This window comes from Apodemus sylvaticus, chromosome 16 (assembly GCF_947179515.1).
Source record: "Apodemus sylvaticus chromosome 16, mApoSyl1.1, whole genome shotgun sequence".
NCBI lineage: Eukaryota > Metazoa > Chordata > Mammalia > Rodentia > Muridae > Apodemus > Apodemus sylvaticus.
The window spans coordinates 11838065-11941155 of NC_067487.1; the positions used below are offsets into that span (position 1 = coordinate 11838065).

Consider the following 103091-nt stretch of genomic DNA (forward strand, 5'->3'; position numbering starts at 1 on the left):
CTTCTCACAACACTATTGATTTAAAAATGAACCTTTGTCTACCTGAAGCTTTGGTAAGATGTTCCCCCTTGTCACATAGATTTTGCTCACATAATATGTAAATGTCAGTTTTGCAGAAAACAAAACAAAAAATCCCCCCCCCCAAAACAAAGAAATAAAATCTTTCCTTCTTTGCCTCTGCGCACATACATAGGCCTCGTGTTGATTTTTGTTTCCCTTCTCTACCTTCTCCGAGGTGAGGGATCTATTGCCACGGAGGGAAAGGACTGTCTTATACACATACACACGATTACTGTTGAAACTTAGTCTTATGTAGCCCAGGCTGACATTACCTTAACACGTTCCCTCTTCAGTGCCTTAGTAATGGGATTATAGGCACAGTGTTTGCCAGGCTGAATAAAAACATGCTTTTAAAGATGGGGCAGTGTGGGGCGGGGCAAACAGACAGACAAACCCTATTAGGACTTCTTTGGAGCTAATTTATTTATCCCTCCCACCCTTCAAGGGCTGGGACCGAACCTACACCCTAGACTTGCCACTAAGTTACACCCCGGTTCCATTAGTTTATCTGTAAATGGCAAATGATGCTCAGCGCTATTTGGACCTAAACTTCTGAGAAAGAAAAAAGGAAGTAGATAAGTAACCGTTCTCCTCCCGCCAGGGAAGATAAGCTCCAGCTGGCTTCAGGACAGCTCCTCCCCCACCGTCAGAAATAGCTCTGGCCCCGAACGGAGCGGGTGGCTCCCACGGGGTTGAGGGTGACGGTGGTGGATTCAGAAGTTAAAGCGACCCTCTGCCAAACTGGGACGAGAGTGAGGCCAGCAAGGCCTTGCCGCCACACAGCCACACAGGGGCTGGGGGCAACTGCCCCTTGTAAATCCCCCGATTCCCTGTAACAGAAGTTGACCGGGAAAGGGGAAATTCCCAGCGGGAATTTATGCAGCAGCTGTGGACAGTTACAGACAGAAGTTGAACAGTGGTTGTTGGGTGGGAGATTTCGGTTTTCAGAAAGAAAGCCCCAACATACCGGGTCCTCTCACAACCTCAGTGTGCCTGGCCCAGTGCACCTGGCTCCAGGCACCCTAAAACTCTAGAAAGTCTACCGTGCGGGATTGGAGTTTACTGCACGAGCCTTCCCACTGTGCCCTTTGACTGCCCACCCACATCCAGGTCCTTATGAGATCCCCAGGATCTCAGTCGTGTTTCCCTCTGGGCCTCCCACCGGCTGACGTGCGTGCTTTGTGGGCTCGCTGTCAGGAAGGGTGGAAATGGAGAGGAGGCAGTGGGGTGAGGGAGAGGCTAGGAGCTTCCTGCCGCCTCACGAGACACAGCTGGGATGCACAGGTTTTCCTGTAGATCAGGGCTACGCCACCTCCTCCTCTTCAAAGTGAGGGGCTCCAGGTGACAAATTCTTACACACGCTTCCCGACAAGTCACCAGGGTCAGCAATCTCGATTTCCGAAGTGTTTGTTTCTAGCCCTGGGATTTAAAGCCGGTCGGTCTCCGGCCATCTCTGGGTCACCAGCCACGACCCGTTACCTCCCCCTCCCCTCTGCTAAATGACGGTGGTCAGGGTTTGAGGAGAGTGGAGCCCCCTCACGGCCCTGGCAGAGTGCTGTCCCTCTTCCTCCAGACGCCCTCCCCTGAGGTTCCTGATCACTTTTCCATCTCCCCAAGATTTCTTTCCTATCTGCCAGCCACAGCCGTCTTGGGTGACTTGGAGACTGCAGACCCTGTCCCCCTTATAGGTTAGCCCCCTCTCCCCCCAAATCAGCCTCGGGTTCTTATTTGGATCAGGATCGTCACGAGGGCAGGTTCTCCCCAAGGTGGGATTTCCCCCAAAGTGGACAACTCCACCATCTGCCCCAGAGTGGACGCCTTTCCATGCTCCAAGAGAGTTTCCAGGGCGTCCCAGGAGTGCAACTGGCCTAGAACTCTGACTGCCCCCGGGTCTGCGGCGGTCCCTCCTCCGGCCCCAGGGCCGATTACCATCCGCAGTGGGGAGTGGGAAAGGGGCGGGTCTCCAGGTGCAGGTACTTTCCGACGCTGGAAACTTGCTTAGCCTTTGGCGTCTGGGGACCCCATCTCCGCCCGGGTCCCCAGAGAGCAGCCCTTGGAGGGGCGGGGCGCCCGCTGTCTCTCACGCTTGCTTTCAGCCTCTCCAGTTACAGCGTCAGGATCTCCTGAATGAGCCTTTCCCTGCTCGGGACAAAGCAGCCGTGTGGCGGTGGCGTTGTCTTGTGAGGACCTCCGATGCGCCCGGGACTCTGGCAGGGAAGGCGCCCCGCCCGCTGCCTCGCCTTCACCCCGCCCGGCGGGGCCGGGAAAGCCCCCGCGGCTCCTCCCACCCAAGGGGCTTTTCTCCAGTCGCCAGCGACTTTGCTCCTGGAGCGCAGCCGCCTGGAGCTGCTTTCCGCCAGGCTGGAGCGTGCGGGGCTCCTGCTCTTCTGCGAACGCAGGGGGCAAGGGTCGGTGACCTCGGGGCGCGCCCCGTGTCCGTGTCCCCTAATCCGAGCCCCAGCCCCCGGCCCGCGCCTTGGCCTCCAGCATGGTGCTGCTGGCTGGGCCCGGGCCGGAGGGCGGCGGGACACGCTGCTTGTCCCAGCAGTCGCCGACGCCACCCCGGAGCGTACAGACAGGGGACGACCCAGCGGACTACGAGGAGTACGAAGACTTCTCGAGTCTGCCGGACACCCGTAGCATCGCGTCGGACGATTCCTTCTACCCTCCGGGAGGCGAGGAGGAGTGCGGCGCGGTGTGCGCCGAGAGCGTCCCGGAGGGCGTCCCCGAGGCGGCGACCCTCCTGCGCGCCGCCTGCGCCAACGACGTGGGGCTGCTGCGGGCCCTAGTGCGACGCGGGCCGAGCCCCGAGGAGGTGCGGGAGACTGACCGCAACGGCCGGGTAAGTCCCGACAGGGTTTGGGCTCCCTCCGCTCTCCTCCCTCGCCCGCATACCCGTGTCACCCCAGTCCTGGATCTACTGCCGCTCCGAGCACCCTTTCCTTCCTGTGAGGCAGTTGGGACCCCATTCGCGGAGCGGGCAGGAGATGATCCAGCCGGCTTCCTGCTTCATCCAGGTCCCTTTACCGCCCCAGGATCCCTGCATTCTCCCTAGAGGAAGAATTTTCCGCGCTGGAGATGTGTTGACATCTGGGGTGGGAGTGGGGGGTGTCCCTTCCACTCAGTGCCTGCCTGACTGTTAAATTTCCCCAGGCCCCAAGTACTCACTTTCAGGGGACATTTTCCGACCCCCAGCCCCATTTGTCCGCTCGGCCTCTCCCGCTGTCCCCACCTAACGTGTTGGTGCTCGAATTAGGATTTGAAAGCTACAGTTCCTTTCATTACCTAAACCGCCCGTCTTTTCCTTGCTTTTCCTAGTTGCCCGCGCGGCGATCAGCCAGCTTTAAGTGCGGTCCCCGCCGCGGGTCGAAGCCAGTGAGCCCTCACTGCCACCCCTAAGGCAGGCCGGGTGCTGTGCAGCTCGGTGGGGCACACACCGGGGTCGCCACGCGGGGAAGTAGGGAGGCAGTCTCCATTGATTACGCCAAGACTCAGAGATAACAAAGTTTCAAAAACAGAAAAAAGAGTTGGAGAGCTGTGTCCCCTGAATAGTAACTGGGAAAGTGACCGCTGTGGCCGTGTCCCCATTATTAGTCTCTGCTGGGTGGACAAACAACCTCACCTGATTTCCATGTTCCCAGAGGCCCCATGGTTTTTGCAGACTCAGCCTTGCGCAAATTAGGAACGCCTGGGCTTCTGCTTGGGAGTCACAGCTGAGGGAAAATATGCGCTCTAACATGGGGACTTGGTGACCCCGCGCCTTTGGCTTATCCTGGGGTTCTATATGCGCAGTGTTTTGTGCCTGACTGCAGTCTGGGTCAGGCTTAGGCAAGTGTGAAGCTAGGGTGCACTTTCTGCTTTTGATAACCCGACTTTGAACTTGGAGGGATGGTTTGTGCTTGTGATGTGACAGGGAGACGACGGGTCTGATGAGGTCAGCACCACCCTGGTGGCTGTTCCAGCTGGCTGGCAGCGGGAGAGAGGCTCAGGGGGCTACGGCTCTGCTCCACTTTCAGTTTAAGTAAGCGAGTTTTCAGGGTCAGGTGTTGGCGTTAGAAACCTCCGCTTCCTGAGCCAGCGTCGCGGCGGCTCGGGTGGTCTTTGCCTGGCTGCTTTCCCCTGTGAGTGGCCATGGCCTCCCAGCTCTATTACGTTTTACCGAGAGAGGAAAAAAAAAAAATCCCAAACAACAAAGTTTGAAAACAGCAAGGGAAATTGAGAACGAGTTAAACTGGCGCACAGAAGGTAGGCTGAGAGTGACCGAATTCCAGACCCCCTGGAGAGCCCCTCCCAGGCCCTGAGGCAGGAGGTGGCTACCTCCTTCAGTTTTTGTTTGTCTCCTGTGTAGCTCACCTGCAGCGACAGTCCCTACTGTGTGGTTTGTGAGCCTGAAGTACTGTCCTCCCCTAGAGTCCGGAGAATTCCCACACAGTGAGGCCATCACTTGTGGTCTGTCTCTCCGTTTCTCCCTGGTGCCCAAGCTTTCTCCTGCTGTGTTTCTCTTCCCTTGATTTTGAAGATAGAGTCTGAAGGGCCTTTGTTGTTCTGCTTTGAGTCTTCACCCCTTTGCACCCAGTAGATGTGCCTGGGAACCCGAGGAAAGAGTCGTGCCTGGGCTTTTTATCTCTGGGTCAGAGGACCAGGCCTGTGTTCTGTGTGCCCTGAGGGGAGGAAGCAAGCGTTGTCGGGAGTGAGATGGAGTGTGGCTGAGGTCAGGCAGGTGGGGAACCGAGGGGTAGTGGCGGGTGCAGAATGGTTTGGTCATAGCCTGGAGCAGAGCAGAGAGGCCGAGGGAGCTAAGGCTAGAGAGGTCCACTCAGGCCAGGTGAAGAGGACCTAGCGGGCTCAGCATATGGGGAATTGGGAGGAAAGGGTGTCAGCTGGCCAGTGACCAGTCTAGTTCTTCAGTACAGTCTTCTGATGCTTACCTGACTGGCTTTCTCACCACCTGCAGGGTTCTGTTTTAAGGATACTTTCTCTGGAAGGCCTTTTTACTGTCCCCCATCTAAGCCCAGAGCTGGCTAAAAGCAGTCCATCTGTTGAGACACAGGAGGGGAGGTTGTGAGGAAGTTTGAGATTGTCAGTAGCATGGTCATTTGGAAGCAGGTATCCTTAGAGCGCTGGGAGGAAAGTACAAAGGTCCTGAGGCAGGAGCCCTGCTCCAGCCTGGCCTGTAGGTTGATCTTGATTTGTCTTAATGGGAATCTTAAGGCAGGTTCCAGAGCTTTAGTGGAATAATAGTAGCGTGATTGCATTAACAGCAGGCGACTTCTGATGGGTGTCTCTGCTCAGCAATGGCTTCCCAGGAGCCTCTAAAGCAGTGGTACTCTACCTGTGGCTTGTGACCCCATGGGGGTGGGGCATTGAACACCCTTTTACAGGGGTCACATAGCAGATATCCGCACATTAGACATCTGTTATTACAATTCATAACAGTAGCAAAATTGCAGCTGTGAAGTAGCAATAAAATAATGTTATGGTTGGAGGTCACCATGACATGAGGAACTGAATTAAATGGTCGCAGCATTAGGCAGGTTGAGACCCACACAGCTCTCTAAAGGTGTTTGAATGTTGCTGCTGTGCTGAGGAGCTCACTTAGTAGGTAAGGAGGCCAGCCTGAGGCACAGGTAGCTGAGGACCATATGTGGGGACGAGAGGATGTGGCTGACCGAGCAACTTTGCTTCTGAGACATTGTTCTGGAAGGATCTCAACATTTAAATATTTGTTACATAATTTTCCTGTAGCTTGGAACACGAGCTCTCCCTGTGTTTTTGGATGCAGGTGGTTTGGTTCCTCTCATTAAAGGGCGGCCCCTCCAGGAACGCGCTAATTCTTTTCTTTGCATGCCAGTCTGTCAGGTCTGTTCCTGCAGCCCTGGTGGCTCTCCCTTAGTTGACAGTGAAATGGAAGACACCTTTGTGGCATCTAAATCTGTCCTGGAAGGGCAGTTTGCACGTCAGACATCCAGGAAAGCTGACGTGCCTCTGTGTGCTGAAATCTCAGGAAGTTTCCAAAGTCACTGTTCACGTATTTTATCAGCACAGCAAACCCCCACCAGCGTGGGGGGCTTACATCTCAGGTTTACAGATACTTGCCTGTGAACACTTTACCTTGGAATACAACTGAGGCACCTGTTGCATATTTTTTTAAATGAAAGATGTATGAACATAGAAATCCCGTCGTCCTAAAGCAAGGGTCACGGTGTTGGAATTCATGCCCAGCCCTCGGTCCTCCCAGGCCTCGCATGTGCAGCCGGTGTGAGCATGGAATTAGGCTGATTCTCAGAGAAGCTGGGCTCTCGGGGTTTTGCTAGTTACTATGGACAGTGGGTTCTGGCCTTGAACCTCCAGTGCTTGCCAAGGGTCAGAGTACACGGGGAGAGCTTTGCTTTGCAATTTGGGACAATGTGTTCAGTTCATCTGTTTTCTCCCTCCTTAATCTCTTTTTCTCTGCCCCTCCCCCCATCCTGCCCTGCTGCTGGTGTGTGTGTGTGTGTTCTCATCACAGTGCTTGTGTGGATGTCAGAGGACAGTCTTGGGTGTTTGTCCTCACTTTTGAGTCAAGGTCTCTTATTTTGCTTCTGCGTATGTCAGGGAGACCCACAGCTTTCAGAGGTTTTCTTGGGTCTGCCTTCTGCCTTCCACCTTGCCATAGGAACACTGCACTACAGGACTAGGGTACAGGCGCACACAGTGTGGTGCCTGGCTTGTTGTAGGACCTAGGGGTTCAAACCCAGGTCCTCATGCTTCTGTGGCAAATGCTTTGCCCTCTGAGGTACCTCCCTGGCCTGTTTTAGTTTCATCCTCCAGTGTGGGCAAAGAGAGAAGGTGGACTAAATAGCGTGCGCTGAGAACTCCGAGGACCACACTGGAAGCAAGTCTGCTCAAGTGGGTCTGGGACATCCGGCTTGTCAAGCAGCAGGCTCTTCTTCTTCTCTGACACGGGTGTGTCCAGGCTAACAGAAGTGGAGAGCCGCTTGTGTATGAGTGAGGTGTAAAGATATCTGTGACTGTGGTAGTGCTGTGTATGTTGGTCAGCCCCAAGTATCCACAGCAAAAAATACCTGTAAATTTTATTTATTTATTTATTTATTATTATTTTAAAGATAGAGTTTCTTTGGGCAGCCTCGGCTGTCCTGAAACTAGCTCTGTAGACCAGACTGGCCTCAACCCCACAGGGATCTGCCTGCCTCTGCCTCCTGAGTACTGGGACCAAATGTATGTGCTGTCACCATCCGGCAGTGATCATAAATTTATAAGAAGATATTTGTTGGGGCTGGAGAGATGGTTTAGCGGTTAAGAGCACTGACTGCTCTTCCAGAGGTCCTAAGTTCAATTCCCACAACCACATGGTGGCTCACAACCATCTGCAATGGGGTCTGATGCTCTATTCTGGTTTGTCTGAAGAGAGCTGTGGTGAATACATACAATACAATAAAATAAAATATATTTGGGGTTATACGTGTGCAATTTCCAGCCCTGGCCTGAGCAGGCCTGTCACTCTGGGCCTCTGAGTGCCAGGTGGCAGTGGCCGCAAGCCCGGGGTACAGGAAGCAGCTCACATCAAAGCAGATAGCCTCCCCTCAGTCTTACAGTCTCCTTCAGGACACACCTCAGGTGGTCTAAGAACCTCAGGCAGCGCCCCACCTTCTCATGGCGTGATCACTTCTTAGGAAGTACCACCTTAGGAACCAAGCTTTTAACCCATGGGCCTCTGAGGACATTCTGCAAGCCAGAGCACCATGTAACCCACACCTAGGCAGCCCCAGGGGCTCAACAGTACCCTTCTGCTGAGGATGGCCAAGTCTAGCCTATGAAGGCCAGTCGTTCATCTGTGTGCACCCAGCTGGTGAGCTGCTGATGGTGGAACCAGGAAGCCTCTGCTCTTGATCCCGCTCTGCTCCTGTGACCACTCAGCTTCCAGCAAGCTGGCCCTGCCGGCTTTCCACGGCACATGCAGGCCCTAGGGGGGCCATTTTGGCTCAGGTTTAATTCTACTTCTGCTGAAGCAAGTCACAGTTCAAGTCCAGGTTCATGTGTGAAGATAGACTTTCTTCTCAGTGGAGGAGCTGTGAAGCGGTGGATGAAGAGGAGCAATGACTCTTCTTGCTATATCAGTCTACCAGAGGAAGATGAGCGGGTCTAAGACCATGATATTATACACACCCTTGATATTATGCGATGTCTTGTAGCTATTGAGCAGTGATATGTGTGAATGTATATATGTGCGTCTATCCGTTTGAGTTCATGGGGAAGTGTTTGGGGGCTAAAATGGTCATGGTTTGAGGGTGACCCTCCTTGTTGAGCTGGGTGGGGCTTCTCTCTGTTCTTTTAACGTTGCACAATCAGCTACCATGCCAGCAAGATGCTTGGGACTTCTCAGCCACTGAAACAGCCTTGGATCAGAATCCAGCTCCCACGAGATATGATGAGGGAGTGGTTGTTTCAGAACAGGCAAGGGGACTCAACAAGCTAGCTCAGCAGGGAAAGGCACTTGCTACACAAGGCTAACAATCTAAGTTTAACCCAGGAAGTGAGATCAGGGTGGGCGGAGAGAACTCACTGGGCAATATTGCCCTCTGATCCTTCCCATGTGCATGCCGTGGTTTGTGCACCAGGGAAAGTTTTATTCTGGCTCATAGCTTCAAAGGTTTCAGTCCACAGTCACTCAGGCCTGTCATTTTAGGCCGGTGGCTGCACAGCACAGCATGTTGGGAGCACACGATGGGAGGTTACTCCCGTCATAGCAGTCAGTAAGCAAAGAGAGAAGGGCTGAGGCCTGTTTGTTCCACCTCCCAGTAGGTTCTGCCTCCGGAAGGTTTTGTCACATCCTGGTGGCGATACAAGCTAGGACCAAGCCTTCAGCACACCGAGGGGAATCTTCAATGTCCATTATTTAATAAGATAATATATATAGCCCTTTCATTTTATAGCCGGCAAAAAACAGGTCTCACAGAGCAGGCGTGAAGGCTCAGAGGACAGAAGCACTTACTTGTTGCCAGGTCTCATGGTCTCAGCTGCCCTCTGACTTCCACATACAAGCTTTGGATCCCCACATGCACCAGCACATGAGACGCTAGGTGTTAACCCTTGCTGCACCTATGGCTGGCAAAGGTCTTTTCTCATTCCGTCAGCTGCTGGTCCACTAGATTGACTGTTTTTCTTGTTCTACAGAAGCCTCTGAGTTTTCAATTGTTGGCCTCGTTTCCTGAGTAATTGGATTCCTATTTAGAAATCCTCACCTGTGCTTGCGGGGCCTAGTGTACACTGTGCTGTCTCTTCAAGCAGTTTCAGGTTTTACACGGAGGTTTTTTTTTGTGATTCATTTGAAGTGGATTCTTGCAGTGAGAGTTAAGGGTCTAGTTTCTTTCTGTGACATGTGAACGTGCGGTTTTCTGAAAACCATTTATTGAAGTTCTCTTCTTTTCTGTGTGCATCTTTGTAAAGTGTCAGGTGGCTATAGTTGTGTGTAGAATTAAATCTGGGTCTTCTATCTATATGTCTGTTTTTGTGCTAATATCATTCTGGGTTGTTTTTTGTTTGTTTTTGTTTTTTTCCAGACAGGGTTTCTCTGTGTAGCCCTAGCTGTCCTGGAACTCACTCTGTAGACCAGGCTGGCCTCGAACTCAGAAATCTGCCTGCCTCTGGCTCCCAAGTGCTGGGATTAAAGGCATGTGCCACCACTGCCTGGCCCACGCTGCTGTATTACTATGACTGTAGTATAATAGGCATGCTGAGGTTTTAGTCTTTTTGCTTTGGATTGTTCTTAGCCCTCCTGTTAGATTTCTAGTGGACTAGTGTCTTAGCTTATTGGGGTATTAGCTCTACATCATAGCCATGGGGCTTACGGAAGTCCAAACAATCCCTTATGTTAAACAGTGTTCAGTATTTATTTTATTAAAAAGAATAATAAAACAGAAGTTGTTGAATTGAGTGAAGGCAGTGTGTTTTTTTCACGAAGTTTGGGAAGTGATTCATGTAGGTGGTCTGGTGCGCGCGCGCGCGCGCGCGCGCGCGCACACACACACACACACACACACACACGTGTAATCACGTGTAATCATGCCATTCTGATCTTCTCCTTAGCTTCCTGATCTCTGTGAAAAGGATTCAGATGAGACACACAGAACACGGTGTTGAGAATAAGTAGAGTTTATTACCAAGTAAATTGCATCATTCCTAGTGGGTGAGGTTGCCCAGTGGCCAGAGAGACCGTTGCAGAGCAGAGCACTCTCGATAGGTGAGGGTGGACATTGGCCTGAGAGACTGCTCTGTGGCACGCTCTCCATGGATGTGCATGGAGAGTGGCTAGAGAGGCCATTTCCCCCCAACTTATATTTCAAGCAGGTTTTATGCCATTTTAAAAGTCTCAGGAACAGCCTTCCCAATGCTCATTTTCTGGCCAGATGATTGACAGGCATGCTTGGATTGACTTTTTTTTTAAAAAAAATTTTAAATATTTATTTATTATATCTAAGTACACCGCAGCTGTATTTAGAAACACCAGAAGAGGAAGTCAGATCTCCTTATGAATGGTTGTGAGCCACCATGTGGTTGCTGGGGTTTGAACTCAGGACCTTCGGGACAGCAGTCCTGAGCCCTCTTACCAGCCCATGGATTGACTTTTACAGGAGGGAGCAATGGTATGTAAAGTCTCCTGTTAGATAGCCATCTTGGAGGAGCCCAGATTCCTGGAACCAGGGCTAGATACCGATTGATCAATTGGCAACCTTCCAGGAAGTCCAAAATGTCCTGTCTCCTCCCAGGCCAGAGATAGGATTCAGGTCCCATTCTTCTGACTGGTCATTTGAGTCCTACTGTTCCCGTTCTTGGTTTTACATGGTGTTGATTATGAGGGAGGGGACCTTACCCAGTGCCTATCAAGTCTGCTGATACCCAACTGGCTACTTAGCAATACTAAGAGGAAGATCCGGGCAGGGAGGGTGGTAATGGAAGCGGCAGAGGCCTGGGTAGCATGGGCAGAGAGGCGGGTGGTGAATGTGGCCACAGCCTCTTTGGAACTCTGAGCTCATAGTTAGATGAGGTTAGACACTCAGGGCTGGGGCTGGAGAGAGGGCTTGAGGGCAAGAGCACTTCTACCCTTCCTCAGGACCTAAGTTTGGGTCCCAGCACCCCCATCAGATAGATCACAAATGCCTATGACTCTGGCTCCAGATGATCCAACGCCCTCTTCTGGTCTCTGTGGCTACACATGCAAACACACAAATAATGAAATCTTTTAAAAGTGATATGAAGTCTTCGATGTCAGTATGTGTATATGTACGTAAGAACCTTGAACAAGGGTTTTTAAAAGTTGTTTTTGAATTTAAAGGACAGTTGAAAGCGAAATTGACTCATTTCTACTAAGTCAGGGAAAATAAAATGTGGTAGAGATGGAGTCCATGTGACGTTTGACTTTGTGGGAAATTGGCTTGGAATGGTGGGATTTTAGAGCAATTTCCGAGTAAGAACAAAATCAACACGCAGACTTCCAAAGACATGTTCGTGTCAGAGGCAGATAAGCTCGTGCCCAAAGCAGGCACCGGATGGGCAGGCAGGGAGTCAGCTGCGGCTGCCTCTTCAGTGGGAGGCTACGCCTGTCCTGGGATGTCTCAGCCGAGAGAGGCATTGATGGGTCTGTGGATGGACAGATGGACGGAGGGACTCAGCCCCTTGTGCTTGTGGGAAGAGGGAATTTACGAGTGCTAACATTTTAGTACCACATTCTCCAACAATATGCATTTGTTCCTTTAGTTCCTGATGCTGAAGGCAGAGCCCAGGGCCTCACACATGCTAGGAAAATGTCCTTCCATGAAATTGGTTAGAATAAAGAAGTTGGGCTTCACAGTGCAAGCCTGTAATCTCAGTTACTGAGAGGACTGGGACAGGAGGATCAAAAGTTGCAGGCCAGCCTGGACAACTTAGCGAGAGTCTATCTCAAAATAAGAAATAAAAAGGAGGCTATAGGTCAGCAGTAAGAGCCCGTGCCGCATGGGTGGAGCCCTGGGTTCAGTATCCAGTTCTGGGAGGCGGGGAGGAAGATGAAGAGGTTACACTGAGAGAAAAGGAGCCCGTGCAAGACGGTCACACTCTTGAATAACGTGTCTGTAGAGACAGAAGAGGGCTCGGGCAGGGCTGCTCCAGAAAGATAATGGGGGAGGATGGAGCAGTGCTGCTCCTTGCTTGCAGTGGCTATGGGAAGACATACGTGGGCTAAATGTACATGGAACTAAATACAGGCATGCATATCCCCCACATGCATGTACACACTCACACATGTATGCACCCACATATGTAGCAATACTCTCTTGCATGCATGCACCCTTTCACACGTGGGTATACACCCTTCACACACATGTAAGCACAAACAACCCTTATGTACATGTAATCACAACGCATTCTCCCACAGTGCCAGTACACACCCTTATACACATGTATTTGCATACCATCTCACATTCAGGCACATACTCTGGGACATATATGTGTGGACACACCTTTACACACATGTATATATACACATACATTTGCACACGTCACATGTATGTATATACCCTTGAGCACACATGCACACACACACACAATGTCAGGTGACATCTGAATGCGTCCATGGTTTGCAGCAATGTCAAGTTTCTGGTATTACTGTTATGTCATTTTCAGGGGAGTGGTGTCAAAAGGACAAATGTTGCACTCTTCAGAGTGCAACTTCCTATGGGCCGGTTAACTATTTCAAGTGGTTAGTGGGGCTCCCCTGTGATGATGTCACTTCCCCCCTCCCACCACCACCACACACTTTCTGCTTGAATTTACCTTTGACGATGTGGTTGGAAGGAACCTGGCTCGGCACTGTGACAGCCAACCCATGAGTGTGCTATAAGAGCGTGGGTAGCAGGAGCCTCCTGAGCGCAGGTCTTAGGCCTCTAGAGGTTGCAGCTCCAGCCTGCAGCACCCTGGGTGCTGCGAGCCACTCCAGCCCCGACTGCTAGATGCTGAAACAGCAGATGCTGCTGCGAGGTGCCCTCTACCTCCAGATGCCACACCCTTGCCATCCTCGCCAGCCCCAGTGACTGATCTTTGCTGGATGCTCTGCCAGGTGGGAGCAGGAGTGAAACCACAGTTGAGCACGAATCTTCCATCTTTCCAACATGTCTTTCCCGTACCCCTCCCCAGATCTTCCTTCTGGCTGCTTGTGGGAGGGGGCGCTCAAAGGCAGTTGTGATGTTAGTTTAGTAAATATGACTCGTAGATTCTCCTCTTTCCTTGGCATTTCGGAATGCGGAAGATTTTTGTCGCAGATCAGGTACACACAGGCTTCCCAGCCTGGCAGCTACAATGGTGCTTGTTACATGTTTGTTTATTTTCATAGTAATTAAAATTAATGCACAGATGCCCGTCGCTAGTGAATGATCTGGTCAGGCAACTCAATAGTGGGAGTTTAGCTGCTCAATCCATTTGCTGTTTGTTTAAAAAATAAAGGTGAAGAGGGCATGCATTTATTTTTTGGGCTTGCTGCCACAATTAGATCTCGTTTTGGAAATAGTGGCATGGTCAGCGCTAGTGGACATGTAGGAATAGGATCTGAGCCAGGGGCCTAGTGGCTCCTGAGAGCTTTCTCTGTGTCCGTGGGAGCCTCCGGGGGAACCTCACGTGCCCTTAAGCACAGGAGCTCTGGAGAATTTCTTGGAGTAGATACCAAGTCTGGTACTCCAAGGTCCAAGTGTCAGGTCACGTGATCCTCCACGAGCCATCTGCTCTTTGAAAATGTTTTTTTTAACGATGTGTTTATTTCACTGTTTTGTGAGTGTGTTTTGTCTGCATGTACGTTTGTGTGCCATGTCCACGCCTGAGGCCCTCAAGGGTCAGAAGAGGGCTTTGGATCCCTTGGGACTGGAGTTACAGAGGGTTGTAAGCTACCATGTGGGTCCTGTGCAAGAGCCACACGTGGTTTTAATGGCTAAGCCAACTCCCCAGCCCTTCAAAATATTTTCTATACTTATTTGTTTTTCGTGTGTGTGTGTGTGTGTGTGTGTGTAGGCATAGCTGTACTGGGTGCCCATGTGAGGGTATGAGCGCAGCATGTAAGAGTCAATTCTCTAATTGTGAGGTCCAGAGTTTGAACAGGTTGCAGCAGCGCCTTTACCCACTGAGTGCCTGCTCTTTTGATTGTGTTTCCTGTAGGTCTGAAATGGAAAGGCCCAGAGAGTTTAGCACCACCTTCCTGCATTGCCCTGGGGACTACGTAAGCTCCTTAAATAGGAAGCTTTTGTCTTGCGTAGCCCGTCTGTTCGGCAGCTATTGTTTCTGTGAGTGAGTTATATCAAGGTCATTTCTCGGGACTGCTGGCTGCATTTTATCGGCTGAAAAAGCCACTAGTGAAGCAAAGGTTTGAAGCAAAAAGCAGTGATTAAGGAAATGGAGCTGGGTGTGGTGGTTTACACCTGTAACCCCAGCCTTCAAGAGGCTGAGGCAGGAGGATTGCCTGCTGTGAATCTGAAAGTTATAGTGTGAGACCTTGTCTCAAAAATAAAATAGAATGTGAAAGGAAAAAAAAGGAGGGGGGGAAACCTGGGGTGTTGGTGTTGTATGCGTTGTGGGTGTGGGTGGTGGGTGTTGTGGGTGCTGTGGGTAGTATTGTGGGTGTTTTAGTCCCAGCATTTTGGAGGGAGAGATGGGAGAAGCTGGAATCAGGAGTTCAAGGTCACCCATTATCATACATACACACACCCGCAAGTCAAGGACTCGCATCCTGTTAGAAAGGCCAGCTGCAGGGAGATGTGGCAGCTTTGGCTCAAATCTGGGTGCACTCTGAGTCTGAGTGAGCCGGGACTGAGGTGCTGCTGTGGAAAGCAGAGCAGGGACAGAGGGGCCTGGAGGGACTGCAGCTGTCCTGTCAGTGATGGCCACAGACTTTCTTCTTTCTTGAATACAAGTTAGAGCAAAAATGGCAGTGGTGCTGGCCCCGCCCTGGGTCTGATGTAGGGGTCACCAAGAGGCTGAGGGTAGATTTCAAATGTTTCCTTTAGCGTCGGTATGGGCACAGGGCCAGTTCTAAAGGACCCTACCCTCCTGCTCTGCTGCCTCCATCTGAACCTTCAGTGTTGCTAGTTGACAATTCATGGGACAATAGTCATTCACTAAAAATAGTGCGCAGTACCCCTGCACTCCCTCCATTGGCTGGTGGTGTTGGGTTTTTCCCCCCTCCTTTGGTGTGAGAACATGGGTGGGTTTCTAAGAAGTGAGTTCCAGACATGGAAAAATCCACTCACTCATCCAGTTAATAATTCAACCCAGCCTATTGAATTGTGGTGACCTTCTTTTCTCTGGAGTACAAATACCTGAGCAGGCCAGGGACATGTTTCCAGAAGTTCCTGAGGCCTTCTGTGGGTACTGTGGAACAGGGAAAGGAGTCATCAGTGTGTTCTCTCCTCTGTGGTAGCCCAGGCTAGACCATATTGATTATAATGGTAGGGAGGAGGTCACTTACAAGTCACCAGCTGGAGGGAGTGTTCCATTTACACTGGTTACATGTGTTTGTGTGTGCATGTACATGTGTGTGTTTAAGTGTACACTTACTGTGTAGGTGCATGTGGAGATTAGAGGTTGTAGTTAGGAGGCTATCATTCACCACTCTCCACTTTAGGTTTTCAGGCAGGGTCTCTTTCTGAAGTAGACACTCCCATTTCAGCTAGACTGGCTTAGCCAGTGAGCCCAGATCCGCCCGCCTCTGATGGCCCCCTCACCTCTCAGCACCAAGGTCACAGATGTACACCTGGCTCCGGTCTTTAACCTGGGCGTGGGCATCCAGACTCAGGTTCTTTTTTTTTTTTTTTTTTTGGATTTGGTTTTTTGGAGACAGGGTTTCTCTGTGTAGCCCTTGCTGTCCTGGAACTCACTCTGTAGACCAGGCTGGCCTCGAACTCAGTAATCCATCTGCTTCTGCCTCCCAGAGTGCTGGGATTACAGGCGTGAGCCACCACCGCCTGGCTCAGACTCAGGTTCTAATGTGGGCGTAGCCTGTGCTCCACCCACTGAGCAACCTCAGGCCCTACCCTGTGCTAGTGACTTGACAGCCATCATGCACCTAGGGGTAGGTGGGTGGGCACAGAGCACAGCTGTCTCCTAGGGCAGGGCGTGTCTTTTGGGAGGTAGAGAGTCCTGGATAGAGTGGGGGGAAGGAGAGTTAGGGCTTCCAGCTCCGGAGGTGTCCAGGAAAGCAAACAGATTCTCTAAGACAGTTCTATCCGGACACACCACAGCGGCAAGTTCATGTCGAACTGTGGGTCAGCTTGCGTTGGAGCGAGACCCTGCCTCATAGAATCAAAGAACAGCTTAAGGGATTTCTCACTGAGTGAAGGGACTTGAGGTCCCAGCACCTGTGGACGCACACCTGAGGTTTGGCAGGTATGTGTCGGTAACCTTGGCAACTCCCTGAAGCGAGCTGGCCAGCTGACCTGTGGAGCTCATGTTCAGGGAGAGGACCCCTTTTATCAACCTCTGACCTCCACCTGCCTGTACACACACGCACATGCGCACTCTCATACATCCCTACAGGGATGTGCACACACACCACCCCCAACACAACAGAGAGTAAACAGACACCTAAAGGCATCCCAGCGTGAACCCCTGCCCATCTTCAGCCTGAAGGGCTGCCCTGTGGATTTTAGAGTTGGCCGGTCTCACAGTCATGCGAGCCAGTTCCTTAAAATAAATCTCTCCACATCTGAGTCTCCAGTTGGTTCCTGTCTCTGGAGAACCCGCACCAATTCTGCCGTAGCAGTTTGCTCGGCTGGCGGATCATCCTAGTCTCCTGAAGCTGCCTGCTCAGCCCGGCTGCTGCCCCAGGGTCGGGCAGACTGACAGATCAGCAGGATTCCTCCTGTGGGTTTTCTCCCAGCTTTCCCTGCGGCTGGGTGTGGCCTATGTAGCCACTGGTCTGGATTTGCCAGGACCCCTGGGCCAGTGCTTCCTCTTCTTCCTTCTCTTCCACCTTCTCCCCCTTTTCCTTTTTGCCCTTCATTCCTTGTTAGAGATTGACCTTTACCGTGTCCTCCGGGTTAACCCTAAACTCATGATCTTTCTGTTTCTGCTTCCCACTTGCTGGGATTACAGACATGCACCACCGTGCCTGGTGGGGTGTGCACCAAAGAGCAAATTTGCATCCATCCCTGCTTAGGACGCTGTTCCTGGGTGCCTCCCTGAAGATAGCCCATCTTCCCTCATGCCCCTCAAAGTGACTTCAGCATCTGGGCGCCGGTTGTTTGATGGGCCTTAACTTACATGCATGCTTCCTCTCTGCCCTTTGATCTTACCGTCCTCCACATCTGGATTCACCTCCACACAGACATCCCTTGCTAACCAGCCTGTCTTTGGAGCCTCTACCTTCAAGGCTGCTGCTGGAGCTGCTGCCACGCAATATTGAGCAGGAAGACAAACTCAAAACCCAGAGCACTTTCTTTTGCTCACAAATTACTTCGATCTAACCGTGAGGTCAGGAATCTGAGACACATCCTTGTAAGTCACGGGTGCCATTATTTAATAACAGAATGAGATCTCCAAGCTCAGCCCTCCTGGTGTTTGGCCTCACTGCTTTCATGTGAAGACCTTCCTCTGCATGGTGGGCGTTTAATAAGGTCCTGTAGTTCCTTTATGAGATGATATAATAAACACTCCCCAGTGGTGGCAGAACTGTCCAGACACTGTCGTGTGTTCGATACGGCCATGGTTACCCTGGGGTCGAAGTCCCTAAGCCAGGGCAGGTAGCCGGGACGCCCCTCTGGGAAGGAGTGTTTGCTCTCTTCTACCTCTTCTTAGTTACGTAGTCATTCTTTTTATGATGTACTCCTTGTTGTACTTTGTTTTCTTGTGTGTAGCCCAGGGTGGCCCTGAGAGACCATTTGGGGTACACACCTTTAATCCTAGCACTTGGAAGGCAGAGGCAGGTGGATTTCTGAGTTCCAGGACAGCCTGGTCTACAGAGTGAGTTCCAGGACAGCCAGGGCTACACAGAGAAACCCTGTCTCAAAAAACCAAATATATATAGGCTCACTACCAACTGTTTGCATTTGATGTGGTGCTAGAATACACAGTGTGCCTAGGGCTTCCATCACTGTACCTCTATGTGTGTGTGTGTTTTCTTAATTTTCTGAACAGTCCATAAGATGACATTTATATCAACAAACAGTTCTCATTAGTCTTTTCATGCTGAATTGAGTTTTGCTGCAAGGCACTGTAATGCATAATTTAGAAAGTTGCTACCCATATCCTGTAGTCGGAACCAGATTCAAATGTCGATCTTTTCTGGGTAAATAGATGGGCCTTTCCCGATACATTTACATCTCCAGGATATTACTCATAGTTCCTGGTGCTTGACTCTACAGTGCAAATGTGTGCTTTCCCCATGCATTTACATCTCCAGGACATTATCCACATGGCCGCGTGCTTTTAACTCACTAGCAATGTGTGCTTCTCTACGGAGCTGGGAAACACTTTTTCTCGCTCAGATGCACTCGGGGGTGAGGGTGGAGGTGGGGGTAGGGGATATGTGAATTATTCATCTTAAGAAAATGCTTCTGATTTTTATGACTTGAAAGACCTTCTAGCGTGGCACCTTCAAGTGTATTTCTTTATTTATATAATGAGTACACTGTTGTTGTCTTCAGACACACCAAAAGAGGGCATTGGATCCCATTACAGATGGTTGTGAGCCATCGTGCAGATGCTGGGAGTTGAACTCAGGACCTCTAGAAAGGCAGAGGTCCACCACTGAGCCATCTCTCCTGTGTGTGGTATAGGCTCTTTGGGTCATGACTCCTGAGGGACCATTTGGGGTCCCGGTCATGACCCGCCCCTGAGCTTCCTTCAGAATTACCCCTCCCTTTTGCCTGCAGTAGCCTCTCTCCCTCCCCTCAAAAGTACCGGATACTCAGCTTCCCACCTATCCCATGCTCCTCTGCTGCTGGGGCCTTACTTGGGTCTGTTGGAGTGCCTTCTAGATTATCCTTCTTTTCCCTCTTCAAGGAGGTCTGCAGCTTCGGGCAAAATCTATCCTACCATCCTGAGCCTCAGAGTAAGCACCAGAAAGAGGCAGTGGGCATGTACTGTGAACAAGAAGGAGATGCCTGCCCCAGCCACTGTGCCTGGGGCTGGCTCTTTACCCCAACATTACCTAGCGTGGACTGACCAAGACAGTACGTGACAAACTGCCCAGGAAAAGGGATCACCGCACTTATTGTGACTTAGTGCTTATTGTCTGTCATGACTCTCATAACTACCTCAGTCTCCTAGTCTCCTGTTCCTGCCTCATTACCCTTGACCACCATACTTCTGTCTACTGAGCTCCTTTTTTTCCATGTTGTGGAAAGAGAAAGCCCTGTCCTCTCAGCTGCCTGTGCCCACCACTCCATCTTTAAACCTGGTGAGCCTGACGACAGCCAGGAAGTCCGAGCTTTGCCCTGTGTTTGCCCTACATGATCCAGTTCTGTTCAGTCAAACCACCAGTGACACTCCAGATCACAGATTGCTGGGACTGTTAAATACATTTTTTTCAGGGTGGCTCCTTCCTCCTCATTGACCCTGCAAGGGCGTGCCACCCTGTGAACAATAAACGTAACCTGCTCTCCGTCCCAGCTGGAATCTCTTCCATTCCCTCTCCCAATTGCATCCAATTTGTTCAAGATTTTACTTAAGAGATCGCAGTGTCTCTTAGCTTCTGCTCATACTTAATTTTTTTCCTTGTCTCACCATTGTTTTTTGGGGTTAACCAATCAGCTCTTTCGCTGCTTTTCTCCTTGGCCTAAATCTATTGGTTTTGAAATTCCTTTTTCAAAAATTGTTTTTTGACTGATACATGAAACATCCAAATTATACACGTTAAAAGGAACGTTTTGATACCTGCACGCAGCGCAGTATCAAGACTGGGTAAGTTAATGTGTCCTCAAACAGATGTAACACATTTTATGGCAAATGCTTTCAAGTTATTTTCTTCTGGCTTTTTTGAAAAGCACAGGGCCTGGCTGTAGCCGTAGTCACCCCACTGAGCAACAGGCCCTGAACTGCTTGTTCCTGCTATCTCGGGACCCACTGACACACTGACCCACTTCTCCCCAGCCCTCCCACCTGCTTTGAAATTCTTACCCTCACTTAATGTTTTATTTGTAACACCTTCCTCCATTGCCTCCTTATGGGCTTAGGTTTTCCAAAGCCTGCTTTAATAAGTGTACTCAAATGCTTTAACCTCCCTTGTAGCCCATCACCGCCTGAGGTAGTGGGAAGGAAAGGTTGATAGGGCAAAGGAGGCTGTGGACCTGTTCAGAAATAGTTCTCTTGTCTTTCTTGTCTTCTTCCTTTATTTCCCCTTCTCCCGGTACTGGGTACTGAACCTTCTAGAACCGTGTGCATGCTGACATGCAGTCAGTGTTAAAATGTCTTCCTAGTCCTTATTTGGTTCTTCTCTTTTCTGTCTGCCTCCCCTCCCCTTCCCTTCCTTCCCCTTCCCTCCCCTCCCCTCTCCTCCCCTCTCTTTCCCCCTTCCCCCTTCCTTCCTTCCTTCCTTCCTTCCTTCCTTCCTTCCTTCCTTCCTTCCTTCCTTCCTTCCTTCCTTCCTTCCTTCCTTCCTTCCTCTTTCAGTCTTTGCTAGAAAAATGCTTTTCTCCATTTGTTATTTTAAGAAGTTATTTTGGGGCTGGTAAGGTGGCTCAGTGGTTAAGAGCACTGACTGCTCTTCGAAAGGTCCTGAGTTCAAATCCCAGCAACCACATGGTGGCTCACAACCACCTGTAATGAGATCTGACACCTTCTTCCGGAGTGTCTGAAGACAGCTACAGTGTCCTTACATATAATAAATAAATCTTTAAAAAAAAGTTAAAGTTATTTTAAAAACTGAGAGTTTCGATATGTGGGTCTCCTAGAGATGCTTCTCTTGGCCTTGTCTTCTGGCCTGTCTGGTCAGTTTTTTCTGTATTGTTGCATGACAATTAAGCAGCCCTGGATGGCTGACTTCCCTCTAGAGAGTTGCCACAGGCAGACGGAACCGGGCAGACTGCTGCAGGCTGGCTTGTGCAGTAAGTCCATTCTCCTTCTGCCTTACCTTACCCGTAGGGCTAGCTTTGGGTTTCCTTATAGTAATGATGTGTTTTGCAGGCTTTCTGGCATTCACAGGCCGTGTCCTCGAGTCTTCCCAACCCTTGATTCCCTGTCGGGCTGCTTTGTTCTGTGTTGTCACTTGCTGTCAGCATGGTTCCCTGAGGCCTTGCTCCACTGTCATGAGGGGAGCTGAGGCTGATTTCAGCGCTTTCACCTTTCTGGGGACCGGGCTTGCCCTGCCCGCTTAGCTGGAAGGTGGTTGTGTCTACGAGATTTTTGTTTTGTTGAGACAGCATTTCACAATGTAGCACTGGCTAGCCCGGAGCTCCCTGTGTAGACCACGCTGGCCTGGCTACATCCTCCTCTCAACTGGTTACCACACTGAACTGCGGGATTTTTAGAAAATATTTAGTCATTTTGATTGATTTCAGCAGGAGAGAAGGTATGCAGGGTGCCCTGTCTTGCCACTGAAACTGGCGGTGTCTGGTTTGTGTACGTAGTCTTGCTGAGGAGAACTGAATTTTCTTCACACAGCAGGAGTCAACCTGTTTGCTTGTGGTTGGGGTTTGCCGCTGAGTTTCAAGCCAAGCTTATAGAAGGAGTTATCGAATTTCTTCCCAGGGTCTTTATCGCCATATGTCTGTTGATTCATTTTTGGATTTAGTGCTTTCTGTGAAGTTCTGAAACTGCATCTTTATTGTTGAGTATTTGATACTGCATCCGGGGATTTAATTTGCCTTCTTTGCCAATGGGATGGGTGTGACATTCAGGGGTGCGCATGAGCTCTTGGCTACTCTGGGGCTGTCCTGTTCTTTCCTTTACCCATTTGGATAATTAGTTATAATATCATAATTATACTGTTGGTGCTTCAGGCTGATATTTAATACATTCCTGTTTCATTTTGGTTGCTGTTTTTCAACAGCCTTTTAGTTTTGCTTGTGACCTTTAGAAGCAAGGGAATGCTATATTTTTATTTCATTGTTTCTGTGCTCCCAAAATGCGTCTTTGCCTTTTGATTAATAAAATGTTTTAGGATATATGTATATATGTACGTACATATACCTTTATTTTTGTCTTTAATTTTTTTATGTTTTATTCTTTTGTTTGTTTTTGTGGGAAGGGCTGGGATGCATGCCGTGGTGTGTGTATATGTGTGTGTGTGTGTGTGTGTGTGTGTGTGTAGGTAGGTCAGAAGATGACCTGCACGGACTCCATTCTATTTTTCTACCCCGTGGTCCTGGAGCTGGAACTCTGTGGCCAGCCGTGGCATCAAGCTGTCTTTGAGGCGCCATCCTCCTGGGCATCCTCCTGGGCTCCTTAACTTTTTCCCTTGCTTTGTGTTCTGAGACAGAGTTTCACTCTATAGTTCCTGCTGGTCCAGAAATTACTGTGTAGCCCTTAAAGCACAGTGCAGCCTGTCAAATATTAGGATTTGAGGCATGAGTTCCCATGCTCGGTGAGTGTGTATGTGGCGGGTAGGCGTGCTGAGACATGTCAATTTTATCTCAGGCTACCCTGCAGATCTCAATCCTGCTGCCTCCCCCTGAGTTCTGAGATTGGAGGTGTGTGCCACCACCACACCTGGCTTTAGGCGTGTGTTTTTATTGCTTAGTTATTAACTCACCCAACAATGCTGTTTGTGTATTCTTTCCATTGTCCAGGTATTTCCTTAACACTTAACCTTGAAAGGACAAAGGGCTGTTTCCAGGTTCGTCTGCTCTACCTGTATCCCCATGATTTGTATTCGCACTCCCGTGTTTTGTTTTCCTCTCTTATTTTGCTGAAGTTACAGACACACGCCTTTAGAAAACCCATTTAGAGGTCCGTGAGATTGCAGAGAACTGTGGCGGTTTCCTCCCCCGGCCGCTCGCCTGGCTCGCCTGGCTGCTGCCCAGAGTGGTGGATCGCTTTGAACCGTCTCTGTTTCCACTTTTATTCCATCTGTGGCGGCTCTTCTGGCTGGGAACCTGCTCACTCATGATGAGCCTTGATTTATCAGTTCAGGGTGACGTTGTTCACGACTCGCTGTTGTGGCAGATGGACGTTTTTGCTCCTATCCCTCATTTTCCCCCTTCTGAGTCAGACCCAGCCCGCCATCTGCATCATTTCGCATGTATTATTTTCATTCTTTGGATGGCGGGCATGATTGAGTGTGTGGGTACATGCGTGCATGCGTGCGTGCATGCGTGTGTGCATGTGTGTGTGTGTGTGTGTGTGTGTATGCGTGTGTATATGTGTGCGTGTATGCATGGGTGCACACGTGCGTGCATGTGTGTGTGTATGGGTGTGTGTATGCGCACGCGTGTATGCATGGATGCATACGTGCATGCATGTGTATGTGCGTGCATGCGTGTGTGTGTGTGTGTGTGAGTGTATGTTCATGTGCATGTATGCATGGGTGCATACGTGCGTGCATGTGTGCGTGTGTGTATTTGGAACAGGTTTCACTCTGTTTCTGCCCAGGTTGGCCTCAAACTTGAGCTCCTCTGGTCTTGGAGTTTTGGGATCCTAGATGTAGATGCCTACCGCCATGCCTACCCTTGCCTGTTTTATTTTGACCTCAGTAACATACGCTTTGCTTCTGTCTCTTGTTTCTCAGCCTTTCCTTGCCTCCCCTACCCCCTTGCTGTCCACTTCTCCTTCTGTCTTCAATTCCTTTCTGCACACAAGATTAATGACATTTTCTTGACTTTATAACTATGCTATGAACTCAAATTTTTTTGTTTTTTTTTTGTTTTTTTTGTTTTGTTTTTTAGAGACAGGGTTTTTCTGTGTAACCCTGGCTGTCCTGAAACTCACTCTGTAGACCATCCTGGCCTCGAACTCACAAATCCACCTGCCTCTGCCTCCCAAGTGCTGGGATTAAAGACGTGCACCACCACTGCCCAGTTGAACTTAACTTTTTAAGTTTGATTTCATAAACTGAAAATGAGTAAACTTGTATCGTTGCAACACAGCATTGCTTTGGTGAAGCGTCCCCTGGTGGGACAGGGTCACCTCTTTTCTGTGTGGTGATACGATTTAAGCTACCTCGACCTATTTTTTACTCGGTCTTTATCGTTTTTTTGGTGGTGAAACCTTAGTTATTAACTCCTTATTCTCTACAAAACTGGTGTTTCCTGGCTCCAGCCTGGCAACTTCTGTTAGGCACTGCTCCAGGTTTTAGACAGCAAGTGTTTGAAGCTTGTGATCAGCCTCCATACAGCTGACTCAAGGGGCGCGATCCAAGGGGCGTGTACACTGTTACAGCTGCGGCCACGGTGACTCTGAGCAGCTGGAGGAGGTGACAAGGGTCCCTCAGTAAGTCACAGACAGCAAGCGTTCTTCTACTGTTTGCTTGTGGGTGAATGACTCGTGCATAAAATTCTCTGCATAGTGAGGATCTTAGATTAAGCGAATAGCCTGGAACTTGCTGAGCCTCGCCGCCCACCCAGAGCTCCATGCGTCTCCTAGAATCATCAGCCCCAAGATGGCTTCTTCCTCATCTTGTTGTGGTGTCTCTTTAAAGATTTGTTTATTTACCGTGTGCACTTGTGAGTCATGGTGCATGGGTGAAGGTCAGAGGACAGCTCAGGTCATCAGACTTGGCAGCAGGCGTCTTAAGCCACTGAACCCTGGAATCCTTGCTGGTGGTGCGCATGGCCCCACGCTGCCTGCCGCCTCTTCATTTGCCTTTAGTTGTTTTAAAGCAGCAGCAAACATGTGCAACGTGTTTGCTCTGTGTGTTTGCTCCGTCAGCTGCGTTGTCCCCCTTGGTACGCCCACCCAGCCTTCCCACCCAGCCTTCCGGTTGCTGGAAGAGGAGAAGGTAACCAAATGACAAGGCTTTGAGTAGTGAGATTTTGAGTTTTTGCAAATGTGCCAAATACCTACTTTTACAACAGGTGCTACTGACGGTTCAGCTGAGCTGACAGGACCCCACTTCCCACCAGAGATGGGAGCTGCAGGATGGCCCCATTTTTATACCTGTCAAGTAAATTGCTCTGTGTGGTTTGTTTTTAAATTAATGTTAATCTTTTTTGGTTTATTTTGTGTATAACTGATATCTTCCTATATATTTGATCTGGTCAATGTATATCTACTTGGGTTTGATATTTATATTACCCACAAGAAAAAAAATGTCTTTGATTAAAGAAATGGGGTACAATGTCTACTAGAATTGTACTAGAAACAGTAAAATTCCCAGGGTCTAAATCACTTTCTCTTTCAGGAGATCTTTTACAAAGCTTGGATTCTGCATAGTGATACAAAGAAAGTGTAAAAGCATAAAAGCAGCTGTTGATGCAGCCGGTGAGACAATGAAGCAAACGCACCCGCCCTCTGCTTTGCAGGGGACTGGGGGTGGGGAGGTCTCAGTTACTCCCTGATAGCTCTAACAGGGCACTGGGATAGACAGCTAAAGCAGGTGTGTCCAACTCAGGTAGCCTCTTGAAAGAGTTGCGCTTGCAGACCCAGTTTCTGTGTTCCTCTGAGGAATATGTAGGACTCACTGTTCAGCTCAGACTGACCGCAGCTTCTACCCCTTCTTGCCTCCTAAAATGCTAAAATTTATAAGAGAGCTAGCCAACTTCTCTTTCCCCGTCCACTTCCTCCTTGTCTCATAATCATATTCATCTTTACAGTGGTAAATTTCCTGGGGTTAGGAGTGGAACCCAGGGACCCCAGGAATCCTTGCTTCTCTCTGGGTCAGGCTCTCTCTCACCTGCCTCCAGCCCAGGCTCCCCATCTCGCTCTGCTCGAGACCCCAGGTTCTGTCCCCTACTACCTCCTCCAGTCATCCTCCACCCTGGCTCGCACCCGACCCTGAGAGAATACCAGCGGTTGTGTCACCGGTCCTCTGAAGCCACCTTTCCATCCCCCACTGTGTCCACTCCGTGGGCTCCCTCTGCTGACCACACCCAGTGTTAGCCGCACTGGGTTCCTGGCATCTGTCTGTGTGAATGCTTTCCCGGCTCCTCATTTTCTGCCAAGAAGTGTTCTTTTTAGCTTCCTGCCTTACGCTGCCTAATAGAAGAACCATCTCTAGGGACTTCAGGAGCCCTCACGGCCCTTGTGGATCCCCAGTCTTCCAGAGCTCGTGGGGGTGCGATCCAGCACTGAAAGGAGTACTAAGCGGAGGACTGAGACTGCTTTTAAAAGCATTTAAAACTCTTTAGCCATGCCCTCCCTCACTGAGGCATGAGGAACAGAGTTTGCAGGCCACAGGGAAGAGAACTGCTGCCCCTGGCGAGAAGGGGTCCTCCGCAGTTCTGAGGTAGTCACTCACCATTTGGTCTGACAGCTTTGTTGTTCTTGGAGGGGATGTCTAGACAGATAACCTGTCATCGTCACCCCACTGTCACCCCGGTGAACCACATCACTGCTCATCACCGGTGAGTCAGTTTCCTGAGACCCCGAGTCCCGGCCCTTGAACCTGAGGGGCTACAGAAGGGGCGTCAGCTACAACGGGTGTCTGGGACCCAGCAGTGGGAGCTGAGCGGTGGTCTGGAATGGGGGCTCCTAAGTGGGAAATGGGGCAAGGGTGACACCCTGAGAATGATGGGAGTCAGGGGAGGAAGTAGGGCAGTGCTGGCCTCGTGCTGGGTGGGGGAGGGGTGCAGGTTTCACACTGGATGGGCCCCACTCCCACAGTTCTGAAGTCTGGAAGTCAGGGATCCAGGAGACTGCAGAGCCATGCTCCCTGTCTCTGGTGCTTAGCTCTAGTGCCTCTTCTTGTCCCTAGCATAGCCAGGCACTCCTGGGCATGTAGTGGTATTGTTCCAGACATCACCCCCATTTTCATGTATTCTCTCTCTGTCTTCAGGATGACCCCCTAAGATCTTTAGATTCTTATCCACAAAGGCACTATTTACAAGTCAGATCATGTTCATATATACCAAGAATGGAGACCCACCCCTGCCCTGTATGAATTTATACTTTGAAACGGCATCTCATCAGGAAGCCCATGTTAGCCTCAAACTTGGAATCCTCCTGCATTTGCTTCCCCAAGCCTAAGACCACCATTGTGCCATTACACCCCATGCACATGCCTTTTTTGGGGTGTGCAGTACAGTCTGTTTCAGACAGTAGTTACTGAAGGAGAAGTGTGCGTGTCTCAGAATCCTGGGTGTGGGGCAGGGTGTGTTCAGATCCCTCAGGGCTCTGCATGCTTTCCTGAGGCTGGGTCATCGCTTGTGAGTCCCTACCCTGACACCTCCCTGTCTTGTTTGGTCTTAGCCTTCTGGATGATTCTGACTCTGGAAGTCACCAACCTTTTCCTCTTGAATGAATGATGTCAGTCTGAAGCTGAATAGCTGGGGGCGGGGCACCTTCTTGGAGGAGGGAGTGCTTTCTTAGAGAACTAATTCCAGGGCACGGTAGAGCTGCTGTGGCCAGCTCAGCAGATGGGGACTCTGGCTTGGTGTCCCTGTGGCATCTATTGTTCCTGGAATAGCTGGACAATCTGTTCCAGGCAAGGAAGAAAACACACCAAAGCAATAGAATGACTTCATTATGAGTGCCGTTGTAATCCCAGCATCCTTTGCAAATAATTAGATTTGCAGTTATGAACCCGCACCTCACCTTGGTGCTACTACAAACCCATACTTCAAATTGATATATGTTGGGTGTGCACATGGGTGTTGTTTTAAATGGTTTTGGATTTCTTCACCTTGCTGTATTTACAAAGAGTCCTGGACTACTTCTTTTCCTCAATGTTCCCTTCTTCCGTGTCCAGTCAGAGGTCGATCTTTCTGCTCCTCCTCTCTGCCTTGCTCACTCTCTCACACTTCCTGTGGTCACTTTCTCTCCATCCTGAGGAGAAGCTGCTTCCTCACTCAGTGACTACAGCTGTTAGCTCCTGCTTGTAGCCCCGCCCTCCAGCACTGCCTTGCTTGGCTTTTCCCACCCTGTGCTAACAGTGCTCTCCTGAGGTGCCACTTAGTACGGCAGCACATATATAAGTGTGCATTCTAGCAGCTGGATGCTTCCCGACAGGTTTCCGTACACTCAGTATAGGTATGCCCTCTGAGAAAGAGTTGTCTGAATACTGAAACCATAGATTGTGCTCCCGAAAGCCGAGGTGGGCGTGGCCCTCCGAGGTGGGCGTGGCCCTCCGAGGTGGGCGTGGCCCTCCGAGGTGGGCGTGGCCCTCCGAGGTGGGCGTGGCCCTCCGAGGTGGGCGTGGCCCTCCGTGGCCTTGTGGTGCAGTAACAACAACTGAAACAGAACATCCTGTTTTACTATACAGTTCTTTTTGCTAGTAAAATGATGTATGCAAAACAGTGGCTAGCGCTTTAGAGGTATCCCAGTCTTTGAGTTTGAGCTCCAGAACCCACACTAGGAAAAGCCAGGTGTGGCGGAGGGCATGTGGGTGTGGTTGGTGGAGGGCATGTGGGTGTGTCAGAGGGCACGTGGGTGTGGTGGAGGGCACTTGTAATCCTGGCATTGTGGGGTAGGGATGGATAGTTCCCTGGTTCTCATACACCATCCAGTTAGTCTGCTTGACGAATTACAGGTGAGTGAGAGACCCTGTCTCTAGAGACAGAGTGGTTGGTGTCTTAGGAATGACCCAGAGGTTGCCTCCCTGTCCTCTATAAACATGCACAGTATGTGGCTGCACACCTGTACATGTGCAATTTTACATACACAAACACATACATATGTGTACTCATATATATGCATATATAAAAATAAAAATTCTGAAAGGTATAAGGTAGGAAATGCAGGAGCATGCTTGCCATCAGATATAATGGGTCAAACTGTGAGCACAGTAAATTACAATCAGCTCATCCTCCGTAGGACGTCACGATGGCTGTGGGGTCTGAGGGCAGCAGGACGTTCGATGGTCATGTGACATGTGTGGCAAATCATTGACCAGATGCCACGCGTGACATGTGGCTGTTTCTGCACCTGTGAGCCTATCTCCCACTCCAAGATTCAAGTCTCCATCTCCAGCACGCTCACCTTTGCCCACTTTCTAGTGAGTCCCTGTCCATCAGAGATGGCCACTATCGGGTAGCTTTAAATCTGTGGATCAGTGAAGCCAAGGCAGAGGGAGCCCTGTGCCTAGCTTTCTTCATTCATTGTAAAGGGTTTTGAGATTTATTTGTGTTCTTTGTACCTCTTAAGTTGCCCTTTCTTTGCATTTCTTTATGCTTTGTTTTTTAAAGGTGTGTGTGTTTGTGTGTGTCTGTGCTTGTCTGAGTGCAGGAGCCCACAGAGTCCAGAAGAGGGAATCTGCATTGGAGGCAGCTGTGCTGTACCGGACATGGGTGTTGGGAGCCCAGCTTCTGTTCTTGTCAGAGCAACAGTTCCAGTCTACTGATCCACGTCGCCAGCCCTTTTCTTTTTTTAACAGCTGCAGGGAGAAGTGGTTCACTTGTTAGTTCCTGTTTGGAAGAAACAGTTCAATGTGTGTGTTTGTTTGTTTTTTTCATATTCCAGTGTTTTTAAACGTTGAGGTGAGACTGTGTAACAAAACTGGCTCCCTTAGCCACTGTTGCAAGAGTGCAGTTTCGTTACATTGTAGACTTTCACAATGCTATGTAACTACTAACGGTGTTTCCAAAGCTTTAGCACCAGACCCCTGCCCCCGCCAACCCCTAACTGTGACGGCATCACCAGCTCTGTGCCGAATTCGCGCTCTCTAGCATACTCTGTCTTTATGATTTGCTTATTCTGTGCTCCACATAGACCGACTGTAGTGGTTTGAGTGAGCAATGGCGCCACCCGCCTCAGGTCAGGTGTTTGAACACTTGTCACTAATTGGTTGTGCTGTTTGAGGGGGTCACCAGACTGTTAGTCTTCCTTCAGCACTGGGCGTGGGCTTTGAGGGTTTGTAGCTTACCCCATTTGCAGTTAGCTTTCCCAGCTTCCTGTGTGACCAGCCATCTTGACCCTGGTGCCCACTGTCATGTCTTTATTGCCACTATGAGCTTCCTCTTTGGAACTGTAAACTGACAGAAACCCTAACTTTGAGTTTTGGTTGTTGTTGTTTTGTCCCAAGTTATTTTATCCCAGCAATGAAAGATAACAACTGCACATGGGGATAGAGGTGCCCCTTTGTGCCTGGCTTCTGTTACTTTGGCTGTATTCTCCTGGTTCACGCTGTGTCACGTATTGTAATTCCATTTCCTCACAGAGTGGAGAAATCGTCTTGTGTGTGTACACCACACCCTCATCCATTTGCCGACGCACTGGGTGTTTCAGTTGCTGTGAGCAGTGCAGCTGTGCCCAGGTCTCTCCTGGAATCCCTGCTTTGAGCCTCCTTGGTTGAGTGTCTCGGACTGGAACTGCTGAGTTCTCAGGCAGCAAGCACTCCCTGGGGTGTGGCTTTTGGTTCAGTGGGATATTTGAGACCCGTCAGTGTTATTTCATGTAGCAAGATTTTCTTCTTTTATTGATAAGAGTATTTCCTACATGTGTGTCTTTCCAGGTCTGCTCACTCGATTCCCCTTTCTCTTTCCTTCCTCCCCTCCCCCCCCTCCCGCCCTAGCTGAGAGAAAGCACACACTCAGCTTCGTTCAGTTTCTTGATGATGAACATCCACACTGTTTGCCATTTGGGGCTGTGAGTTACGAATCAGGCTCTGATGTTCTTGTGTTGGTCTTAATTTGGGTACAGATATTCTTTCTCTGGAGCGCGTCTGTGAGCGGCACTGCTGTGTCATGAGGCAGGCACATGCTAAGCTTTGACAGAGACTGGCTTCCCAGTGGTGCTCACACCCCCGTCTGCTGGGAACACGCGCACCCCACACCCTCGCCAACATTTGGTATTGTCAGTCTTTTTAATTTTAGCCACTCCGGTGGGTGTGCGGTGCTGTCTCTTTGTGGGTTTGATTTACATTTCCCTGGTGACTCAATGATATTGAGCACCTTCGCATTTGGAAAAAGGTTATAATTTAAATTCTTTTACATAAAGAAAGTGCATTAGGACACATTAACAAATACCTGTAAGCGCAGACATTCCAAAGCCCAGAATGTCCCGTTGAAGGCTTCTGCCCTGACAGCTATGAGTCAGACAGACAGATGTCAGTTTCAGTTTCATCTGAAATCACAAATGAGGCGGCAAAAAAAGCAGAGAGGAGCATGTATTTAAAGACTATTTTAAAAATAAAAGAAAATGGAAGGCTGTCTTTTTTCCTTGTCTCCCACCGGAGAGCCAGGCTTTCAGGGGGAAAGTCTGATTGAGTGCACTCCGTGCTGGGAAGGCCCTGCCGTGGTGGTTCTCCCTGACTTAGACTCAGCCTAATTGTGAACTACCGTGATCTGGAGGCTTCTCTACAAATGTGACATGGCCCTGTCCTCTGTGGTTCCTTTGGTGGCTGCCTAAGAAGTTTCTGCCTGCACTGCCAACCCCTCTCCAAGCAAGGCCAGGCCAGTTTCCATCTGCTGTGCGCCACCCACTGTCCCCTGGGTCAGCTCATATCACATTGTTTACTTCCTGGGCTCTTTCCCTAGCCCCAGTTTGCCCAGAGGAGGGACCTTACGCACTCATCTTCTGGGCCTCTCCTCCTATTTCCACACCCTGCCAGGCCCTAGCTGTCTGCCAGTGCCTGCTTGTAGGGTAGTGGATGGAGATGGTTCTAGCGGCAACACAACTCCCCTCCCCGAAGCTGGTGTCTATGGATATTGGTCTAGCTACCCATTCTTAGTAGATGAAACTATGCCTATATATTCTTAAATCTTGAAGACAAAATGCAAGCCACCATATCCTGACCTTTCTTCATGACTTTGCAGTCACAGGCTGTCATTTGCTCTCAAAGAAGCAGCCTGCTGGTAGTATGTCGGAGGCGTTTGAGAGTGACTGTGGGTGTGTAGGCTGGAAATAGGTAAGAGTTTATTAGGATATACCTTGAGAAAGACAGGGCCAGGCAAGAGAGTGGATGTGCCTCTTCATTAAAGTTAATCACAGCACAGTTAAAGGAAAACAGAGGAGTGAGGGGAACTGTGCCTGGCGTTGCTGAAGTAGGAGAGGTGTGGATTCGGGTTCCCGGGCAGTGCGGTCAGTGCGAGCATCTTCACTGCCCACCGAGAGCCTCGCTCACCCAGCATGCTTAGCTGCATCTTCCTTCACCGCTTGGCTGAGAGCCTCATTTACCTCACAGCCTTGTCCCACATCTTCCTGCATTTTTGTCCCACGGGCCACTTGGGAACTTATTAAAAAGTGTAGGCTCTGACTCAGGGGGTGGGGCTGGGGTTTGAGGTGTGCATTTCTCTCCAGCTCCTGGCAACACTGATGCTCTGGGTCCAGAGACCTCCCTTGAGAGGCGGGGCGGGGGTGAATCCAACTGGGTTAGTTTGAGGAATCATCCGCCAGCTTGTTCATCCTCCTCCCTTTGATTGGTTGTGTTGAATCCTACCCTTCATCTTTTCTTTTTTCTTTTCTTTTCTTTTCTTTTCTTTTCTTTTCTTTTCTTTTCTTTTCTTTTCTTTTCTTTTCTTTTCTTTTCTCTCTCTCTCTCTCTCTCTCTCTCTCTCTCTCTCTCTCTCTCTCTCTTCTAAGATTTATTTATTATTTTATGTAAGTACACTGTTGCTCTCTTCAGACACTCCAGAAGCGGGCATTAGATCTCATTATGGATGGTTGTGAGCTACCACGTGGTTGTTGGGATTTGAACTCAGGACCTTTGGAAGAGCAGTCAGTGCTCTTCACCACTGAGCCATCTCTCAGGCCCCGAGAGGTTGTTTCTCGTTCCCTTATTGGTTGATGGCTGGTGTGGTGAGCTCATTGGTTGCCGCCCTCTGCTTTCTGTCCCCTGTAATATGTCTTCAGGACCCATGAACTAGCCATGAACAACACATGAACTTGCTAAGGGTACGAGATGAGAAGCTTTGCTGAAGTTTTTATTTTTTAAAATAAGTTCTTGATTATTAAATAGGACCATGGTTCATTATGTAAGAATGAGACTAACAGCTATTGAAGAAAGATGTCATCAATCAGACCAGTCATGCTGAAATCCTGGTGATTTTCTTCCTGCTTTTTTCCTTGTATTGTTAATAATTTTTCAGTTGTTTTTATAAAAGTTAACTTGTTTTTTACTTTATTTTGCTATTTAATACTTTCTTCCTGATTGAATTTCTTTATATATATCATTTTAAATCTGTAGTGAGATCATACAATAGAGAAATTGTTCTTTAACTCTTTGTCCCAATTCCAAATGAACTTTTTTTGAGAGGGGGCAGGGACCAGCATTGATCCCATGTCTTCTAAGCATATAACAAATCCTGGTTGAAGCCTAGAGGGAAATTTCCATGCTAAGTAGCGTTAATTATATGTAATTAGCCACAATTAATATATCATCCAGTAGTTTTTCACGGGTATCAGCATGACAACAATCATTCTGAATTTCTGTATTGTCTTAGTCAGGGTTTCTATTCCTGCACAAACATCATGACCAAGAAGCAAGTTGGGGAGGAAAGGGTTTATTGAGCTTACATTTCCACATTGCTGTTCATCACCAAAGGAAGTTGGGACTGGAACTCAAGCAGGTCAGGAAGCAGGAGCTGATGCAGAGGCCATGGAGGGATGTTCCTTACTGGCTTGCTTCCCCTGGCTTGCTCAGCCTGCTCTCTTATAGAACCCAAGAGCACCACCTCAGAGATGGCACCACCCACAAGGGTCCGACCCCCCCTTGATCACTGAGAAAATGCCCCACAGCTGGATCTTATGGAGGCACTTCCCCAACTGAAGCTCCTTTTTCTGTGATAACTCCAGTCTGTGTCAAGTTGACACACAAAACCAGCCAGTACAGGTATGTTGGTTGTTTTTCTTACCAGTGCTACCACGTGCCCAACAAGAAGCAACTTAGGTGAAAGACTTGGTTCATGGTTCAGGGGATGCCACCCACCTAGTCAGGAAAAAGTTGACAGAGGGACCAGACCATGCCTAGTGTTGGGAGCTCACATCTGGGCAGATGAAGAGTCAGAGGAGGGATTGCTGGAATTCATCTGGAGTTTTTCCTTTTTTTTTTTTTTTTTTTTTTTTTTTTTTTTTTTTTGAGTTTTGGGTTTGGTTTTTTTTGGAGACAGGGTTTCTCTGTGTAGCCCTGGCTGTCCTGGAACTCACTCTGTAGATCAGGCTGGCCTTGAACTCAGAAATCCGCCTGCCTCTGCCTCCCAGAATGCTGGGATTACAGGCATGTGCCACCACCGCCTGGCCCATTTTTTTCTTTTTTATTCAGCCTGGAACCCTAGTTCATGGGAGGGTACCACTTAGGGTAGAACCTAAACCTGGAAATACCCTCACATATAGAACCCCAAAGTAGAAGTTGTTAATACTCTAGGCCACTGGTTCTCAAAGAACTTAAAGGACTCTTTCACAGAGGTCTTGTAGGACCATTGGAAAACACATATATTTATATTATGATTCATAAAAGTGGCAAATTACAGGCATGAAGAAACAATGTAAATAATTTTCTGGTTGGGGATCACCACAAAATGAGGAACTGTGTTAAAGGGTCGCAGCATTGGGAAGGTTGAGAGCCGCAGTCCTAGTCATTTCTTAGTTCAGTCAAGTTGACACTAATGTTAGCCATCACAAGTCCATCTTTGGTCAACCTGACGCCCAAATGCATTACCTCAAGTCATGACCCTAGAGCTCCAGATTCTGATGCTGATCCCAATGCAGCCTGCATTAGTCCATCTCTAGAGTCCCCACAGTCCTAGCGTCCTAACTTGATACAAAACTCAAAGTTCAAAGTCATCCCAAAGTCTCAAAATGGTCTCTTAGCTGTCAGCTCTAGTGAACATCAAGAATGAGTTAGATACTGCTGTGTTTTCAGTGTGAAATATTCCCCTAGGCCGGTGGTTCCCAACCTTCCTGACACAGCAACCCTTTAATGCAGTTCCTCCTGTGGTACTGACCCCCCAACCATAAAACTGTGTTCATTGCTATTTCATAACTGTAATTTTGCTACAGTTATGAATTGTAATGTAAATATCGGTTTTTCTATGGTTTAAGGCAATCCCTGTGAAAGAGTCATTCAATACTGACCCCCTTCCCCCCCCCTTTTCCCTCTCTCCCCTCCCCTCCCCCTCCCTCCACTCTCTCCCCTCCCCCTCCTTCTCCTCCCTTTCCCCTCCCCTCCCCCTCCCCCTCTCATGCACAAAGGGGTCGTGACCCATAGGTTGAGAACTGCCATAGGCTATTTATTTGAGATGGAGTCTCCCTATGTAGCCCTGGCTGGCCTGGGACTCACATCTGGCTGCTTCTGTCTCCTGCATGCTGAGGTAAAAGGTGTGTACCGCCATGCCTGGTCTATGGGCTTTTCTGTTTTAGCTCATGGTCCCCGGCTCTGGTACCTGTGTGGTATATCCTCACTGGAAGAAGTGGGTTCCAGGGGCCAGGCTTTGAGGGTTTAGAGCTCGACTCCACTTCCTGTCTCCTTTCTGCTTTCTGACTGAAGGAACAACACGACCAGCTATCTCCTGCTGACATCAGGCCTTCCCCGAAGAGCTGATGGTACCCCGTAGTCAACTAAAAGGGGAAATGATAAAGCCTGCCTCTGAGGTTGATTATTGTCAGGTATTTAGTGGGTGACTAATACACCACGTACCTCCAGGATACAAAGGTGCAGGGTAAACATTCCCTTTCCAGAGCGGAGCAAGCCCCGGCAGAAGCCGCCAATGCCCAGCTCCGTGTTTGTCAGTCCTGGCTCATGGCGGCATCATCTGGGCTCCAGCGGGCTTGAGTAGCCCCGTCTCTCCGACTCTGTTGCTTGTGTCACATGGGACCTCTCGCCTGAGGCACTGTGTCTGTGTCTGTGTCTTGCCTCATGCATGCCCCATGTCCCTGGCATCCTGGATCTCTTCGGTATATTGAGATTTCTGCTGTAACTTCAAGACACTTCTGAGAATGCTGTATTGAGTGTTCCTTGGGTCCGAGGGAAGCGCTGGACCGTGTTTTACTTCTAGCTACTTGTTTTGCTGCAGATTCGGTGAACTCCTCTTGCTTAGAGTGTGGCAGTATTAAGTCGGTGACTCTGAACAGTGGCCTCCTTTGTCCTTCCCTAGGAGACGCAGAGATTCCGATTGCTGTCAGCAATCTCCTTGGCCTGTCCTCTCAGAGCCTATGGCCTGGTGCTTTGTAAAGTTTACTCTTTCCACTCCTAATGTGATTTGACCTAAACACAACCCCAAACCTGGTTACTGTCCTCGTCTGTGTGTAATAAATTTAGTGTACACTGAGGAACGTAAACCATGGAAGTGTGATTGGCTTCTGGAAGCCAGGAGGTCTAGATCAAGGAGCTGTGCCCAGCAGAGCCTTTCTTGCTGCGTTATTCTGTGGCAGAATGAAGGCGTGCTAGAGAGCCTACACGCTTGAGCAAGCAAGGATTGGACTTACTGTCCGAGGCTCTTTATATAATGAGCTAATCCACACATGACGGTGACTCACCGTACACCACCACTTTGGACATTAACATTTTAACACGCACCAACCTTAGCACACTCGGACTAGCAATTCTGAAGTATGTAAGAGCAAGTGTGAAGTTAGGATCCTCCAGGGGCCAGGAGAGCTTGGTGGTTGATGGGAGAGACCAAGCCCCAAAGGGCGCTTTGATATGCCTGAGAGCAGTGTTACTGACCAGTGGAGATAGAATTTGATCACAGTTGTGCTAATGGAAAAATCAGACCTCTACAAAGTATCTTTCACCTATAGAAATTAAGGCAATAGTGGATTAACGACCTAACAATGAAATAGGAAACCCTGAAACTTTCCGGATAAAATATGAGTATCTTTGTGGTGCTTTAATAGAAAGGAGGTGTTTTGTTTGTCTGTTTATGTCTTTCTTTAAATGTATGAGTGCTCTGTCTGCATGTATATCTGCATGCCAGAAGAGGACGTCAGATTCCTTTATAGATGGCTGTGAGCCACTGTGTGACTGCTGGGAATTGAACTCAGGACCTCTGGAAGAGCAGCCAGTGTTCTTAACTGCTGAACCATCTCTCCAGCCCTGAGGTGTTTTAATTTTATTTATTTTTTTGTTAAGTTCTCATGTAACTGAGGCTAGCCTTGAACCCCTGATCCTCCTGCTTCCCCCTTCTGAGCACTAGAAGTAGAGCAATATAAAACCATGTCCAGCCAGAAGGGATTTCTCATTTTTGTGTTAAAAAATTACTATTGTTGCAAGCACATGTGCATGTATGTGTGTGTGTGTGTGTGTGTGTGTGTGAGAGAGAGAGAGAGAGAGAGAGAGAGAGAGAGAGAGAGTGTGTTGCATGAATCACATGGCACACATGTGGCAGTCAGGGGACAACTTTGTGGAGTCAGTTCTCACCTTCCTTCCATGCGTGGGTTCTGGAGATGAAACCCAGGCCGGCATGAAACTTTCATGCGGGCGCCTCTACTCCCCGATCCATTTCTCTGGCTCAGGCAGGATTTCTAAAGTCACAAAAAGCATTACCATAATGGAAAGCACTAACTATTTTATTACATCAAAATGAAAATTTTGATGACGAAATTGAAAGGAAGTAGGAAGGAAGGAAGGTAGGTAACTCCCTTCCTTCCCAACTGATTGCTGTTGAAATGGAAATATTTTGGGTATGTTGGGTTAAATAAAAGACACTGTTAGGATAATTGCTTTTATTAATAGGGCCATTTATGTGGCACTCTTTAGTGACACCCATTCTATATCTCTTGGACTGTGCTGACTTTGAATACATAAAGAACTTAGTCTGACTGGTGAGGAAAAGGTGAAGAAGCCAGAAGGAAATGGGCCAAGGATATACGTACACTGTTTATTAGAATGGGAATGGGAATGGCTGACGGATAGCGACGATGGTCAATCTTAGTCTGAATGGCATTGCGTTTAACTAAGATCACAATACTGTGGGAGCTCCGAGTCGCTTCAGCCAAGGCAGGATTTAAACTAGTTAAAGAGGAATTTTTCTTATACACATTTTATTCTTTCGGAATTTCAGACATGTTTACAATGTATATTGTTGTATCTCCTGTAGTTCTCCCACCTTCCCTATTCTTCGCCCATGCCTGCTTCCTGTCCTCTTCTTTCTCGTAGCCCACTGAGCTGCCTCACGTGCATAGACGCAGGGCCATCTGCGGGGCATAGGCAGCCCACCAAGGCCCACGTTCCTGGAGGAAACCGAATCTCAGCCTTCAGTTGTCGGTAGCTCCTTAGCTGCCGTGGACGCTCACGGGCAGCTCTGCATTCGTTCTGGAACGTGGACTAGAATTTTTAGTGTGCATAGGCTGGCCATTTGGACGAGTCCCCAGAAAGACAGGGAGTTTGCATAGTCACCAAGGCGGGGTGGGGTGGAGGGGGCATGGATGAGCTGGTGTCAGTGCTTCCTGTCTCCTGCTGTCTCATCCAGAACCCCCAGGTTTAGTCATCTTTTTCTCTCTCGCAGCCTTCCTTTCTGACCAAACATCTTGCTCACACCATCAGGGTGCCGTCATCGTCATCCGAAGCCTGGTTCCTCTTCTGGGAACTCTTCCTCGGGTGGTGGGTGGGAGAGACCTCTCAGTAGTAGGGGAGCAGGATCACAATGACAGTGGTCCCAAGAGAAGGGCTGGTCATGACCCAGGGACCTCAAGAGTCATATAACCACCCGTGGACCTGCAGTATTTATGGGAGGATGGCCCTGTCCGGGTGGCAACTGCAGCTACTGCCTAGGATGTCTCTCAAGAGCAGTTGGGCTGTGTATGTTTTCAGTGTCTATCCATTCTTAAATCCAGACGTGCTGCATGGAGGTCTCCTGAGTGCAGCAAGCCTCCGCCCACCAGGCTTTACCAGGGTCTATACACTGGTAAGAGAGGAACAGAAGTGACTGTGAGTGACTCTTCTAGATCTAAGAGTTGCTTTCAGAGGTGCTTTTGTTGATGTAGGAAAAACTGTGTGTGCATGCATGTGTGTGTGCACGTGCATGCACGTAATCACGCAGGGAGGATGTTACGGTGTGTTCAGTCCAATATTAGAGCAGTGCTTCCACCCAGCGATGTTCGGGAGGAGCTTTGGTGCTCCCACGATGAGCTGGGAGCACTCTGTCTTGTTTGTGCAACCAACTGTGAGCTGACGGTTGAGCTGGGAGAATGGAGAAGTGGGTGCGGCGACCAACCGGCTGGGCAGAAAACCCACCGACTCCGGCAGCTTGCTAATCTAGCCTTCCTGCAGCTGCTCCCTGCCCTTTCTCCTTAAGATTCAAGAACCGAAAAAAGTTTTACCTTATATACGGATGACCTATTTCAAAATCCCCACCAGCTGGAGAGAGTATCAGGTAGGCTTTATGGAGTTGATTGTGCTGTGCTGTGGATGTCAGTTTAGAACACCAATATCATTCCTTAGAGCTTGAAATGCATGGGCACGTGATCTCGTGTTCGTTGAGGTAATAATAGTCAGGGGTTTCTGCCTCCACCTTAGATCATTCAGTTCTCAGATAAAAGACACAGAGCTTTTATATTTATAATAAGGCTTTAAAGCCATAGAGCTGGACAGATATCTACCCTCTAAGATATTAGTATCTACTTCCCTATCAATAACCCCAAGACATGACTTGCCAAGTTCTGTCTAGGCCACTACACTCCAACTGGCTATCCCTCATGGCGAGTTCTCAGGATGGCTTACCTCATGGTGTCTCCTCTCTCCACCCTCACTCGTCTCTCCCTCATGGTCCTCCAACCCCAAGCCCGAGAACCGGAACCCCACCAGCCTCTCTTCTGCCCAGCTATAGGCTGTCAGCCTCTTTATTCAGCCAATAGTTTTAAATGAAGGAGCAAGGTCACATAGCATCATTTGGTGTCCATGAGGATTCTCTTGTCCCTGTGACAACCAGATCTTGGGGGCCAGTATTAGCATCATCATGCATAGCAAAAGACCAAACCTCAACAAGTACTCTTTTGGCAGGGCAATTGATTATGATAACGGGAAAGGTACCATGTGGAAGATCATTGTTTTTCTGTACTTTTAGTCAGTTTGCCCTGTAGCTCAAGCTGGCGTTGTGTTTGAGATCCTGCTGCCTCTGCCCCCTGAGTGCTGAGATTACAGCAGTATGCCACCATGCCCAACTCATAAGTGATCTTTTATTGAAAATCTGGTTGTGCTGGGCCACTGAGGGAGTACTCCAAACTTATTAAACTTGGCACCGTCCGTGTGGCAGAGCATGCACTGGCCGTGCTGAGAGAGGCTTACTCATCAAATCTTGCTCTCACGAGCCTGTATCAGCTGACCATTAATATCTCCTTGAGCACGTGTGTCAGAGAAGGTGACCCTGGGTTGTCATAAGTGTTTTTGGCCAACTGAGGTTGCTGTAACAAAACCCTATGGACTGTGTGGCGTAGTGATCAATGGAAATTTGTTTCTTGCAGCATTGTAGTGTGTGGAAGTCGGAGGTCAGGGTTCTAGCGGGGCTAGGTTCTGATGAGGGCCTCTTCGGGTCTCAGATGGCCACTGTCTCTCTCTGTCTTTGAATGCTGGGGAAGGATCTGGAGAGCTGTCGGAGGCCCTATTCTGTAGGAACTAATCTCATTCATGGTAGTTCCATCCTCATGATATGCCACCCCCCAAAGGTCCCACCTTCTAATGCCAGTGCTCTGTGGGTCAGGAGTCCATGGTCGACTTGAAGGAAGACACAGGCCATCTGTCTGTAGTACCAGGCCTTCCAGGTAGAGCCTCTGGGGACAAAGAGGTGACACCTTGCCTTGGATTGTGTGTTTGTGCTTTGAGTCATCTACCTAATTAATACGTTTCTCAAAATTGTGGTGTGTGTGTGTGTGTGTGTGTGTATGTGTATGTGTATGTGTGTGTGTTAGGATGTCATGCCTGGATGTTTCGCTTCTGCATTCCCAGTGGGCAGCATGGAATCCCCACTCTTTTTTATTTCTGACTTGATCTAATAGGCCAAGTTTTGTAATTCCTCAGACACACGAAAGAGTGTCACTGAGTCCCAAAATGCAGGTGGGCCTGGACGCAGGTGGGGCTGGATGCAGGTGGACTGGGCACGGGTGGGGCTGGGTGCAGGTGGGGCTGGGCACGGGTGGGGCTGGGCGCATCTGCTCTCGCAGCCTGGGCCGTGTGTCTTCACCTTTCTTGGTGGAAGCTGCCTCCTCAGACTTCATCAACAGCCTTTCTCCTCCACAGGTCACAATGGCTGCTTAGACCCTGGCTCTCCTAATGCCCCCACCGCTAGCCAGAGCCCAAAGCAATCCTCAAGCAGCAACTTCTCAGCCTCTCTTGTTTCTCACTGGGCCTCTTAGGTCACATGACTTTTCTGGACCTCATCTGGGTGAGGAGGTGATTAGAACCTAGGGACAGGGGAGGGCTTACTCCTATGGAAATGCACAGGGGTGGTCAGGTACATGAATTCCCTGGAGAAAAACTGTGCTAAGTGGACTTGAAAGGACAAGTTCTGGGGGCTGCAGGCATCCCCACTAAAACTCTTGTCCAGTTTTCTCCTGTGATGAAGTGTTCAAAGCCACTCACAGGTGGACATCCTCCTGCATCATGGTGGTCACTGCCACAGACCTACAAGAGGGCAAACACAGAGGCACACCTCATCTTTCCCATGTTGGCCTTACATTAGCTTCAAGCAACAGGCAGATATTGCCTTGAAGTATAGGAGCACAGCACTCTGGGTGAGAGCACATTCTGGGGAGGAGAGCATTCAGGGAGCAGAGAGGGAGAGCACTCTGAGGAAGAGCACAGGGGGGAGCACTCAGGGGGGAGAGTACTCAGAGGGAGAGCACTCAGGGGGGAGAGCATTCAGAGGGAGAGCACTCAGAGAAGGAGAGCACTCAGAGGGAGAGTACTCAGAGAAGGAGAGCACTCTGAGGGAGAGCATTCTGAGGGAGAACACTCTGAGGGAGAGAACTCAGAGAGGGAGAGCACTCTGAGGGAGAGCACTCGGAGAGAGAGAGCACTCTGAGGGAGAGCACTCGGAGAGAGAGAGCACTCTGAGGGAGAGCACTCGGAGAGAGAGAGCACTCTGAGGGAGAGCACTCTGAGGGAGAGCACTCTGAGGGAGAGCACTCTGAGGGAGAGAACTCAGAGAGGGAGAGCACTCTGAGGGAGAGCACTCGGAGAGAGAGAGCACTCTGAGGGAGAGCACTCTGAGGGAGAGCACTCTGAGGGAGAGCACTCTGAGGGAGAGCACTCTGAGGGAGAGCACTCTGAGGGAGAGAACTCAGAGAGGGAGAGCACTCTGAGGGAGAGCACTCTGAGGGAGAGCACTCTGAGAGGGAGAGCACTCTGAGAGGGAGAGCACTCTGAGAGGGAGAGCACTCTGAGAGGGAGAGCACTCTGAGAGGGAGAGCACTCTGAGAGGGAGAGCACTCAGAGAGGGAGAGCACTCAGAGAGGGAGAGCACTCTGAGGGAGAGCACTCTGAGAGGGAGAGCACTCTGAGAGGGAGAGCACTCAGAGGGAGAGCACTCAGAGGGAGAGCACTCAGAGGGAGAGCACTCAGAGAGGGAGAGCACTCAGAGAGGGAGAGCACTCAGAGAGGGAGAGCACTCTGAGGGAGAGCACTCTGAGGGAGAGCACTCTGGGTGGGAGAGCACGGGGGGGGGAGCATTCTTAAGGGAGAGCATTCTGGGAGGGAGGGTACTTAGGGAGGGCGAGAACATTCTGGAAGATAGAGTACTCTGATCCTTTGTTGATAGATGCTCCACTCTGAGTCCTTCCTGCCTCTTCCAGTCCTGGTGGCTCCCAGGAGTCCATGGTCTTCTTGGCTGGAAGACTCATCACTCCGTCTGCCTGTTTCCATATGACCCTCTCCCTGCTGCCTCTTCCTCCTGCCTAAGGGCATCCACCACATTGGATTTGACTTCGTCCTGATTATCACATCCACAGAGGCCTTGTCTGCCTCTCTGGACACACTATGAGGAACTTGTTGGTTGTTAGGGTTTTTAACATTTTCTCCTCCTGTTTCCCCTCCTCCTCCTCCTCCTGCTCCTCCTGTTCTCTCCCCTCCTGCTCCTCCTGTTCTCTCCCCTCCTCCTCCTCCTCCTCCTCCTCCTTCTCCTTCTCTTCTTCTTCCTCCTCTTCCTCCTCCTTCTCCTTCTCTTCTTCTTCTTCCTCCTCCTCCTCCTCCTCCTCCTCCTCCTCCTCCTCCTCCTCCTCCTCCAGTTCCTGTACCTCCTTCCTCCTGAGGAAGGTAGAGACCATCTATCTGTAAGAGCAGCCTTCCTAGTGCTCCCTTAGGTTTTGACCACAGGCTGGAAGCCTGACGTCTCCATGCTGTTCTTGCTTTAGCATGTATGTGTTTATGTGAACCATGTATACATGTTGCAGCCTGCAGAGGCCAGCAGAAGGCATAGGGGCCCCTAAGACTAGAGTTTCTGATAATAAGAAGGGCAGTGTGTGTTGTGGGGGAGGGGCTGGAAGCAAAATCCAGGTGCCCTGCAAGAGAAGTACTCGTGCTTTACTACACAGCTGTTCTCTGGACCCTGGACCACATTTTCTTGTCCATTTGTGGGTTGATGTGTATGTGGACTAGGTGCTTGTCTTGGTTACTGTGAATGGCACTGCATGGCATGACGTGCCAATATTTTTGTCATGTACTGACTTTGAGTCTTTTGGGCATGTACTCAGTACAGCTGGGTCAGATGGTGTCTCTGGTTTTAGGTTTTGTGAGGAACTTCTGCACCATGTTCATAGTGGCTGTAGTAGATTTCATCTCCACTGGCAATGGAGAAGGCTCTCACAATTCTATATTCTTTTATTGTTGTCGTCTTTTTTTGTTTGTTTTGTTTTGCGAGACAGGGTTTCTCTGTGTAGCCCTGGCTGTCCTGGAACTCGCTCTGTAGACCAGGCTTGTGTCTACAGTGTCAGGGATCCACCTCCTGCTGCCTCTGGAATGCAGAGATTAGAGATAGGTTCTACTGCCACCCAGCTTGTATGCTCTTGATAATTTGGCAGATATTTGATTAGTAATCTCCAAAATCAACCATGACCCTGCACGGACCTCTCCCTGCTGACACAGAGCACCGTCCTCTCAGATGCAGTGTGCTCTGGTCTGCCTGCTGCCTCCTAAAACCCCCGCTCTACCCAGAACTCTACGCATCCGATGGTTGCACACCCACTTAGGTGCTTAGGGTACGACTTTAGGGTCTTCTTGGTTCTTCTGTTTTTCTCACACACACCGGGTCCATCCTTCGTGAGATACCAGAATCCATACTTATCTCCGGCCCAAGGCTCCACCTTGGGCCACTGTCACCTGTTCAGCATCCCAGCACATGTCTCTCTGGTTTCCTGGAGCCAATTTCTGCCCAGCAGACGGAGTTAGTGCTGAATATTGATCACCAACTGATCGAAGTGGTCTGGGGCTCTTCTTCATGGCCCTTTGGTCTTGGGTACCGCTCCCTCAACTCTGCTCCAGTCTCTGGGCCACCTGGGATCCCCTGACTAACAAGCCCAGGGCTGGCTTTGCTCCTGCTGTTTTTCTGCCTGGGTTGTTTCCCATCCGTGTGTTTTCTTGCCTCCTTTGCATCTGGGTCCAAACACTCCTTGTGAGTCCTGTAGCCATATCTGCTGTAATTTGTTCACATCCTGTCTTGCCCTACACTATTGAATGCTACACATGATACTGGCTGTGTGTGTGTGTGTGTATATGTGTGTGTGTGTACTCATACGTGTGCATACTTGCTTTGTCTCCCATCCAGGGGGAAACAGCCCTGAGGGGCAGAGATATAGCCATTCCTTGACGTCCTCACACATTCTGCCTCATGGGATGGACTCTGCTCATAGGCAGATAAATAAGTGATTGGCTTAAGAATTAAAAAGGGAGAAAACCGGGGACCTGAAGTCCCTGTCTTAGAGTTTTACTGCTGTGAACAGATACCATGACCAAGATAACTCTTATAAGGACGACATTTAATTGGGACTAGCTTACAGGTTCAGAGGTTCAGTTCATTATCAAGGCAGGAACATGGCAGCATCCAGGCAGGCATGGTGCAGGAGGAGCTGAGAGTTCTACATCTTCATCTGAAGGCTGCTAGCAGAATACTGCCTTCTAGGCAGCTAGGATGAGGGTCTTAAAGCCCACACCCACAGTGACACACCTACTCCAACAAGGCCACACCTACTCTAAGAGGGCCACACCTTCTAATAGTGCCACTCCCTGCACTGAGCATATACAAACCATCACAGTCCCTGTTGCCTCTGGTCCAACCTCCTGTTCCCCTCAGGGTCCCCAGAGCTCAGATGATACTTGGGCTGTGTGCCTCTGACTGCTTCCCCTCTTCATTTCTAGACTGGCCTTATTGTTGCGTGCTACCACGGCTTTGTGGATACTGTGGTGGCCTTAGCGGAGTGTCCCCACGTTGACGTCAACTGGCAGGACAGCGAAGGGAACACAGCCCTGATCACTGCTGCGCAGGCAGGTAAGAGCTGGTCTTCCTTCTCCCTTCAGGGTGCGGCTGCTAGGTGCTGTGGGCTCCTGTGACTCATGGAGGCATCCCACAGAGAGGGGTGTGGATCTGCTGGAGCGTGTCAGAGGGGCTGGCTGGCATGCAGGAGAGGGTGCATGGTTCTCTCTGTGTGCTCCCTCAGAACAGCACAGTAACCCACTCAGGCAGGATTCAGAATGGAACTGCCACCAGCTAGCGTCTTCACCGTGGAGCCGCCTCAGGAAGGCAGGCTTGCTGGGACATCCCCGAGACTGGGCCGAGACTGGGTCGCGTGGTCCTGGTGGGCTGGAGCACAGTCCCATGCTTTACTGACAGTTACTTAATTAGATCCACGGAGAAGGTGACCTTACTTTTTACTTATAAAGAAACGACAGGGACAGCTCTCCGTGAGCTTCAGAGAATTCATGTAACGGAGTGAGACTAAATTAGTAAGCGTCCCGTGAAAGTGGATCCAAGAACATGTCAGATCATTTCTGGAAGTGAATATATACGCTACCATTACCAAGCGCACGGGCATGCCCAGGGATGTGCGGTCCATGCAGAGTGCTGGGGTGTAGCTCAGGAGGCAGAGTGCTCACCTGGGATGCTTAACGCACTGGGTTCACTGCACAGGTGAGGCGTGGTCTCTGCTTACCCATGATGTCAGCCCTTGGGAGGTGGACTCCGCAGAGCCAGAAGCTCAGATCCTAAGGCCACCCATCTGGAGTTAGAGGCCAGCTTGGGATATGTGAGACTATAAAACAAACAACATTTCATTCAATCACTTTAACACAAATGCTTTTGGGCTGGAGAGATGGCTCAGTGGTTAAGAGCACTGACTGTTCTTCCAGAGGTCCTGAGTTCAATTCCCAGCAACCACATGCTGGCTCACAGCTACCTGTACTGAGAATCTGATGCCCTCTCCTGGCGTGTCTGAAGGTAGCTACAGTGTACTCACATACATGAAATAAATAAATAAGTCTTAAAAAAAAATAAGTGCTTACACTCTTTCAAACAGTTGTTACTGACCATTCCCTACATTTTTAGTCTTTATACATCAGTCAGTCCATTGTATCCTGAGATTCCCCATCTGCAGATTCAACATGGATTAAGAAAAAAATACACTGTTCTAATCGGATCTGGAATAGAGGCTATAGATAGCTCAGTGGTAAGTCGCTTGCTAGCCAAGTCTAAGGTCCCAGGTTTGATCTTAAGTGAAACAAATGACATCAGCGGCAGCAAAGCCCACTCGTGTGTCAGCACTACAGCACAGACATTTTTCCTAACCATTATTTACTTAAAATACAGTATAATAGATATTATACTGCATTAGTTACTGTACATGATCTAGAGATGGTTTGAGCACTCAATAGAATATGTGGAGGTTATATCCAAGACTACACCATTTTAAAAAAGTTAGAAACTATTTTACTTATGTGTACGGATGTTTTGCCTGCATGTATGTCTGTGTACCACACACATGCCAGGCCCACGGAGGCCAGAAGAGGGCGTTGGATCCCTTGGGACTGCAGTTACTTGATGGTTGTGAGCCACCATGTGCATGCTGGGAACAAGCTCTGGTTCTTTGGAGGAACACTAAGTGCTCTAAACCTCTGTGCCATCTCTCTGGCCCCTACATTAGTTTATATAAGATACTTGAGAAATTCAGGGTTTTGGTATCTACAAGGGTCCTGGAACCTGTTCCCAAAGATACCAAGGATGACAATATGGTTCATCAGTTATGGTTCTTAGTGGCAAGTAACCCGTGCCGCTGCCCATGGCTGTGTCAGGGAGTGTCCCGACCCGCAGGACAGTCAACAGGGTCCCCAGAACACCTAGGAAAAAGGTGAGAGACAAGAGACGGGAGAGACGGACAGCAAGACAGTATTCTGATCAAGCTGTCAAATTTTATTTTTCACACAAGGCAATATAAAGGGAAGCAAGCTGTAGGGAGGGGTGAAGGGGAAGAGTTACAGGGGCTGGCATCGCTTCTTAGAAACAGTTTATCAGAGTTTCTGGGGAAAGCTAGTTATTGCTGCTGGAATTTTGGCATGATAAAAGGGGAACATGAGGAAGTGAAGAGGAAGGGAGTTGCTATTTATAGTAACCTATCCACAGGTGAGCTTCGAGAGGAGGGGGTTTTGAGATCTAAGTAAAAATGGCTCCTGGTATCGAGAGCTCCTGGCATCGAGATCTAAGTGAGGATGGCTCCTGGCAAAGGACTGTGGGGAAGCTTGGGGTGGTGTCTTGGTTAGGGTTTCTGTTGGTGCAATGAAACACCATGACCAAAACAATTTGGGGAGTAAAAGGTTTATTTGGCTTATACTTGCATATCACTTTTCATCATTGAAGGTAGTCAGGATGGGAACTCAATTTGCAGGAACCTGGAGGCAGGAGCTGATGCAGAGGCCATGGAGGGATGCTGCTCACTGGCTTGCTCCTCATGACTTGCTCAGCCTGCTTTCTTACAGAACCCAGGACCACCAGCTGAGGAATGGCACCCATAATGCTCTGGGCTCTCCCCCATCAGCCACTAATTAAGGAAGCCCCCCCCCCCCCAGGTTTGCCTGCAGCTCATCACATGGTGGCTTTTCCTTAATCGAGGCCCCCTCCTCTCCGATGACTTTAGCTGTGTCAGGTTGATTTAAGACTCTCCCACACAGGTGGGAACTGGGCTCAGGGCGCTGAAGCGGGAGAAAGTGCCCAAGTGTGGTGACACTGGTAGAAGTGTCTGTAGCTGCCCCAAAGAGAAGAGACCTCTACTGTCCTTCACGCTTCCTAGGCTCCAGGTCAAGGCCACTCTGGGCAGATCTCATCAGGTGACACAAGGGAGGAGAAACACAGGCATCTGGTTATGTCATCTTCCTTAGCGGGAGGTAGTCTGGGCACCTGCAGTCCAGTCCAGACGTTCTTCTGGAAAGTTTCCCAAAGTCGCTGTGTGAGCACACACCCCTTCCCGCCCCCAATTCTAGAGTGGGGATTTTATCTCTGTTATAGGATCCCAGAGTTTGGAAGCCCAGATCTCAGACACCGACAGTGGGTGTGTGGCCGCACCTGTGCCGCAGTTTAATTTCTGTCGTTGTGATAAAATGCCTCCCCTAGAAGGGGCAGCTTTACGGAGAAAGGCCTTGTTTTAATTCACAGTTCCAGGTTACATCTATCGTAGAGAAGTCAAGGACACAAGAACTTAAGCTGGCTGGGTCTGTCATAGCACAGTCAGGCGCACACTGGCTGATGCCTGCCTGTATGGTACTCAGTTCTGTTTGTCTACTCTGTTCAATCTGGGATCTGCATTCAGGGAACAGTATACCACTTACAGTACCACTTCGTATATCAATTACATAATCAAAATCATGCCCCACAGACTTGCCCACAGGCCCGCCTGCTCTAGACAATCCCTCACTGTGACTTCTTTCCCGGGCAGTTATAGATCGTGTTGAGGTGATGATTAAAATTATCCAACACCTATCCATCACAGCAGTGGTAGGTATTTGAGCCTGGCCATTGTACAGGATATCCTGGGGCTCCAGCATTGCCAGGGTTCGGGGACCCAGAAGTGAGGCCTCACCCTGCCTCGAGTCTTTCTCCAGCTCACAGGACAGAGGAATAGACACAGGACCCAGCACTTCCTGCTCAGGCATTGTGGGAAGGGAGGGTGCCCTGTGTGGGTGCAGTGTGGACCATTTCATCTGGCTTGGGCCCAGGGCTGGGGCAAAGAGGCCAGAGGCAGGTTTCTTAGCTAATGTGTCTCAAAGCCTGGGGCTTGGATGGAGCTGCAGGGATGGGTCTCAGGAATGGAGATGAAGCGACGGCGTACGTTGTGTGGTATTAGAAAGTCAGTATCTAGGAGAGAGGAGAATTCTGTGATGAAGGTAGGGGCTGGGCCAGCCAGTGTCCTGCAGGGTGGTTCCCAGTGACTTGATGTAGGGAATGGGGAAGGAGGAAGTGCCCTGTGCCAGGAAGATGGCTGCCAGAGGTGTCGCTGTTGCTGAGGAATGAGGTAGGAGTCTAGGCTTTTACAGACTGTGAAGAGTTAAAATTAAGAAGCGGGAGTTGCAGAAGCATTGTTTGTGTTTGAGATGCTGGGAGACATCAGAGAGGAGGTAGTCCCAGTGTCTTGTGAAGGGCACAGAACCAGAACCACGCGTGCGATTAGCACAAGTGAAGGCCACAGACATGGGCAAGATCATGAGAGTGGAGGAGAGATCTCTTTTCTAATCTATTTGTTCATTAGTTAGTGTTTGATGCCCGTGGGGCGCCTCCTGAATTCTTGCCTACTTGAAGTGCCTCTGGTTCATATAAGGATCTGAACAACAACTTGACTGAGTATAATCATACTGGGTGCCTTCCCCTTGCTTTCCCCTGGCTCTGCCCCTCCTTCCCTCTCTCCCTTCTCTCTGCTTTCTTCCCTTCCTGCTGTTGGAGGGAGTTATTGGAGTCCCACCTGCTTTTTACATTTTGTTGATACCTGAAAATGTCATCTATACTTCATGCTTGACATTGGAAACAAAGACAGTTCCCAGCACCTGCCTGGCATTTGTAACTGTCCTTAACTACAGTTTATCTGGCGCCCTCTTCTGACCTCTGTAAGCACCAGGCATGCCTGCAACACACACACACACACACACACACACACACACACACACACACACACACACGTCAAACACTTATTATATACCTAAGATTTCACGGAAGCTAGCTGTCACATCTCCGCACCACTGTGTCCTTGTCTGGGCTCCTCTCCGGTGTGTTTTCTTCCGGAAACAGTTTCCAGCTGCTCCTAGAATCCATCTGCCTGTTTTGTTCTCAGCATCCCCTGCCTTTAGTCTCACCTGTGGGGTGGAGCGGCCTTTCCCATCCACAGCCCTGTCTTCCGAGTTGGACAACGTGTCACAGTACCTGGATTGCTTCACTGTTAAGCCAGTGCCCACAGCTTTGACTAGAGCTTCTGTGCTGGCCAAGGAGTTCTCCCCAAAGCTTCACTGTGAGAAATCCAGGAAAGGATTCAAAGGAAAGTAGGGAAGACCAGGCCGCAGCTGGTGCTGCTCGCATGTGGGCTGACGGCACATATTAGTTACTCCCCTCACCGCTGCCACAAAATACTTGACTAGAGCAACTTAAGGAAGCGGGGGTTTATCTGGTCTGTGGTCTGGGGGTACAGTCCATCATGGAGATGAGAGCAGCTTTAGCTGTGGTAGCAGGGACTTGAGGCACCTGTCACCAACTTACTGTCACCAACGGTCTGTAAGCACAGAGCCATGATCACTGATGTTTTGTTCACCCACGTTTTGTTCAGTCAGGGTCTAAATGGCATGGTGCCACTCACATTCGGGGTGGGTCTTTCTCCCCAGTTAAACTCTCTGGAAGCATCCTTACAGCACAGCCGGGGGTGTGTGTAGGCGTAGGTTTTTCGAAATCTACTTTAATAAGAGTCCTTAAATGTTCTACCCTCCCCCCTAGCCCACCACCTACCAGAGGTAATGGAAAGAAAAGGTTAATGGAGCAACGGGGGGAAGTGGACCTGTTTAGGAAATGGTTCTTTTGGGTGATTTCCATCTTCATTGTCAGGATACCAGCAGTTCAGTTCACACGAATCAGCAGCAGTAGCTCCGCCTACTTGCAAACACCATTCACAAATCAGCAATGGCGGTTCGATCCAGAAGAAACCACAAGGCTCTGCCAGTCAGCCCAAGTCCTCAGAATATCAGGAGAAGTTCTTTAATCCATTTCTCTCTATGAAGTCACAACATACAACGATCAGTGAAGAAGGCAAGGGGAACCCATTCTGCAGCCTACAGCCTCATCAGTGAAGACCGGCATTAGCGAAACCTAATCAAGACCACTGAAGAGTGGTATCTACCACTGTGTCACCCACTGTCTGTTGAATTATACCCTTTTCCAAGCATCACATGTCATCTCAAGCATCCACTCCAGCAAAACATCATATGCCCTTTTCCCAGGCAGCTTCCAGAAAACCACCACATGTCTGTCCTCGGCAAAACATCCTCTCCTGTGTCTGCTTCAGCAAAACATCCTCTCCTGTGTCTGCTTCAGCAAAACATTCTCTCATGTGTCTGCCTCAGCAAAATATCCTCTTGTGTGTTTGCTTCAGCAAAATATCCTCTCATAAGACAGTTTCCAGAAAAATATCACTGAGTCTCCAAAGAAACCAGAAATTTCCACTTCAGGCATACCTCTAGTTGATTCTGTGTTCAGTAAAGGTGACAGCAGAGATTATCTATCATACCATCTGAAGGTCAATCACCCACCCCCTGGCCCCTTTATGCTTCAGCATATATCTCCTAAGACAGGGGTGTAACAAACAACCTGTCAGGGCTGCACACAAGAAATATAACATAGACCCAGATTATGGACCTCCACACTGAGAAGAAAAGTCCTCACTGTCCCTACCACATCCTTATAGGTAAGGTCTCCTTAAGAGCTGTATCCCTAATAGTTTGGCTTCCCTTTAAACCATGTGACATCAGTACCACACATCACGGTCAGGCGTCACACCCCAGTGCACGCTGTTCTGAAGGAGACCTGTGGTCCGGTCATAGGAATGCCCAGGTTCTTATGCTGCGGCGGTGCATGCCCTGAGGTCCTGGGGACGTAGCTGAGGTTTGTTTCCAGCGTCTTCCTGCCCACGTGAGGACTGCGTCTCTTTATACAGGGACGTGCTTTTCCAGTACCAGTTTAGTTTCCTGATGACCTGGGTCCTGAGCCGGAGGTTCTGGAGCTGTGCTCTGGGCCCAGGGTCAGTGGATGTAATGGGACTTTCTCAGTGGCCTGGAGCTGCCCTCTTTCCTCTCTGCATCCCCAATGCCTCAACTCTTTTCGTTCAGTGGTGTGGGGTCTGTGAGGGCTGAAGTCTGAGTCGACACTTTACCTGAGGTGCTTGGTACCTGCCGTCCCAGGGAACGGGGACTTGCTTCAAACAGCCCTGGGTTTATTTGTCAGTGGGCTGGGGTGGCTGCCATGCACGGGAGGGTTGTGGGGCGCACGGTCACACCCACCGACCCTGACTGGGTTGAGCAGCTGGAGGCCGATGAACTTAACTGTGCAAGGCTCCCGACACAAGGCCTGTGTGCTTCTGTGTAAGTGTGACACCCAGTGTTTGGAAAGAAACGCAAGCAATCAAGGGGTGAGTGGGAGCAAAGACTTCTCTTCTCCCAGCTTCCCGTTCCCAGAAGGAGTGTCCAACCTTCTGACATTGCAACATGAAGCTATTGTCTACAGGGTTCATATTCACACTTGAGACTGGATGTGTGCAAGGCGGGTAGCTAAAAATAAACAAGCAAAAGCACCTCCGTGGAGATGGCCACTCCGCAATTAAGGGGGAAGGTGTTTATTATAGGTAAAATAGAGTGGGGGTGGGGCCTGCATGGCTACATTTCGGGGACTAAGAGAGGGGGAAGCCGAGGGAGGAGCGGCCTGGCAGAGAGGATAGCAAAAAAGATGGAAAGGGCCCCACCAGTTATAAGGGGTTCCGCGGTGGGGGTGGGGGAATGGGGAGGTAGGGGTGGGGGTAGGGGTGGGGTGTGGGGTGTGCGGGGAGCAGGCCAGCTGGAGCAGCCTGGGACCTAGCATGGGGCTCTGATCTCCTGGGGTTAATAGAGACTGGAGGCCCTCTCCCGAGGTTGGGGCTGTCGGTTGGAGTGGAAAGAGATGGCTTCTCCCGGCAAACAGAAACCCACTTCACACAGCTTCTGACAAGTGCAGGGTGTTTACCTGGTGGGAGTGCAGCCTCTGCTGAGCCCACATGGTCACGGTGGCGGGCTGGGAGGGACCTGATACTGACTTGATTCAGTTACAAAAAAACAGAAACAAACTAACCAAACACCAACAAAATAGACAAAACCACACAGAGCGGCCAGGAGGAAACCCTCACACCGCTCTCAGTACACCTACAGTTTTGGGTTGGGCTGCACTGGCAGCTGTTCTCGGCCACATCTGGCCTGTGGCCCGTTACGACAGCCCTGCAGAGGCAACCATAATTTGTGCCTGATGTCTGCATAAGGGTTTCCTGGATTAAAAAAGAAAACCTATTTTCTGTTCTTTTTCTTTTGTTCCAACAGTGTTTTTTTTTTTTTTTTTTTGTCTCGGACTTCTGTTGTTGCCCCCGCTTGCCAGTTTGCCCTTCCATTGTGGGTGGGAGGCTGGCTGGTGCCCGTCCCCCTGTCCACCCCACCACTGCCCACACCCCCCTGCCCAGGTTCCCACCTGCTTTTGCCTGCCCAGGCTTCTAGCTCTACAAATTGCTTAGGAGGAGGTATATATAGCTGTTAAAATGTAAATTGAAAAGCTTTTCCTTGGTGCTGGGACGGGAGTGGGGTAGGGTGGGGGAACAATCTCAGGGCCTCTTAAGTACTTACTGTGGGCAACGTCCCACCCCTGGCATCCCCAGCACCCCTTTTTTGTCTTAATTATCTCAGCCTGGTGAAGATCTTTTCCGAGTTTGTTTGGAAATGCCAGAGGCAACCTCAGCCCCACATTCGCAGCCTGGCTCCTGCATCTGCAGAACCTGTCCTGCTTAATCCACCCACAGTTTAATACAGAGCTGGTCCCTATGCTGTGTGTGTGTTCTAACAGTCTGGGCCTGTCACCAAGTGTCTGGGAAGCAAGTGTGCTAATTAGGGATTGCACTGTGAGGGAGGGCCTGGGTCCCAGGGTCTCCTAGCAGATGTCAAGGGGAACCCCTCAGCAGCCACTCCAGCGGTAGCACCCCGACCCCATGAGATGCCTTTAGAGGGCCGCAAAGGCACTGTAAGTTCATGTGCAAAAAAAGGAAAGTAAGGTTGTAGCTTTTCCAGGGAGGCCAAAGCTTGGTTTCTTAATTTCAACCATTTGTTTAGAAATTGCCTTTTGTGCATGTGAGGGAGAACTCCTTCCCTCCTTTAATGCTGTTTTACTAATCTGCACTCAGCAGGTTCCCAAGTAACCATGGTAACCATGCCACCCAATGTCAGGCTTTACACCCCCATCCTTTATTCTCTGTCCTTTGCAAGCTCACAGCCTGCCCCCAGTGACAGGCCTTCTCCAACAAGGCCACGCCTCCCAATCCTTTTCAAACAGTTCCACTAACTGGAGTCCAACATTCAAATATATGAGCCGCTGGGGGCCGTTCCTATTCGAACCACCATAAATGGCTAGGATAATGCTGTTGGGGCGTGGTTTTCATCTTTCCCCCTTGACCTGGCTAGGAGCTCTTTCTGTGGGACTCCTGCAGCTTTGCCTGAGCCTCATAGCATCCGGGTTCACATTCGTCTCCCACCCAGGACAATGGCCAGCTTTCATTGTCCATGTTATACAATCTAGAGTCACCTGAGATGAGAGTCTCAACGAAGGATGCTCTCAATTATCCTGACTTTGAGCATGTCTGGGTGGGGGATTGTTTTGCTTACATTAATGGATTGATACAGGAAGACCCTGTCCACTGAGGGGGGCACCATTACCCTGCCCCCTCCCTCCCCCAAGCCTGGTTCTGGGTGTGTAGAGAGGGTGAGTTGAGTAGCAAGCATGCCTCCATTCTCTCTGCTCTAGACTGTGGATGTGATGTGACTATCTGCTTGAACTCCTGCCTCAGTTTCCCCTCAGTGATGGACTGTGACCTGGAATTCTTAGCTGAGTAAATCCTTTCTTCCCGAAATTGCCTTTTTCCAGGGCATTGTATTACAGCAATAGAAAGTAAAACAAGTGGAGTTGTGGCTGCTGTGAGCTCCCGGATGTGGGGACCCCACTGTAAGGGCAGTGGGTACTGGGAACCAAACGTAGGTTCTCTGGAAGAGAGGAGTGTGCTCTTTAACCGTGAGCCATCACCCCTCCCCCCAGCCCCTTAGGAGGTGGAGGCTGAGGAGCTGTCAGAAGGCCACTGAGCCACAGCCACAGCCGTTTGGCTCTTCTGAGGCAGGGTTCCACAAAACTGCCTGGCTAACCTTCGGTTTAGCCTTCTCCTGTGAACGGTTCTTGAGTAACCGAGATTGCCGGCTTGTTCCCCAGTGCCCAGTCCTTCATTTGTAAAACAGATTTCTTTTTATTATGGTGTGTGTGTGTGTGTGTGTGTGTATGGGGGTGGCGGGGTGTGTGCACGCAAGTCCAGGTGCCCGTTGAGGCCAAAGACATCAGATTTCCCTGGAACTAGAGTTGTGGAGGTTGAGAGCCCTGGATATAAGTGCTTGGGACTAAACCCGGGTCCTCTACAGGAGCAGTGCAGTCTTAGCCATCCAGTCCCCTCTTCAGCCCTATGTAAAAAATGACTTCCTTTTGTTATTTTAAAATGCTGTGTGTGTGTGTGTATGTGCGCGCGTGTGCGTGCATGCACATGTGAGTACAGGCCAATCCCTTCATTTTTAAAACAATATTTTTATCACTTCAAGTCATCAGGATCTAGTTTTACTTTGAGTTTTAGGAAGGGCCTGTTTTCTCCCCTCCCTCCCTCCCCCCTTCCTCCTCCTCCCTCCTCCTCCCCTCTTCTATTGTTTTAAAGAAAAGATTAGGATTTGGCCTTTGGTTTCCTAACCCTGCCCGCTCTTCCAGGAAACTCCGTCTCCAGAGCTATGGCGTGCTAATGCTGTGCCTGCAGTGCAGTCAGGCAGAGTGGGGCCAGACCCTGCTCTCCCTCCCACCCCCTTCCCTCCTCCAGCTCTGCTGCCCCAACTCTGACTTTTCCCTCTTCTATTAGAGATTCCCTGGGCATCCATCCCAGCACACCTACTGGGATTCTGCATTTCCAAAGCCAACAGCTCCCTCTACTGGCCTGATTTGGCGAACTACACTGAGTCAGACAAGACTGTGGAAAACCAAGTTCTCTAACACAGTGGTTCTCATCTTCTTAATGCCGAAACCCTTTAACATAGTTCCTCATATTGTAGTGACCCCAAACCATAAAATTATTTTCGTTGCTACTTCATAACTGTAATTTTGCTACCGTTCCGAATCCTAATGTAAGTATCTGATTTGCAGGGTATCTGCTATGTGATCCTGTTTGCAAGGGGTGAGACCCAGAGGTTGAGACGGCTGCTCTAACGTCTTCCATTTCTAAATCAGCTTTGTACAATTAAAGGAAGACATTTTTCATCTGTCCCTGTTTTAAGTGACAGGAAGACTCTTAGCCTTAATCTGTGCCAGTGACTTTACTGTGGCAGCCATTTAATCTTAAACGATGGGTCATGGTTTATGATTATCAAGTATCTGATAAGGGAGCTTCTCCAAGGGAGCATCTTTTGGTGTTTTTATTCACTGAGCGTGGAGTCCGCAGCCAGCCAGTTAGAGGGCTCTGGCTCACCTCAGCACACTGTGGGCCAGGGTTCGAATACTGTTGCAAAAACCAGGGGATGAATATTAGAAAGAATGGTCCATCAGGTTGTCAGAGGAAAGGAGGCTGAATATTCTGGGTGGGGCGTATACAGGGGCCACCACAGAGGTGCTTATATAACACTGCTTATGGTGACTTTATCCATAACTCCTAAGTTATAGAACAACCTAGGCGCCCAGCAGCTGGAATGTATGGGGACGTGTGGTGTGTGTTATGTAACGGTGTTTTTCAGCCATAGAGAAGGTAGTAAGTTACATTAGATGCAGGAAAATGGGTACATCTGGAGACAAAAGTTTCCAAAGAGACAAATATTCTATGTCTTTTTTCCTTTGTAGTTTCTTATTCTATACAATATATGATTAAGTACACACACACACACACACACACCACTGAAGAGAAGTAAAACTGTCTAAAGCAGCAGATTTCAAACTGGATCGTGACCTCTCTGGGGGCCACATGAGCCTTTCACAGGAATGGCATATCAGATATCCTGCATATCAGATATTACGATTCATAGCAGTAGCAGAACTATAGTTATGAGGTAGCAGTGATATAAATGTATGGTCTTGGGTCACCCCAACATGAAGAAGTGCACAAAAGGATCTCAGCACTGGGAAGGTTGAGAGCCACTGGTCTAGGGAACAGCGGGGACAGATGAGGATAGGTGGGTGAAGAGTGGGTGTATGAGCAGGCGTGTGCCCAATGTACCGTGTGTGTGTGTGTGTGTGTGTGTGTGTGAGAGAGAGAGAGAGAGAGAGACTGTATGTGAGTGTATGAGTGTGAATGGATATGAGTGTGTTTGTGGGAGTGTGGGAGTGCATGTGTGTGAAAGTGTGTGAATGTGTGTGAGTATGTATGCGTATATGTGAGTGTGAGTGTATATGAGTATGTGAATGGATGTGAGTATGTGTATGTGTGTGAGTGTGAATGTGTTTGTGTGTGTGCATGTATGTGAGTGTAAGTGTGTGTGTGTGTGTGTGTGTATGCGTATGTAAAAGGTTGAGAAAACCCAGGCTGGAGAGATGGCTCAGCAGTTAAGAGCACTAACTGCTCTTCCAGAGGTCCTGAGTTCAATTCCCAGCAACCACTTGGTGGCTCACAACCATCTATAGTGGGATCTGATGCCCTCTTCTGGTCTGTCTGAAGAAAACCGTCAAAGCAAGCCATATATAAAGGAGAGCTGTGGAGTCACCAGGTGAAGAGAAAGGCTCAGCTGGGGACAGGGCATTTTGCTTATTGCACTCTTAATTTTTTACGTTGCCTTATAATTTCTAAGTGATTCCACTCTGCATTCTCCTAATCGTGCTCTCCCCTCCTGCTCTGATGTAACAATGCCTTGCTCCCAATGCCCTCTCTCCAGTGATATGCCTGCCAGTGTATCTTTCTGAGCCTCTTGTATCTTTTCTAGGAGAATAAATCACAGGGTTTTTTCCCCAAGCATTCTTTTTTTTTTTTTTTAAATAAAAGTTCGCATTATTTTTGTAACATTATTTTTGCTGGGAGAGATGACTTAGTTGTTAAAGTCTCTAGAAGTTGAAAGGTAAATTCAAATCTTAAATTGAAGAAGAAGTTTACAACCGAGAATGTTTACATGTGTACCCATTAGGAGTAATTATCTGACTGAACATTCATCATCTGTCATTAGCTGCACAGGCTCATGGAGAGTTGAAGACCATAACTTTTGTAACTAAATTATAAGTGAAGTTTGTATAGAGAAACCCAGTCAATATTTTATCCTCTGTCCTTGCACCTAGAGTAAACCATTAGCTCCATTTTAATGGCCTTTGGCTAATGGTTTTACAACATCTTGGAATGTGCTCTGAGTTGGATGCCTGCTTGTTATCTCAGAAGCAATGAGCTCTTGACACTTGAAGACTGACAGAGTTCTCACTGCAGTTTTGACTTCAGAAAGGACTAAATGGAGGTCCTATTATAAGAGCTTAATAATGGCTAATAATTTTAGGAATTCTTATAGGATCATCTGTAAGACAGCACATCTTCATCATTCTGCAGCATATTTGCTCAAAAGGGTGGATTAATACCTACTGATTGTTTATATATATATATATATACATATGTATATATATACACTGTATTCTTATATGTATTAATAATAACAACAGGTAAAACATATTAATAGCAGGAATCTTTCTTGAAATGAAATTCTCCTTGGCCTTGCCTAGAGAAGCCATTCCATCATTAACTTTGACAGTCTGTGGCAAAACCATCTTGGAAAGATCACCAGCTAGTTTTTAGCTTCTCCTAGATGGCTCCTGGCATTGGAGATTGGCAGTCTCATGACATGCAGGAGATGTGGGGAGGGTTTGGGATGGGGCACAGATGTCTGGTGGTATCCATCATTGAAAAAGCACTGGGGGAGAGGAGCAGGCCAGAGGGGTAGATGGGTTTGAGGCAAAGATTTAGTTTAGTTGAGGGACACCCAGGATAAATACGCAGTAGACATATAGGTGAGAAACTAATAATCAAATACGTGGAGCACGTGGGATCATGGAAGGGAGAGCGCGTGGGATGAGGAGAGGGCCTTTCCATCAACCAAGGAGCAGCAGCTTCCCAGGAACAAGAAAAGCAGAGAGGTGGAGGGTCAGAAGGATGAGCTTCCGGAGCACTCATGGAGCACGGTTCTGCCAATGAAGGAGGGGAAAGTGGTCAGTACTGTGGGGGCACCAGGTGACCGAGTGGACAAGCATCAGGTTCACCACGGTATTGATGGGCAGCTGTTGGGAGGCCTTTCAGTCGCAGCTGGATGAGTGTCAGTAGCCGGGGAGCACAGGACTGACGGGAGTGGAATTAGGCATGGTACTTGGGTGGCTGTGTGTGTGAAGGCGGATCCATAGGGTTATTGTTGGGAATACATGCTTTCTATTTTTGATTATGTATGTGTGTGTATCTGTGTACATGAGTGTGGGTACCCGGGGAGGCCACAAGAGGGCACTAGATCCCATAGAACCGGAGTTACAAGAGGTTGTGAGCCACATGTAACTCCTCAGGCACCAAGAACTGAACTGGGGTCTTCTGTAAGAACAGTGCTTACTTAACAGCTGAGCCCCACCCCCCCATCCCTCGGACTGAGAAAGATGAGAGGCTTAGACATGCAGCCAGCTACTGCTGAGTGACTCCCTGCCTCTGCAGAGTTGACTTCAGACATTATTAATGCTCATGCTTCTGTGGACAGCACATGCACGCACACATGCACACACACACACACACACACACACACGTGCACACACACTTGCACACACATGTGCGCACGCACACATGCACACACATGCACACACATGTGCACATGCACACACATGTGCACATGCACACACATGTGCACATGTACACACACATGCACACACACATACTGAGGTCTTGATTTTATTGCTTTCATTTATGATTAAACTGCAGACCCTGTTCTAGGACACTTTATACAGGGCAGCTGTTTTGCTAGCATTTCTTGTCATGCTCCTTTTGGGAGTTATGAGCCAGCTGGGGTGTGATCTACTCAGGGGGGAAAACTGACGCCCCAGGATGGGGAGGGTCTGAGTTAGTACATTTATGCATCTGCTGGCTTTCTACCTGCAAATATTCCTTGGGGAAGGTGTCCTGGCTGGTTTTATGTGTCAACTTGACATAGGCTGGAGTTATCACAGAGAAAGGAGCTTCAGGTGAGGAAATGCCTCCATGAGATGCAGCTGTAAGGTATTTTGTCAATTAGTGATCAAGGTGGGAGGGCCCCTTGTGGGTGGTGCAATTCCTGGGCTGGTAGTCTTCGGTTAAGACTTGGGTTAAGTCTTGGGTTATAAGAGAGCAGGCTGAGCAAGCCAGGGGAAGCAAGCCAGTAAGGAACATCCCTCCAAGGCCTCTGCATCAGCTCCTGCTTCCTGGCCTGCTTGAGTTCCAGTCCTGATTTCCTTTAGTGATGAACAGCAATGTGGATGTGTAAGCTCAATAAACCCTTTCCTCCCCAACTTGCTTCTTGGTCATGATGCCTGTGCAGGAATAGAAACCCTGAGCAAGACAGAAGGGTTCCTTGTGACAGAACCACAATGTCACATAGCAAGGGGAGGGGAGGAACTATGGGCCTTTTGTGTGATCTAGTGGGAGCGTGTCTGCAAGGATGGTGACACTGAGGAGCAGAGGCAAACAGTGGCTGACTGTGCCCGGAAAGCAGGCACAGAATGACTGGCTCTCAAGACAGGAGGTGTAAGATGGTTGCTTGGCAGCTTTGCCTATGATGTTATCATGGTTTTTTGCTGCTGTTAACTGCCAGAAGTTGGCAAGATTTTGAGAAATGTTAGTTTTTGTGGGAGAAGTGGCTTAATGTCCGAGTCTCTGCTGTGCAAGTGTTGAGGGTCCGAGTTCGAATCTCCAAAGTGCATGTAAATGTTGAGTAGATGTGGCGATCCACCTGTCATCCCACTCAGAGGGCAGAGGATGGAGTTCTGGAGCATGCAGCAGCACCAGGTGGAGAGGGGTTGAGGGAGGCTTCCAGTGTCAGCCTTGGCTGGCTGCACGTATGCCCACACATGCACACATCTGCATATCCACACTGCCACACCTCCACGCCCCCATACACGTATCTGCATATACACATGCATCATGCACAATACACATGAGAGAAGAGAAAATATTGTTGTTCCTATTATTGAAGTATTGGGGGTTGGTAATGTTAATGGCTACAGGGTCACCTGGGGTTTCAATGGGAGAGAAGATGCAGAGATCCCTTGTGAATATGGGGATGTTGTAGGGGTGGTGTGGGGGGAACCGAGGAGTTCCCTTCCTGTGGTTCTTGTCCCCCGTGAAGTTTGCTCTGAGGCAGGTGATTTAACAGTTGATAGCTTTGAGCTTCAGCGATGGCTCTGTCTGAAGCACTTCACACACAAGCAGGAGGCCCTGAGTTCAGGTTCACAGAATCACACACATGCACACACACATGCACACACACGTGCACATACATGCACACACACATGCACACACACATGCACACACACATGCACACATAAAGGCAGGCACACACACACCAATGCCAAAACAAAGCCACAAGGTTAGAATTTCCCCAAGGGTGGCTTGGGGAGTAGTTGATCAGGACATGCAGAGTTGAGCTAGGAGGAGAACCATTAATCCACCTGCTCACGCGGAGATGACATTACTATGCATGTGTGTGCATGTGTGTGGCAGTGAGTTTAGTGTCACTGCTTTGTGCTCTTACCTGGTCGCGAGCTTCCAGCCACCCACCCAGGGACTCTTTGGATCTTCAAGTGGAAGACACACACACACACACACACACACACACACACACACACACACACACGTTTAATTTTAAAATGCCTTGGCTAACTCAAAGACTGGGCACTCCTAAACCTTCCCTGTTATTCCACCCACTCGGGGAAGTGGCCAGTGACTACCCACCTGAATTCTCACAGCACATGGCTGGTTGATTATCTCTCGTGTAGTTCCTACGTCCCATTCTCCCCCGCCCCGTGGCGGCTCCCTGCCACCCCCAGTCATGGCAATTCTCTGTCTCCTTTTTCCCAGTTCCTATCTAGCACAAATCTAAAGGTCCTGCCCCATCCGTCTCCCTTTGCCCAGGCGTTGGCTGCTGGCATCTTTATTGATTGATAAAAACCAGTTGGGGACAAGGACATATAGACTCCCGATTAAATCAAAGCATTAGACCCAATCCCCAAGGCGCGTGGATCCTGAGCGTGCTGGTGGGATGGTGAAGCTGACATGTCTTCTTGTGTTTCACAGAGGCCCGCCCACTTGCTTCTCAGGCGTGCTCTGTCATCCTCTGATCTCTGCTTCTTTCTTGATGGTCCAGCCCCGCCCCTCAGTGTCCAGCCCCGCCCCCTCGGTGTCCAGCCCCGCCCCCTCAGTGTCCAGCCCCGCCCCCTCTGTCCAACCCCGCCCTCTCAGTGTCCCATAAACAGCGCCATCTCCCCCTAGAGGGGAGGAGGACCCACCCTTGGCAGCAGCTACACATTTCTGTTCCTGTCACGATTGTTTTCCTTCTTTGTTTAAAATAAACTTTCAATTTCAGAATAGTTTAGGTTTAATAGAAAAGCAGCACACGTCACACAGAATTCCTTCACATGTCACCCGGTTTCCCATAGAGATCTTGCATTAGTGTGACTGACAGAGTGAGAAAGCCAATATCCACCCACTGCTAAGGTCTTAGTTAGGTTTCTATAGCAATGACCAAAAGCGACCCGTTAAAGACTTTAGTCCGCCTACATATCCAGGCTATGGTCTACTGAGGGAAGCCAGAGCACAAGCCAAGGCAGGGACCTGACAGCAGGGACTGGCGCAGAAGCCATGGAGGAAGCTGCTTGCTCCTCTCTCAGCTTGCTCACCCACCCAGGACCAAGACCAGGAATGGCACCGCCCACAGTGGGAGGGGCCCACGCAGCAACCGCCAATCAAGAAAATGCCCTACAGACTTGTCTACAGGCCAATCTCACGGAGGCATTTTCTCAATTAAGAGTCCCTCTTCCCTTTATCAGTGAGTGCATACCATGAGTGTTCTTTTGAGACTGAGTTACCTCACTCTCCAGCTCCATCCATTTGTCTAAGAATTTCATGAATTCATTGTTTCTAATGACTGAATAGTACTCCACTGTGTATATATGCCACATTTTTTTGTATCCATTCCTCCACTGAGGGACATCTGGGTTCTTTCCAGCTTCTGGCTATTATAAATAGGGCTGCTATGAACATAGTGGAGCATGTATCCTTATTACATGCTGGGGAATCGATATTAGCCTAGAAGCTTGGAATACCAAAGACACAATGCACATATCAAATGATGACCAAGAAGAAGGAAGGAGTGGCCCCCGGTCCTGGAAAAGCTCAGTGCAGCAGTGTAGGGGAATACCAGGACAGGGAAGTGGGAAGGAGTGGATTGGGGAACAGGGGGAGGGAAGAGGGCTTATGGGACTTTTGGGGGAGGGGGGAAAGGGAAACTCACTTGAAATGTAAATAAAGAATATATCCAATTAAAAAAAAAAAAAGAGTCCCTCTTCCCAAGTGACTCCTACTCAGATGGACATAAAACTAACCAGAACGGTTAGTAACTAAATTCCCTTCTTTATTTAGATTTCCTTGGATACTTCCTACTGTCATTTCCCCTGCCCCCTTTTCCAAGGCAGTGTTTGCTATGTAGCCCTGGCTGTCCTGGAGCTTGCTATATAGACTAGGTTAGACCATAGAACTTGCAGCAATCCTCCTGCCTCTGCCTCTTCAGTGCTGGGATAACACATAAGTGCTACCACATTTAGCCTCTAATGTACTTTTTCGGTTCCAGGTTCCCATCCACGATTCCGTATCGCATGTCCATGTCTCTAGGCTCCTGGTGGCTGTGACACTTTCTCAGACTGTCTTTGGTTTTGATGGTCTTAATAGGTGTGCATACAGAATCGGTGTATTGTAGGTTGTCTCTTATTTGGGCCATGCCTTGGAATTGGATTGCAGATAGAGTTCTTTGGAGCCACACAGAACACAGGGCCCCTCATCATAGCTTCAGAGAGCACGTGTTACAAACACACGGTCCTCTGGCTCAGCAGTGGTGGCCAGTTTCTCCACTATGAGGATGAGCTCCATACCTTCTCTCCTGTGTTATAGATGTCCGGAGAGAGGTCTCCAGGCTCAGCGTTCATGTCAGGAGTAAGGGGTCACTTTCTGCTGGTGATGGTGCAGTTGTCACCTGCTCAGGTTCTCTAGGTTCTATGTGTGGTTTGCTCTTTTGCTTGTTTGGATCTTTTGTTTGCCGTTTGCTTTTTTTGAGGCAGGGTCCCATGTATTCCAGACTAGCTCCAGACCTGTTACACAGCTCGGAGGAGCTTGATCCTCCTGCCTCTGCCTCCCACAGGCTGGGAGTATAGGTCTGACTGGGACTTTTCTGTTTGTCCTTTTTGGCTGAGAACTTTCTGCACACCTTCCCTGCTGTACCTTTTATAATTGTGCATTGATATTATCTCTCCATTTTATAGACACACAAAACTTGATCCCCTTCTCAAGAGTACCTAGAGTTTTAAGGGGCAAGTCTGGGAATTGGACTCTATATATTTAGAAGAAGCTCTCTAAAGTATAGGGGTGACCTCTTAGTAACTTTGGGTACCACTTGTGCCCTTTCCTTGGCCGGGGTAAGGCTCACTGCAGGAAAGTAGGGAGAACCAACTCCTGCAGTGTGTGAGTTGGGTTATAGACTCAAACAAGCTTTGAGTATCTGGGTGCCTTTGTACTAAAAAATACTATGTATTCAGTATAAATACAAACACCCTTGGCAGGCTGAATGGGCAAAGAGAAGGAAACAGAAAAATCTACAAAGCGAACTGCCCATTATACAGATATTTTATGTCTATCATGTTGAAGTCAGGAAATCCCACGTGGCAAGCCTGTGTCCTAATTGTAGGCTGGAGCTTCGATGATCTGAGAGTCTTTCCCCATACCTAGGCTTTTTCCAGAAGGGAAAACAGCGACTTTACCATGCAGACTGTTTTCAGTAGAAATTAAAGATGGGGGCTGGAGAGATGGCTCAGCGGTGAAAAGCACTGACTGCTCTTCCGGAGGTCCCGAGTTCAAAACCCCAGCAACCACATGGTGGCTCATGACCATCTGTAATGAAATCTGACGCCCTCTACTGATGCGTCTGAAGACAGCTACAGTGTACTTAGATATAACAATAAATCTTTTTTTTTTTTTAAAAGAAAGAAATTAAAGATGGACCTGATGCTTCTAACACTGTAAACACTAACTCTTCTCCTCAAAAGTCAGGACAATAGAGACTAAGGTAGGTTTTGTGTGTGTGTGTGTGCGCCACACACACACACACACACACACACACACACACACACACACACACAGAAAATACCTGCTGCAAATTGTGACTGACATTCAGTGCCACATTCTTAAAGAAAAAGATCGAAATAAATCGCCATTCGTTTCGCAGAGACCCTGTCTAAATCTGACCTGCATGGCAAGTATTCATGCAGATAATGTGAGATCTAAGGTCTTCTTCTGCCCTGCTGGCTTTAGAGCTATTGGGCTATCATGGGCTTCTGACCCCCGCTTCATCTTGAGCCCATCACACAGAGGAGGTCAAGAGGTGAGCAAGTCCAAGCAGCGCCGGCACCAGCTGGAATCCGCCGGCACCAGCTGGAATCCGTATTCCTTGGCCAGCTCCAGCCTGGTCCTGTTAGCGATGGAACCCTCAGCGAGGTGCTGACCCTTCTTCACGCCAAGGCCGAGCTCAGTGGTAAGCTGTAGTGCTGCTTCTTCAGAGTCAGAACGCCAGGCATGTGGCTTGTTTGTTTCTGACCTGTAAGCTGGTGGCAGGCCCATCCCGAGGATTGAATTGGGAGGGTGTGGGCAGAAGGCTGGAATATGCAGTGTCCTTCAGAAGGGGTCACAGGGGTTCCAACCTGGATATCTGTGCCACTTGGGTGTGGTTTAGTTGACTGAAGCCACTCGGAGTGTTAGGCAGATTTAATATTGTGCTCACACAGTGGAAGGTCCGTGGAGGAGGCTGAAGGCCAAAGACACATGCACGCCCTCCCCACCCCCTCCCCGCTTCTGCTTCGCCCTGAAACCCACTCTACTAGAAGCTCAGGCTCAGCGGGAAACAGATTCTCAGGGCTGCCACCAGCTTCGGACTTCTCTGCAGGCAAGCAAGAGAGCCTCCAAAGTGCCTCCTGGTTCTGGGTTTCATGTTGTAACACATATTCAGGGCTGGAGAGACGACGGCTCAGCGGTTAAGAGCACTGACTGCTCTCCCAGAGGTCCTGAGTTCAATTTCCAGCAACCACATGGTGGCTCGCAACCTCTGTAATGGGATCTGATGCCCTCTTCTGGGGTGTCTGAAGAGAGCAATGGTGTACTCACATACATAAAATATGTAAATAAATCTTTAACACACATCCAACCTCTGCCCTGGAATCATGCTCGCAACGGGGCTCGAACACAGAGGCCTGACTTCCCCACGTGAAAAGGGACTGCGTCAAGTACAGAGTGGGTGGAAATGCCCCCGAGGCCCTGTGCCTGTGGGTCTGATAGCAGCGTTGAAAGGAGTGTGGGTAGAGTTGAGTTGAGCAGGCAGAGTCTGAGCCTCCTGACATAGACACCCAGAACACCCCCTGGGACATGGGAAGGGACACTTCTTCAGTCTCTCATTGCCTGAGGCTTGTTGGGCATCGTCTGCAGGGTCAGGATGAAGAAGGAGGCTAAGAGAAGGGTGCACATTTGGATGATTGTGAAATAGAACAGCAGACGTGATCTTGCTGTTCAAGATCAGCATTCAGCCGGGAGCATGAGGTCATGTATAGATATTTCTTGGTCGTCCAGGGCTGGGGAGGAATGGAGTTTGGTTGTTCTTGTTTTAGGGGCACAGGTCAAGAACCCTGCTATCCAGATTGTAGTGTGCACGTCAGTCCCAGGAGTTGTTTTTTTTTCCCCCCAAAGTCTAGCTCCAGTGAGCATCCTGTTGGAACTGGGGCCCTGATTTGACCTCGGAGGGCGGGTGGGAGGAACACCACAGGGCTAGTAAAGGTGAGCTGTTGGCCTCGAGTGCCTGGCTCGGAAGATCCAGCAGCCATTTCTGCTGTGCAGGTAGCTGTTTTCCTGCCTTTCTCCTGATCCTCGCTGAGCTGCCCCCAGGGTGAGTGCCTGGCTTCAAAGCCCTGGGAATGAGGAGAAGCCAGATTGTGTTTCAGAGGAACAAGGTGGGAAAAGGAAGACCTGCTGTTCTCAAATTCAGGTCTTTACCTGCTTAGGTTTTATGGCCTTTCTCTCTCTCTCTCTCTCTCTCTCTCTCTCTCTCTCTCTCTCTCTCTCTCTGTGTGTGTGTGTGTGTTGATGTGGAGTGGGAGTAGGGGGGGGGAAAAAGGAAGGAAGAAATATAACATATTTTGCGTGATAACCAGAGGTGCTCCCCATGAATTAAAATATACTCCTGATTTGATAGATTTCCCTACTGAGTCTCCCTCCATACTTGGAAATGTTTCCCAGGATCCCTTGCAGCCTGGCATCTGTTTGCCCTGGTGACTCCTGCTGGAAGTTGACTGTGTCCTGCCCGTGGGGAAGTGACTTCACTTCCCGTGTGGCAGCACAGCCTGCCTCTGCCTCTGCCTCCCTGGAGGGAGACTGACAGGCCACAGTGAGCGGCGGCCCTGTGTGGCTGGGCCAGTGTCTCCCACATTCCAGTCTCTCTGTATCCAGCAGAATTGTGGTGGAGATCGAAGGAGCGCATGCACAGGTGACAGCCAGCTCGTCGATGAGGAGCAGTGCCTGTCTTCTTTCTCTGCCACGTAGACGTGGTCGCCTTCATAGATGTACAATTCTCTTTCAGGGCATGCCACGATCACCAACTACTTGCTGAACTATTTCCCTGGTCTGGACCTAGAAAGGAGGAACATATTCGGTTTCACAGCCCTCATGAAAGCGGCCATGCAGGGCAGAACTGAATGCGTGCGAGCCCTGATGCTGGCAGGTAAGCCTCCGCCCTACAAGGTCATTAGGCCTTAGACTCGGAGTGGGGGTGGGAAGGGCGGGGTGGAGTCTTTTCAAGAATGCATCTTAAATAGACCCATGCCTCTCACAGAAACAGTGGCATTAAGGAATAGATCGTTGTTGTTGAGCTATATGGTTGTCATCATTTGAGTTTTGTTTAAAAGCCAAAAGCAAGCTAGGTTGTCTATGGCTCTGTCAGCAGAATGCTTTTCTAGCGTACACAGAACCTCAAGGCTCAATCCTAGTACAACAGAAACTGGGTGTGGTGCTGCATGTCTGTAATCCCAGCACTTAAGGTGCAAAGACATGAGGATATGAGTTCAAAGCCATCCTCGGTTACACGGCAAGTCTAAGGCTAGCCTGGGATACAGGAGATCTTGTCTATGTCTTGGGGGTTGTGGGGAGACCCAGAGTACTGAAGCCCCTGCTGCTCCTGCTGCCATCTCCCTTAAACCCCTGTCTGCCTATTGGCTCTCTAGCTGGCTTCATCAGGAGTGTGTATTCTGGGGGCTTGGTGTCTTGCTCAGTGGGTAGAGCTTCGCTCCACATGCCTGAGTTGGAAATTGGATTTCTAGAACCCACATAAATGCCCAGTAGGTGTGGCAGCCCATGTGTGATTCTACACTTGGAAGATGAAGACATAAAGGGTTCTCAAGAGCAGGCTGGCTAGGTAAGCTTGCTGAATGAACTAACGGGTTCAAGGAAGATTCCAGATTGGCTCTGGGCATCTATGCGCATGACCTCTTGGTGCATGCGCATATACATACATGAACACATACATGCAAAAATGGAAGTGTCATTCTGACCTAGTCTCTGTCCTAAGGACAGAAGTGTTGAAAGTGACAGGTATGCTGGGGACAGAGGCTGGGCTGGGCTGCTCCTGTCAGGGCCTCCATGGGTGTGTGTGTGATACCCTTAGGTCAAAGCTGGAACAGCAAAACTGTACACTTACTTCGTAGGTCCTCCACAGGGAGGCTAAAGATTGGTTACTGTCCTGGCCAATTGGTCACAGTACTGTGACCAAACCTGTTATCTCTACCCCCACTCCCAGGATAAATACACCATGACTTTGTAGCTGTTGATGAACCACACATGAAGGTCCCTGTGACTGATCTCTTGTTCTTTTCCTGACTTGACACGGAAAGGACCATCGCTAGGGAAACCTGACTGGTGTCTTCAGGAATGAACTGAGAAAAGAAAAGTAACCTGCACATAACCCTGGGTTCAGAGCTGGCATCTAACACCTCAGAGGGCGTTGCTGTCCTTAATGCGGTTCTTTTACATTACCTTTGTTCTTGGCGCGGGGCGTGGCCGATTCCGAGATGCTTATGAACAGTATCCATATGCTGTTGTCAGTTCTCGATGTGTCAGCAGATTTTATGTCTGGTGAGGAACCCAGCTTCTGTGTGTCTTCACACAGCCGGGCAGGGAGTCTCCCCAAGGTTCTTTTAAAAGGGCAGTGATCCTATTTGTGGGGCCCTGCTCTCAAGGACAGAGCATTTCATCACAGTGGGTACAAAGTGCCAGCAGATGAGTTTTTGGGGACACCAAGGTCAGTGCACAGGGCCCCTCCCATCCTAGTTACCAGGGTAGCAACATTGTTCTAGATGTTGGTCCTGCTGTGAGTGGTCTATTTGTGTTCTATAATCCCAACTGACTCCCCCATCTGGTTCCCACCTGTCCTCCTCCCCCTGATTCCGTGACAGTTACTCTGTCTTTACTGGCTACTGTGACTTGTCCCTGTACGGCATCTTTCAACCTTGTCCCTGTGATTACTGATTAGTCTGGACTTGTGGGATTCCCAGCCTTGGGTTTCCCTCCTCCTACTTCAATCTATAAGTCTTAGAGGATGGTATAAGAAAAAAATATAATTAAAATAGACTCCTGGTACGGCTAAGAGTCTAGGACCCATGTGGTAGAAGAGATGTGATTCCTACAATTTGTCCTCTGACCTTCACGCACAAGCTATGGCAGGTGTGCATGCATATGTGTACATACACATATGTGTACGTACACATATAATATATAAATATATAAGCCTAAAGTGTATTTTGAAATTAGTCCCACCAATTGTGTGTTTAATTCAACTGAATTTAACCTTTAAAAGCTAGATATCAGTTTCAGCAGAGATAAGGCCCCCCTGGTCCATTTCAATGAGAAAGAATGTTCCTAATTAAAAATGTGATTATCTGAAGCTTTGTATTGGGTGAAAGCTTAGTCCATTTTTATTTTTATTTTATTTTTTAAAGATTTATTTCTTTATTCTATGTAAGTACACTGTAGCTGTCTTTGGACTCACCAGAAGAGGGCATCATATCTCATTACAGATGGTTGTGAGCCACCATGTGGTGCTGGGATTTGAACTCAGGACCCCTGGAAGAGCAGTCAGTGCTCTTAACTGCTGAGCCATCTCTCCAGCCTTGGATGGAGGTCTTTAATGATTTCTGTTCTTCAACCCAAAAGTTAGGGTGTCCATCAAATCCAGTGCCCTTTCCACAGTTTGTTTGTTTGTTTGTTTGTTTATTTATTTATTTAAATTTTTTTGGTTTTCTGGATTTGTTTTTTTTTTAGAGACAGGGTTTCTCTGTATAGCCCTGGCTGTTCTGGAGCTCACTCTGTAGACCAGGCTGGCCTCAAACTCAGAAATCCGCCTGCCTCTGCCTCCCAGAGTGCTGGGATTACAGGCGTGCGCCACCACTGTCCGGCTATTTCCACAGTTAATTCATTTGAATTGCCAACTCTTTTTTTTTTTTTTTGGCCGGGGAAATGAGTAGTCCTGTCATCCCTTCCTAGGTCTCCTGAAATTTCAGGCATCATCTACAGCGGTTACGTTTCTCAGACACGCGGCCTCAGGAAGGGTGCGGCAGCTTGCGTGTGGTGGCTACGTTGCTGCTGCTCTTTCTGCTCCTGCCTGTTATTTGCTTACAAATTTAACAAATGATCTCTGGACTCACTCTTGTCTGTTGATCCCCACAAGCACCGTGTCTCTCCTCTGCTGAAGCCTAGAATAATCCTCAGGAGTGTGGGTTCTTGCCTGCGGTGTTCCTGAGAATGCAGCAGAAACCACCCCTGAGCCTGGGGGGCAGCTTCCGGGCTGCCCATCGCATACCTCTCTGGGCTGATGACAATGTCATCGCAAGAAGTTGCAGGTGGGATTTTGTTCACGTGAGGCCAAGGTACCCACCTTGGAGGAAGCTGTCAGAACAAGCCGGTTATGACCAGCTTTCACTATTGATCTGTTTATGTGATCAGGAGTTATTTGTGAATGAATGAGGAGTAGAGCATATTTTTCTTTTTAAAAATTATCCTTGTGATGAGATATGTGTGCTAGTCAGCACATAACTTCTTGCCCCCGTGACACGTGGGGTTCACTCCAGCCTTGTGGAGCCTTTCTGCCAGTGTTGGGTGTTAGCAGAATCTACGGCTTCCACTTAGCAGATGACTGTAGCATCCTTCAGTTGGGACACCCCCCAAATGCTTGCAGATATTGCCAAGTGACCCTGCATGTGTGGTTGTCTTCCTCCAAGGGCCACAGATACTAATTAAATTGAGATAGGATTTTAAAAAGTCAGAAGAGACCTGTCTGTCCTTGGACACAATCTTCCCTCCCGGCCTGTTCGGCTCCAGACTACGCTGGCATGGTAGCTCCTTTAGGGTGCATTTGAGCTCCCCAGGAAGCCTTGGCTGGAGCACCAAACCTCTAGAATATTCTCAATTACACCTGTCTTGTTAGCTTATAATTCTTCCCAGGAAACTGAACTTCATTTTCCTTTTTGTGTAGATGTATAAGAAACTGGTGTGTGAATGAATGGTTTCCCGGGTTTGTCAGGCAGCAGTAAGGATGCCTGTTGATGTATTTTTAAACGTTTGCACCACTGTTTTGATTCTAATTTCCATTTAAATATACCAGCATTAAGCAACTGGTGGTATTCGTAGGTACCAGTTGCCTGTGCTTTTCTTTAAATCGGCCTCTCAGCACAGAGTGAGTTTATGTATGGAAGGGCACATAATGCAATAGCAGACTGAAGGATGATCGCCCTATAATTGTTATAAAAGCAAAAGGCACGTGTAATATTACACAGTAACAGTAAAACACACGCATCTCCCTCTGATTATTGTTTCTTTGTTGTTAGAATTCAGTATGCTTCAGTTCCTGGGTGCTTTTAACCCCAGATTTTTGTTTCTGAATTGCAATTTTATTATTTATTTGGAACCGCTTCACCTAGACATAATGAGTGACTGAATTGGCTGACCATCTAAACCCTTTAGATTTTTCCAGAGTCTATAACACACAGGCACATGTCAGGCCTTATCTGCATTGTCAGATAGAATAAAATAACGTTAGAATTATCGGAGCTCTGAACGTAATGACAAATGCAGCCGATCATGCAAGCCAGCCTGGTGGCTGTTTGGATTAGGTTTCCTGATAATGTCAGCCATTCTGATAAGAATCGAAAGGGACATGCAGCACCTTGTCAACCCAGTGGAATATTAATGCACCAAAGTGACAGGTCTATTTCCGTAAGTGGCTCTGAGGAGCTGTGTCAACGATGGGATTTTTTTTTTCTTCATGGAGTTTGCCAGGTTCCAGACTTGCTCAACAGAGCTCACTTTATTCCTGAAGTGTGATGTAATTGCTGCAGTCTCTGGGAGGAGGAAGGAGCGAGCAGAAGCCTAGCACACGTTCTGCTGTGGTGCTTGGGAGGGCGATGAGGAGCAGGCCGCAGACACTGTTTGTTATCATCTCAGATGAGCCCTCACGGCATGCTTCTCAAACACCAGGTGACTTATGACAACACGTTGCTGTTTCCAGTTTGCACAGAGGACAGGAATTTCCTATTCCAGTTATGAGGCAGAAGGAGGCCTACAAGCAGGAACTCTGCGCTGAAAGGACTCAGTGTAGTGTTTGCAGGATGTGACCTGCAAGAGGCACAGAGGGAGGGAGGGAGGTGACAGGGACTGGACTTGGGACTTAGACACTCCAGAGATGCCACTGTGTCTTCACATCTCCTAGGGGAGAGCTGTCCTGAGACTGAGTGACTCGCCTGGCCTTGTTGCCTCCCTAGCACTCTTTCGCAGTGCTTTCTGTTTCAAGTAACAAAAATCCTGTCCCAGGGATGATTTTTAAAAAGATAAACATCTGGGCTGGAGAGATGGCTCAGAGGGTAAGAGCATCGATTACTCTTCTGAAGGTCCTGAGTTCAATTCCCAGCAACCACATGATGTCTCACAAATGGGATCCAATGCCCTCTTCTGGTGTGTCTGAAGGCAGCAACAGTGTACTCATATAAAATAAATACATACATAAAAAGGTAGATATCTATTTCTCATGTGCCATTAGAAGCCATGAAGTCAATAGATACCACCCAGATCTGACCATGACATCACAGACCCTGCTTCCTTTCCACCATTTCTCTCCCTCCCTCTCTCTCCCTCCTCCTCCTCTCTCCTTCCCTTCCCTTCCTGTCCCCCCTCCCCTCTCTTTCTCTCTGTCTCTGTGTGAGTATGTCTCTGTGTGTGTTCATAGACTTGTGCACATGGTTGTGTGGGTATGCATGCATGTGAACATGCATATGTGTGGAGGCCAGAGGTTGATGTTGGATGTCTTCTATTACTTTCCATATTGTGTTTTTGTTTTGAGACAGGGCCTCATGCTGAACCTGGAGCTTTCTGATTCAGCTGCAGTGTCTGACCAGTGAGCTCCAGAACCTCCTGTCTCTGTCGCCTCAGCACTGGGATTACAGGTGAACTCTATCACGCCCAGTGCCTGGCTTTCTACATGGGCTGGGAGTCCAAACCCAGGTTCTAATGATCATGTGGCAAACACTACCAAATGCAGCCCAGATTGACACCTGTGATTCCGTGGCAATCACCAGACACCTGTGCCTGTGCCTGTGATGTGTGTTTAAAGTACAAGTCAACAGCTGCAGGAGGCACACAGCTCATTAGGTTCACTAACCAGGACTGGCTTCTTGGCCACAGGAGGCTGGCTGGCTGGGGAACAGGACTGTAGACCTTAGTAGACCAGTGATTCGAAGATGGAGCATGCTGTCTCCTAGGTGGTATTTGACATGGCCAAGAGTTTGGCTGTCACGACAAATGGGTTACTACTGGCATCTTTCACAGACCAGAGATGTTCTTAAAATCCCCACAGTGAATATAGGCTGGTCCCATAATTAAGGATTAACTGGCTAAAGACTATAGTACTTTCAACATTAAGCAACCCTAGGCTGAACTGAGCATGATGTATTGTGTAGCATTAAGTATAACGTTGCTTTGAGTATAGGAGAACATTCTGCGTAGGCAGCTTACAGCACACAGCATGGAAACAGTGAGAGCCCACGTCACATGTCTCTGGGTGTCAGTGGGTAAAATGGTGCTGGCTGGGAATGCAGATGCTGGTGACCCATGGTAAGCAGCACTTCTGAAGTTCTCGTAGTTACGCCTCGAAAGGTGTTTGTATAAAGTGTGAACCATCTTCTAGGATGGTAGAGCGCTTGCTTGGCATGCACAGGGTCCTGAGTTCAATCTCCACCACTGCAACATGTTCTGCCAGCCCCATGTCTCAGATTTTATGTCTGTTGGTTCAGTAGCTCTGACAGAACACACACACACACACACACACACACACACACACACAGGGGGATAGACCTTTTTTATTACCTTTCCCTAAACACAGTGTAACAATGATAGACAACATTTGTATCGAGTTAGGATTATGGGTAATCAGGAGATGGTTCAGTGTATCAGTGAATAGTAGTGGTTCTTAACCTTCCTAATGTTGTGACTCTTTTATATTATATAGTTCCTCATGTTTTGGTGATGCTCCCCCCATACCATATAAGTATTTTGTTGCTACTTCATAACTGTAACTTTTGCTACTCTTATGAATTGTAATGTAAATAGTTGATATACAGAATACTGCATGTGTGTTGGGGTTGGGACCCCCAGGTTGAGAACCACTGGTGTATAGGAGGGTGATCTGAATGGGTGCTCTGCAAATGTAGCATTTCATATGTGGGCCCTTAGCTATCTCAGAATTTGCTGTCCTGTGAGGCTCCTGGGTCCAATCCACTGTGGAGGTCAGGGCCAGCTGTACATGTCTCTCACAGTTCAGTTGCTGTTAGCATTAGCAGCGGTTTCTTGAGAAAGTGGGTCGCTACCTTGTTGCATGTGACTGGAGGTCCAGGGCTGCTGAGATAGGGTTGGCCTGTCTTCTTGATTTATAGCGTGTGTTTTCTGATCATGTTAAAAGGTTGGAGGCAGACTGCTAAGCTCTGGACAGCCATTCCTTTCATTTTTCATTAGCATTTGAAAAATGTCTCTTTCATGCAAGTGTTCATTACGGTTTTAATTTCGCAGTTTGTTCCCTTTTAACGTGACATGCAATTAATTAAGGTTTAATGTGTCATCTATTTTTGCAGTGGCATTTTTACTGCCCCCTTTTCATTTTTGCTAGTTTATAAATTGTGCTCTGGCTAATGAGTTCCTCCTGAATTCCGGTTCCAAATAATTGCCACTTTTCTAAGACAACTATTCTTTAATGTGTCACAGGACTAAGGCCGTTAGCAGGTAAACTTAAGTGAGGTGGTCTTCCCAGCCATGAGGCTGCTGTGGGCCTGCATGGCAGGGATGTGGCCGAGCTGTCCACGCTAGGCTCTGAACAACCAAGCAGCCATCACGTGTCAGACACGTGGGTCTGTGTGAGATATGAATGCAACTAGCTCCTGCCTGGGTCCCTGGAGAGCTCACAGGCTAATTGCCCCAGTTCTCCTGCATGCTTTGCCGGTGGGAAGTAATGGGACTTGAACTCCTGCATGATTTGTAACTAAGTTGCGGTGAAATTGGACCAAGATGAACTGAACAGCAATTCTGTATCCATTTCTAAAGGCAGAAGTGGAAATGTATTGCCCATCTCAGCTGAGTTGGGGTTTAAGTCTGTAGTGTGTTTTGCAGAAGGGGCCATGGTAGAGAGATTTTTCAGGAGGTGACTGTCTAAGGAAGATAGAGGGCATCTTTAAAGAAACAGCTCACAGGGCATATAAACAAAATGATTCATTTTAGATGTCTTAGGCAATGGTAGGGATTCAGAAGTCTGAAATTCATAGAGGGTGTGTAGGGAGGAGCCACTGCTCCGGAAAACCTGTCCTTACTCTTGCAGCCTACACCCGATTGGATGCGGCTCACCACATTTGGAAACTAACCCTTTTGACTTAGAGTCAAATCTCTTCAGGCTTGTGCTTAGATTTGTGTTTGATCAAACCACTGAGTGCTATGGGCTAGCCAAGTGAATACAAAATTGGCCAGCGTAACGGTGTTGCTTGGGCAGGAAGCGTATGGATGCGAGTCTAGGAGTCTCCACGGATTCTGAGTCTAGGAGTCTCCAGCAGGGCCTGCTTGGCTTCCAGCAGTGAGTGACTTTGAAGCTTCAGGTAGCTGCCTCAGCTGCGGGGACATTTCACCAGCAGCAGTCTTTGTTAAATGCATTCTTCTCGTGTGCAGGGTAAGGTGCTCCGAGAAAACGTTAGGCAATATGTCCCATCTCCATCCTGGAGTGCCCACTGCCTTGTGGAGGCAGCTGTCGGCTCCCCCACAAGTAGGACATTACCATGCCAGCAGGAGACCTGTCATAGCTGTGCACAGAGATGAGATGGCATCAGGCTTTGCCAATTAGTGTCAGAACAGTCCTCATTGCTAGAATGTTCTTCTCTCATTGTTCAGGTGATGGTACGGTCTATCAAAAATTCTTTTTTAAAATTGCATTCATTCATATATGTGTATGTATTTGTGTGTATGTGTACGTGTGTGTGTGGCACGGTAGGCCAAGTACCAGGGAACACATACAGGAGTCATGATTATGTTTCGGTTCCTGGTATCAAATCCTGGTGGCAGGAACTAAGCCATTTCCCCAGCTTCTTGGAGACTTACTTCTTTAAAGCAAAACAAACAAGCAAGCAAACAAATAAATCTGTTTGCTTACTTTTGGCTTTTTGAGACCAAGTGTTGCTAAGTGGAGCCTCAGCTGCTTAGAGCGCATTATTTAACCCAGTTTAGCTTCACACTTGAGATTTTCTCGCCTCTCCAAGTGTCTGGGGTTGCAGGCATGAGACACCTTGCCTGGCTTTGTCGCAGGTTTTTATCTAGGAAAGATGGTCCACCTAGGAGGCATTTGCAAGGTTGTGGGTGGAGCCTTGTGAGCACGGGACAGTGACTGGCCCCGGCCAGGTTCCCTGTAAGTACCATTCTGAATTCTGCCACCTTTCTCTACCGTGAAAGACCATCCCAGCTGTACTTTTGTTTTTCAGGGGCTGACGTTCAAGCGAGGGACCCCCGACGTGGGCTGTCACCGCAGGAGTGGGCGGCATACACAGGCCGAGTGGAGGCTGTTCGCGTCATGCAGAGGCTGATGGAGCGACCCTGTCCAGAGCAGTTTGGGGACAAGTACAAGCTGGAATTGCCACTTCCCGCTGAGGCGGTTTTGAAGAAGGCAGGTTCCAAAAACTGTTTTCAGAGATTCACCGCGTTCCTGCGGTCCACTCTGACCTCCCGCTCTGGCCAGAGCCTGGAAGATGGAGGCGTCCTTGATCACATGGTCAGGATGACCACAAGCCTCTACAGCCCCGCTGTTGCTGTAGTCTGTCAGACCGTGTGCCCGGAGAACCCTCCCTGTGTGGGAAAACGGCGCTTGGCGGTGCAGGAAATCCTAGCAGCTAGGGGCAACTTGGAAGCCCATGCGCGGGACAGCCACGAGGTAGAGAGTTCTGAACTGCAATCCCAGATTTTGGAGACTCCCAGAGCTAGCTCCAGGTCTCTCCAGTCCCCCGGGGGCTCAGGAACCACCACTGCCCCTGTCACTCGGAAGGCCAGCCTCCTGCCCTTGCAGTTGCTGCGGAGGAGCAGCGTGCGGCCGGGCGTGGTGGTCCCTAGAGTGCGCATCAGCAAGGCACCTGCGCCCACCTTCCAGCCAGAGCGCGCCGCGTCCAAGGGCAGCACCAAGGACAGCATCTACTTGCAGATCCCCAAGTGGAGGTACAAGGAGGCCAAGGAGGAGAAGAGGAAGGCGGAGGAGGCAGAGAAGAAGCGCCAGGCAGAAGCACAGAAAGAAAAGCGGGCTCCACGCTGGAGGAAAAGGACGTGAAAGGGGCTGTGACTCTCATGGCGCCTGTGCCTGGTGTGGGGAAGCAGCGCAGGGATCCTGCTTGGGAGGCTGCGGGTGGGCAGGCGCTGTAGACAGCACCACAGAGAGGGATGCTCCTGTCTGCCTTGGCTGCATGCTCCGTCACACAGCCTCCGGCCATCCACCTTTCCTAGATCCACAAAGGACAGTTCATATTGCTCCCAAGAGGATGGGTGGTTTTGTTTAAAACCAGTTCCCTGCTCATTCTATACACTAAGAGGTCAGTTTACCTAGAAGTCACCCTTAAAGAACCCCAATTAAGAATTTAAAACCCCAGCTTATCAAAGGATATTTTTGCATAATTTTGTATCTTGTTACTTATGAAAAATTGCAGCATTTTACAAGTGACAGGCTCTTTATAATTAAGCCAGTTTTAATACTTGTATTTGAGGACCCTCTGTTTAAAATGCTGTCTCTAGCAATAAATACTTGCGATGGCTGTGTGAATTACACAGAAGGGAATTCTCCCCTTGCCATTTGGTTCTGGCCTCTGCCTTCTCGTGTCCTGTGGACACACCTGTGCACTGGCTTTTCCTATTAACTTGAGTGATGCCAAACGCCTGTTTTTACTTGAGAAAGGCACCGACTTCTATCCAAAGTGATAAAGATATGAAGTCTTCTTTTCGTTCTTTAAAACTCTTTTAATTCTACCCCCTCCTACCTCCCACTGCCAATCAATTAATTCATCAAAACTGATTATGGCACACTGGAGAAATATTATGTTGCTAGGGTCAAACTCATTTTAAGCAAGGGGCTTGGCTAGATTCATCTTCTGGGCGATTTGAGGAAGGTGATCATCTAATGAAGGCAGGTTTTAATGAATGAGTAGCAGAAACAGAGTCCTATATACTTAAATTTCACATGTGGATCCTTAAAACCGTCAAAGATGCAGAGGGTAGGACAGTCAGAAGGCTGCCAACTGACGAGGGCAGACAGGTGATTTTTGGAGCAGGTGGTACACACTGGATACTTGACAGGGTAGTTTGGGGAAAGTTTTCCTGGAGTGGGCTACACTCTGATGGTCACGGTCTCTTTCAGATTCAAGTCCAGAGAGTCTCTTTTATCGGCGTATTTCTACCGATAGTTCTTCATTGATGGCTGGCCCTGGTGTTTGGCTCATGTCTGTGCCAACTTCATAGAACTTGGAGTATGTGGGGGCTTTGGCGGAGACTGGATTTATCCCGGGTGCCAGCACATCAGGGAGAGCTTGCTTTCTATACTTCTGCCTCCAAAGCACTGAGAAATCCCAGCTGGGTCTTAGAGCATCTGTTGCACATGCACTTTATTTGAATATTTAATGTAAAGACTTGGAAGCTATAGAGTCAGAATATTACAGACTGATTTGGAAGCCCTTTGCTGAGATCTGTCTTATGGGGGTGGGGTGGGGGAGGAGGGAGCAAACTGGCTTAAGCTTATTTCTTCCTAATTGGTACCATTAAGTATTGAATAACATTATCTCACACCCGCCTTCCCCAAGACACCCTAAAACAACACCTTAAGCTGCTCCCAGCTGGATTTGACACTGGTATCACATTTAATGCTTTTTGTTTTTGTTTTTTTAAAAATCACATTTTAGTAAGTTTCTCTTTAACCCTAGAAAAATACCAAGGTGAATGTTGGGGTCTTAGACCTTCCTCTAAAGCTACTGAGATCAATTGTCTGGGTTCATCCTTGGGACCTAGGACTTTGGTTTAACTATGTCTCTTTGGGGGGCTGTGAGGACTGTGACTAATCTCAGTTATCTTTTGGGGCCATCTCTCCTGGCACCACCTAGCTTGTCACAAGTCCCCCAACCCCCGCCGCTAGCCAGGGCAGTGCCACAAGGCTTCCAAGCCACATTCCCCATCCTGCTTGCCCATAGATACAACGTAAATAGTTTCAATCCATTTCCCTGCTGCAGAGGGGGAGCTGTACCCCCCGAGTTATACCAAGCACCAAGGTGACTGCTGCCTTAGTATTGAAACTGAGGCTTCACAGTTGGGACTGTGGGTAGCCCTCATTTCCAGGGGGTGGGGGTGGGGGTGGGGTCTCCTGGGTACCCAGCTTGAATTCCCATCAAAAGCTCCAATTCTGTATGGTGCCTGGTTGTCACACAGCCAGCCAGTTTGAGGCAGTTCTGCAGAGGATGACTTGGTGTCTGGCATCAGTGCACCACCAATCATACATCCTATTTTCACTGTGTTAACGTCACATTAGAGATGACATATTACCCCGCCAAGCCTGGGTCCCTTGCTGCAGACCAATTAGAGATGTACAGTTTCGGTTCCTCCAAGTCTACCTTTCCGTAATCCTTTTTCAGAGTTTGCAGTTAAGCACGAGTGACTGTCTGTAGTGTTGCAGCAAGGGGCTCATGGGGATTTCTTTGTTTCCCTGAGTATTTGGAAGTATGCCTAAGTGTGCCACCCCTGTCCAGGCAGTAGGATGATGCTGGTCCTGGTGTCTGACTATGTGACAGCTGCAGTAGGTGTGTGATGGGTAGCCCCTTTCTCAGCTGTCTCCAGCCAGTGTCTCTGTGATTTGATGTCACCTCTCCCTGGCACCAACGTTTCTTCTCTTCCCCAGTTTGATTATCAAACTCCTTGCTCACCTCTGCACCAGACGCCTTGAGATCTAATAAGGCAGGACAAAGGCTCTTGAGAAGCCGGTGGTTGCCTCTCTGCATTTCCAGGCTGGGACCCCAGGAGTGGACGGAGGGCGGGGCTGTAGCTTCTGCCCTCTGCTTTCAGAAGGAAGGCCCGGTCCGTTCTCCCGACTTGGATGAGCAGAGGAGCAGGCTCGGGGCTTGCACTGTGTTTATTAACTGTAAATAGTGAATTCCAAGCTGACAGGTGTCTTCTCAGGGATTTATACATAAATAGAGTTAGGGGAAAAGTTAAAGCGTATTTTAAATCTTTAAGGTTGAAGTGTGTCTTAAATCTTTTCGATGTTTGAGTCAATTAGGATTAAACTGGACAGGAGAAATATTTCCAAGATAGTGTCAATGCTGCTGCTTCTGAATGAGATCTTGGGAGTTGTCTCTCTGTGGAGATTTATGGGGACCGCGGCCGTGGCAATTGCTGTGTCTATGAAGCCAGCTTTGTATGTCAGTTGCCTCTTCTGTCTGTGACCCTTGTGTAAACAGTGGCCTCCAGGTAAGCAGAGAGCACTGGTTCCCGGATGGAACCAAACTGCCCCAGAGCTGCTTGCTGCTTCCCTGCTCCTTTCTCCTTGCTTTCAAGAATAAAACGTTCACAGCCATTCTGCAAAAACTCACAATGCTCATCAGGAAGGATCGGAGAAAGTTCTGCACACTTGGTCGTCATGTACCTGATGGGCAGCGTGCTTGCTGCGCTAGAGGAAGGCAGCAGGTGACAGGAGGGACCCTGAGCCTCCTCCTCAGCTCCTACCAGGCTCCTGGCCACACTTGGAACCCCAAGGGCAGCAAGATGGTCCCCTCTCAGCTTTGGATTCCCCGCCTCTGGAGGCTCCTCCTGCACACCAGGAAAAGAGGATTCATGATGTCGGCTAGAAAATGGGTTTATAGACTCAGAGAAAAGTGTGTCAAGTCCTCTCTGCCCGTTCCTTTCCAGTGGCAGCTGGGACCAGGTCTCTGGAGTAGAGATAAGGCAGTTATAGGCGAGAGAGGCTTGTGGGGAGGGGCTGGCTTCAGTCCCCAAATGATGGAGAGCCCACCGTCCCCAGTTATCCTGTGTGCTGCCCGAGTGATGGCATCTCACTGTAAACGCCCTCCTCTTCCTACTGTTTGGGAAATTCCAGCGGATTCTCCAACTATTCCCCAGTGTTGGTTACTGCCTGGATCGTGGTTTGTGCTGCCAGCCCACGTCCCCTTCTAACTGGGCAACCATGCGGAGGGCCACGGCTTCCAGAGGATGAAGGAAGGAACCTGGCTGTGATGGAGCCTTAAAAACCAACAAAGTCACATATTTAACAAAAGGAGAGCTGGGACCATCAGCGCGAGGGCAGAGTTAACCACAAAGCAAGAAAAGTCACTCCTAAGTCACCCGCTGCCAGTTCTGCACATCGGTGTAACTGGAGCCAGGTTTTCATTTCTTTACCTTTGGATTCCTATTTTATTCCTGAACATTTTAGACAAGTAGCTGGAAATTACTCTGGAGGCATTATTATTATTATTATTATTATAGAAGCAATGATGCTATCAGGAATGCTCTCTGGATTCGGCCATTTCTCAGGCGTTGCTGTCGGATGCCGGGTACAACACATTCAGTTCTCACTCTGCCCCTGCTGAAGCAAGACTGTGATTCAGGGTGAAGCCTCTGTCAGACCATTGGCAGCTCTTAGCATTAGGTTATATTAATGGGGACCTTGCGTGGCATCCACTTAAATATGCAAACCAAGGGGCCAGAACTGTGCTTGTAAATGTACTAGCTGTGGTGGCTCACAGGGACCCCCAGGGAATGTCTCTGTAACCTGTTGATGGTGTATATTTAGATTGCAGAGTCCGAGAGTCTACCCAGATTCCCCAAACAATGTGAAACCTGATAATGGCTGGAGTTTTCATAACCTGCACTGTTCTAGAAGGTGATGCTGACCCAGGTGGCTAAGAGCAAATAGCGTCAGCTCTGGCTTGGATGTGTGACATTGCAGGAGGGGCCCAGACCTGAGAGAACCCGAACCCCGGAGAGTTCCCATAGCCTCCACCCTACTGTGTGGGGATGGGGGTAGCTTCTGTGGGGCCTGGCCCAGGTTCACCCTAGGACAGCAGCTTACACTAAGGGAGCATTGGGATTCCTAGTCCCCCCGCCCCCTTCCCATCCCACCAGCCTGATCCTGGAGCCTGCTGTGGAGTGAGAATCCAGAACTCCGTTCAGGTGACAGCCAAGACTACTACGGTTGGAAGCTTCTTGGTCCAAATGATAGTTCTGGAAAGCAAACCATGAGACGAGAGTTGTGCCCGGCGTTTGCTGGGTGTGAGGGTCCTCAGCGTGGGGACCAGATGGTGAGGGACTGAGGCAGGCTTCTGCACCCCAGGGATCAGGCTCCTCCTCCTGGGTTGAGTTTTTTTTTTGTTTTTTTTTTAAGGTGAATCGATTTTCTTTGTCATTTCTAAAACCCCTGTCAGTTTCTGGATGTCTCAAAGCTGTTGACTATGGATGTAACTGTAAATTCCAGAGTGTTTTTATTTTGAGATGAGAGTTTTGCTATAGTTTATACAGGATATTTTCCTATTTAGACCTCAGGGCTAACTTGGGACCCACTACTATGTGTGACCCCTCCCCGCAGCTTCGATTCTGGATAGACGAGTTGCACGACCTTTAAATGTGATGTTCTTCAGCAGGAAGAACGTGTTTCTCTCTTTTAACTTCTGGCAAATTTTGTTTTGAGGGTCTAGGAAAAGACACTAGAAGAAAACAGGTAAAAAAGATTAAAAGTCGACTGTAAAATAAACATTTTCCTGGTATAAAATTGGGATTTTATTTGAATACATTTATGTGCATACGTTATTTAAAAATGCTATGAAACATACGGAATTTCCTGTCATTTGTTTGGGTTGACGTGGATTTGTACATTTGATTTCCACATATTTGCACTTTATTTTACGAAGCTAAGGGTCCTTAATGTGGTGTCGATCATGAGTGCTTCCTCACGCCTCACAGTGATCTAGTCATGATCCACCCCTTCCTGGAAGGGAGCTCCCCTCAGACAAAATGTACCTCTGTTTTCCCGTGTATCTCTACCTGAGTGGCTCCACATCTGTGTTGTCAGTCAGTCACTCGGGGCTTTGTTTTTTCAGCAATTAAAATGTCCTTGAGATTTAAAAATAATTTGGAAATATATTTTTATATTTCGTGCGTGCGCGCAAGTGTGTGTGTGTGTGTGTGCGCGCGCGCACACACATGTGCGTACATGAGAGTATGTGTGTGTGTGTGTATGTGTGTACCATGCTGCTGTGTTAGTGTGGTGGACCAGAGGACAGCTGTAGAAGTTTGTTCTCTTCTACCACGTATACACTAGTGATCAAACTCAAGTTGTCAGGCTTGGCAGCAAACGCCGTGGCCCACACGGCCATCTTGCCAGTCTAGAGATGTCATTCAGCTTGACCCTAAAGTTGTGATCCTCCTGCCTCTGCCTCTTGAGCATATATCCTCCTTGTATGCACCACCACCATTGGTTTAAAATATTTTAAAAATCAGTTTTTAATGGCCAAAAATACAAATCCATAAATATGAGAGAGAATCTAGAAATGTATCTTTTATTTAATTAAAATTTTATTTTACTTTCTGTGTATGAGTGTTTTGTGGGCATGTGTACCTGTTGCCCTCAGATTCTCCAGAACGGGATACAGATGGCTGACAGCCACTATGTGGGTGCTGGCACTCAACCAACCCAGGTCCTTAGTAGAACTGCCAGTACTCTTAACAGTTGAGCCATTTCTCCAGCCATGTGTCTTTGTCTTTGTTTTTAAAACCTGGATTTTATGTATAGCAATACAATAATAATGTAATATAATAATATATTGTGATGTAATATATATACATATTATGTCAAATAACACAATAGAATTTGCTATGATTTTAAATAGAAAAAAGAGAAATTCAGGTTACCAAACTCCTCCCCTAGAACAAATTTTTAAAAATAACTTTTCTAAGTTGGGTCAATGTGACTAGTCATGTCTAATTTCTATTTCACAAATGATCAGTGGAATTAAAGCCTGGTTTCCACACTCGTTACCTCAAAGGCTTAACTCACGGTGGATTCTTTTGAAGTGCAAAATGGTTCTTGCTCCTTTAAAGCACAGAAAGTTAAATTCACATATCTACCATGAAACCAGAAAAAAAAACTTCCTGCCCTCGTTCAGTCTGCATGCACTTTTGCCGGAACTCCATCCCGTATCACCTGCTGTTACGCTCACACATGCACATGCACATGCACAGATACATTATAAACATGCATGTTCTTTATATGTGGACACTGGCTTGCATAGAGCTGTGCTTTTAATTTCTTAAAGACTTGTGTGTATCTTTGGGCCTGGAGTCCTCCGAGGTCAGAACATGACGTCATATCCCTTGGAACTGGAAGTCCAGGTGGCCGTGAGCCACCAGGTGAGTGCTGGGAGCCAGGCCAGGGCCTCTGTAAGAACAGCCGGTGCTCCTAAGTGCTGGGCAGCTCTCCTGCCCTAAAACTGTGTCTTCAATGTGTTTTTGTTGTGCAAACAAGCTCCTCCTCGTTGACTATGTGGTTTTTGTGAACAGACTGCTTACAGGGAACAATCTAGATTCCCTGCGTTCCCTTTACTGTGTAATATTCCCGAGTGGAGTGACCCTGGATTGGTCAACCATCTCCTCGCTGATGGGCTGGCAAATGCTCTTGGATATTATTACCATGTACAGATAATAAAATAGCCTGCTGGTATATACATAAGAGCAGTCTTAGCGTATGTGAATGGAGAGACAGCATTTGTTAGGCGGAAGGAAATGAACCATTTTACTTCCTCTTTTCCACACAGTATGTTTTGATCTTATTTCCATCCCCTCTCCAGCTCCTTCTCCCTCCTAAAACCCAAGTTCATGTTCTTATTCTTTCTCTCTCTCTCTCTCAAAAAAAAAAAAAAAAAAAAGCTAAAGAAAGCAAAACCCAAAACCTGAGAATCAAAACAAACTTAAAAAAAATTACGACAAAGCCCAAACCAAATGAATACAAAACAAATACATTGGAGTATGGTTGATGTACTCAGTGACGTTCCTCCGTTAGAGAAAACCAATTTCCCTTTCCCCAGCCTGTATCGATTGCAAATAACTTTCTGGTTAGAATGGGACTTTGTGTCCACTTTCCCTTCTTGGTGTGGACTTGGTCGGGTTTGAATCTGTGCGTTGCTGTGTGTGTCTTGGTCTCTGAGTTCGTGTGGGTCATGTGATTCAGCCCTGTTGTGTCTGCAGGCACTGTGTCCTTGAAGTCACCCATCACCTCTGACTTAAAGTCCATCTGCTTCCTCTTGCAGGTAACTCCTTGCCAGGCCTTGAGGGGAGGAGTTTGATGAGGACATCCCATCTGGGGCCCAAAGGCTCCAAAGTTTCTCATTCTTTGCATGTTGTCCAGTTGTGGATCCCTTTAAGTCTCATCTTACGGGAGAGGATATTACAGCTACATAATCTAAAAAAATAAAAAGAGAACGTGTGTTTCCTACTACCGTAGAAGCTTCCTCGAATATACACATACATGAAAGCCTATTCCAATAAGGAGCTTCTGTGGAGGGTTGAGTGGGGCTCTACCGGCACAGCAGAGGATTCATTTTGTTACTATGTTTCTTTAGCAGAGTAACAGTAGTGGGTTTTCCTCTAGGGCCCTCGCCCTGGGTAGTCTCAAGATTCTCGGCCTCATTAGCAGAGCCAGCAAGGGTTCCATCTCATGAACTGGGCCTTAATCCAATTTTTGAAACGTGGCTGGTTACTTCCATAACACCTGTGCCGCTTTGCGCCAGTGAGTCTTGCAGGCAGGTCTCTGTTAGGTCAGGGTCTACAGCTGGACAATGACGGTTGGTTTTCTCCTCTGTCGGCACAGAGCACCTTCCAGCCCCATGAGTGCTAGTCAGTCGGGGCGGAGCTTTTGTTGGTACCTGCTTAGATCTCTATATTCAATAGCATAAGGATGCTGTATCTTCAGCAATAGGGCCTTACCACCAGGTTATAAAGAGTAAGCACTGGGCTTAGCAATACCTGGGATGTCTGGGAGAGTTTCTAGGGGACCCTTTTGGCCAACAATTCAACAATGTGCAACCAATTCCTGGTGCTGGAGGTTTTGCTTGGTGCGCCGTGTCTCTCGTCATATGCTGATGCCATTTCAATTCCTTTCATGTATGTGCATATTTGAGGAAGCTTCTATGCTGGTAGGAAACCCACTTTCTCTCTCTTTTTTTTAAATCATGTAACTGTAATAGCCCTTTCCATTCTTTAAAATTTGTTGACTGTTTTATCCAAGTACATAATGAACTTTAGTCTTTCCCGTCACTGTTCTTCTCTCTCTTTGCCCTCTTTGTCCCCTTTACCTGCCCTGTGGCCCTTTCCAGGGACTCTGCCTCCCTCTTAGCCACCGAGAGAGGGCTAAGGAGGCCTTGCTCTCTTCAGACTTCCTGAGGTCTGCAAACCCTGAGGCCAACACACTAGGTCCTGGTTCTCTTTTCTTTTGCACCGTTCTTGACGGTGTTGCAAGCCTCTGTGCTGCTCGCCCATTTGTGAAGCGACAGCTCAGTGTTCTTATGGATGTCTGGTTTTCAGTTGTTTTAGGTTTTGCTTTTCACGCTATCTCGTGGTTTGAAGGCATTTGCTGTGTAGGCCACATTTTTTTTTCTTTTTTAACCCATCTCTTGTTTTTTCTTTTCCCATTTTGCAGCATATGTTTCAGCTGAAAGTTTGGGGCTACATAATCAAAACTTTCAACACTAATTTTTATATGTGAATAGTTAAGGTCTTTTCCCTTAGCTCAAAAAAAATTGTTGCTCAGTTCATCATTTAAGTTGTTTTAGGTGGCGCTGAAACCAGTCATCCTCCCTGGGAAGTTTTACTCTGAAGAATGGAAAATGGAAGTCTATTTAAAAGAAAAAAAAAAACCCACACACAATTCCATGGTATTTTAAAGGAAGGACTTAGGTAGGAAAGAAGGTGTAAATGATGCTTAGACAGAGTGATTACTGGAAATTATTTATATTTTGTTGATGAGAGCAAATATATTGTGTTTATCGTATTGTAATACTGTTTCAGAAACTGTTGATAAGGCATGGTTCCCCTAAACAGTCTGAGAACTGGGAGTTAGAAAGTGGGGTGCGGTGGCTGGGCTAAAAGTGACCTTGTCCTTATCCACTGGAAGGGCAGGGACAGGCTGTAGCACCAAGTTCCCTCCCGTGGGATAGGTAGCAACCAGTGCTTCTGAAGTGCTCACTGTAGGTGACCTTTACTGCAGGTAAAAGCCTGGTTAACGGTGCCTGCTGAGGATTTGGTGAGCAGGTCCCTTTCTGTGGCCATTGGCTTCTGGCTAGTCACACCTGCTGTCTCTCTTGAGGACTGGGTTGGTTTCCAGGCAGGCACATGAAGGCCGGGGACACACAGACATGGAAGGTGGCCCGCAAGTCTCCAGGCTGTTGACAACTCTCACATCCAAATTGTTCTTGTAGATTAGCAGTGGTTAGTCCCTGAGTCAGCCGGGGTAACTGCTCTGCAGCAGGGTAGAGACAGGATCAGCTAGCCAGCCTATTAGTCTCCTGAGCACAATGAGGAAAGGGCAGGGGGCCTGGGCAGGGCCAACTGGTCACAGCTGCCCATCCCTCAGTGTCACCTGCATTTTGCTGCTCTGTGCTCAAGCTTGCCCATGCTCTTCTTTTAAAAAGAAAACCGATTAAAATACAAAGTGTAACAAAATTTAACACGTTCTTCTGCCCTTCGTCAAACTGACCAATGTAATTTAAATCCACCTTGATGTTTCTTAAGTGTTATTTTAAAAATAAGGAACTTGAGACCTGCCAGGGAGGGGCCTGTGAGGAGGAGGAAGTCTTCTCTTGTTCTAGAGATGGACCATGAAACCCCCTGGGCACAGATACCCTCAGGAGGGCCGCCCTGACTGTAACTGGGTGTGGTAGGGGAGAGGACCTCCAGGGAGTGGGGCCAAGCGACTGTGAGCATGCGTCTGAGTATATCCCTCCTTCTCTGCTGCCTCTCCGCCATCTCTCCCTCCGTACATGTGCCCCACTTCAATGTTCTTCCTCATCATGGCCCCCCAAACAACAGAGATTTAGGACACTAAAAGCCCAACATTAGGCGCCACTTCGACACTTAACTTAGCCAGGATAGACTTTCCGCAACAACAGTGTTGCCGCTCACGGTATCCCTACCATCCGCCCCTCCACCCACGATGAGCTGCTGGCTGCATCCTTGTCCTTCTTGGGTTTGCTTTGTAGCAGCTGTTCCACTGTATCCCCCAGGCCCACGGGCTGGTGGAGAAGTGAGCCCTGTGCGCGCTTTCTAATGCGGGGCTGGGTCTTCCAGCTGAGGTGGAGACGTGAGCAGAGTCCGGCTTTTGACTTTGAGGAGCTGAAAAGCATGAACTGGAGGCAGACCACGAGGCTATCCTGAGTCAGGGCCAGGCATCCCACCCCTAGCCTGACTCCCTATCTGCTCCCAAGTCCCTTACATTAGCCACGGGCCTCCTCCGTGACCTCCTGGGTGCTTTAAATGCCCAAACTGAAAGACAGACGACTATGATAATAAAATGTAGTGAAGGTTCCCCTGCTGACAAGAGCAGTACACCCCGTAGAGCAGAAGCAAAGAGAGAAGCCTCATGACTTTCACTCCAGCTCCAGGGTCCCAGTGGATAAATGCCCCCCCCCCCCCCCGCTCCTCCCCATCCTGTCCCTTCCCCGTGCCTCCATGGCCTGCCCTGTCTTGGTCATTCTGCTTCCTTCCGTGCTGGTCTCTCTTGCACCCAGGGTTGCTGGCAGCTCCCATCATTCCCTGTGGTGAGCTCTCATCTTTCCGAGTCTCTCACAGGAAGTCAGAAAAGGGGCTTGCCACCCATTAGCATGGATGCGGTGACTGTCCTTTGAAGCGCCTGTCTGGACGCTGCAGATTGGGCCGAGTTGATAAGGGCACTGACATTTGCTAGGGGAATGTTGAACAACAATGGAAATCAGCTAAGTCAGCTCAGTTGAAGACACAATGTGGAAACCACCCAGCTTTATTAGACCCAGCCTGGCTCCTCTCCCAGAAAGGCATACGGGGAAGAAGATGCTTGCCTTGCTTAATTAAACCAAATGACACCATGCATATTCTAAGCTGTGTGAGGAAAGTCTTTGGAGGCAGACAGACTGGAGTCCAATCCTGATCACATCTTTCCTCTGGGATCTGCATTTTGTTAGTGAATCCATGAATGCTAACCCTAGGCTTGAGTCCTGCAAAGTATCTTCTGGGAGCCACGCTTTGCGGAGACCCAGAGTCCCCAGCGGTTCCCCAACCCTCCTCTGATTTCAAGCCCTTAAGACCACCAGGGATAGCTCTCAAAACCACCAGTAATTCCCAATGGAAAGCCAAGTAGCAAAAGATGGCCCACAGGGAGATGGGAGGTGTGTGTTTTAAAGGCTCCCTGAATTTTATTCTGCTGGGGAGGCCGAGGCTCACTGGGACCCACTCAGCCTCAGACCTGCATGAACTCTGCAGCCACTGAGTTGTGCTGGACTCTGTCGGCAAGTGGAGATGCAGATCTGGCTTTCCCCCAGGACCAATTGCAGTCGTGGTCCAGAAGACTGCACAGTCCAGAATTTGTGCATCCCCAGTATCCTCGGGACCAGAGACAGAATCCCAACCCTCAGAGCCAACATCTTTCTAATTGTCTTGTAGCTCAGGGATGGTGGCAGATTGCAGAGCTGTCCTGTTCTCCGTGCCTACAGTGGAGCTTGGCTGAGGGCTGGCCTTGGTCCTTCTGCAGGAGACTCCTCCCCTGACCTCAGTGGAACCATGTCTCTTGTCTGCTCTCTGCTGTCCCGCTACTTAGAACAGGGAGCGGAGCCTGGCAGTAAGGAGGCATAGCCTGCGGTGAACAGGAAACCCTCTACTTTACTGTCATGAATCCCAGCTCACCGCATAAGCCACTGGGTCTGCTCACAAGCCCTGCCTGATGCCGTGGTTAGAGTCAGACACTGCTTCCACCAACAGCAGACCAAATAAATATTCAAGTTGTTTGCACCTTCCCCTCCACCCCCCATCTAGAGGCAGGAAATGCTGAGCATTACTTTTCTAAAGAAATGTCAGATATCTAGGATGCTATAGGAAACCAAAAATGAAAAACATGTGTTACATTGTACTGAGACAGCCCACGTGGTTTCTCGTGCCCACCTCCAACTAAAGAGTGCATGAGAAAATGCAGATTGTGACCCTTGCAGAGAGTAAGCACAGAGGGTCCTCCTGTCCCTCAAGGGCTTGGTTGGCCTGTCTTTGTTTATGTTGGTCTAATAAAACACTATGACAAATGCAACCTAGGGAAGAAAAGGTTCATTTTGGATCACAGTTCTGGGTTACAGACCATCATGGTTGGAAGGTAAAGAAGCAGGAACTTAAAACAGTTACAACCACAGCCAAAACCAGAGAGAAAACACACTCATGCTTCTCAGTTCTCTTTCTTTATCCTTGTACAGTTCAGGAGTCCCTGTGTAGGGAATGGTGCCGCCCATGGTGGTTCACCCTTGTGCAGTTCAGGAGTCCCTGTGTAGGGAATGGTGCCGCCCATGATGGTTTACCCTTGTGCAGTTCAGGAGTCCCTGTGTAGGGAATGGTGCCACCCATGGTGGTTTACCCTTGTGCAGTTCAGGAGTCCCTATGTAGGGAATGGTGCCGCCCATGGTGGTTCACCCTTGTGCAGTTCAGGAGTCCCTGTGTAGGGAATGGTGCCGCCCATGGTGGTTCACCCTTGTACGGTTCAGGACTCCCTGTTTAGGGAGTGGTGCCACCAATGGTGGCAGATCCTTCCTCTCCAGTTACCATAATTAGGACAACCACCCACAGATATGGGCACAGAACAACGTGACCTAAACAATCCTTCATTGTGATTCTTTTCCCAGGTAGTTACAGATTGTGTCAAGCTGACAAAACTATCTTCCACATGGCCCGTGTGTCCATCTGATGCCTAGGTCCTTATCACTGTTTTTGAACAACTCTGGCATCCAGAATTAGTGAGTTGTGTGGTCTGTGTTCCCATTCATTCTTAAAAACTGTTCACCCTTTGGATAGCAACTACACACAAGGTGATTGTGGGGATAAACTATCTTTCATTTCAACAATTTCCTAGAAAGATCCCAGAAAAGCCAGTGAAGGCCATATACTCATCGACCGCAGGCAAACAAGACAGCTGAAGTCTTCTAAACAAGAGATTCACAGGCAGTCTGGCTGAGTTTCAAATGTGCAGCTTCTGTTGTCTAGAGGGTGCTCTATCCTCTCACCACCAGTGTGTGGCAGTAGACACAGCGTAGCCGACCACACCAGAGCTTAGCTGCAGCATTGTGAAGGAAGTTTCATGGTCTAGGCATGGCAGGTCCACTGGGCGTGATGGAGCCCGGCCTCTGGGAGAACTGACATTCCGTTATCCAACCGTCGGCGCGTTGAACTTTCCTGTGCTGCCACCCCAGCTCTGAGGCTATGTGATGTGTGGGCTCTGCCCTAAGATTTGAGTGGCCAGCCCTTGCCATGCACAGTCACTCTGTCAGGCATGACTTAGGCTGTCTAGAGCAAAGAGGTACCGCTAGACCTTCCTCTGGGCAGTGCTCAGTTTCCCCCTATAGATCTGGCTCCATTTGAAGGAGGAAGAACTCCTAGAAGGTTTTCTGATCTCCTCCGAAGAGTCCTGGCACCAGGTCACACCCCAAGGTCAGGATGCAAGAAGAGGGCAGAGGAAACAGCTGAAGCAGGAAACTGGGAGCCACTTCCCTTACATGCAGTTTCACGGGGCTGATGCGAGCTTAGGGGATGGAGATGCATTGTGCACAACAGGAATCACACAGAGCCATCACCTGACATTTCTCGGTGGCCCCGGCTCCGCACAGCCTCATCCCCAACTCTTAAACTTTGGCCTTCCTTTTCTTCCTTCGTGTCCTCTCCTCCTTTCTCTCATATACCCCTGAAGATCTTCTTTCCCGTGAAACTGGACAACCTGTGTCTGAGCAGGCCACACACTAGAGCATCCTCTTGCAGGCAGACTCTGGCAGCCTTTCCTCGTGGTTCCGCGGAAAGGGAGCAGGGAGGGAGCAATGTCTCCTTCTTCTTCCAGAGGAAACGGGCTTTGTGAGCATCTGTGCCAGGCAGGATTAGGGCCAATTCCACGTAATAGATAACACAATATAGTTACAAAGGATCTTCTGCAATACCACAAATAGGCCAGGCAAGTTAGAATACGGCAACACAGTGACTGTTATTATTTGTATCTTACTGATGGGGAAACTTAGAGACAAAGAGGATAAGTACCTGGGAAGTCTTGGTACTGATGACAGGAGATGCTGAGAAGCAACTAAGTGCACATCCTCAAAGCCTATACTTTGATGCTGCACAGCTGAGTGTGGTGGGACATGCTCACAATGCCAGCAGTGGGGAGGTTGAGGCAAGAGAGTCACTGTGAGACAGAAGTAAGCAGGGGCCATATAGTAAATTTGTGAATTTGAGGAGAGCCCGGGCTAGCATGATAAGAGTGATGGAAAAATAACAGCGTTTATAGAGTACAGAACTGGGTGTCAGATTAACCAAAGCGTTGCCACCTAGTAACTAACTGCGTGAGTCAGGCTTGTCATTTTACTTTACCAAACTATTGGTTTTTGTTTGTAAAATAACAATATGTGGCAAGTAGGGTTTTTTTTTTAAGATTTATTTATTATTATATCTAAATACACTGTTGCTGTCTTCAGGCACATCAAAAGAGGGCGGATCTCTTTTACAGATGGTTGTGAGCCACCATGTGGTTGCTGGGATTTGAACTCAGGACCTTTGGAAGAGCATTCTGTGCTCTTAACTGCTGAGCCATCTCTCCAGCCTGAAAGTAGGGTTGTTGAGAAGGTCTGGCACTTAGGAAATTCAATAAATGTGGAAAGCTAATAAAGATGGTGGTGCTAAAGATGGCAGTGATGTAGAGGGTGCTGATGTAGATGGTGGTGCTGAAGGGAGTATTGCTGAAGATGGTGGTGATGGAGATGGTGGTGATGTAGATGGTGGTGATGGAGATGGTGGTGATGTAGATGGTGGTGCTGAAGAGGGTGTTGCTGAAGATGGTGTTGCTAAAGATGGTGGTGATGGAGATGGTGGTGATGGAGATGGTGTTGCTGAAGATGGTAGTGATGGAGATGGTGGTGATGGAGATGGTGGTGATGGAGATGGTGTTGCTGAAGATGGTGGTGATGGAGATGGTGGTGATGGAGATGGTGGTGATAGAGATGGTGGTGATGGAGATGGTGGTGATGTAGATGGTGTTGCTGAAGATGGTGGTGATGGAGATGGTGGTGATGGAGATGGTGGTGATGGAGATGGTGATGATGGAGATGGTGGTGATGGAGATGGTGGTGATGGAGATGGTGGTGATGGAGATGGTGGTGATGGAGATGGTGTTGCTAAAGATGGTGGTGATGGAGATGGTGGTGATGGAGATGGTGGTGATGGAGATGGTGGTGATGCAGATGGTGGTGATGGAGATGGTGGTGATGGAGATGGTGTTGCTGAAGATGGTGGTGATGGAGATGGTGGTGATGGAGATGGTGGTGATGCAGATGGTGGTGATGGAGATGGTGGTGATGGAGATGGTGTTGCTGAAGATGGTGGTGATGGAGATGGTGGTGATGGAGATGGTGTTGCTGAAGATGGTGTTGCTGAAGATGGTGGTGATGGAGATGGTGGTGATGGAGATGGTGTTGCTGAAGATGGTGGTGATGGAGATGGTGGTGATGGAGATGGTGGTGATGCAGATGGTGGTGATGCAGATGGTGGTGATGGAGATGGTGGTGATGGAGATGGTGGTGATGCAGATGGTGGTGATGCAGATGGTGGTGATGGAGATGGAGACACCAGTGTTGGTGGTATGCAGCTTCTCATGATGATGTAATAACGATAATGGCGGTCATGTGGGTGATCACAGTGGTAGTAGGTTAGCCCCAGACTTTCCTCCAGGGAATATCTGTCTAGTTCGATCTCTCTGTGATTAATGAGATATGGAGTTGCCATGGTTAAGTTTATGCGGTTTAAACAAAGCAAATAAGCTCTCACCATTTATCATTATCTCATTAAGTTCGGGTTATCTAAATGTCCTTGGAGAAAATACTTGTTCATCGAACTGACGCCAGCTCTCCCTCCTAGATATGCTGACTCTTTTGTGCCTGCAATGTAATAATACTCTTGGTTTTATTGCCATTTCTAGGGCTAACTTTAAAAAAGTTTACTCTCTCTCTGTGTTTTTGTGTTTGTGTGTGTTTGTGTATGGTGTATGTGTGTGTATATGGTGTGTGTGTGTGTGTGTGTGTATGGTGTATGTGTTTGTGTATGATGTTTGTTTGTGTGTATGTTTATGTATGGCGTTTGTGTATGTTGTGTATGTATGCGTATGTTTGTATATGATGTATGTGTGTATATGGTGTGTGTGTGTGTGTGTGTGTATGTGTGTGTGTGTCAGTTCTCTCCTTCCACCGATAAGTGGGCTCTGGGGACCTCACTTGCTCAGGCTGCCAGGCTTGCTCAGGAAGCACTTTTTCTCCAGGAGCCATCTTGCTGGCCCTTCTTCTTGGATAACTGGGGATTTTTTTCTTTGAGATAAGAACAGTTAAATAATTTAAGTTGGTACATTGAAGAAAATTAGCATTAAAGTAGGGAACGTACTGTTAGCTGTGACAACAAAACAACTGGTTTCAGAAGGACAGTCAGTTGTCGCCAGTTGCTTCAGCACCCCCTCCCCCCACTCCGGGTGTTAACTGAGGAGAGAAAGACTTTGCAAGTCATTCAAAGTGGGCTCCTTATTGCACATTATGGACATGTGACTGTCTAGGTTTTCCTTGTTTTTGACCGTTGTTCCTGTTTTGCAATCCTCTTTATGTTGAGGTTCTGAGGGGAAGCAGGTCTCAGGATGAGGGCTTCCTGCACTGGGCACTGGGCCCTGGGCCTGTCAGGTCAAGGTGGATACACCATCATGGTGAGGAATAACGCTGGGGAGAGGGAGGTAACTTTGACACTGTGTCCAGTGCTCTGAACTGTGTCTTTACAGCCGTGCAGACTCACCGAGCTGTAGCTGGAAGCAGGGTACCTGGACGACAGCTCACTGCAGGGCTGCAAGGAAACACGGTTCCAGGTTCATCTTCGGGCTGTGTGGGGAGGCATCCAACACAAAAGAAAGTTAGGAGAACTCAGAAGAAAGGTACAACCTCCACAGGGGTGTGTCCGTGCTGGGGGAGAGTCTCAGAGCTACCTGCAGGCGGTGCAGGGAGCTCCTGAGATGCAGTAGTACCCATGCTGGGCTTGGCTTTCAGAGATGCAGCTCACCCAAGCACCAGGAAGGAAGCCCTCACCCAAGCACCGGGAAGGAAGCCCAGTAAAGTCACAGTTCACCAAGCCAGTCTTGGCTGATGGAATCATGTCCCTGGTCTGTCAACAGTGCCCTATCAGTGGTGGCCAGCTATCATTCACAGCACTCCAGGAACTCCAACAGTTCATGAATAGATTTTGTTCTTCAGGATAGAACTGAGGCTGTGCTGAGGGCTGTGATGTGTGAGGGCACTGAGCTAAAAGACTGGGACACAGGCCAAGGCCAAGGTCCCCTCCACCCGAAGGCACTACTCAAGTTTCTCGAAGGCACTAGTTACCTACTCAAGTTTCTTTCCCAGCACCCAGTTCTACAGAGACACCCCTTCTCGTCTTTAGCTACTTGTGATTTTGCAATGAGTCCCGATACGCTCTGAGGTTAATCAGCTTGAGTACGCACGGTTCACTGTGGAAAATGGGCTGCAACCATTAGGAAAGAGGTTTCTAGACCTTTCTTAGAGAAAATTTAAATAGCTGAGCCGAAAGCCTGTAAGCTTGTCCTGACTGCCCTCTGAGCTGGCTGGGGAAGCCACCAGGGGACGTTTATCTCTGTTCTTTGTATCAGCGTCAGAGAAAACAACCATTACACTGTAGCTCTGCCGCACATGCTCCCGAAGGAAGAGATTTGCTCTATCTAACGCATCCAGGAGCGAATCTGCATCAGGGCAATTTGCTCTGCAGGGCTTCAGGGACTGAGAAGGCACAGGAGTGCAGGCTATGGCGACCGCGTTTCCACTAGATGCGCCTTCATCACAGAAACTGGATAATGTGTTTTCAAGATTCCTGATTAAGGAGAAATTGCCTTTGAGTGTTTAGTTACATTGTTATAAGCCAGAGGCTTCTAGAACAGGACAGGCTCAGACGATTTTAATAGTCTTCGCACTGCTGACCTTTTTGAGTGGGGCCGCTCTTTGCGTGAGGGGATGCCCACCTATGCCCCCGCTCTCTACCCACCAGATGCTGCCACTAGCTCCTACCCCAGCTTTCCAGGTTCAACAACAAAAAATTGTCCCCTGTAGGATATCACTCCCAGATGACAACCATTAGTCTAGGGATAATGAGGGTCCTTATTGATTCTTCAGACTCATTCCATAAACCCAAGACGTCTCTGGAAGAGACCATGAAGGGTTCTTGTGACTTGCAAGAAGCACTGAGCCCTCTGCTTTAGAATGCTGGCCTGTCTCTTTCAAGTGACCTGCAACAGTCATAACGACAATGCTGAAAGGTAATAAAAAATCTCATTTAGGACTTCTGAGTAGAGTCCCAAATCCTGATTATAGGAGTTCATTATATCAGATGGCGCTGGGTTTTTTCCAGTTGACAAATTGGATTTTTTTTTTTTAAATCATGGCACTTGGATTTATCATAATATTTAGGATGAAAGAGGAGGAAGGGAGAAACGTATTTTCTCTTGTCACAAGTGCCCTTAATTGAATTTCAGATGGCCTGTTTGGAAGAGCACATTCAACGCTAGACAGAGCGTTGCAAAGGCTCGCAGAGCCGCCAGTGAGATCCGAGTGAAACGGATCCCAAATCCTCTGAGACCCAGATGAATATGAGTGTGAGCTCATGTTGGTTTATTTTCTCTGTAAACATACCGTGCTGTCCAGATATTTGGTTAAATATCTAGTTAAGTATCTAAATAACCAATATCTAAATATTGGTTATGTATGCTGGATGTCCGTAGGGGCTGAGCAGTTTTGAATATGGCTTAAACTGATAGATGTTGACTACAGCAGATTGTCCTCTATCTACCTTCAAGCTCTGCCTCGGAGGCTGATGTCTCCAAGAGTCAGGGAGGTCTGTCCCAGACAAGCCCAGCTCCACTGTCATCTCAGTTCTTCCCAGGTCGGCATCCTACTGGTCCGCTCTACACTGCACTCTACAGTGCGTCTGCCAGTCTTCATAGCTTTATGAGCTAACTCTTGTCTACTGAGCAAGGTGGCTCATTTTTATATTTTTTACACATTTTTTATTATTTTATTTTATATTTTATTTTATTTTATTTTATTTTGAGACAGGCTCTCTCCATGTAGACTTACACTTGTGGTCCCAGCACTAAGAGAGACACAGACAGGAAGATGGCCAATATGGTCTACCTAGCATGTTGCCGGCTAGTCAGGCCTACACAGTGAGTCTGTTTCAAACCCACTGCCTCCACCACAGCCTCTGCTGCCTGTCACCACAACAAAAGGACAGGAAAGCAGGAGAGGGAGTAGTTGGAAAGGTGTGGTTTGGACGAGAGTGACAGGAGAGGGAAAGGAGGGTAAATCTGGTCAAAACACATCGTGCGTACGAAACTGTAAAGAAACTCCAGAAGTCACATTTTCAGGGCTGGGAGCTGGCTTAGCAGTCAAGAGGGCTGGCCTAATAAAACTGAGGATCCAAGTTCAAATCCCCCGCACCCCACTCGTGTGTGTCTGTAACTCCCTCGCTGTATAGATTGGAAAGAGGTGGATCACTGTGGCTCGCTGGTTGCCAGCCTTGCTACAGGCTTAGTGAGAGACCTCGTCTCAGGAGAACAGGGCAGAGAACGAGGGAACAGGACACCTGCTGTCTTCCTCTGGCCTCTGCCTGCGCTCAGGGACATAGCCCTGCACCAGGTCCCCATAGACTGCCATACATACACACACTGACACATACACATATATACACATACAAATAAAAGGAAAAAAATAAAACACAATATACACGCAGATATGAAACTATAAAAAAAAATAGCAAGAGCAAACCTGTTTCTCTGAATGGGCTTCTGCACGTGTGTGTGCGTACAGCGAGTTGCCACTTGAAACAGGCGTTTGCTCTGAGAAAGGAGCCATGATACAATTTCGCCATTTTCAATCCTCGTGTGTGCTTACACAGCCCGCGACAGGCATAGCATCCCTAGGTGATGCAATCTCAGGGAAATCCCAGCAATAGAGTGAGATCCACGAGGCCTGTTATCGGCTACAATGTTCTATGAGTTGTGACTGTGTGTAATCAGGCCCTTTGACTCTGGTTCTCTGGGGACTCCCGGCCCAGGCTGCAGTTACAAAGTTATTTGAACGCAGATATTTCAGGAACTCAGCCGTCTCTCCTGCTGCTTCCTGGTTCGTCAGGAGCGTATGGCTGCGGATGCCCCTCTGGAGCCTTGTGAAAGGCACAGTTTTTTTTTTTCTTGGTTTAGTTTGGGTTTTGATCCTGCAGAGGCCAGCAGGATGCCCTGTCTTGGGGGAAAAAAAACATTACTTTTGTAAAAAGTAACTCCAGACACAGCAGCTGTGAAGTCAAGGAAACCCGAAGAACAGCAGAACACCAGGGGCTGTGGAGGCAGGAGGCAGATGGCTAGAAAATTATTAATCACAAAACTGCTGGGTTGGCCAGTATCTGACCCACACCTGACTCTAGGGCGTCTGAGTTCCAGGCTGTACTAAGCCAAGCTATGCCCTCTGTTTTGCTGATAGCCACCAACCAGGGCTACCAAAAGCTGACACACGAAGGCTCACCGGGCTTCCACACACGCTCAGATGCAGTGGCGAGGGGGTGGGTGCGCAGAGCAGAACTGTGCACCTTCCAGGCAGCCGCTAAGCTTGTGATGGCGACTGTGCCCCTCAGCACACCCCAGGGTTGTTTCCCCTTCCCTTCCCCCACCTCTCTCAGAACTGGATAACTGGACAGAATTCACAGCATCTCTGATCTCCGTTTATAAACCAGAATGATGAAATCTCAATGTCTTAGCATGGACAACGGTTATCAGGGAACTTCTGGGAGGTTCTGCAAAGTTCCTAGTTCCCTGTGTCATAACTGAAATTTACAGAATTTACATTGCCCAAGGTCTTATGGGAAGCAGACAAGGAAGAGCTTAAACTAGGACCTAGCCTGAGCCCTGGGGTCTTCTGTCCCAGGCACCAGGAGCTAAGGAGAACCTATAAAATGGATGAGTGTTGATCCCTAGAACGAATCCAGGACTCGGTTTGAATTTGGCATCTGCGCTCCTTGGACAGGAGGAGGCACTGCCTGGCTTTCCTCTCTTCTCCGCTCCCAGGGTTATTTCCGGGAGCCCACTCAGCTCAGGGTCACTGCTTAGCTTCCTGGTCCTGCCCAGTCTCTCATCTGTGTGCTTTCTGGTGTGCCTCTCCACCCTGTCTCAACAGCATCTCTGCAGTCACATCTGCACAGCTCCCAGGGCGAGTGTCCAGGGGGAGTGCTCCCAGAGTGAACGAGTGTCCTCCTCTTCACCAATCCCTAGCCTTCAGGGCCCCTCCCTGCGGTGGGCCCCAGGCTGCACTGGCCCTGGCCTCTCTCCCAGCCTTCACTTCAATGTATCTAATCGGAAGCCCTTTCTGAGGCCATGGAAGAGCCTGCCTGAGTCTCTTCTCCCACGTAAGTTCTTTCTCCATTCACGTTCCTGTGGGTATCACTTCCGCAACATCTTGGCTACAAGCCCCAAAGCACAGCAGTAGCTTGGCCCTCTGCCGCTCCCACTCTGACCAGACGGGCAGGAGCCCTTCCGTCCACATGGCCAGAGGCTCGAAGCTCTGTGGAGAAGAGAGTCAAGACAAGGTGGATGCAAGCCTCAGCTTTTGCCATTAGCTGATGGTGACTTTTAAAGAAACCATCTTAATTGAGATGTGATTGCCACTGTACACACTCGCCCACCAACCCAAAGTATAAAACGTGAGGTTTTTTTTTTTTTTTTTGGTTTTCCGAGACAGGGTTTCTCTGTGTAGCCCTGGCTGTCCTGGAACTCACTCTGTAGACCAGGCTGGCCTTGAACTCAGAAATCCGCCTGCCTCTGCCTCCCAAGTGCAGGGATTACAGGCGTGCACCACCACACCCAGCTGAGGTTTTTTTTTTACTCAAGGTGTGTAAACCATCCCTGTGGATTGCTTTAGAATATTTTCGTACCCTCAAAAGAAACCCATGTTCTCTGTTACTTTACTTAAAAAAAAAAAGACATTTTATTTATGTGCGTCTCTCTCTCTCTCTCTCTCTCTCTCTCTCTCTCTCTGTGTGTGTAAGCATGCATGCAGGTGTTCAGGGAGGCAAGAAGGGACATCAGATCTGCCGCTGGCAGTCCTGAGCTGCCTGATGTGTGTGCTGGGGACTGAACTTGTGTCCTCATTAAGACCAGCAAACCCCGTCAACAGAGCTGTCTTACGGCTCCTAGCTGTGACATTCCCAGCCCCTCTTGCCACAGCCTCTCCTAACAGCCCCTCTTCTGGATTTCCATTCTGGACTTTGTGTGGGATTGACCTTATGTGACGTATGATGTTTTGTGATTGGCTTCTTCGACAGGTGTAGTGTTTTCAAGATTCCTCTGTGTTGCAGTGTATCACACGTCATTTCTTTTTATCATTGCTTTATGTTCTATTACACAACATACACATAAACTCCATTTTTCAGTAGGTAAGGCATTCGGGCCACTTCTCCCTTCTGCACAATGCTGCTAAAGCATGGCGGGCAAGCTCTGTGCCGGTGCATCATTATTCCTGTTGGGCTGGTAGCACCATGCGGAATTACTCAGGGAGCTGCTGGATTCTTCCCCCAAAGTGGCTGCAGCATTTTACACCCCCAACAGAACTGTACAAGAACAGTGCTTCCCACACCTCCTTGTCTGCTTGTGTAACTATCTGACATGGGTTTTAGCTGTTTTTCTAAAGCAGTATTTCACTTGAGGGTCTAACTTCCATTTCTTTGATGACTAAAGACATAGACATTTTTTGGGGGGTGGGGACAAGGTCTCATTCTGCAGTGCAAGATGGCCTTCACCTCATGACCATCCTTTCTCGGTCCCTCAGGTGCTGGGGTTTCAGGCATGTGCCATCATGCCCAGCAAGGACATGTGGCTTTTTATGTGCCTACTGGCCATTGGTGTATCTTATCAGAGAGCTGTTTACTGACTGTGGAGACTTGTCTTCCCTCACACTCGGACACATCTGTTGATAGGTCACACTGCAAAGCTGAGCCTGGACCCCTGGAACTGCAGACGTGGGACTTGACCACACATAGCATAAGCCACTGCACCAGGGCCACAGAGCTCAGGGCGTAGGCCCAGTGCTTCTGCCCCCCTTTGTCTTCTCTCTCTGCCTGTCAGTTCCGGAGCTGATTATGGAGCCTACAGCAGGTCACAGTCTCAGCAGTTTGGTGTGAATGTGAACGGTGGCTTCTGGCTTTTAGCACAAGGCTTGCGTCCTGGCTACACACTGATACCCTAAAAGGGAAGAAGAAATATTCAAGGTCCCACTCTCACGATCTGTGGATGGGACCTCAACTGCAAGCAGGGCCTTTGCAGATGTGACTGGGAAAGGTCATGCTGGACTTGAGGAGACACTGTTACCATCTGAATGGGAAGCGTTTCCACCCGGCTCACATCCCCAGCTTGTGGTGGTGTTTGGGAGGGTTATGGTGCCCACTGACCATAGTTACTAAGAACAGCTCTCCGCCCCTGCATGCACAGCGAGGCTCCACATTGCTGTCCTTTGAGTCAGGATGCTGCAACATCCACTATGGCCTCCATGGGTGACCCGATTAGCTGGGGAAGGACCGGGCCTGTGGGAGCTGCAGAACTGGAGCAGCAGCTCATGAGCCTCCTTCCTTGCTTCTCAAGTCCTCCCTACTTTTGT

General features: G+C 48.9%; 1 protein-coding gene across 2 annotated transcripts; it reads left to right on the top strand.

Annotated features, from left to right (window-relative positions):
* Nucleotides 1-2132: 2132 nt before the first annotated feature.
* Nucleotides 2133-80475, top strand: Ankrd33b (ankyrin repeat domain 33B). Of its 2 annotated transcripts, none has more exons than XM_052159518.1 (4): nucleotides 2133-2902; nucleotides 45320-45449; nucleotides 68117-68257; nucleotides 77583-80475. In XM_052159518.1, exons 1-4 carry the CDS (start codon nucleotides 2549-2551, stop codon nucleotides 78413-78415), a joined length of 1458 nt encoding a protein of 485 aa, XP_052015478.1. In that variant the 5' UTR covers nucleotides 2133-2548; the 3' UTR covers nucleotides 78416-80475. The 2 variants fall into 2 exon arrangements, with proteins under 2 accessions (XP_052015478.1, XP_052015479.1); XM_052159519.1 differs by lacking the exon at nucleotides 2133-2902 and adding an exon at nucleotides 26490-26510.
* Nucleotides 80476-103091: the final 22616 nt, after the last annotated feature.

Excerpts from the sequence above, each read along its gene's own strand:
- Ankrd33b (XM_052159518.1), top strand. The coding sequence starts at position 2,549 with ATGGTGCTGCTGGCTGGGCCCGGGCCGGAGGGCGGCGGGACACGCTGC. Across the intron at positions 2,903-45,319 it reads AGACTGACCGCAACGGCCGG|ACTGGCCTTATTGTTGCGTG; the intron begins GTAAGTCCCGAC and ends CTTCATTTCTAG. Across the intron at positions 45,450-68,116 it reads GATCACTGCTGCGCAGGCAG|GGCATGCCACGATCACCAAC; the intron begins GTAAGAGCTGGT and ends ATTCTCTTTCAG.